The sequence below is a fragment of the Apodemus sylvaticus genome, chromosome 6 (assembly GCF_947179515.1).
Source record: "Apodemus sylvaticus chromosome 6, mApoSyl1.1, whole genome shotgun sequence".
Classification (NCBI taxonomy): Eukaryota; Metazoa; Chordata; class Mammalia; order Rodentia; family Muridae; genus Apodemus; species Apodemus sylvaticus.
This window is the reverse complement of record NC_067477.1, coordinates 17,825,650-17,969,410: the sequence shown is the minus strand read 5'-3', so window position 1 is coordinate 17,969,410 and position 143,761 is coordinate 17,825,650. Positions and strand designations below refer to the sequence as shown.

The 143,761-nt window shown below is 50.4% G+C and overlaps 1 protein-coding gene across 2 annotated transcripts; it reads right to left on the bottom strand.

Annotated features, from left to right (window-relative positions):
* Positions 1-47,447: 47,447 nt before the first annotated feature.
* On the bottom strand, positions 47,448-136,532 carry Syne3 (spectrin repeat containing nuclear envelope family member 3). Of its 2 annotated transcripts, XM_052185142.1 has the most exons (18): positions 136,428-136,532; positions 100,092-100,249; positions 93,484-93,656; positions 92,170-92,479; positions 86,079-86,240; positions 84,088-84,435; positions 81,967-82,100; positions 80,344-80,518; positions 78,147-78,329; positions 75,984-76,127; positions 74,803-74,937; positions 69,903-70,064; positions 69,543-69,715; positions 68,709-68,838; positions 66,981-67,139; positions 62,979-63,128; positions 61,382-61,420; positions 47,448-54,080 (listed from the first exon to the last, which is right to left on the bottom strand). In XM_052185142.1, exons 2-18 carry the CDS (start codon positions 100,233-100,235, stop codon positions 53,874-53,876), a joined length of 2,928 nt encoding a protein of 975 aa, XP_052041102.1. In that variant the 5' UTR covers positions 100,236-100,249; positions 136,428-136,532; the 3' UTR covers positions 47,448-53,873. The 2 variants fall into 2 exon arrangements, with proteins under 2 accessions (XP_052041102.1, XP_052041103.1); XM_052185143.1 differs by lacking the exons at positions 93,484-93,656; positions 136,428-136,532 and having other exon boundaries at positions 100,092-100,147.
* Between the last annotated feature and the right edge of the window lie 7,229 nt (positions 136,533-143,761).

Sequence of the window (143,761 nt, the reverse complement as noted above, 5' to 3'; positions counted from 1 at the left end):
TTTGAATGGAAAGGGTGTCATCTCCAGGTGGGTGTCATCTCCAGGTGGGTGTCATCTCCAGGTGTTTAGACCCAGCTGTCACTATCTGTGTCCACCAAGGCCCTAGGTGGAGGGCTCCCATGAATCCCGTGTCTCCTGCATATTAGGCCAGATGCTCTGGGTGGGACTCCAACAGAATGCTGGGCTTGGATTTCCTAACCTTCCCTGTGCTTATCCACAGGAAAGCCCAGACAACAGGCAAAAGCCTGGAGAATCCCCACATACAGAACCGGGAGCCCGGGCTCCTAACTACACATTCTCCCTCTGACGGGTGGGAGGGTGCTGGTAGAGTGGTGTGTGGAGAGTGTTTCTCTCTCATCTGAACGTGACAAGGCCTCAGACAGTGGGACACACACACTTTCCCCAGCTTTGGGGACAGCAGGATAATCTCACTGACCGGGAAGAAGTCTCCAGGGAATCGCAAGCCAATAATCTAGCACTCAGGAGACAGAGGCAGGAGGATGGCAAACTTGAGTTCAGCTGGGGTCCACGATCTTGTCAAGAAGGAAGAGAAGGAAGGGTGGGTTGCGCTGACAGCTTAGTCAGTAAGGTGAGGATTATGCAAGTGTGAGGCCCAGAGTTCAGTCCCCAGGACGGCTGTGAAAGAAGCAGGGTGTGGCGGCTTATGTTTGTAACACTTGTGCTGTGGAAATAACAGATCCCTGAGGCTTGCTGACTAACCGGACAGCCGAGCCTAGTCAGCAAGTCCCAGGACACTGAGAGACACTGACTAAGACAAGACAGACAGATGGACAGTACCTGAGGTTCACCTCTGGCATGCACCCCGACAAATGTATACACACAAGGCCAAAGAAAAAGAGATGCCAATATTTTCTATATTTTTTTAAAGATTTATTATCTTATGTATGTGAGTACACTGTTTTCAGACACAGCAGAAGAGGGTGTCAGATCCCATTACAGATGGTTGTGAGCCACCACGTGGGTGCTGGGAATTGAACTCAGGACCTCTGGAAGAGCAGTCAGTGCTCTTAACCGCTGAGCCATCTCTCCAGCCCAAGATGCCAATCTTTAAGAGGTTTTTTGAAGCGATGATGGAGCTGATGATGTACACCTGCAACAACAGGACTCCAGTTAGAGAGTTCCCAGAATCCTTTGTGTCACCTGGCCCTGTGCCCTCTGAACCAGGCTATCACCAAAGAGGAAGAGGTACTTTAGCTGTGACTGAAGTTGGTAGGCGTTTGATTACCACATGGGATGAACATACAATTAATTAATCTGAGTTTGGGGACCACTGGCCTCAGAGATGGATTTAAGATTGAGAAAGAGGTTCCCCCGCATGCCTCATGCAACCTTTCCACCCAGCCAAATCCTACATACCCTTCTCCAGGGTCCAGCCTACTAGGTGTCCCCACCCCCATCAAGGAAACTTCTCTTAACGACAGATAGAGGCCATTACAGAGAATCTCAGCCAGCGGACGTGCAGAACTGTGGAGCTCAGCTCCAATGGCTACATCTACAAAACAGCACCAGCACCCAAGGCTCAAGGAACATTAAAGAAGGGGGGGGGTCACAAAGATTGTAGAAGCCTGGAGGATCAGGGACTTGGCTTTGAGACTGGGTCTCCTACAAATGCCAAAAGCTACAGCCACAAAAAGTCTCACCGGTGAGACTACCTAAACATGGGCTGAGCAGGGACAGCAACAAGAGATGTATTAAAATGGATGGGAAAGACCGAGAGGCCTCAGCGCTACACAGAGAGCTATAGGTCACCACACAGAGAGGTATAGGTCACCACACAGAGAACTATTGGTCGCCACACAGAGAACTATTGGTTACCACACAGAGAATTATGGGTCACCACACAGAGAACTATAGGTCACTAAGGAATGCTGAGAGTGGGAGAGATAATCTTCCCATGGGAAGAGCACACCAGTTGGCTATTTCCAAATGATCAGCCCTGAAAACAGAGAAATGAGTGACATTATACAGACTGAGCAGAGAGAGAGAGGATTTAGATAGATATGTATATAATAACTAGAGGCCACAAATTTAAGAGAGAGCAAGGAGGACATATAAGAGGTTTGGAGGGGGAAAGAAGAGAGGAATGATGGAATTATAATCTTAAAAAAATTAAACAATTTAAAAAAAAAAGAGTGAGCAGGAAATTTTGTGAAGACTGCCTAGGATTCCTTCCTGGGCCAGCACAGTCCTCAGGAGCAGAGTTGAGCAAGTGACAGATAGAAGGACATATGTCTGCTGGGGCGGGGTGGAATGTCCCTGATTACACCTGTAAGCCCTGATCAGCTGATACAAGCCCGGCCCCTCCCCTCACGTCCGTGGGCCTCTCTGATCAGCCTTGTTATCATTCTAGTCTAGCAGATGAGGAATGTGGTGAAAGGTCTTGGGGGCGGATCCGGTATGGATAGGATGCTGGAACCGGATGCTTGGGAGAGGGGCGAGGTAAAGGCTTGAACAGCAGCCTCTCCCATTGGAAGCTTCGTATGCCTTTGGACTGGACTGCAGGAGACATGCCTCAGAAGGGAGGAGATGGGCAGGGATGCGGGTGGAAGGGGTTACAGTGCCTTCCCAAGCTGGTTTGGGGGCTCCACTGGAGGGGTCTGGCGACACAGCTGTTTGAGAGGTAAGTGCTAGAGTCAAGAATCACTGTCTAGGACTGGGGAGGTGGCTCAGTGGTCTGAGTGTCTGTTGTGTAACTCTGGGCTCCTATGTTTGGTTCCCCAGGACTCCTGTAAAAGCTAGACATGACTCATTGGCTCATGTTTGACATCCCAGAGATGACAAGATGGGAGGTGGAGATTTGTGGATCCCTGGAGTCTGATAGCCAGCCCAGCCTAGCTTACTTGGCAAAATTCCCTGCTAATAAGAGAGCCTGCCTCGGGCCGGGGGGTGGTGGCGGCGCACGCCTGTAATCCCAGCACTCTGGGAGGCAGAGGCAGGTGGATTTCTGAGTTCGAGGCCAGCCTGGTCTACAGAGTGAGTTTCAGGACAGGACAGCCAGAGCTATACAGAGAAACCCTGTCTGGAAAAAAACAAATCCAAAAAACCAAAAAAAAAAAAAAAAAAAAAAAAAAAAAAGAGCCTGCCTCAAACAGGTGTACATGATCTAAAGAAAACACTCAAGGTCTGTCTGTCTGTCTGTCTGTCTGTCTCTCTCTCTCTCTCTCACACACACACACACACTTTACAAGAGGAACCCTGCTATATATTTCTCTGGTGACTGACACTAATTTGAATACTTCTATAGTCTGTTTTGTTTTGAATATCCCTAAATCATATCTTACCTGCTCCTGTCTCCTCCAAAGAATATAAACAATTCTCAAGCTTCTGAAATGAAGTCACTGCATTGAAGTAATGTCAACAAATCTTTGAGTCCCACTATGAGCTGAATCCTTCACTAGGGCTCCAGATCCTACATTTTTAGTAATAATGAACACAGAATTTTGCTGAATTGACTCTACTAATGGGAACAGCCATTGTATCTCTCACAACTAGTAAAGTGCCTGAAACTCAGGAGATACATAGTATACCTTTGTGAAATTGATAAAGGAGCAAAGACACACTGGAAAGTCTATGAAATAAGTATAGTAATCAATAACACCTGCTGGAGATCCAGGAGAAAGGCAAGGCGTTCCGTTTTAGGTTTTCTCTTTCCTCTTCAGTCAGCTCTAACAGGTGGCAGTGGCAGCGGTCACTCAGTTTGCTGTCTATTCATGCTTCATCTAAGCTGTCCGAAGTCCCACCGAAGCTGTCCACCAATGTCTGCAGCAGCTTTGCTGGTTTGCTGGAAACGGAAACACAGCTTCCCATGTAATTTTGCTATGCCGTACTACTATCCAATTGAAAATGCCTCCCAGCCGGGCGGTGGTGGCACACGCCTGTAATCCCAGCACTCTGGGAGGCAGAGGCAGGTGAATTTCTGAGTTTGAGGCCAGCCTGGTCTACAAGAGTGAGTTCCAGGACAGCCAGGGCTACACAGAGAAACTCTGTCTCGAGGGGGGGGGGGAAATAATCAAAAAAAAAAAAAAAAAAAGAAAAAGAAAAAAAGAAAATGCCTCCCAATTCCTTTCACAATTTCTTCTTTGACTGCAAAGTACTAAGCAAGTGGCGACATTTTAAAGAAGAGTCCATAATGAGGTTGTGTTCACTGACACGGTGGTGAAAAGGAGATGCCAGAAATACTGATATTAGCTTATTTTGTTTATTTTTTATTTTGCCATTGATTTTATGCATTAAGTTTTATTATTTTTTTTATGTGTATTGGTATTTTGCCTGTGTGTTTATCTGTGCTACAGGTGTGTGCCTGGTGCCTGTGGATGCCAGAAAAGGGACTGGAGTTACAGGCTGGGTGTGACTCACTACCTGGGTGCTGGGAACTGAACTCAATCCTCTGGAAGAGCAACCAATGTTCTAACCACTGAACCATCTCTTTTACCTTTTTTTTTTTTTTTATTAATAATAGCATTTGTCTTGGCCTGAGGTGAAAACTCCATCAGTAAAGTGCTTGCCTTGCACAAGTATGAGGACCTGAGTTCGTCTCCAGAACACGTGTCGAGAAGCCAAGCAATCACATATGCTTGTAATTTCAGTGCAGGGGCTTGCAGGCCCATCCAGCTGTTTCCAGTTCAGTTTCCTGTTCAGGGAGAGGCCTTGTCTCAAAACGTAAGGTGGAACACACCTCGCCTCAGCCTCTACGTTAGCACGCTTGCACACACACGTGCACGAATTCCTGCAGTCAGGTGGCATGGAGTGATGTTTTGGTCAGTGACCAGCCTAAGATGCTCCTTCCTAGTGGCACTGTGGCTATCTGGGTTTATATGGTTCAGTGTTCAAAATGACAAGCCCTCCAACGGTCTGCATCTCAGAGCCTGTCTCTGCTATTAGCAACTCGGGACTGGACTCCATTGTCTAATCTGCTGTGTCTGTTGAAAAGGCTGCTGCCGCCCCTCATTGTGAGTCTCTTTCCTTTTTTAAATTCTGGATTAAAAAAGTGGGTGTTTTCTTCCTCCCTTCATCCTTTCTTTTCTCTAACTTCCTCCCTCCCTCCCTCCCTCTTTCCTTCCTTCCCTCCCTCTTACCCTCTCCCTCCTACCTTCCTTTCTTCCTTCCCACCTCCCCTCCCTCCCTCTCCTTCCCTCGCTCTTTCCCTCCCTCCCTTCCCCCTCTCCTCCTTCCCCCCTCTCTCCTTCCCTCCCTTTTCTCTCCTTCTCTTTCTTTCTTCCTCTTTTCCTTTGTTCTCTCTACTTTTCTTAACCCTCCTCCTGTCTCTTCTTTCTCCCTTCTTTTCTGCCATCTGATGCTCTAACCACTGACCTCCCCCTCCCATCCCTCTCTGGCTCTTTGGCTAATTCTAATGATCCTCTTAGTTTTGCCTTTTGAGAGTTTGATCCTTGTGCCAACCCGTCTATATTTTAATCCCTGGGGTTGAGCTTCCACTGAGGCTTTGGGGAAACTCTGCCCATTATTTCTCTGTATGTGGTTTCTGTCCCCTCATCTCTTCTTAGGAATTCCTTGGTGCGCTTGCGCTAACTTGCTAGACGTTGTCCCGCTGCAGGCTGAGACTTACTCTCTTGTTTTCCCAATATTATTTTCTCAGTTTGGATCATGTTGTTTGGACTGTGTTATCAAGTTCACTGACCACTAGGCCACTCACAATCTGCTTTAAGCAGATAAATGTTTATGGTTTTATTGCTGTCTAATTGACATGCAATAAATCACATGCTTTTAAGATATAAGTTTTGAGTTTGGGGCTCAGGCATTGCCCCAGAAACATCACTACAGTGAAGATGCTGGATTTATCTGCTACCGGCAATGTGTCCTGTGCTACTTTGTAATTCTCTCTCTCACTCTTGATCCCAAAAGACCACTGGACTGGCTGGTTGCTGAGTGTGCGTTTTCCTGGGACTTCAGGGCAGTGACAGTGCACAGTAGCACATGTCTGCTCGCTCAGGCTCCCTCCAGCAGTGTGATGATTATATGCTAGTTCTGTGCAGGTGTCAAAGCTGCGCTCCCTGTTTTACAGCGTTCTGTTATATGCAAATGCCCGTCCTTGTGGCCATTAACTGGCATAGAATGATGGGATTGTGGGCAGGGCTTTAGAAACTCCCCAGGCATCTTCCAAACTGGTTGCACCTTTTACCTTCCCCTCAGCATGCTCCTACAGCAGACTGGAAAGGCCCTGTACTGACTGGTTTTGTGTGTTAACTTGACACAAACTGGAGTTATCACAGAGAAAGGAGCCTCCCTTGAGGAAATGCCTCCATGAGATCCAGCTGTAAGGCATTTTCTCAATTAGTGATCAAGGGTAGAGGCCCCCTTGTGGGTGCTGCCATCCCTGGGCTGGTCATCTTGGGTTCTATAAGAAAGCAAGCTGAGCAAGTCAGGGGAAGCAAGCCAGTAAGGAACATCCCTCCATGGCCTCTGCATCAGCTCCTGCTTCCTGACCTGCTTGAGTTCCAGTCCTGACTTCCTTTGATGATGAACAGCAATGTGGAAGTGTAAGCTAAATAAACCCCAGCTTGCTTCTTGGTCATAATGTTTGTGCAGGAATAGAAACCCTGACTAAGACAGGTACTGAAATGCTTAAAGAAAAGTACTGATGATATATTGTGACATGCATATCTTGTTCATTAGGATATATGCTAAATTAGTACAAAGGCCAGAAAGAGGACGGTGGAAGCACATTGCTCTAAAGTTCCAATAACAATACTAGTGAAGCATCACCATAAGTGTGTGTGTGTGTGTGTGTGTGCGCGCGCAGCGCGCCGCGCGCGCGCGCGCACACAAGCTGGAGAAGTGGTTCAGTGTTTAAGAACACCAACTGCTCTTCCAGAGTTCAAATCCCAACAACCACATGGTGGTTCACAACCATCCATAATGAGATCTGATGCCCTCTTCTGGGGTGTTTGAAGACAGCTACAGTGTATTCACATAAATAAATAAACTTTAAAAATAAAAAGACACACAGAAAGAAAGAAAGAAAGAAAGAAAGAAAGAAAGAAAGAAAGAAAGAAAGAAAGAAAGGTGTGTGCCCTGATGCTGGCAGCAGATAGGAAAGAGGCTGGCTGAAAGGACAACATGGAATCATAAAAAGTTCTTTATCTAAAAAAAAGAGAGAGAGAGAGAGAGAGGAAAGGGGGGAACCGAGGAGAGACAGGGCACAGCCCCTCACCCAGTGTCTCAGAATACAAACCAAAACACTAAAACCACACAGCAAGGCAAGCATTGACTGTGCAGGACAACAAACCTTGGTGAGTTCAAAAAGAAAATTACAGCTGTGAGGAGAATCCAGTTAAAAACTAGCTAAGGCGACGTTCAGAAAAAGCCATCGTGGGTGGAATGAAACCACCTGTGTCTTAGTATCTTTACTATTCTGTGAAAGAGACATCACAATCCGGGCTTGTTTACAGTTTCAGAGTTTTAGTCCATTATCGTCGTGGAAGGAAGCATGGTGGCGCAAAGGCAGACATGGTGATGGAGGAGTACCTGGGAGTTCTACATCTAGATCCGCAGGCAGCAGGAAGAGAGAAAGAGAGAGACACTGGGTCTGGCTTGGGCCCTTGTAACCTCAAAGCCCACCCTCAGTGACTCTCGTCCTCCAACAAGGCCACACCTACTCCAAAGAGACCACACCCACTCAACAAGACCACACCCACTCCAACAAGGCCACACCTCCTGATCCCTCCCTAGAAGTACTGCCCCCCATGACTAATTATTCAAACATATGACCAACCCATGGGACCATTCTTATTCAAGCTACCTGTAAGTAATGCATGGGTCAAACAAGGGAGTCCCTGGAGGGGAATGCAGAAGCAGAGGAAGATATAGATCACTGAACCTCCCCACCAACTATCAGCAGTGCCGGATCATGCTTCTGAGATCTGCCGTCCTGACACAATTTCTAACACTATGTCCCGGCAGGGTCCCGCTCCGCGAGACCCAAACTCCCCAGCAGTGTCAGGCTCCACGAGACCCAAGCTCCCGGCAGTCCTGCCAGCCTGGCCGTCTCTCCAGCGGAGGCCCGGCTACCAGTACGGTACCTGCCTGTTCATCTTGCTTCCACCCAGTGCCCACTCCTTCCAAAAACCCCATAAGGCATGACTCTAAGTCTTAAATAGTTAACCAATTGTATTTATGTATATGAAACTCACATACATTATAAGATGCCAATTTACAATGATAAAAGTCTTATCCTAGTTTCTAGCCTTTAGATAATCTAGCGTCTGATTCCATCTTGATATTTCGACCTCTCACGCACCTCTCCCACACCTGTGCTCGTGTCTGCTCTCTGACCCAAACTCCTCACTCTGCCTTCTCTTTGCTGCCCAATCACAGGCCTCCCACTGTCTCAATGTGATTGGACAGGGGATATCTTGCAACAAGAATCACTAAGAAAGGCTGTTAAGATAAAATTAGAAAGCAATGGAATAGAAAATCGGAGAGGGAAAGATAACGAAACCAAGAGAGTTTCTTGTGAGAATAATAACGGTGTATTTTCAATCAATAGCTGAAGATTTTAGTCAGGTGTATGTGGGTCCTGAGCAGGGGGTATTAGCATGAGTGCAGTGCAAATGCTCACGGAGGCCAGTAGAGGGCGTCAGAGCCCCGCCATTCCAGGTGGTGGTGAGTGGGTGGGTGCTGAGAACGGAGCTCAGGTTCTCTGCAAGAGCTGTCGGGGCTGTTAACCGCTGAACCGTCTCCAACCCCCTTCCTATTTAGTTGTGTCCCCACCAGACTCCCATTGATTTTTAGTGCCTCTAATGTTTGTTGGACACACACACACACACACACACACAATTGTGTCTGCTTGGAGTGTTAACCGGAGCCCTGTCCTCCCGGCTTTGTCCCCTCTCTCTCTCTCTCTCTCTCTCTCTCTCTCTCTCTCTCTCTCTCTCTCTCTCTCTCTCTCTCTCTCTCTCTCTCTCTCCTCTCTCTCCTCTCTCTCTGCTGCCCTCTAATTGCCCAAGAATGAGATAATCCTGTGCCTACTTTCCAAAACTCCTAGAACTGGTTTTAGTGGACGCACAGTCAAGGGCAGTGAGTTTCTGTTCAAAAGCTTCCTTTGTTTATGACCAGAAGTGTGATGTAATGATGTCCCCTGCCCCGTGCCTCCCACCCCACCCCCCACCCACCCCCGGTCTAACTGGACTGTCCTACAGACCCTGTCTCAGTCACTCAGGGTCCCGACCTTGGAAACATAAAACAGCCAGCACTGGTCTTAGCTGGTGCTCAGCAAAATGGCCTTCCCTTCTCCCTGTTCTGAAACTACCCTCAATTTACACCAGATAAACTGTGACTGTTTCAAGATACTAATTCACAGATGAGCCCAGGATCTCCTTGAACTTCCTGCGCTGGTCTCCTAAGTGTTGGATCGCCAGCATGGGCTACTCCAATTGGGCTTGAATTTTGTTTCAGTTATGCGCATGCGTGCATTCTAACAAATTAGGAAGCATCAATGATCCCACCCAGCACTGCTAGCCTCCTGCTAGTTCTTGTGTTTCAGCCTTGGCTGCACTCCTGAGAATACAGAGAAAGCAGAGGGCGTGGTCTGTGCGGGGTCTGGGTGGAGGCATCAGAAGTCTGACTCCAACTCCATCAGTGAAGCAGGTCATGACTCGGACGGAGCGTGGCGTCCATTCTTGGAAGTGTTGGGGCAGCATGGATGACTGCCCTGCCCTGGGTGCAGTTCACTCTGCCACCGAGGCAACCCTGCCTGATTGATACCTTCTGCTGAACGGCTGGTGACTCAGCAAAGGGACACAAACATCACACTCTCATCAGTGTCCCCTGCTCACGCTGTCCCCTCTGTCACTCTCTGGAACACTTTGGTGACAACCAAGCTTCGCAAGGGGCAAGCTGCTTGCAGGAAAACTGCAGGCTGTTTCCTCGCTGACAAGAAAAGGGGCCCTACCACCCTAGACATCCTGGAATATGGACCGGAAACCTCTCCTGCGTGTTTCCGGCTGTTTACACTTAGAATTTAGGCACTGAGTGTTACTTGAAGGCCTGACTGTAAACAATGTCCAAGATAGCTCACCTCATCGTGGGACATACTGGTTATCAACTGGGAGCTCAGCCAGACATCATGGAAGCCTTCATGACTTTCCATAGCACAGTGGCTGATACCTGAGGGCTATCCTTCTAATATTAGCATGAGATTGACCCAAGGTTCCCTCCACATACTTCCGTGCCTCTTACGTCTTTGCCCATGTATGCTAACTAATTACTTTTGTCACCGCTGTGATAAAACATCCATGGAAAACAATTTAAGAAAAGAAGTGTTCATTTGCCTCACATTCGGAGAGACACAGTCCATTCCAGGGGAGGCAGTCGTGGCAGCAGGAGGTTGAGGCAGCTGGTCCCACCGCACACACAATCAGGAAGCCGAGAGAGACACAGCCACTGATGCTCTGCTTGCTTCCTCCTTTGTATACAGCCCAGGATCCAGGCCCTGGAATGGTGCTGTCCACTTCAGCCCTCATCTCCCCTCCATGTAAACCTTCCTGGAAACACCCTTACAGATGTGCCCAGAGGTTCATTACCATGGTGACTCACATCCAGCCACGTTGACAACGAGGGCTTGAAGCATCACTAATGTCACTTTGGATTGGTGGAGTAAGTCACTAAAGCCGGTCTAGATTTGGAGTGTGTGTGTGTATGTATGTGCTTCTGGGCATGCTTGGTGTATTGTCTTACCCCTGAGCTCACTTTCCCCTTCTGTTCCCTGCTCCATGCTTGGGGGAACCCTCCTTCTCTGACCCTCAAAATCCCAGTCTTGCTAAAGCAGGAGGAACCAATTCAAGCTAGACATCATCTCCTTCAAGCCAATTGTTGGAGCTCAATGCAATTAAACGTTCTCCTTAAATGAGTTGCCTTGGTCATGGTGTCTGTTCACAGCGTTAAAACCCTAACTGAAGCAATGCCTAAGAGCACATCCCTAGGGATGCTTTTTTGTTGCTATGGAAGCTGAAAGTGCATAGAGAATAGATGAGACTCCCAGGACACTGGCTTAGGCAGGTGTTCCATATAGGCTGGTCCATGGATGAATGATGCAATGACAGATGGATGGATGGATGGATGGATGGATGGAAGGATGGATGGATGGATGGAAGGATGGATGGGTGGATAGATGGATGGATGGACAGATGGATGGACAAATGGATGAATGATGCAATGATGGATGGATGGGTGGATGGATGGATGGATGGATGGAAGGATAGATGGATGGGTGGGTGGATGGATGGATGGATGGATGGATGGAAGGATGGATGGATGGATGGATGGATGGATGGATGGGTGGGTGGGTGGATGGATGGGTGGATGGATGGACGGATGGATGGACAGACGGATGGATGGACAGATGGATGAATGATGCAATGATGGATGGATGGATGGACGGATGGATGGATGGACAGATGGATGAATGATGCAATGATGGATGGATGGATGGATGGATGGATGGACGGATGGACAGATGGATGGGTGGAAGTATGGATGGATGGATGGGTGGATGGATGGGTGGATGGATGGACAGACGGATGGATGGACAGATGGATGAATGATGCAATGACGGATGGATGGATGGATGGATGGATGGAAGGATGGATGGAAGGATGGATGCTCAACCAGGCATTTTGCTCGGAACACCTTATAGACCTTTCTTTGGAAGCATAACTGCCTCTCTAAATATTCTTGACTTACTTCATTTCATTTCATTAAAAACAGACAGTGAGTCAGCAAAATTATAGGTTTATCTCTTCCTCAGACTTCTGAGACCATAAGCAGGCCCTACTTGGTTTTGGAGTACCTGATGACACTTTTGTTCCTGTCTCCAAGCTGCCTGTCCCTCCCCACTCTTTCTTCAGCCTTGAGCACATTGCTGTGACCGCTCGTGTGGCAGACACTGGCTAGCACTGAGGACACAGCCTGGCCATTTCTTCCTTGCGGAACCTTCTCGGTGGCCACCCTCACTTCTTCCTCCCCAGAGTCCTCCGGCCTTGAGCTACGCCAGCCCAGAGGACGCCAGCCAGCTGGTGAGGAAAGATTACATGAATAAACAATGCACCAATGTTCCGAGTGAATGACTTTGGAAAGCACGCCGGGCTCGTTCTGGTTCAGTGAAAAGTGAGCGTTTGGCCTCTTCCGGGGACGCATTCCACGCCAGGTTCAAGGGTTGTCTCTGTCCAGGACTCTGGAGAAAAAATGTGAGGCTCTCCATGAGTCAGGGCTACTCAGTAGTTCTGTGAGCTGCTATGGGCCCCTTCATCCAGACCAGAGAGGCATCTGAACTTTTACCTTGTCAAAGTCCCTGCGACCCTGAGACAAGTGCCCCGAGGCTACAGCAGAGGCAGCAGTCACATCCCGCATTTATCTCCTGCTCTAAGTCTAACCTTGAACTGTGCCCCTTGACTGAAGGGGCTGGCCTCAGACAAAGCATAGCGTGTAGGACCCAGGCAGCCCGGGACTGGTCACAAGGACAGCATTCAGCTGCAGTGCAGTCAGGGAAGGGGCTCTGAGGTCTCTTTGTTCCAGGGCTCACACAGCATGGTTGCTTGGCTGTCCCAACAAGTATGCAAAGACTCCATGACCCTGGAGGTGGAAAATACCTGCCCAGGGCCAATCAACGCAAGGATTAAGTGTAAGGCCAAAGAGGCAAGCGAAGGAACAGAGCCCAGCCTGTCCTTTGGTGTGCACCTGCAGGCAGCCACAGCTGTCATTTCTAACCAGAAGCCCTGCTGCAGTGGCAGACCTTGAAGCTGTGATTATTAGGTGGGGGATGGGGAGAAGTGGAGGCTTAGGGACGGCCAAGTTCTCAAGCAGTGTTGATGAACCAAGAACCGGAAAACACTGGTCTCACAGGAGCACAGATGACATGCCTGTGAAAGAATGGAGACTACAGAAATGTCCTGTTTGTTTTGGAAAGCGAGGGGCCTGTGTGTTATGTGGGAACACTGCAGGGGGTGGCCAGGTATGGAAAGAATGTAGGCTTTGGATCCTATCATTTCCAGGCTAAAACCTGGGCTCTGCATGCTAGGGTTGCGTGATCTTGGACAGGCTGCCTGACTGCTCTGTGCCTCTACAGAAAACATTTTACTTAATAGATGTTTTTTACTTAATAGAGTCCAGCCAGCCACCCCTGCCACCTCACCTCCAGAGTCAGGCCCATGAGTCTGTCTCAACTGGTGTCGAAATTGCTGTTTCAGGACCTTCAAACAGGGTCCCTCTGAGCTGTGACGTGTGACCTTCCATGCCAGACCAGGCATCTCCCAGTCTGAGTTCCAAGTGGCCTCTGTGAAAGATCCCAAGGCAAAATGACAGGATTAGGGCAGGGGGTCTCCAAAGCTCACCATGTGTTTGAGGGAATGAGAAATCTTGTCTCCTTGGACTGTCCTGGACATCACGAGGGGTGGGGGTGGGGGGAGCAGGGACAGCACTGCCCACCAGATCACAGAAGTTTGACCATCCAAAAATGTGTGCAGACATTGTCGCTTGTCCCCTGGAGCAGGTAGCAAAAAAGCAGGACCTGCTGTCTGTCTTGAACTTGCTCTTCAGGCAGCAGCCCAGCTCCCTGGGCCCGCCATTCCGGATGAAGGGTCACGGTCGGTGGAGAGTGCTTATCTGTCCCCTCCTCCAGCTGGACAGACCCTCCACCCTCGCAGTTCTGAAGTTGGAGTATTCCCTGATAGAGTTCCCTCAGACCAGGGAAAGGGTTGGATTCTACTTGGTCCCACAACACCCTGTCCTGATTTGGGGCTCAGTTAGAGAAGGTGGGGCTATTTGAAGTGCTCTGGATGACACATGAGGGGCCACTGATGCCAGGGGCGGTCAGCTCCATGCAAGGATAGCAGCTGAGGCAGGAGCATGGACTGGAAGGACATGTCAACAGAGAGAAGCCCTGTGAGCAGTTGCTTATTGCCTAAGTGGCTTGGGCCTTGTTGCCTTTCTTTCTTTCTTTCTTTCTTTCTTTCTTTCTTTCTTTCTTTCTTTCTTTCTTTCTTTCTTTCTTTCTTTCTTTCTTCCTTCCTTCCTTCCTTCCTTCCTTCCTTCCTTCCTTCCTTCCTTATGTTTTTTAAAGAGATTTATTTATTATATGTAAGTACACTGTAGTTGTTTTCAGACACACCAGAAGAAGGCATCTGATCTCACTACAGATGATTGTAGTGAATACAATCTTACTACAGGTGATTGTGAGCCACTATGTAGTTACTGAGATTTGAACTCAGGACCTCCAGAAGAGCAGTCAGTGCTCTTAACCACTGAGCCAGCTCTCCAGCCCTGCTCACTCTGGCCTGCCCCATCCTGCCCCACTTGCTACGGCCCTGATCACTGTAGCTGTCTTTGGACACCCCAGAAGAGGGCATCAGATCTCATTATGGATGGTTGTGAGCCACCATGTGGTTGCTGGGATTTGAACTCAGGACCTTCAGAAGAGCAGTCGGTGCTCTCAACCACTGAGTCATCTCTCCAGCCCCTTGTTGTCTCTCACATCTGTAAAATGGGAATAATCACCCCCCAGCCAGAGGACTCCTGTGGCTTTGGGTAAAATCCAAAGTACCGGACGCATTCAGTAAATGGTATCTGTGACCGCGATGGCTAGGTTCAGCCCTAAGGAAGCAAGAAGTGACTGGGCTGTGCCAGGGAGGGCTGATGTGAGCAGCTTGCAAGCCGCGGGGAATTCTGGGACCACTGCAGTATCCCAGCAGCCTTCACTGAAACAAGAGCTCACACTGAGTAGATCTTGAGCTAGCCCATGTGGGGTCGACAGTGCCCCCTCCTGGAGCGTCTACAGAGTGTGGGTTGCAGGGGCTGGTTTCTTGGGCTTTGTGAGGGTTGCCTTGAGGCACCACCTCCATCAGCGGGTTTGACAGAACCTTCCAGGCGAAGAACACATCGTGAAGATGGTCTCCATGCTCGCTCCTGGCTGGAAACGCCACTTTTCCGCACCCTGCCATCGCCTGCCTTTCTTGGTCCAGCCAGGTTCATCCTTCCATCTTAAATCTAGCATCTTCCTCTGGGGAAACAGAAGCAGAAGAGCTAGAGGTGAGTGGACGCCCACCCACTCACCTTTCTGCCTCTGAGGAGGCGTGGCCTGTGCTTGTGAGCATGCTCAGTCAGCCCTCCTCTTCTTTCTCCAAAGAGCCAGCACTTTCTCTCCAGGAAGGACTTCCTGTGCTTGCCAGGAAGTGGGCAGAGGTGGGCGTGCACACTGGATGCGCAGAGACGCCTTGAGGCTGCTGAGTCTCCCTGCGTGGGCTCTACTGTGGCAGAATGGCCAGCGACTTAGTGCCTTTCTAGTCCCCTAGCCTTTCTGCAGAGAGCAGGGGTTATCTATCAACCTGCGTGCGTGAGAGGGAGAGAGAGAGAGAGAGAGAGAGAGAGAGAGAGAGAGAGAGAGAGAGAGAGAGAGAGAGAGAGAGAGAGAGAGAGAGAGAGAGAGAGAGAGAGAGAGAGAGAGAGCGCCAGATAAAGTCACCCTGAATCCTCCTCTTGTGAGATAAGAAACTGCCCTTGCACTGGGAACTAATCTTTGTCACCAAGGCAGGGCCAAAAGTGCTTAAATGGACCTTTCTGGTGCCAGGATGACCTGTGTGTCTTTATCCAAGTGTTGGCAGCTGACCTCCGACGCTAGCCCCAGCCTCTCATGAAGTATGGTTTGCCACACTGAAGGAAATGGGTGCAGATCTCCGGGGTTCCAGCGGCTATGCCCATCTCCTGCTAGGTCTGTGGCCTCTCCCACCGGGGCCCTACGGTGGGTCCCTGGAGACCTCACTTGCTAGCCTCATCCTCTGGTGGCCCTGTCTGGGCACAAATGAAAGGCTAGTCATGAAGCTGTTGGCAGGCCACGGCAGACTGTCCAGGTGGCGAATGGCTTCCCCTCTCCACTAACCTGCACCAAGAGAGTCTTCTGGCCCTCTTCCAGGTGACTGGACTCTACCCCAGCCTGCTGATGACCCAAGGAATTTATGCCACAGCCCTGAGCTGGGCCAGCTGGGAGCTTCACTCAAACCTCTGTAAGGACAACTTTGTGTACTGGGGTATGGGTGTGGAGGGGGGTATCATTCTTTTTTTCAGATTAAATATAATAAACCAAACTACGAGATTCGAGTTGATTTTTGCCTGTAAACTAACAAAGATACATTTTAGTATATTATTATGAAATGTTGGGGGATATTTCTATTAAAATCTATTTGAGAACCCAAATCTAGCTATGTATCTTATGTTTGATTTATTAAGCTTGGGAATTCTACAGGCACATATGCATGCATATACATGTGTGCATGTATCCTCTTTGTACCCACACCTACTGCATGGTTTCCCTTGGTATCCAAGGAACATTGGTTCTAAAATCCCCTCAGATATCCAGATCCACGGATATGTGAGTCCTGTATGTAAAATGATGTGGATTTTGTATTTCACATGTACACACATTCCCATGCACTTTAACACCATATAAATAGGTTGTCTTGCTCAGGAGTGCACAGATAAAAAGACTTTTGTTTTGTTTTGTTTTGTTTTTTGAGACAGGGTTTCTCAATATAGTATTGGCTGTCCTGGAACTCACTCTGTAGACCAGGCTGGCCTCGACCTCAGAAATCTGCCAGCCTCTGCCTCCTGAGTGCTGGGATTAAAGGCATGCACCACCACTGCCCTGCAAAAGGCACTATTTTCTAACTACATTGTTTTCTAAATAGCTGACAGCAGGTGGCTGACTCTACAGACAATTCCATGTTCCCACAAATAAAGAGAGCCCGCTGTGCACAGGAAGACAGAAGTACATACACATGACTCATATGTCCAGTGACTGTGGATTCTTAGTCACATATATGCAAGCACACACACACACACACACACACACACACACACACACACACACTTCTCTGTGGACTAGACACTGTGTCTCAAGACTGAGTCCCTCAAAATTGAGTTTATAGCCCCTAGGTCTGTTTCCTGAGGCTGCTTTCGCCTGGATTCCTCTAGGAGCCTATGTTTGCTGGTGGCCATTGCTCCTTCCTGAAGTTCCTATGGAATTAGCAGCTTGGGTTGGGTTTTGGAGCAGAGGCTTAGAGAGACTGCAGACCCCCTCCCATCTAGCTACCTGAGCCTCCCTCTCCCTAATGGCTTCTCCATTACTTTCTGGCCTGTGGGCTGCTGACTGGTGGGTCTGGTGAGGAGCAGGCCTCTTCCCGCCCACTCCCCAGCTGCTCATAGCTGGTTTATGTCTGTCCGGGCAGTGCCTACAGGGCCTGCGGCCGGCGGCCTGGATGTTCTGAGAATTTTATTGGCACCTCCATCACGACGAGGGTCGTGGGAGTCCTTTGGGCCTTTCGAGGCTGCTTTATTGGGGCAGGCCTTTCAGGCACAGCAGGGAGCCGCCATTTCAGGGGAATCTGGTTTCTCGGCAGGCTCCGGCCTGTTTCCTCTCTGTTTGATTTGGCAGAGGTGCAGCCTGGCCTGTTTTGATCTGCACCTCATGTTTGGGCTTTTTGTGGCCTGTTGGTGGATGAGGTGGCGCAGGGGGTTAGCCACTTCTCCACAGCCACAGGGACACAAACAGAGCTTTGTGTCAGGCAGTGGCAGGTGGAATGGAAAGAGTTCAGGCCCCTCCAGGGGCGGGGGTTGGGGGGACGCTCTGGAGTTTGAAGCCATTAAAAATGCAAATAAAAGCCCTCCACAGCACCTACACCTTGGGAACCCAAGCTGGCCTGTGAGAGGACTGTTTGGTTGGGTCTCAATTACCATCAGCTCCTTTGGGTTCTGGGATAGGAAAGAGGCGGGCAGAATTGATATTCGGCAAGGGGATTTAAATTTTAACACTTCACTGGGGGTTGAGTTCACAGCCAGGCCTGAGCTGATGACCAGCCTGTCCCTGGCATTTGAAAGCAGGGAAGGGCCCGCTTAGGGAGAATGTGTCTGGCTAAGAGAGCCCTGTTCCGTGCCCAGGATGGCTAAGGCAACCCTTTCTGCATTTGCCTGGTTCCCCAGACCAAATGAATAGCCACCCTATTTGAAATAAAAGATCCACAGGGTATGTTGTGGTCCGGCTGGTGTGTGCCTGACATTCTTACCTCATAATCCGACCCTCTGATTGTGACATCAGAGATGGGGCGGGCCTTCCGGGAGGTACTGGGCTAAAGGAGGGCATTACAATCACTACAGTTCTGTCTTCCCACCCCCCCCTTTTTTTTCTGGTGTGTGTGTATGTGTGTGCACATGTTGCGTGTGTGCACATGTTGCATGTGTGCACACGTTGCATGTGTGCACATGTTGCATGTGTGCACATGCACAAAGATGTCTGTGGAAGCCAGAGGTTGACATCAGGATGTCTTTCTCAGTCACGTCTCTCCTTTTTTTGCGACAGGGTCTCTCCCTTAACCTGGATATAACCCGTTGAGCTAGACCAGCTGTCCAGTGAGCCCCACCCCCTTGACTGAACCCCTGCCCATGACTGTGTACAAGAAAGCACTTGCATATATATACACACATACACAGAGGACCACATGAGGGATGGGGAGAAGTGTGAAGAGCCAGAAGAGAAGCTTCATCAGAAACCAGCTCCATCTGCCCTTCCTCTCCAGAGCTGTGAAGAATAAAGACTTCCATCTTTGAGCCTCCCAGTCTTCAGCACTTTACCAGACAGCATTAGGGAGTGCAGAGTCAGCAGCATGAAGGGAGAAGGCCTGGCTGCGTCTCTGCTGCTGTGATAAAGACTGACTGAGTGCACAGGGTTTATTGCATCTCACACTTCCCAGGCCGCAGTCTGAGGGACTTGGGCACCGGAACTGAAGCAGAAACTGGAGGAGCCCTGCCTTCCACCCCCCCTCTCCCAAACAGCATTCTTATATAATCCTGGAACCCTGCCCAGGAACCGCACCAGCCAGAGTGAGCTGGGCTTTCCCACATCAATCAGTAATCCATAATCAATTCCCCATAGACACAGAGAACTACTGGCCAATCTGATATGGGCAATCCCTTAAATGGGACTCCTTCATCCTAAATAGTTCCTTAATTTTAAAAAACTGTTGTTGTTGTTGTTTTTGTTGTTGTTGTTGTTAGAAACGTGGGTGTTTTGCCTCCATGTATACCTGTGCACCACGTGTGTGCAGTGGCCACAAAAGTCAGAAGAGGGCATTGCGTTCCCTGGAACCGGAGTTACAGGTCTTTGTGAGGCACCACGTTGGTGCTGGCAATCAAACCCGGGTCCTCTGAAAGAGCAGCCAGTACTTTTGACTGCTGAGTCATCTCTCCAGCTCTGTCTAAATGACTCTTGATTGTGTTAAGTTGACACACACACAAAAACCTAGTGATGATAGAAGTTTCAGGAAGAACTCCAGTTTCGCCTCTTGCTCTGTGGATTTAGGGGTGTGGGCTCTGGTGTCTCAGAGTGTGAAGACTCTGCTGAGTGGATCTGAGGGTGCTTATCCCATCCTCAGCAAGCCAGCCCAGCCCTTCAGTCACCCCAGCGGGTCCTTGGATCTCACAAACCATCCACTGGCGGCTCATCCTCCCTGAGGCTGCAACCCTTTAATATAGTTCCTCATTGCTGTGGTGACCTCCAACCATAAAATGACTTTGTTGCGACCTCATAATTGTAATTTTACTACTGTTATAACCTGTAATGTAAGTGTCTGGTGTGCAGGATATCCGATATGTGACTCCCTAAAAGGGCCATGATCCACAAGTTGAGAACCGCTTCTCTTTGGGATTCTTTGGGGTCCCCTTCATAATTTCCCCACAACAAGGCAGGAAGCTGGAGTATCCGCTCAGCCAGCCACCTTGCCCCTCTCTCGTGAAGTGCATTAGCCCCAGGGTTCCTCTAACTTCTGGAGAAGGTGGCCAACCATAAGGACATGGGAGGTGACCGAAAGGAGCAGGAGGTCTCCTGAGGAGGGAGCAGGTGTCAACATGGCCGCCTCTCCATCACACCAATGTCTCCCAAGATCTGACTAAACACCAGGCTGGACAGCAGCTCACGATGAGCCTGACTCCTGGGTCCCTGCCCCCTTAGTCACTCCAGACATTTCCCTTTTCTTGCAAAAATCTTTGTCCACACTGTCAGGGGGCGAGTCCATTACCTGTCCTCCTACTGCTTCTCACGGGGACCTTTGACATCAGACGTGTGTTTGTGTGTGTGGTTTCCCACACAGGGGCCTTGAGCAGACACCAGCTGGGCACTCTGTAACCCAACTCTAACACAGCTACTCAGGGAGTGTCGCATTACCACAGGGGGAGTGTTTGATCCCTGGAGGCTTGCCCCCTTTTCTGAGGACAATCACAAGCTGGAGTTGTTTTACCTGTGGTTCCGACTGAATGACTGTAAAGAGATTTGATTTGATCTGAGCTGATTACTTCTCTGAAGGAGCCCACAGAGCTTGGGAAAAATGGTTTAGCCATGGGTGATAAAGGATGTGACTCCAGACACACATGACTGTGTGTGGGCTCCACACAGGGCCAGGCACAGGGAAGGGCCAAGCTCCCTGCCTTCTCTGGATGGGCCTCCCTCCAGGAACCTCCTTGTATTCAACTGAACAAAGCTCTTGGGCACCTGGAACCCCATCCTGTTTGGGGGCTCCTAACCCCAGTGATCTTGCTAATGTGCAGGCTCTCCACACTCTAGAGTCTTGAGGGGCTCTAGGAGTCGTGTGTAAACAGTAGATATATCTCTGATTATGTCACAGTACCACACTCAGTTAACCCCGGATCTGTGAACGGAATTCTCCAATCACCCCCACCTGTGCTCCCATGCTGGAAATTTCCAAGTGTGAACCACCCTCACCCCATCCCCCCTGGGACCCTGGGATCTCTCTTCAGGATGCAGAATGGTCCCAAGTCTTGCCCTGTCACCAAAGTGAAGCCTTTGCCTGCCTCAGTTCTCCCTTTCTTCCTTGCCTTCTGGGTGACACTACAGGGAATTTAAGAGATGGACATAGTAGGAGATTCTGGGTTTGGGAGGCCTGTCCATGAAGAGGATTGTGGGACTCTGCTTCCCTCTCCCTCTCCCTCTCCCTCTCCCTCTCTCTCTCCCTCTCCCTCTCCCTCTCCCTCTCCCTCTCCCTCTCCCTCTCCCTCTCCCTCTCCCTCCCCCTCCCCCTCTTCCTCTCCCTTTCCTTCTCCCTCTCCCTCCCCCCTCCCCCTCCCCCTCCCCCTCCCTCCCTGTCTCCCTCCCTTCCTCCCTAGCTTTCGCTTTCTCACTCTAGCTCTCCCACTCTCTCTTGATCTCTTGGCCTCCACAATGTGAGCAGCTTCACGCCACCACGAGGTCTCCACCATGATGGACTGCTCGCCATAGCAATGCCACCAACAAGGAGCTGTGTCCTCTGATGCTGAGCCCGAGTATCATAACCCTTTGTCCTTGCTAGTTGTCTTATCCCAGGCTCTTGTTACAGTAATGACAGACAGACAGACAGACAGACAGACAGACAGACACATTCCCATCCCACTGTGTGTCTCTGTAAGGTTTCACATTTCACAGGTTTCACGCTGTAAGTTTCTAAGAGCTTTCCACAGTGTCTGCTGCTGTCCACAGGACACCAGCGGTGCATGAGAGAGCTCACCGCATCACCAGCCACACCAAACGCTGTCTGCTCTCAGTGATCTCAGGGCAGCTGCTACTTCTGCGGGCTTTGCAGTGGTGTCTGATCCGGTCACACTCCTTCCTTCTCCAAGGTTTACAGTGGTGTCTGATCTGGTCACGAGCTGTCCTTTGGCCAAGTCTTTTGCTCATACTTTCAAAAAACTTTTGTTTTTTTAAGTATTGCCCGGAAGAAGGCCGGGTTTTATAGCACTCTCTCCACACTGACTGTGTGGAATTCACAACTCTTTATGTATTTTCCAGTTTCTGAAGTTGTTCAAACAATAAGGAAGCTACTTTTTAGTAATATCACTTCATCTTTATTTTAAAATGTATAGCACCTTTATTGAGGCCTAATTCAAATTCTGTAAAAATCCGTTTATTTTAAGTGAACATTAATGATAACTTTAATTTTTAATGCATGAAGTGGTTAGCTTGACGAAGTCCAATTGATTATTTCTTTTTCCTTTGCTGGTTGATAGTCTCTTCACTCTGTCTAAGACTTTTTTCCTATCTCAAGCTCATGAAGATTTTTGCATTCTTTCATTCTCTTCTGCAGTTTTTCCAGTGTGAGGCCCTTGCATTCAAGCCTTTGAGTTTACCTCTGTTGGTTGTGATATGTTCGCTCTAGGTAGGCCTTTTCAGTGTGCAGAGTCAGAGCATCTGTAATACGCAACAGCAAGCGTCTCCAACAGTTGGAACTGAAATTGCTAATTAGGATTTGTGCGACAGCTCCTTTTACTTCTGTTACCTTTTATCTACTTTCTTCATGTAGCGCATCCTGATGGCCAGGGCCTTAAGGAGATTACACTGTAAACCCTCCACAATCACCCAATCGTGTGACATCAATAATACCGTCACCACTATGTCTGTGGTCCAGTTGTCAGTGTACCTTCAACTCAATGGTTGCCAGAATTTTTTCTCTTTGATGCTTGAGATTAAATCTGGGACCTCATCCATGCTGCCCAAAGACTGCACCACTTAACTGCATCCCCCAGCAGTAGCTCAGTCCTTAGACAGTACTTGTCTAGTATGCATGAGTCCCTAGGTTTCACCCCAAGCAATCACATATAACTGAGTGTGGTGACTCACACCTGTAATGCCAGCACTTGGCATCTAAAGGTCGGAGGACCAGAGGTTCAAGGTCATCCTCAGTTGCATATTGGTATCAGGGTTATTGTGGGGTACTTCAGGCCCCATTTCTCAAAAAGGGATGATGATGGTGATGATGGTGGTGATGGTGGTGATGGTGGTGATGGTGGTAATGGCGGTGATGGCGGTGATGGTGGTGATGGCGGTGATGGCGGTGATGGCGGTGATGGCGGTGATGGCGGTGATGGTGGTGATGGCGGTGATGGTGGTGATGGTGGTGATGGTGGTGATGGCGGTGATGGCGGTGATGGCGGTGATGGTGGTGATGGTGGTGATGGTGGTGATGGCGGTGATGGCGGTGATGGCGGTGATGGTGGTGATGGCGGTGATGGTGGTGATGGTGGTGATGGTGGTGGTGATGGTGGTGGTGATGGTGGTGATGGTGGTGGTGATGGTGGTGATGGTGGTGATGGTGGTGATGGTGGTAATGGTGGTGATGGTGGTGATGGTGGTACCAATTTTGATCTGTGATTTTTTTTTTCATGAGACAAGGTATTGCTATGTAACCCAACCTGGGATTGAACTCATCATCCCCCTGCCTCAGCCTCTGGAGAGCTGGGATTGCACAGGAGCTGCTCCTCACTTACAAAGGCTTTTCCTGTCTATCTCCCTCTTGAGCTTTCTCTGTTTTCACTGTTGCCATGCCTTGCTAGTGCATATGGTCAGCAACCCTCTCGCTGCAGGCTGTGATGTGTGACCACTCGGTCCTGTGTTGGGTCATGGGTCACCTGCCCTCTGTACCTTCCCATCTGTCGGATTCCTCAGGAGGACTCTGCAGCAACACCTCTGGGACCCACAGGTTGGTGATACACTTCCCCTTCTGGAGACTCGTTTTCTCGGACACAACTTCCTCTGTTGCATAGTGCACGTTGACATGGACATGACACCTCTGCCACACATTGTTCTATTGGAAAACCTGGCAGCAACAAGATTTTCTTTATGTGCTCTGTGTCGCTAAGTACTCAGAGGCACTCCTTCCTTCTTCCTTTCTTTCATCCTTCCTCCCTTCCTTCCTTCCATCCTTCCTTCTGTCCATCCTTCTTCCCTCCTTTCCTTCTATCCTTCCTTCCTCCCTCCCTCCCTTCCTTCCTTCCTATGGTTGGTTTTAGTTTTTCAGAACAAGGTTTCTCTGTGTAGCCTTGGCTGTCCTGGAGCTCACTTTTGACCCGGCTGGCCTTGAACCCACAGAGCTCCTCCTGCCTCTGCCCCCTGAGTGCTGGGATTAAAGGTGTGCTCTGCTATATCGAGCTAGTACATTTTCTCTTGAAGGTGATGGTTTTGAAAGATCGTGTTTAGGCACTAGTTCTTTTTGGTCAATAACCTTCGGTATACAGGGCAATGTTTTCTTCTGGCTCTGTGGAGCATCTCCTGTTTTCCAAGGACGATTCTTTTTTTTTCTTTCAGATTGAGTTGTGTCTCCTATCGATGTTTTAGGTTTTGAGGTTCTAGTTTACACTTTTCCTTTGTGTCTTGTATTATTGCCTTTAAAATGTTCTTATTATGAGTCACTTAGTGTGTGTGTGTTGTGTGTGTGTGTGTGTGTGTGTGTGTGTGTGTGTGTGTAAATGTGTATGGGGGAGTGTGAGTGGGGAGGAGGGCAGGGTCTCTCCTTCAAGGGTGTGGCCCCGGGACTGAGCTCAGGCTATCAGACCTGCAGGCGGGCACCTTCACCTGCTCAGCCACTCGGAGGCTTTGTACCATATTTCATTTCCTTGTTTTGCTTTTCCCCCTTGTCTTGTTCTCACAGGTAGAATAGGTGAAGTACTAGCTGTCCTGGAACTCTCTATGTAGACCAGACTGGGTTTGAACTCACAGAGATCTGTCTCCTGAGTGCTGTGGCTGTGTCATTCAGAACACTATCAGCTTCCACGGTAGCCTGCAGTTGGGTCTGGTTTACAAGCATGTGCGGCTCTGTTTTCATTGGCTGTTGGGGTTACCAGGGCCCTCTTTCCCCTCTTTCCCCTGGTTTATTTATTTATTTGAGACATGATCTTATGTAGCCCAGGCTATGCCCTCAGCCTGGTCCTGTAGCCAAGGATGACCTTGAGCCCATCTTCCTGCCTCTACCTCCCTAGCGTTGGGAGAGCAGGCATGCGTTCCAACACCGCACTGGTTTTTCCTTTGCTGGGAGTCGAACCTAAGGCTTTGCGGATGCTAGGAAAGCACTCACCCAACCGAGCCACCGATGACTGACTTACAGTTTCTTTTAATGCTAACTTAGTCTTCTTGGCTGTTTCCTGACAGACTGCGTTCAGATGGTCCCTCCATTCTCATAGCCCCTTCTGCTGTTGTTTCTATGGAATGTTAAACAGCTGTCTGGCTGCCAGCTTCTCACCCCCACTGCCTCTTCGATTCTCTCTGTCGTTCCATTGGTGCCCTCCCCACCTCAGACCACCTTTCCAGCAGTGTCTGTGGTGAAGGGATGGTGCCTGTGTGTATTGGGAATGAGCGGAAGGACACCGTGTCCCCGTGTGACACATTCCTCCATCAGAAGAGGAAGATGACCAACCCATGAGAACAGGCAGATTCCTCAGGGGCGCAAGGCTGGGCAGGGTTTGACCTGGGAATTTTGGATGAAGGTTTGTTCCCGAAGTTCGGACACAACAGCAGTTCAGGACTGTCTGTTGGTGTAGGGGCTCGCTATGGCCTGATTTTTTTTGTGCTTCTCCTCCAGATTTATACATTGAAATCTTCACTCCTAAGGTGGCAGTGTTAGAAGGTTGTGTTAGTTTTCTACTAGTGTGATAGATACTCAAGATAAATCAACTTATAAAGGGAGACTCCTAGTTTTGAAGATCTTAGTCCATGATCAATTGGTCCCATTGTTCTGAGCTTGTAGTGGAGGAAGTCTGGGCACCTCAAGGCTTGGTGTTAAAGAGAGGCAGAGGAGAGGCCAGTGTCTCACAGTCCCTTTTGTGGTGGGCCCACAATGAGCAGAAGACCTCCCCCTGGGCCCTGCTTCTAAAACTCTCAGTCTTTCTAACAGCACCAGCCCGTGGACTAAGCTTATAAATGCGGCCTCTGGGACACTGTGGGTAAAGCTGTCACAGAGGGGGAAGTGACTCGCTCATGGGGTAGCGCCTCAAAGAGGGGGGCAGGAACAGACACTGAACTCCCTCCGTGGGAGCTCAGAGTGAGGAAACAGGTTCTTCCCAGGTCTATTAGGGGCCTTGGGGTCAATTCCATAACTGGAAAAGCAAACTTCTGTTGTTTGTAAGGCAGTCTGTCTGTGATGCTTTGTTATAGTGACTTACCATGACTCTAAAGTGTTTGACCCACAGGTAATGATACTTACAGGCATTGTCTTAGTCAGTGTTCTATTGCTGTGAAGAGACACCATGACCGAAGAGAAGATCTGTGAAGCCCAGGAAGAGGAAGGAGAGAAGAAGGAAGAAGGGAGGAGAAGAAGAAGGGAGAAGGGGAGAGGGGGAAGAAAGGAGGGGGGGAGGGAGAGAAGGGGAGAGGGGAAGGGGAGAAGGGGGAGAGGGGGAGGGGAGAGAGGAAGGAAAGAGGGGGAGAGAAGGAGAGGGACAGGGGAGAGGGGGAGAAGGGGAGAGGAGGAGAGGGGGAGAGGAGGAGAGGAGGAGAGGGAAAGGGGAGAGGGGGAGAGGAGGAGAGGGAAAGAGGAGAGGGGGAGAGGAGGAGAGGGGGAGAGGAGGAGAGGGAAAGGGGAGGGGGAAGAGGGGGAAAGGGGGAGGGAGGGATGGAGGGAGAGAGGAAGGGGAAGAGAGGAAAGGAGGGAGAACGGGAGGGAAGAAGAGAGGGAAGGGGAGGGGGGAGGGAGGGGGAGGGAAGAAGAGAGGGAGGGGAGGGAGGGAGGGGAAGGGAGGAGGGAGGAAAGGAGGGAAGGAAGGAGAAAAAGATGGAAGAGAGGGAAGGTAGGAGTGAGGGAGAGAGTGAGAGAAAGAGGAGAGGGGAAAGAGAGGGAGGGTAATGAAGAAAGAATCCATTCCAGGCCTCTTCCAGCAAAATCTCCCCGCTGCTGTAAACCGACAGTATGCACTGCTGGGAATGGCGGCCCCTGAAGCCTCACCTCATTGAAAGCAGAACTCCTCCTGGGAATGCATTCTTATTTCTTGTTGTGAAAAGGCTCACACACGAACAAACACACGCACACAAACCCAACAGACCACAGCCTTTTATGTCGGTGTCTGGTTTTAATTTTCCCCTTTGGTGCCCAAATCAGATTTGTGTTGCTAAGGAAGTTAATCGGGGACTATGACAGGGCCGGGATCCTATGCGAGTCCAACCCTGTCGTTTGAAGCTCTCCTCTCCAAAGCCCGTTATCTTCTGCCTTTGCTGGAGCAGCTGTTCCTGTGATCTCCAATCTGCCCTGCACTGAGGCCTGACTTTATCGTGAAATGAGGTGAGGGGGCCAAAGGGTTGCCTTTATTGTCTAAGAGGACGTTAAAACTTCACAAGAAACCATTTTTTTATCTGCTCACCCGTTGGCAGGATTTACAGCCTCCTGGGAGGAGAGGGATCAGGAGAGGTCAGCATCCTACTTTGCCTGTAATCAGGGAAGCAGAAGGCTTCAAAATAGGATTACTTATCCACCAGGTCCTTTGGGTGGTTTGCCTCCCGGGGGTCAGATCAGTCCTCGGGGCGGGGCATCTTTTTAGCTCCATCTGGGTGCCAGGTACCATGCTGTGTTCTTCAGAATAAAGACAGACCAGCTTTGAAAGCAGGCCAGGGGAAGAGGGAAGCCAAGGTTTTTGCTCCCCCTCTGTAGGCTGCCACAGGGCTTCACTGCGAGCATCAGGGTATCATTTTAGCAACCTCAGAGTCAGAGGCTAGTGGAGAGACCAAGTTACTGAGGCCAAATGTAGTAAAACAGGTTCAAGCCCAGAGCTTGTTGAGCCTGTGTCTCCTACCTAGGAAAGACCTTGTGTGTCTATGTGTGTGTGTACGGGTGCGGTGGGGTGGGGCGGGTGGGGCAGAAGCCTCAGCTCCAGCCTCAGATCCATGACAATGAGGAGGCAGAAGGCAGAACACTGTCCATGCTCAGAAGATGCTGCGTAGTCCAGTAGTTTCTGTATGATGAAAATATGCCGTGTATGGGGCTGCAGAGAGGATTCAGTTGGTCAGGAGCGTACCGTGCTGGTGTGAGCATCTGGGCTCAATCCCTGGAACCCATGTTGGGGGAAAGGCAATGATGACCGCCTGTGCTTGTAATCCCAGCGGTGGGTGATGGGAAGGGAAACATGAAGATCCCTGGGGTTTAGTGTTCAGTCAGGCTAACCTAATCAGTTAGCTTCAGGACATACATGCACACACATGCACGCAGGTACACACATACACACACACATACATACACACACACACTGCATACACACACTATACACACATGCACATACATACATGTACATACATGAACATGTATGTGTATATATGTATCAATCGTCTATCAGTGTATGTATCTACCTATGTATGTATCTGTTTATCTATCTATATATTTATTTATCTACCCTCATATAATTCTTGTTTATCATATATGATAGATATATATGAAATAATCATATGCATATTGTATAAATATATAAATACACATATAATATATCATATAATAATAAATATACACATGTATATATATTATATATAGACATTATATATACACTATATCATACACACACACACACACACACACACACACACACACACACACGCACACACACAATATATATACAATTCTTGATGCCTCTCTAATTACAATATCTTCCTGAAGGCTAAATAGCCTCTGGGACTCAGGTTGGTCAGAAGCAATGAGGCCACCAGGAATCATGGCTCCTTCAAATCTTCTATCCCTTCTAGAACCTAAGAGCAGCTGTGACAGAATGCCACTCAAGTCTGAGTTGTTGTCTGGTCAACATGCCACTCAGCCCATGGGTTCATTAGGTGCCACCTCCTCTGGGAAGCTGGACTGACCTCCCACTGCCCACACTGATGGCCAGCGTGGAGCTTGCACAGCTTGGGCATTTCTATTTGCTGATTCAGCATTCATTGAAGTAGAGGTGAAAGGTCGCCGATACCCTGATCTAAGAGAGCATGGAGAAGGGGCAATGTCATGTCCGTCATCATGCAAGTGAAAGGACTGAGGGTCACAATGACCTGAGGCAGGGCCTGATCTGTGGAGGGAAGACCCCAAGGGCTCTTAGGAGATGCTGGTCTGGGGACCTTCCAGGCTCAGAGTCTGGGGGACAGGGACAGAGTGATGCCACCCTCAGTTAGGATGCTTAACTGGTCTCCAGGGCTAGCATGTATTTTCCTGTAAGTGTAACCAACCACCCAAACAAACTAAGGTGGCCTCCCTCCGGAAGGTCACGGGTGGGTGGGGCGTGAGCGGGTACACTGTGAGCTTGGTGGGTTCTGTTTCCGTCATGACGCTGATGTCCCAGCGATCCAAGGACAGAAGAATTAGTGACAAATCCTGTGCCTGACAGTGGCTGAGTGTGGGCTGCCATCTGATTCCGGCAGTCTGGCTCCCCAGCTTGTGTCGGGTGGAGGTGGGGACACAGAGAGAAGTGTCCCGGAAGCAGCCTGTTGTTTCCTAAGGGATCTGTGACTCTCTTTCCCTCTCCCAGAAAACTCGCATCTCCGTCCACTTGCCCCGGCCGCTGGTGAGGCCTTCTATGGTGGGGTTCCTTCTCCTCACCCTGCACCTCTTGTAGCTTCCTTGGCTTCACCTGGGTTGACCCATCTCTCACACCGGGAGCTCAGGGCAATGGTCTCAGGAGAGAGTGCTTGGTGGATGCTGCAAGCCCTTCAGCTGGTCTGAAGGGAAGTTTCATGGATGACTGTTGGAGTCCATTTTGGTCCTTTTGGCTGCCTTCAGGACCAGCACTCCCTAGAGTCCTTCCTACCTTTATCAACACGACAGTCCTCATGGCATCAGGCAGAAGTGCAAGAAGCACATACTGTATGTACCCTGATCAGTCCCTCCAAGGCCCAGGCCTCCTACAACCAAATAGGCCTCCATTTCTCCCTCAGTTCCCACATGTCACATATGTGCTAGCTGCTGCTGGAGACTCTGTGTCGTAGTGTGCTAGGTTCGACATGCTATCTAGAAACACGAATTCCTCACGCTGGGATCCATGGTGGGTTCCTTTAGTTGTCTGGGAGTGTTGTGTATTTCCCACCTCTGTGTTCTTTCCTCTGAGGGTTCCTTGAATTTCAGGTTTCGGTAAAGTTAATTCAGCACCTACCATACACCCACTGTTTCATCTGCACTCTCCCCCTGTCCGTGGGGGTGGGGACACTGGAGGATCCCACAGCTAGGACAAGTGTGCTTCGGTTACTAAGGCTGGTGGTAGCAAATCAAACTGGCTGGCTTCCAGCAGTGGGGTTTATTCTTGTGTAGGTCGAGAGACAAGAGTCTAAACCAAGGCATCACTGGACCTGGATTCTCCTGAAGAACTCGTAGAGAATCCATTCCACGACTCTCTCCAAACCTCTGCAAGTGGCTCATGGGCCCTCATTGTCTGCAGGATTCTAGAATGTGCCTCCATTGTCACATGACCATCTTCTTGTAGATAATCAGAAATAATAGATTCAGAGCCCAGCCTACGCTGCAAATATTGTCACCTCTGAAGAACTGGGTTATGGTGTCAGGGCTTTGGACTTTGGGGTGGGGGTGGGGGTAGGACACTCAGTGCAGCCTCTAAGACATACTAACAATGCAGTCAGACCTTAGACTCTTAGTGCCTGAAGCTGATAACAGCGGAAACCAGAATTTCACATGGCTACAGTAGTGTTGTTCTTGGCATTTACAAGTGCCCCACAAACCAGGCATTGAGATATCCCCACTTTAGGGTCTATGTAGCCCAGGCTATCCCCAAATTCAAAATTCTGCTCCAGCCTCCTGAGTGCTGGGATTGCAGGCCCATGCTGCCATGTTAGGACTGTGTTCCTTTCAAAGGTGAGAAATTGGGGGTTGAGGGGGTCACACTCAAGGCCACAGGATCTCATAGGAGCAGAGCTGGGACTTGAGCTGCTGTCCTTGATACACCACTGAATCTCCTCAAGACCTGCCATGCTAAGAGCATGATACAGTGTGCATATATGTTGCTGACGTGTTCCTGGGAGCCCTTCACACAGGCCACCGGGCCAGCGGTGATTATTGCAAGCAGAAAGGGAAAACTTGGGAAACGCTTCGTGGAAGAAAGGACTTCGCAATGCCTAAAAGGCAGGGCTCGGTTTAGCTGGGCAGAGACATGGCTGAGGTGGTAGGGTTCTGTCTGACTGACCCAAAGCTCTCTTCTCCAGTAGACGAGATAGGAAGGGGACTGCTTTTTCCTGAGAACCCAAGTTGGGGTGAGTCTGTGTGGACTTAACCTCCTGGCCCCTGCTCCAGCAGAAATGTACTTTGAAAGCTTCCTTCCTCTCATGAGGAGGATGGTCTCAGTAGGGGACCAGCTGAACTGGGGCCGAGGGCCTTTCATTCTTCTTCCCACGGATTGGGAGCCAGCCTGTGCCCCAGCCCAGAACCCGGAACACTGAGCAGTGAAGGGCCTGCCAGAAGCGGCCTAGATCCATCCTAATATCCGGACTGAAAGACTCCCAGGGAGCCGGGCCTGCTGCCAGGGGCCTGCTGTCCGCGTTGGTCAGTCAGCTGTCATAGTTGAATGATATTTGACAATTGGATAATACTTGTATTTTTAGGCATGGGTCACAGAATCCTTTTCTCCACTGCCAGGTCGGCCCCCACACTGGGATGCTAAGGAACAGAACCTCTGGGTGCCTGATATTAATGCTGTGGTAGAAGTGTGTGGGTGGACAGGCTAGACAGCTTGTCCTGGGGTGAGAAGACCTCTACCAAGGACATGGGGGTCTCTTTGATGTCTTGGAAGAGCATGGTCACTGTAGCTGGTGCTAGACCACGAACGACCAAGTTCATACCCTGGTGGCCCTGCAGAAAGGAGGGCATACAGGTTGGTCCCTCTGCAGAGGGTAGGGGGTTGGGATGGGGCATGGTGACAGGAAACAGGTGTCCCTCCATCAAAGTGACCAGGGTCAGCAAGAGTCATGAATGCCACAGGCAGTGAGCAGACAGCGGGCATGAAGTGGGGGACAGGTGAGCTCTGAGGAGTCTGGCCAAGGAGGTGTTCAGAAATAGAAGGTCCATCTCAGGGACCAGCCATGGGCAGACACGGACAGAGCTGGGCCCCAAGCCTCAAGCAGGGCACCTCAATCCTGGCACTTGACCTGCAGAGCTGGTTAGTCCTTTGTCCTGGGTGGCAGATGGTCTTCTCCATTGTTGGGCATTTAATAGCATCCCTAGCCTCTGCCCAGCAGATGCCAGCAGCAGCCCTCCCCAGCCGTGACAATGAATAACGTCCCTAGACATTTCTAAATGTTTCCAGGACAGAGGCATAAACCTGTCCCCTGTACAGTCTTAGAAGAATTAGGAGGTTTGGGGACAGAGTGCAGGGCTGGACATGAACAATGGCCCAAGCTGTAGGAAAAGGGACCCACTCTCCGCTCGCCCTTTGTGCTTTAGTTAGGGCCCTGGGGCGAGTGTAGGGCGTCTCAGGCCCCTGTTCCCACAGAGAACACACAGGAAGGTGTCACAGGTGAAGGGAAAGGCTGGAGCATGATGGAAAACCCGGCTAAGAAATAGCAAGAACAAAGGCGTCCTCAGTTTCCCCTTCTGTGCAATGGGGGTAAGAACAGCTGCTTCCTCGCAGAGACCCTGCAGAGGTTAGCAGCACTTCCGTGCCTGGTGTAGGGGGAGTCGGCCAGCAAGGCTGCGTGCTACTGCCATAGCTTCTCCTCATGTCTTCCACAGCAGTCTGGACACGGTTCCTCCCATCCCCAAGTCAACAGCTTCCCTCATTCCCCTGAACTCTAATCACCGAAGGCAACTGCGGTGTGTGTCCTAAACTAGGCCAGTGTGCATTTCAAGAGACTTCTCTGAGTTTGTCTCAAGGTTCTGGCGAGAGAATGATTCTACCATTGAAGTAGCAGGTCCCAGAGGTATTTGTCATGGGAGGCTGTGAAGTACTGCTACCAACAGGCCTTTCTCAAGAAGCGGTTTTGCTGTCACTGCTTGTTTGATGAGTAAGACATGACTTGCAGGGAAGGGGTCTGGGCTGGACCAGGACAGGAGTCAGGCAGCATCTAGGAGGGCGAGGAGTAGACACAGCTGCACATAACCTGCTTTGGATTCCAAAAAGGGAAACAAAATCTCAGCAAAAGCCCATCTGTAATGGGAAGGAGAGGTAATGCTCCCCCTGAAAACAGCCACATGGGGACCTCCATGGTTAATAGATTGTCAGCTTGACAAGATCTAGACTGTGGAGGGGACAAGCCTCTGAGAACAGCTATAAAGACATCTCTAGGTTAGGTTAGTCTCTGGGGACACCTGTGAGGAACTTTCTAGAATAGGCTGATTGAGGAGGGAGACCTACACTGAATGTTGGCAACATTGGTTCATGGGCTGAGGTCCTGGGCGACACAGAAATGAGACGGTGAGGTGAACACAGCATCCGTCATTTTCTGCTTCCTGACTGTTGATGCCACGTGACTGACCGCCTCACACATCTACTGCCTGCCTTCCCGCCATGACGGACTGTGCCCTCCGACTGTGCGCCAAGGTGTTTGCACAGCAACACAGAAGAAATTAACACCATGACAGAGTGGTAACCATCAGTGGCTCAAAGAAAGTACAAGGTGGCCGGGCGGTGGTGGGGCACGCCTGTAATCCCAGCACTCTGGGAGGCAGAGGCAGATGAATTTCTGAGTTCGAGGCCAGCATGGTCTACAGAGTGAGTTCCAGGACAGCCAGGGCTACACAGAGAAACCCTGTCTCGGAAAAACAAGGTGAGGTGAGGTATTCCACACGAGCCGCCTGTGTGTGAGAGGGTCAAACGCAAGCGGACGCTGGTCTCCTCCCTTCACGCTCTGGAAACACTGCTGAGGTAGAAGGTTATGTAAATGCAACCTCTCTGGGGCACAGTAGTGGGATCCAGCCTTAAAGGGAACAGGGCGTGAGACTCAGGCCCCAGAGGTTATGTTTCCTTTACATTTGCTTTCTCTTGAAGCTGGACTTGAAGTTGTCGTTTAGAGCGTGGTCCATGCCGGCCGTTATTTATGCTCTCAGTTAACCATTTCCATCCTGAGAGAAATCACACTTAATCCATCCCTCTTCTGGGGTCACCTGAGGCGACCCCTTCTCACCTCTGCCTGGAGCAGCCTCAGTGAGCCTGGGACAGTCCAAGCCATGGCTGCTGGGGGGCTGCCCCTGGACCGCCAAGCAGAGAGGAGTCTGTGGGGCCTGACATCACCTACATTAGGCCCCCAAATGGCCACTGGCAAGAGGCAGGAGAGTTGGACTGCTGTGGGTCGCAGTCCTTGTCGTCCTTCTTCAGTAAGGAAGCTTACTTTGCTGAGCCTCATTGTCCTGAGTGTAAACCGGCAGGAACGGGCTGCTCATTCCGGGCCGTGAACTTGATGACGTGCCGGAAATGTGGCACACCAAGGCTGAGGGAGGGGTTTATACTGCAAGGGTTCAAGTCCCCCCTCAGGTTGGGTGCTAGCTGGGCGCTGTGAGTCATTCCTCCAAGCTTCCACAGGCTCTCAACCAGGCACACTGGGAAGAGAGCATGCACAGATGCCTGAGGACGTGGGGCTCCCTTCCCTCCCTGTTGTGAACACATCGGCAATGAGCAAGGGGTGCAAGCCTCTATGTAGTGAGGGTCAGAGTTCTGGGGTTCCCGGGAATGTATATGATATATATGCATGATATGCATATGTGTGTATTTATATATATGTATGTGTGTGCATGTGTACATGGAGAAAGAGAGAGAGAGAGACAGAGACAGACAGAGAGACTCAGCACATCACCACATACCTTCAACCTGGTACTCACTCTACTGGCCTCAAACTCAACAGAGCTCTGCCTTCCTCAGCTTCCCAAGGGCTGGGATTAAAGGGATGCACCGCCACACCTAGCTGGTAGTTCTATTTAACAAATGAATAGTAGTGAATGGGTGATGTATAAATAAACCATAGAATTAAGGTGGGGAATTTTGTTAAGACACCATGTGGTCCTAGCTGACCTAGAACACAACAGAATTTGATTCAGAAAAACAAAACCACAAATCTTGCCAGAAAAGGAGGAAACTAAGACAGTGCATCCTGAGTGAGGTGATCCAGACAGAAGAAGACAAAATGTTCACGCCCTCACACAAGGATCCTAGCTCACAGGTTCAGCACTGAGTAAGCGGGGTGGTGTGGTGTGGGGTGGGGTGGGTGGGGGAGCATGGACACCATCTGTGAGACAGAGAGGAGACCACAGGAGAGGAAAGGAGCATTGGAGAGGCGGGAGGACACACAAGACAGAAGAGGAGAGGAAGCTATGGGGAGGGTGGATGAGTAGGAGGTGAGGGGGGGCAGGTATGGGTGGGGGAAGCAACAAAAACTTGTTACTTTTGTTACTTGGAAATTCCACGTGGAAACCTAATACTGTGTTACTAATTCAAAAAAAATAAAATAAAATAAAGTAGAAGGAATACTGTTTGTAAAGAGAGGGGGGTGAGAGGGGGCCTAGAGAGATAAGGTGAGGTGACAATTATATAGGTAAAAGGGTCATGATGAGACCTGGAACTTTTTATAACTAATATACACTAGTAGAAAGTTAATGAAAGCCGGGCAGTGGTGGCGCACGCCTGTAATCCCAGTACTTGGGAGGCAAAGGCAGGCGGATTTCTGAGTTTGAGGCCAGCCTGGTCTACAGAGTGAGTCTAGGACAGCCAGGGCTACACAGAGAAACCCTGTCTCAAAAAAAAAAAAAAAATCAAACCCCCCCCCCAAAAAAAACAACAACAACAAAAAAAGAAAGTTAATGAAAACCATAAATATGTCAATAAAGGATTTTATATCGAGCCCAGCATATGTAAGTCTGTGGCCTATGTCACTGAATTTTAAATATTACATAAAAAAACAACAACACAGGCTTTAGATGAGATATCTTTTATCTCAGGATGGTGTGAGTCAGGGATCTGGGCTGAACTCAGCTGGATGGGTCTTGGAGTCTTGGCTGGGTTCACACACGGATGCAGAGTCAACTGGTCCAGTTTAGCACACGTCATCTGTTAGCTCATGCACTGGGCTAACCCGTGAGGTGGCAGGTTAGTTTCTGACTGTCTGATTGTGGCTGTACACTGCCATATACCTGGAGGCTTAACAATCACATGAATTTCTTGTCTCACAATCCCAGAAATGAGTGTTCAAATGTGGAGCTAAAATCACGAGGCCAGAGAGTATCTCCCTTCTGGAGGAGACCACGAATTCCTTGATATTTTTTAGAATTGTTTTCTGTGCGTAGAGGCTTTGTCTACATGGGTATGCACCATCTGTGCCTAGTGCCTCAGAAAAGGGTGAGAGATCTACTAAAACTGGATTCATGGATGGTTCCTAGGAACAGATCCCAGGTCCTCTGCAAGAGCAGCAAGCCCTGAACCACCACCATCTCTCCAGCCCCATTTCCTTGACATTTTAAGCTTCTGGAGTCCATGGGCAAGTGGCTTGTGGGCCCTTGCAGCAATGAGGATAAAATGATAAGAGTGGAGACATGCATATATGCATGGATGACTGGGTGGGCTGGGAGACTGACGGGTAGACAATCAATGAAAGGGAGATGGAACAAATGGGTGGGTTGGGCCATTTATGGATGAATGGATGAATTGGTGGGTAGATGAATAAATGGACAGGATGCCCGCTAGATGAAAGAGTTGGTGGATAGATGAGTGGATGGATGGATGAATAGGTTGGCTGGAGTGTGTGTGTATGTATGTTGTATGTATATATGTTGTATTATGAATGGATGGATGGGTTGTGTGTATTATGTATGTATGTAAGTATGTATGTGTATGCATATATATGTATTATGTATGGGTATATGGTTGGATGGATGGGTTGGCTAGTGTGTGTATTATATATGTGTGTTTGTGTATGTATGTATATATGTATGTATGGCTGGTATTTCTGTATTATGTATGTATGTATGTGTGTATATATATCTACGTATGGATAGATGGATGGGTTGGCTGGTATTTATGTATTATGTATGTATGTTTGTATATGTATATATGGATGGATAGATGGATGGATGGATGAATGGGTGAGTGGATTGGCTGTTAGATTTGTGTCTGAGTGGATTAATAGGCCTTTGAGTGCATGAATAAATGTAGATAGATAGATAGATAGATAGATAGACAGATAGACAGATAGATAGACTCAGAAAGCTTTCTGCCATCTCCAGGGCTGAGACCATTGGGGACTATCTTCTTTCCCACCCAACCCCTAGAGCTGCAATGTCCCCCACCTCCATCAATCTCAGATTGCTTCCCACTTGGCTTCATGGTGGGAACCTGCTCTCTTTCCAAACCTCCCACAGAACTACTTGGCTTTGGTTATGAGAAAATAAGTCCGCCACTTAATCACCAGTGATGTCAGTCGGGGACCCTTCAACAAAGAGATTTGTTCTGCTTTTATTTGTTGCTACAATGAAGAGCATGAAAATTTTAACAGCACCCTAATGGGAACCAGATGGGAGAGACACCGGCTCTCAGAGCCTCCTGTCTGTCCCGCCTTCCAGTGGCCTTTAGAACAATTGATGGGATGGCCTGCAGCCAGAGGACTGCTCTTACAGGGCTGCAGGTTCAGGTCCAACTCAAGAATGCCTGCTGGTTCTTGTTGGATCAAGTTGCATTCCTCTGGAACCCTGCTGTCTTAGTGAGGGTTTCTATTCCTACACAAACATCATAACCAAGAAGTGAGTTGGGGAGGAAAGAGTTTATTCAGCTTACACCTTCCAATATGATGAACATATTGCTGTTCATCACCAAAGGAAGTCAGGATTGGAACTCAAGCAGGTCAGGAAGCAGGAGCTGATGCAGAGGCCATGGAGGGATGTTTCTTACTGGCTTGCTTTCCCTGGCTTGCTCAGCCTGCTCTCTTATAGAACCCAAGACTACCAGCCCAGGAATGGCACCACCCACATGGGCCCTCCCTCCTTGATCACTAATTGAGAAAATGCCCCACAGCTGGATCTCATGGAGGCACTTCCCCAACTGAAGTTCCTTTCTCTGTGATAACTCCAGTCTGGGTCAAGTTGACACAAACCCAGCCGGGACACCTAGTAACATCACACTGGAGCTAGATAGGAACTTGGATTCCTCCCTTGCTGTTTTTTTCCCACTGAATTTTGAGTGTGTCATAGAATTTCTACCCATAAAACCCCAAAGCTTTGAAAATCATGGAGGATGAAGCTTGATTTGGATATGTGCTGTGCAACCTTGAACAAGTCCGTTATGTCTCTGAGCCTAAATTCTCAGCTCAGAAAAGGAGCCAAGGGGAGACTTGTAAGGCTTGGGCAAGGTCACACCTATCAGACCCTGACAGACTCAGACTTCTGTCTGTCTATGTGGGGAAGAGACTGAAAGTTGATTGAGAGACAGACTCAACAGGTGCATGGCCTGTAGGTCTCACATGGAATTTTAGATCCGAGAGGAACCTTTTGGATTATAGAAAACGAAATCTGGTGAGTGATGCTCTAAGAGCCAAGGCCTGGAGATACCCATGCATAGAGTAGACGGGATAACTTTTTAAGTATTTAAATTTGTTACCACTGGGCTGGGGAGGTGGCCCAGTGTGTAAAAGCACTTGCTTCACACTACTGAAGAGCTGAATTCCACCCATGAACAAAACCAGTGTGGTTACGGGCATCCATAATGCCAGCGTTCCTGTGGGAGATGTGGGGCAGAGACATGGCACGCTAGCCCGGGGAACTCAGGTGTAGAAACGACAAGGGGACCCCACCTCAGAGATAAGATGGAAGAAAGGAAAGAACCCAGTCCTCGAAGCTGACCTCTGAGTTCCAAGTGCGCATTGTGACACACACGCCCATAGTCACACAATAAACATAATAAGTCACTATTAAAACTGCTTCTTAGCCAGTGGTGGCCGTGGTGGCGCACTCGGGAGGCAGAGGCCCGCAGAGTTCTGAGTTCTGAGTTCGAGGCCAGTCTGGTCTACAAAATGAGATCCAGGACAGCCAGGGCTACACAGAGAAACCCTGCATCAAACAAACAAACAAACAAAAACAAAACAAAAATGGGCTCTCACAATGAGCTCTGCAACCTTGGAGGACTGGGAAACCATCAAACTTACACCCCGGAACTCCACACATCTGCATGGCAGCAGCTGGAAGGCCCCATCTCCCTGTGGTGACTTCTTCCACCAAATCTCTATGGTGTTTTCTGTTTAGAGTCTACAAGGGCATGAGTTTACAGACCCAGACTTAGAGCAAAGCCCTCATTAGAAAGAAATTCAGGCCAGGCAAAGAACAGACACCCCCTCCTCCATTTTCAAGACAGTGTGTATCTGTGTGTGGGTATGTGCCTGTGTGTGTCTGTGTGTGGGTATGTGCCTGTGTGTGTCTATGTGTGGGTATGTGCCTGTGTGTGGCTGTGTGTGGGTATGTGCCTGTGTGTGTCTGTGTGTGGGTATGTGCCTGTGTGTGTCTGTGTGTGGGTATGTGCCTGTGTGTGGCTGTGTGTATGTGCCTGTGTGTGTCTGTGTGTGGGTATGTGCCTGTGTGTATCTGTGTGTGTGTATGTGCCTGTGTGTGTCTGTGTGTATGTGCCTGTGTGTGTCTATGTGTGTGTATGTGCCTGTGTGTGTCTGTGTGTGGGTATGTGCCTGTGTGTGTCTGTGTGGGTATGTGCCTGTGTGTGTCTGTGTGTGGGTATGTGCCTGTGTGTGTCTGTGTGTGGGTATGTGCCTGTGTGTGACTGTGTGTGGGTATGTGCCTGTGTGTGTCTGTGTGTGGGTATGTGCCTGTGTGTGTCTGTGTGTGGGTATGTGCCTGTGTGTGTCTGTGTGTGGGTATGTGCCTGTGTGTGGCTGTGTGTATGTGCCTGTGTGTGGCTGTGTGTATGTGCCTGTGTGTGTCTATGTGTGGGTATGTGCCTGTGTGTGTCTGTGTGTGGGTATGTGCCTGTGTGTGTCTGTGTGTGGGTATGTGCCTGTGTGTGTCTGTGTGTGGGTATGTGCCTGTGTGTGGCTGTGTGTATGTGCCTGTGTGTGGCTGTGTGTGGGTATGTGCCTCACAGCTCCTTCCTCTATCACATCCCCAGCATCCTTAGCCCTATGCTCTGGACCACCAGGTCCCTGAGGGGCCGGAGACCCTGCCCTTGATGCCCTGGCTCTGATCAGCACCCTTAAGGTCTTGCTGTTCCCTGGGTAGCTGGTGGGCTGGGGGTTGCAGATGGGCGAGACATGAACAGAAGGTTTGCTTCACTTCTACCTGCAGACTGTCGATCTCACAAGAGGTCACTGGAAGGCAGAGTTGGAGGGCCAATAAGCCACCTCAGATCATGACCTTGAGGTAGCCTTTTTGTAGCCCAGGCTAGCCTAGCACCCATGGTGATGCTCATGACAAGAGAATGAGTCTTTGCGCTTGGTTCTTAGACATTTCTCTTTTTAGTGGTCTAGACAATAAAACCCTTGACAGCCTCAAGACACGAATCAGGCACAGCACCACTCAGCACACACCAACGTGGGTGGAAGTGCCCTGCAGCTGTGGACCCTGTTTTGTCATCTAATGAAGGCTGACATGCGTCACCACGAAGTACAGGGCTCCATCCTTCCTGACCCCATTTTCCAGGACACATTCAGATCTTAATGCATGTCAAAATGAGAGATACTTTCTGTTTGCCTTTCAGCAAAAATGTGCTGGCCAGGAGCTGGTTGATCTGTGAAGGCTTTCTCTTCATCTATAGCCTGCGGATCGCTGAACCCCCAGACTCTGCCTTTGGCTGTTCAGAGGCTCGCTCTGCCTGCACGGAGCCCCTGCCAAGGGCCTCCTAGCTCCTCTCCCATGGTTCAGAGCGATCATTAAATGTCTGCAACAGAGCAATGACTCCAACTTAAGTTTGTGGCTTCGGAAGGACTGATTGACCCAGCACTACAGCAGGGTGTCCTGAGGATGTGGGACCAGAGCCCTGTGAGGCTCCCAGGCACAGCGGGTAAGCTGTGTGCACACATCTGCGCCTGCTTCTGTAGCTGTATGTGCCTGTGTGTGTCTGTTTGTGGGTATGTGCCTGTGTGTGTCTGTGTGTGGGTATGTGCCTGTGTGTGACTGTGTGTGGGTATGTGCCTGTGTGTGTCTGTGTGTGGGTATGTGCCTGTGTGTGACTGTGTGTGGGTATGTGCCTGTGTGTGTCTATGTGTGGGTATGTGCCTGTGTGTGTGTGTGGGTATGTGCCTGTGTGTGACTGTGTGTGACTGTGTGTGGGTATGTGCCTGTGTGTGTCTGTGTGTGGGTATGTGCCCATGTGTGTCTGTTTGTGGTTGTGTGCCTGTGTGTGTCTGTGTGTGGTTGTGTGCCTGTGTGTCTGTGTGTGGTTGTGTGCCTGTGTGTAGTTTATACACATGCTGGTTACCTATAGTGTGTTCGTCTGTAACTGTCTGTAACTCTGTGTACAGTGTGAGATGTGGGGTGGAGGTGTTGTGTGTATTACACACGTGATTTGTGTGGTGAGGGGATGGTCATGCCTCAGATATGTATGTAGACATGTGTGTGTGTGTGTGTGTGTGTGTCTGTGGCTATGTTTGTGTATAGCATACACAGAGTGTGTGTTTGTACGACGCGTGTTATGACATCTGTGTTCGCATGTCTGTGGGGTTTCATGTGTGTGTGTGTGTATGACTCTGTGAGGTGTGTGCATATGTGTGTAGTCTGTGTGCGTGCAGGTGTGAGTAGTGCGAGTGTGTGTCCGTCTATGGTACATGCATGTATATCTGTCAGCGTGCACGTATGCCTGCTGTGGTCCCTTCTCCCTACCTTATGCGAAGCTTAGTCATGAGTTTAGTTGCAGGGCTCCCTGACACCACCTGGTATCCTTGACCTCTCCATGTGACCCACAGTGATGTAGAGCAAGCGTCGAGGCAGACTGACACTGCCCTCCCTGTGTTTGTCTCCCTTCATCATCATCACCACCACCACCACCATCATCATTATCACCATCACCATCACCACCATCACCATAATCACAGTCATCACCATCTGAATCATCTTCATTCTGGACATACAATAGAAGTCCATTAATCTATTACTATTATTATTGTTGTTGTGCTTCTTCTTCTTCTTCTTCTTATTATTATTATTATTATTATTATTATTATTTTGCAGTGCTGGAGATTGAATCTAGGATCTGGCCCATAATTAGGCAAGTACTATGCCAGAGCCATCCCTCCCAGCCCCCAGCCCTGCAAGCCTGGGAACCCTCTAGGAATGTTCTCAACAGTCACCCATGTTGGAGAGCCCGTGACAGTTGAACAAAAGAGTTCACCCTGTGCACACCAGTCTGCCTCTACCTCCAGCCTCCCCCATATTCACTCGGGAACAAAGAGGCATGGGGGGTAAGGGTGGTAGCAATCTCATGACTGAGTACATAGGCTTCAGGACATCAAGACCAGATGAAAATTAGCCAAGCATAGAGATGCTTACGTTGCCATGGAGACCGTCCAGTGAGTTGCCATCATGTAGGAAGGGGATGCATGGGGCAGGACTGATCTGCTGCCGGGTTTTGTTTTTTTTTTGTTTTTTTGTGGGGTTTTTTTGGATTTTTTTTTTTCCCGAGACAGGGTTTCTCTGTGTAGCCCTGGCTGTCCTGGAACTCACTCTGTAGACCAGGCTGGCCTCGAACTCAGAAATCCACCTGCCTCTGCCTCCCAGAGTGCTGGGATTACAGGTGTGCACCACCACCGCCCGGCTCGCTGGTTTTGTGGAAATAGGGGTGCATGGACATCGGGCGCCCAGGGGCGTGGCCCGGGGAGGCACTGTGGACTCCTTGCCGAGTGCTCTTCTGTGGTGCGGGAAGGATAAAACGAGGCTGCCATTTGCCCTTTGTCAGAATGTTCTGGATACGACAAGGCTTTTCCAACTCAGATTTGCTGCACGGAAGGGGAGGATGGGAAGAGAGAGCGGTCAAGAGCCATCAACAGGCTGCTGTGGGTGACCTCGGAGACCAGGAGACCCCGCCATCAGCAATCACCATGGAAAGCCCCCCCCCCCATGGCAACAACAGGTTGTCTGCCAGGAGAGGCCAGCGTGGACCCCGGCAGGGGTATGTGGTAGGAGGGCTACTCCTGGAACCTTGGCATCCGCTCCATTCCAGAGATAGTTCTGTGAGCCACTCACTCACCCGTGACAAACCCATGTCTCCCTAAACCAGTTAGACTGGACTCTTGTCTGAAACTAAACCAACTGATTCTAGAATCCTCTCTCAACTAGCTCCCCAGGACACGTGGGAGTCCTAGTGTAGTCGAGGGCTTTCCTGTCAGTCCTAAGTCACAGGGAATGCCACAGCAGATGGCAGACAGGATACCCTGCTTCAAACCCACCAGGCAGGACTGGGAGGGCCACGGGGCAGATCCTGAGCAAGTGGCTCCCTCTCTTAGTTTAGCATGTACCCGGCATGTTCAAGTCCCCTCTCCCACAGTACTTAAGACCACATCCCTCCAAGGGCACATCAGCGAGACTGAGAAGTTGCTCACGGTCAAGCACCTTGCAGCTGCAGCTAGTCAAGCCCCACGCTCACCAGACGGATCCAAACCTGCTCAGATTCATGATTCTGAAGAAAGAAAATTAAGAGCAAAAGGGAGCCTATAAAGACTATGTTTAAAAAAAAATAAAAGTTTAATTTCGGAGTGATTTGAGAAAGCCTGCAAAAACAGCACAGAATTCCCATGAGCCTCCGCCGACTCCTTAGGTACCACGGGCATCCATCAAAACCAGGAGGACATTAACACCACACAGCCGTGTTAAGGGAACGCCAAGCCGCACTTTGTTGGCTTCCTCTAAGGGCCTCTCACTGTTCCAGGATGCAGTCCAGAACACAGATTGCACTTTAGACTTTTCTTAAAATAAAATGTTTTCTTTTTGTTACCTGGTCTCCGCCTTCCAGAGAGAAGGGGGCTTCGATTACTTACAGGTGCTCGAGGCCGAGAAACACACGCACGGGCACCGTGAGCCAGGCTGTGGCTCCGAACAATTTTAAGCAATTTCCCTTTACACTCTTCTGTGGATGAGCCCTCTCAGAGAAACTGGCAGCGGAGGCCACGGGCAGACCAGGGCAGAGAGCAAAGCCAGGCCCCAAGCCAGACAATCGCAAGGCCTTTGGCCGTGGAAGCTCCCAGTAAGTCGGGGATCCCTGCTCGGGGTGCCACATCCAGGACAGCAGTGTACAGGTCACGACAAAACCAGAGCTGGCAGGGACCCACGACAGGAGGCCAAGGAGCTGCGTGACCTTCTTGCCAGAGGCCCACGAGAAGAGGAAGAGCCTTCCCCAGGAGAACTTGTCACTGCTGGGATTGGGAGCCGTGGATGAAAACAGGAAGGATTGTTTCACACCTAACATAGGAAACACACATGCACACACACACATACACACACACACACACACACACACACACACGAGTCATAATCCCAAATGAATCACCCAGTCAGGCACACGAGCACTTCAGGCAGAATTAGAAAGTGTGTGTGTGTGTGTGTGTGTGTGTATGTTCAATGATACTTTTACAGCAAGTGGAGCACCCAAAAGGTATTAAATGGAGAGACTGGGCCCAGCCTTCTTACCAAAACCGTTTTTTACATCGAGGTTCGTGACTCACAGATGGGTCCTCTATGGGGAAAAGCTTCCTAACAGAATTTTGGAACCAGTTTCACACAGAAGCCCAGGGCAGAGAACCCCATGAGGCGAAGTTCTTACAACATACTTTGTTATCATTGTTGTTGTTGACTAGCTAGAAGGTAGGGGCCTCCTTATTCCTGCCACAAGACCCACAAGAATCCTTCTGAGAGTATCTGTGGGATTTAAGGCTTCAGACTGCCTGAACTGGGCAGGCTGCTCTCCTTCAGGAGTGAATTCCTTGTCAGAGGTGTGGTCTTCTAGCAACAATTTGACCAGCAACAGGGAGTCCTCAGGTGTGCCTGCTAACCTGCGGTGAGCCCTGTCTGAGAAGCACTGGCTGGCTTCTCAGACCTTGCTATGAACAGGGTGGTATCCTTTATCTAGGGAAACATAGGCCACGTGAGCCAGGCTATACCTCAGGACAAGTTAGAGCATTTCCCACACTGGATCCCACACATGCACATACACACATACAGGTACACACATACACACATATGAGAGCACACATACACATACACATGTACAGATACACACATACACACAAACATGCACACACATACACATGTGCAGGCATACACATACACATGTACAGGTACACCACACACATGTACAGGTACACACATACACATGTACAGGTGCACATATACACATGCACAGGTATATCACACATACACATGTACAGGCACACACATACACATGTATAGGCACACACATACACATGTACAGGTACACACATACACTTATATAGGCACACACAAACACATGTACAGGCACACACAAACACATGTACAGCACATACATACACTTGTACAGGCACAGACAAACACATGTACAGGCACACACAAATACATGTACAGGCATACACAAACACATGTACAGGCACACACAAACACATGTACAGGCACACATATACACATGTACAGGTGCACATATACACATGCACAGGTATATCACACATACACATGTACAGGCACACACATACACATGTACAGGCACACACATACACATGTACAGGTACACACATACACTTATATAGGCACACACAAACACATGTACAGGCACACACAAACACATGTACAGCACATACATACACTTGTACAGGCACAGACAAACACATGTACAGGCACACACAAATACATGTACAGGCATACACAAACACATGTACAGGCACACACATGTAGTTCACACTGCGGGAGCTGCTCCCTTCCATCCTCTCCATTTCCGGCTTGTACCTTACAAAGGACTGAGGCTGAGGAAGGCTGATCTTCAAATCCAAGAACAGAGAGCTCCAGGCCCTCCCTGACCCATAAAGGTTGGTGGAACTTGGTCTCAAGGCCAAGCTCTCTTTGCTGGTGTCCAGACACATTGGGGGCCCTGTCTCTGTCCTCAGGCAGCCAACATATCCCTGGGAACAGTGGGTGGAGGGGAGGGGAAGTTGGTGTAGAGGATGCTGAGGACATTCAAGATATGCCCAGGGCTGATGTTCATTCTGGCTCGTGTTGCAGTGGCCTTGGGTTCCACTTCGGTACGAACAAGGATTAATCCTGGGGCAGGCAAAGGCTGAACAGTTTGGTACTCTGGAATCACATTCGGTTTGTGTTTTTGCACATCTCCCTGTGATAACACCCTTGGCAGCCTCCCTCCATCACCTGTATGCACCACGAGCACACACCCTTCTCCAAACAAGACACAAACAACCTCAGACCCCCTGCAGCCCAGTCCCTGCACGAGGCTACACGCATCCCCAGCTCTGAACAATAGCGTAAGTTCTTTACCTCCTAGTAACAGTCAAATTCAGATAATTCCATTCCAGTGTATTCCCAGCATATCTGAAGATAAACAAAAGGACAAACCAGTCTGAACTGGTTTGGGGTGCATGTGTCTTGCCTTAGTTACTGTTCTAGTGCTGTAAAGAGACACCATGACCAGGGCAACATTTTATGAGAGAGAATTATTTTTAAGATTTATTTGTTTTTGTGTGCGTTGGTGTTCTGCCTGTGTGAATATCTGTGTGAGCGTGTCAGCTTCTCTGGAACTGGAGTTACAGACAATTGTGAGCTGCCCTGTGGATGCTGGGAATTGAACCCAGGTCATCTGGGAGAACAGCCAGTGCTCTTAACCTCTGAGCCATCTCTCAAGTCCCTCAAAGAAAGAATTTAAAAGAGAGCTTGCTTAAAGTTTCAGAGGCTTAGTTCATGGTATCCTGAGGGGAAGCAGATAGGCATGGAGGTGGGACAGTAGCTGAGAGCTTTATATCCTGATCTGCAGGCAACAGTCAGAGAGGAACTTGATTGACATGGGCTTTTGAAACTTCAAAGCACACCCCCAGGGACACACTTCCCCCAATAGGACCACGCCTACTCAACAAGGCCACACCTCCTAATCCTTCCCAAACAGCTCTAGGAACTGGGGACCAAGGGTTCAATGAACCTGTGAAAGCTAGCCTCATTCAAAATTATCTTCTGCTAACCTTTTAGGGGGAGTCTCCCATTGATTATCATATGCATAATCATGATTAAAATCAGATGCATCATAGGAAGGGATAATAAGCCATCACAGGAATATCATAGGAAGATACCTCAAAGGGACATTATAGGAAGGTAAAATATAAAAGATGAATATATGACCTCATACGACAATCAAAATAGAGAGCCATCCAAGTCACGTGCCCCCGGAACCAGCCCTTCCTTCCCTCAGATCCCAGAAAGGAGGTCCTAAACAGCCGCCAGGCCCCTGTCAGCCTGAGCGTGCCTCTTTCTATAACCTGCACAATTGCTTTGCTTTGAATAATGTGATCTTGCTACTTCTGCAGATCTGTGTGAGACTTATTTCCAGTTCTGTGATTAAGAGGCCGAGAGCCTTGAAATACACAGCTCAAAGCCCAATCACCAGTAATGAGCCTGTCTAAAAACAATGTCAACATAAGCCAGCCATAAGCCTGCCGCCCCTCCCCCCCCCCCTCGTGCCTTCCCCAGGTGACTTCAGAAAGAGGACTCGAAACCACAGTGTCTCATAGACCAAAATAGAGCTTTTTATTTCCAAACATAGAGCAGATACATTTAAAAAAAAAAAAACACGAAGCAATGATGAAAACACAAAACCGTCCTTCAGAATACTGCTGCCACCAAAGCGAACAAGAGGCAGGGAACGCCGCCGCACGACTTCACAACAGCACTGAGCTGGGACCCGAGGAGTCACGTGGCCCTTCCCACAGAGCTGAGAGACGCTGAGGCCTTCAGTCAGCTCTGGACTTGATATGAACCAAGATAACACGCACGCGTTCCAAGACAGTCATTTGGCTCCAAATCTGCCTGCCTTCCCAGAAAGCTGAACTTATCGAAAATTCATGTTTTATAATCACAGAGACTGTGACAAGGAGAGGTGGCCCCTCTGTACTGTTTACACAAGGGAAGACTTAAAACAATGAATTTGGTTGCTCTGGACACCAGAACACACATATGCAACACAAGGTACTTGAACAGGCACACATGCATGTACACATGCACACACACACACACACACACACACACACACACACACACACACACCTTCCATGTCCCCCTCTTTATTCCAGGAGCTCCAAGACCTTGCCCAGCACCTGAATCTTTGCTCTCCCGGAAGAATATGGATCGCACAGTGATCTCTCAAAGCAACTTCTGTCCTGCATCTGCCCCTGACGTTGGTGGCCTGTGTGTTTCAAGCCCCTGCCGCTGGCATTCTATCCTGGTGCTCCCAGCCCCCATTGGCAACGGAAGTCAAAGAGCTCGCTGCAGAGTAGACACCGGGGAGAAAGCCTGCAACCCCTGCACAGAAATGGCATCTTCCAACAGGCTAACCAGAGGCTGGGGCAACAGCGGCCTGTAAGGGAAAGCAAAGCCACCGGAGATAAAAGCAAGCTCGACATCGTGACAGAAAACCACCAGCTTGTGGCCAGTCACCCCAAACATGCCACTTACCCGCTGCCTGACTGGTTTCAGCCAGGTTTCTAGGCCTTGTCCGTGTTCTGGGTTCAGCACCTAAACACAGCTCTTGACTCTACCCGCCAGGAGCGCCGAGTTGGGCTGTATCTCAGGCCTTTCCCTACGAGTCTCCTTTGCTCTCTTTCCTCAGAAAAGAGTCTACACTGTCCTGTAGCTCTGTCCTGTATCCACACTGTGTCACCAGGAGTTCAGGAGGCCTGGCTGTTGAGCTAGCAATGACCATTCCAGAAAGGAAGCCTGGGATCTCTTGGGAAGCTGACTCCCTCTACCACTGCTGTCTCCTGTGTTCAGGGATATCTGGGTACCATCCTGTGAGCATCTATGCTGTTACCATGGGAAACAAAAGGCAGGCAGGTGCCTGGGGAACCCTGAGTCCTGTGGGCTGTCCTGTAAGGCTTGTGCTAGGAGGCTCCAGGCTCTGAAAACAACTCTCCCTCGCTCTTCTTTGGTAAATGGAAGGCCTTCCTCTCGTGCCTTGGGGCTGAGGGAGAAATGTCGGCTGATCTGAAGTCCTTTGGTTGCAACCCTGTACTGGTCAGGCTCCAGGGCTCTGTCTATTGGGTAATGGCAGGTCGCGGTGACCTGCCAGAAGGTCTGGAAAAGCTGTGACTCTTTCCCTTCCCAGGATTTGCTCCCTGAGGCTCCTCGTAGCTGAGTGGCTGAATGTTACCGTGAGCTGCCCAGAAGATTTGAACACAAAACAGAGTGGCAAGCTCAGCCCAGGCTCTGCAGGACAAGGGATGACTAGGTTGGGTGCTCTCTGAGCACAATGAAGGGCTCAGGGACTCCTGTCAGCTAGCAGGGGCTGGCAGGCAGCACAGGGACTTTGAAGGGCCCCTAGGTTCTAAGGGAGCATGAGACCCAGATGTGGGGCTCTGGGTGACCCTGGGATTCTTGATCCAATAGTGGCTGATAACCTGGGTACCAGCTTAATCTATTTTACCTTTCTTCCTAAGAAAAACTGGATTTTACTGGAATGTCCTAAAGTTAATGTGTGGGGTTGGCAGAAGACATAGACAAGAATTTAGTCTTATGTGGGAGATAGATTGTAAGAGCACGCAGGTACTTTCCCCATGAGCAAAGTAGCAGTAAACACATGAAGCACTTTGAGGACCAGGAAGTCCATTCAGGCTGGAGAGGGGGAGGGTGGTTCAATGGTCTGCCATGGGCACATGGGAAGAGGAGATGGCCCACATCCCTTCTCCATGCTGACCTGGCCAGAATCCAAGGCTAGGGCGACTGGAACAGAGGACCGGCCACTGTAGGCTGAGCTCCCTGAGAGGGGGAAGCTGGATGTGATTCCTCCTGGGCTGGATCTAAAAACTTAGATGGCCACACCCATAGACAGCTGTGGGCTCCTCCCAGGAAGGCCTCAGTGCTCAGTCACAGCCCAGCCCAAGGATCTACCTTGAGGTCTGTAGAGGCCCAGCCTGCGGGCTTCCTTCCCCTCTGCTGTGCCCAGGTCCTGATGGTTCTCTGCCCCTAACACTCTCCTGCCCTTGATCTGTCCTCCCCAGTGTTTCTCCTTGCCCCTCACAGCCACAGCCGCTCCCTCCCACCTATCTCCAGCTCCCCCCCTCTGACACCCCCTCCCCCATCTCTGCCATGACCTTGTAGCTCCAGGAAGCTTGGGCAGCACCTGCGGGAGTGCAGACAAGCCAACCCGAGGGCCAAGGCCCTAGTCTGAGCTCAGCAACTTATACAGAACAGACTCCTTCTAGTCTAGGAGATCCGGAGGGCGGGGCCTACACTTTGTTTACCCTAATGTTCCATATGTATCCCCCAAGATGGAGATTTAAGGGTTTATAACATGAGTTAGAATGAAGAGGGGCAGGGACATGTCCTCTGTCTGTCTATCGCTACCATCTATCTAGCCATCTGTCTAGCCATCTATTATCCAGCGTCTATCTTCCCCCTCTCTCTTCTCTCTCCCCCTCCCTCGTTCCTCCTCTCGTCTACCTGCCTCTTCCTATCTCCCTTCCTTGCTGTCTCCCTTCTTAAGCAGTGATAAACATAGGCAACCTAAAGTCCTGCCCTCTTACACATCGAGTGTGCGCTCATGGTCCTCAGACTCCGTGCTCTCTGCTCCTCCGTTCTCCTCTGCCCGTCTCCCATCTGATTACCCCAGCCCGATCAGCTGGAACAGACTCTCAAACCCTCTGTGGAGCCTGTTGATCTGGCCAGTGCTGGCTCTACCCTGTCCAAAGGAAGAAAGGTCCCCTCAGCCGCTCTTGCTGTCAGGCAGCCTAAGCATCCTCACAGGGTGGCCCACACCCTCGGCATCTGGTCTTCCAGCAGTAGCTCACTAAGGGCCTGTCAATCTCCTTGTCCAGGCTGCAGAAAGACCTGTTTCCTTCCTCTAAAGGGTGGGCAGCATGAGAACCAACGAAACGCTAGCTCCCCACGGACACCATCGTCCGTGTCTAGGGGCAGCCCCGCTGCCCTTTTGCCAGTACCTCCAGGGATTCATGGCTCTCCTGCAGCCAGGACCACTAACTCCACTTATTCTGTCCATGTTATAGACATGCTCTCTGCCCATAAACACACCATTCTGCTCTCAGAGAAAGGATGGGGCAGAAAAGGGCAGGAGGAAGCATACAGGATAGGGGACCAATGGCACTGATACTGTCAATGGAGTCCCACACATCCACTTTTACGGGCTGACCTATGATGGTTACATGTGAGCACTGTCTGCAGGACAAAGGAACAGAAACACATGTACTCACATATGAATGTATACACATACAGATGAAAACATACACATGTACATACAAACACACACACATGCATTCACACATGCACATACAGACACATGTATACACACATATGCACTCACATATGCATGCACACACAAACACACATGCATACACAAATGCACATACACATACATGAACATGCATACATGCATGCACATACACATGTATGCATATATATACACACATACAGTACATACATAAACACCTATACATATACATACTCACAAAGGCACACACATATGCATTCACACACATGCATGTATACACATATGCACATAGAAATACACATGTATATACACACATGCATGTACATACAAATGCATGCACTCACACATGCACATACAAACACACACACACACACACACACACACACACACTACACTACACAAAGAGACCCAATATGTCTCTCCAGGGACACCTTCCAACTCTCTTTGATAATGGACTAGGACACAACACATAGCAGGTGTCTGCCCCCATTTTAAGCAAAAGAAGCGACTTCTGAAAAGCACCCAGAAATGGCTAGCATGTCATGTTCCAGCTATATTCATATGAAAGTAATAAAAATATCAGTCCCTTCTGTTAAAAAAAAAGTTACACAACAATCGATCCACAGTGTCATTGTCGTTAAAAACACAGCCACGTTCCCACCCTGCCCCACCCCCACCCATGTACTGAAGTCTGACCCTCCCCAGTATTTACCAGGAGACACGCCCACGTTCATAGCAAACAGCTCCTCCCCCCAATGCCCTTTTCAGTTCCGGTTGTGGAACTCAGGACTCACACCTGTTAGGATGCTCCATCACTGAGCCCTGTTCTTTCTTCATGGGAAGGGAAATGTGGGGAGGTTTGCTATAATGAATCAGGTATCACCTGAAGACTGTGGGAACCAGTCCATTTCTGGCTTTATAGGTTCTTGCTGTGTGGCTATGGGTGAGTTACTTCCCCTCTCTGGGCCTCAGGGTTTTTACTTTTGAAATGGGAAAGTGGTTATGGAAGTATTGATGGCCCTTGCCACAGTTCTGACTGGTGGATCAGTGGTCTTTCTTGATGAGTGAGCATCGGGACTCGGCTACCTGGGCCTGAGATCAGGGCTCAGCTACCTGGGCCTAAGTGAGGTCAGGCAGGGTTCACCAGCCCCTGATCTCCCAGCAAAGTGGCCAGGTGCAGGGAAGGCCTTGAGACTTGGGTTACAGACCAAGTCAGGGTCACGGGCCCCAAGACTCCGCTTTCCTGTTTGCAACCTTTCCTGGGTACCACGCTAAGACGAAACTGCACCTGGTGCGGCCTGACGCCAGCTTGCTCGGGAGTTGGGCGTGTGCATTAGTGTGGTGACCTGGGGTTCGGTGCCTCTTAGGGCTTCAGTATTTGCTGTGTTTAAAGTGCCTCCCTGGGTCTGTGACACTGAAGATGACAATCTGATGATCAGGCCTTCGAGCACACACACTCCCGAGACAAATTTCATCTGTAAAAAGGGAGTGTTAAGTATTTTCTAAAGGTTAAAAAAAAAGTGCCAGTTTAGGCTGAACCTGATCCAGTTTTAAAGAACTTAAGAACCAGCCCAGAATTCCCTGGTTACGTTTCCAGCCTTGGGTGTAACTTGGAATTACCCAGATGCCTCCCACCTGCACCTGGAGCTCCCCTTGCCTGGTCCTGCCTGGGGTGAGACTGTGAGCCCTGGGCCCATGGGGGAAGGTGGGACCTGCCCAGCCTTGTAGACCCACCAGCCTGCACTGTCCCTTGTTGGAAGGGACGAGAGACTGAGTCAGATGGCCTGAGTGTCTCCTCTCTGCTTAGGGTAGACCCTGGATTCCTGGCCTCATGGGCAAGCATTTCCACTCTGTTCTCGGCTCATACCCTAGGCTGTAGACAGCTCAACAGCTGTGTACGATGGCACAGGCCTCCCACCGCAATGTGCTCCACCCTTGTGCATGAGAATAAAAAGCCAAAGTCATCTTTTTCTTTCTCCTGGAGAAAACGCGCAAATAAAACCCAGTCGCTTCCTGAAGACATGGGATCTCAGTCACAGTCACGGTCACTCCTCCCTGGTCTGTGTTATCAGTGGCTGCTGGGCAGGAGTCCAGCGCTGGGCGCCATCATTTTGTCGTGCTCGGTTGGGTCCCATCCTTATAGTTCTTCTGTTGCTCTCAGCATCCCCCTGGCACGTGTCCTGTCTCACTGCTCTGGCTAAGCCAGTGCCCGGCCATCACGGCTTCTCTTTAGCTCACAGCCAAGTCCCGGGACTCCAATTCTGTCCGACTCTGGTAACCACTCAATGGCTTCTTCAGTAACATCTGGATTTCTGGGTGACAGGTTGTCATCAAAGTAACTTGTGATTTTTCCTGTCCCCCAGGTATGACAGGAGTCTAAGGCACAAGTGCCACAAATCCCATTAGAGAAACACACTGGGGGTGGGGGTTAGAGGGAGGCTTCCCTAGGCACAAAGAGACAATGTATCTGAAGCTATCTACACTGAGCATGTACGGACAAGGCATATAAAAATTCTATACATATTCCCTAACCAGACACAGTACACATTTAGTATAAATAGACAGAAGCAGCATCGTAGAAAAAGGCAAGTTTGTTCTGGGAACAGACGCAGCATTTGGTCTAAGGCTGCTCTGGGTGTCTGATCGGCTACTGTGCCCCCCAAGCAGCCAGCTTCAGAGGGGCTGCGAAGGTCACCTGTGCGCCCAGTGGGCTAGGTGGGTGGGGGGCCGTTGTACCGAAGCATGAGCGCAAAGGAGCGGGCGAAGTTGTTGGCCAGGGCGCAGCTGCGCTCCTCCTCGCCGGCCGGCAGCAGGAACAGCAGCAGCAGAAAGAGCAGGAGCAAGAGCTGCAAGGGCAGCGCCACGCGGCATGCTTTCTGTAGGAGAGAGCAGGGACTCCGCCGCTTCTGCCGCCGACTCTGTGAACCAAGAAGAGACGGATGTGAGTGGCTAGGAGCCTGGGGGTGGGGAGGGGTGGGATTGGGGACAAGGGGCAGGAGGACGTCCTGGATCGACCACGTGACCGCAGCGCACTGTGAAGAGGAGTGTGATCTTGTGTCAATCTAGAGCCACAAACCTAAGCAGGTCTAAGAGGGAGTTCTAGATCCGGTTGAAGTGGGCGGACCCAGCCTAACAGTGGGTGGGGCCATCTCATGCTTTTCGAGCTGAATAAAAGGGAGAACATGATTAACCCCGTACCAGCATCCATCTCTCTCTGCCCCAGGGACTGTGGGCACAGTGTGATCAGCCACCATCCCCACGATGGATTGATTGTACCTTCAAACCTGTCTTTGGGTTGCTTTACCAGGACATTTGTCACAACAGTGAGACAACTAGGATGTGGAGCTGAGCTCTGCCAGCCACAAAGATCTCCGCAGTTTCCTGAGACCATTCAAGGATTTGGAAGAAGTATAACAACAGAAGAGCAGGGGCTGGAGAGATGGCTCAGCGGTTAAGAGCACTGACTTCCAAAGGCCCTGAGTTCAATTCCCAGCAACTACACGGTGGCTCACAACCTTCTGCGATGGGATTAGATGCCCTCTTCTGGTGTGTCTGAAGACAGCTGCAGTGTACTTACATATATAAAATAACAGAACAACAGATTCAGGCAGAAATGACAGAAATCCTTGCCTGCCACAGCCCTCAAATGACAGCTTGTCTTGGAAAGCAAAATATGCTCAGTGGAAACCACACTTCCGGCTTCAACTGTTAATCTCTCCTGGGTTAGGCAGGCCTGGGTGGTCCAATGCCCTCTGGAAATGCTAGGCAGTGGGACCAAGCAGCTCCTCATCAGGTACACGATCACACTGGTTGGTGAGTGGCTGCGTGCCGGCTGGCATGTGGACCCATGTTGGACTGCTGAGGCCCAGAGGCCCTTGTGGTTGTCTTTAGTCATGGTTTCTTATGAGATACACCATGTAGAGGGGTTTGTGTTGAAGGAAGTTGAGCCTGTGTGTGACCTCAGGCTGCTAACTTCCCATAGCCTTAGTTTCTTCCTCTGTAAAATGGGCAGAGGAGGGCAACCAGCCTTCCAGAGCAGTCGAAAGCATTCGGGAAGCCCATGAGGAGCTTGGCACGGGTAGAGCGTGTGCACACGTGGGAAGAGGAGCCCAGGTGTTCTGGGTGGACTACTGGGGTAGTGACCTGGACTACTGGAGCAGTGACCGTGTTCACAGACAGGGGGCGGTGTCCCTGTAGTCACCTCCTGGGTACTGAGGGATGGGCAGACAGCCAGAGCGGAGAATGGATGGGAGCCTCACTTCCGGTGGAGCCCGTCTCTCTTGGATGACTTGGAGTGAGGCACAGGGGACACTCGAGAGGGAGGCACTTGGAACTGGCATGAGCTAGGACTGCCAATTTCCTTGTTGGCCTCTTAAAAAGTATTTGTTAGGAGAGAGAGAGAGAGAGAGAGAGAGAGAGAGAGAGAGAGAGAGAGAGAGAGAGAGAGAGAGAGAACGCAGTTACAGGCTCCCTGGCTGGCGTGAGTTTCTGAGAAGTCAGGTGGGAGGGAGAGGGGCTTAGAGATGGAAGGGTTGGTATCAAAAGGAAGCAACCCATCTTGATAAACAAGTTCAAACACAGCTTTCAGGGTTCCGTGGGTGGTAGGAAGATGGCCTCAAGTGGGGTCAGTCAGGGTCAGGGATAGCATTGCGGAGCAAAGCCCAGCTATGTACTTAGCTGGGACCAGGGAAGACACAGGCTTGAGCTGATCGCTGAGCTGTGCACAGGTGACGCCCAGGCCGGTCAACCCAGCTCCAGATGGCCTTGCTGTCCGTGGGACGGAGGAAGAGAGGCTGTCCAGAGCGTTTACGGCCAGGCACGTGAGCGTCCACTGCGTCCACACGTGAGGTTTTTCTTTGTCTGTTTTTGTTTTTTAAACCTCAGTGCTATCCTCTACCACGAGAAGCCAGCCAATGGCTCCTGAGGTTTGATGCCACGCTATCCCACTCAACCCAGGTACCCATTTGAAGGCAATCATTCTCTTTCTACCAAGAAAGAGAGCGGTCACCATGGAAAAGCCAGAGTAAACTGAAAAGCGTCCACAGGGAGCCGGAACGATCCTGCTCAGTAGCTGAGAGTGCTCGTCCAGCAGGCACGCCGCCCTGGGTTTGGTGGCCCGCACTGGGGAAACTGGGGTGGTGTCCGCCTATCACCGGCTCTCAGGAGGTAGAGGCAGACTTAGAAACAGGGTTCATTCTCACAAATGTAATGGATCCAAGGCTAGCCTGGGCTATGGGAGATGCTGTGGGAAGAGAGGGAAGGATGGAGGGAGGGAGGGAGAGGAAGGGAAGGAGAGAAAGCTGCATGAGGAGAGGCTGTGCCTTCAGTGGGGAAGGGGGACAGGGCAGTGGCCTCACAGAGGGTGGGGCAGAATCCTCCATGTCTGCTTGAAGGGAGGGAGGAAAGCTATTTCTTGAGACTTTGAACCATGGGCAGGGACTCCCCCAAATAGACGTACCCTATAGTGTAGCCCAAAGAAAGCCAGAATGAAACTCCCAAGATTCCCAGGCAAAGGTGCCCTGAGTGGGCAGGAGGAAACAGTTGTGAGTGGACCGTGGGGGGGGGGGGGCAGGAAGGAGGCAGTGATCATGAGTATTCCCCAGGAGAGTTAGATAGGGACAAAACTCTAAATTCCAGCAAGGTGAAAGTGGGGTCAAATGAATCTTAAAACCTTGGAAATACAATCAGGTAAAGCCAGTGCCACTCCCAGGTGGGTCTGGATACCAAGATCCCTACTGTGCGGTGCCCAACATACCGAGAGCCCCACTGTGCGGGGTGTCCAGGAAGCACCTGTGCCTGGCCCCTGTGACCCTCCCTGGTTTGCCCTGGAGAACAGCAGCACCAGTCAGACCAGGCCTCAAGTGAAAAGGCCATCTTCAGGGAGGGCGGCACCACACTGCAGGCCGCAGAAAGGCCTGAGATGAGTCACAGCCCAAGGCCAGCCACCATCCAAAAAGGAACTACAATTTATGTGTCTGAGAGCTGCAGGCAAACATCTGCTGGCACCAAGCCGGCTAACGCGTTGGCAGTGCGAATTTAATAAATCTTAATTATTCTGTTTATGCAAACAAACAGGCTGGAGCTGCTGATGTAGCTGGAGCTCTCGATGACTGGAGGCCCAGGAAGAGCAAGGGAGTGTGGAGACCCAACTGCACACAAATCACCAGCCCAACAGCGGGCGTCTTTCTTCCCCGTGGACTGAAAAGAATGCGTAGAATGTTTTAAAGTTGGTGAGACTACTGCCTCTACAGAAGCCACTTCTGTTCTACCTGGCTGGCCTCTTTGTATGCATGTGTACAAGTATGTGTACATACATGTGTATGCATGTGAGTACAAGTATGCATTGCATAAGTGTGTGTGCATGTGTATGCATGTGTATGAATGCATACATGTGTACCTGTATGTACAAGTATGCATGTACATAAGTGTGTGTATGCATGTGTGTTATGTCTGTGTATGTGTGTGCATGCATGTGTGTATGTATGCACAAGTATGCATGTGCACAAGTATGTGTGCATGTGTGTGTATGTCTGTGTCTGTGTGTGCATGCATGTGTATATGAATGCACAAGTATTCATGTGAATAAGTGTGTGTGCACATGTGTACACTTGTGTACGGAGTCCTGTCACACTTCCATATACCTAACCAGGTAAACAACAACAGGCAGACTATGAATTTGGACCTTGAATGTCCTACAGACTCATGCGTTACAGGGCTGATGTCCTCACTAGCTACTTGGAGGAGTGGAATCCTCAATGCACAGGGCTGCACATGGCTCAGCTGTAAAAAACACTGTCTGCTCTTACAGAAGTCCTAGGTTCGATTCCCAGCACCCACATGGCAGCTTACAACTGTAACTCCAGTTCCAGGGAGTCAGATGCCCTCTTGTGGCCTCTATAGGCACTGCATGTGTGTGGTGCACAGACTTACTGCAGGTCAAGCACGGGTCATGGGGGGGGGGGGTGAGCTCTTTAAAAGGACTGTGGGACAGACCCTGGCCTTCCTTCTCCTCTTCCTCTTTTTTTGTTCCATGGCCATGAGGTGGGTGGGTTTGTTCCACCTCCTGTTCCCACCTTTTTATGGTACTTCATGCAGGCCCAAAGCGACAGGGACAAGTGACCACGATGGGAAAGTCTATAAAATCCGTGAGCCAAATAACCCTTCCCTCTTGATAAGCTGATTTCTTCAAGCATTCTGTAACAGTAACTGAAAGCTGACTAACAGGAGATGTCTGTCACCACTCTTTCTGCTCTTGGAAGAAGCAGGGAGTGTGTCTACAGGCCTGTGAGGCCCTCATACACGCTCATATACACGACAATCAAGAACCACAATGTGCCAGTTGACAGGAAGGAAACTCTTCCTGGATCTAGTTCCCTGGACTCATTTCCTTCATGGGAAGATCATGGTTGAGTCATTTGCCACATGTCACACACACACACTGGTGACAATGTGTGGACTTGAATCCACAGCATAAAACACCAGTTCTCCAAGTGTGGTCCCTGAATGGGAAGTATGCGCAGCACACGGGAATGTCATTAACACAGATCCAGGGACTACCCAGGCCAGAGGATCAGGACCTCAGCGGGGTTGGGCTCTGCCGTCTGGGCTCACAAGCCACCCCATGGGTCTTTCTGAGTACCAAGCAGCCATGGGTGGCGTCCTTCTGCACAGGAGGCTGAAGCGTACTGGCTTAGACGGAAGCCTGCGCAGAAGCCAGCCTTGTATGTTTGAATCAGTGTGGACGTGCTCAAAGAACCTTCTGGTTTGTGTACACAACAGAGCAATGGCTATCATCTCCTGGATAGATGCCAAGAGAGCCAAGCCCCGGCTCCACATAGATAGATGTCCCTGCCACTGTGCACCCAGCCAGGTGCTAGGATGTATAGCTCACTCTTTGGCTGGTTGGTGGGATTTGAGCACCTTAAACTTCATTCTGCACAGAGTCAGAAATGATTCCATATCGGCAAAATAAATGAGTGACTGAAAGGAGAAGGAGTTGGTGGGCCATGACTGGACCAGGGGTCCAGATGTAGCTAAGGATCACTTAGAATCTTTCTGATAGGTACACATATCATGTGACAGCTAGGAATGCGGTCCAACACAAAGCTATAAACTTATTTAAAGTATTGTGAGGTTTTTTTTTTAATAAGGAGGAGGAGGAAGAAGAGGAGGAGAAAGAAAAGAAGGAAAAGAGGAAGAGAAGAAGAAAGAGGAAGAGGAGGAGGAAGAGGAGGAAGAGGAGGAGGAGGAGGAGGAGGAGGAAGAAGAAGAAGAAGAAGAAGAAGAAGAAGAAGAAGAAGAAGAAGAAGAAGAAGAAGAAGAAGCAGCAGCAGCAGCAGCAGCAGCAGCAGCAGCTGCTTTGTAACTTTGTAGAAGATAACATTATGTCTCAGTGTCAAAAGGTTGGATACCCCTGATCAGCTCTGGCCTAGCATGCATGGAGGTGAACCCAGCCATAGAGGGGCTTAAAGTGCAGCAACCGCAGGCAGACTGAACACTGGCCTTGGGACTTCCATCTTCCAGCAGGGGCCACCAGGCAAGGCCATAGGGGTCGCATGCCCTTTCCTGCCACCTCCGGGCTCCACAAAGTTCACATTATTCTAAACTCGGGAGAATCCTGGGTGAAACACATCTCCCTCGGCATGCTCTGGTTCACCAAAGCCTCCTTCAAATTAATTCACTGAGTAAATTAAGCCACTGGTGATATTTCCATTTCACACATCAGGAAACACTTAGGAAGACTCAAGGCGAGGTGATCTGTCCAAGGCCACAGCACTAGCTGAAAGCCTGAGGGCTCAGCCTTAGTCTCCTAAAACTGCCAGAGGCCAGGATCGAACCCAGGATGTCCACACCAGGGATGCTGACTCTGGGGTGGGGGTGGGGCAGGAGGGATCTGAAGTGACTCTGGATCCTTTGAACCAGATTGCGCTGGGGGCTCACGTCACTACAGTCAATGTTTGGCAAGAAAACAATGGTAACACTGGGCACAGCAAGGGACAGGATCGGAGAGACCCTCCAAGCCCTGGGGAGGCCTCCAAGGCACCCTGTGAAACAGTGAAGCATTAGGTGCTGAGGCTGAGGGCTGGTGTCAGTCGGCAGCCACATACATGGCTGGGGGACACATCCGCTTTTCGTGATGCGTTTCCCCTCTGGCTTTGAGCAGAGTTATGAAAGGCTATTCAGTGGCAGTGGCAGGGCGCACGGAGATGCCCAGCAAAGATGGTCCTGGCTAGAACTGCAAATGTCCCCCAGACTCGTGGTTTGGACGGCGTGGTCCCTAGGTGGCTGTCCCTGTAAGGGGAGGTTGCTATGGGAGTCGGGGCCTAGCTGGCTGGAGCTCATGCCAGGACTCAGGACTCAATTTCTCCCTCTCCCTCCTCACCCCTTCTCTCTCTTTCCCTCCCCCTTCCCCAGCCTCCCTGCCCCCCATTGCTAGTTGGTCAGGAGGTGAGTGGACAGTCAGCCCTCTGCCACAGACTCCCAAAGCAATGACCGACCTACTGCCCAAGCCCAGGAGTCTAAAGACCATGGCTGCATTCTCTGAAACCCTAAGACAAAGAAAAATCCCTTCTCCCATTTTTTTTTTTTCTGGCCACAGCACTGGAAAGGAAACTGAAAACATTGAGTACCAGTCCTGGCACACAGAGCCTAGGCTGTGTCCCACCCTGTGGGACACCCGGTGTCACCCTAGAGGTGCCACCTAGAGGGCAAGAGCTGGCACTGTTCTTGCTTTCGCCATGTCTAGCATGGGAAGAGCCAGTGTCTCATTGGGCAGCAGTGGGCACAGCCTGCCTGGCAGAGCCAAGGATTATGCCACCCATGGGTCCAAAGAGGCCACTCGATCTATTTGCCCAGGATGGTCCAGACTCCCGGGTCAATCCTGGTTTACACCTGCTGTCACAGGTGACATCAGAGCAGCATCCAGTCACTCTCCAGAGTGTCCCAGGGTCTGGATGACAAATCCAGGGTCCCCCCTCAGTCTCATGTCAAGGCTAAGTCATCTACACACACTTCAATTCCTCCCTGAGCCTGGGGCTTCCTGAGAACACAGACCTCAGGAGGGCTCAACTATTACAGCCCAAAGCTGATTCTCCATCCATGCTCTCCAGTGCTCATGGAACATTCTAGAAAACCCAGACACCCTGCACCAGAGTCACAGGCCTCCAGCCTTGCACACTCTCTGCCCTCTAGCTGTGTGGAACAGATAGCAGACACGTACCTTCTGGAATGCAGTCAGCTCCCCTGGAGAACTCTCCGTCTGTTATTTTAGGGAAGGGGGAAAGAAATGGGGTTAAAAAAAAAAAATCAGCTAGGCGCGTAAAACTTAAACCCCAGCACAACCAGTAACAGAATATTCATTTTGTCAGGGGAGTATTTCGTTCAAACTGCCGGTCATCTGGACAGCCTGCGCCAGCAGGGGATCCCATTTAATGAGCTTTTTAACACACCTCAGGTCCAGGTGGCACTGTCTGGATGGCCTTGGCCAGGGCTGGGGATTTGGTCTACATGGCCTGGGCTGAGCTGACACCTAGTGGCCAACCTGGCAATTGCAGCACCAAAAAAAGCCTGGCTTGCTGCAAGCTGTGGCTGAAAGTGGGGTCTAGGGGGGCATCCTACCTACTTCTTAGGTCTAGGACACTCAACTTCCTTTTTTCCGCCAACACTTGTAGAAGCTGATTTACATGTCACAATGTTAGCTATGGCATTCAGCAGGAAGAATATACTTCAATTACTCATTTTGGCAAAGCACAAAATGGATGTTGAATATGCTGTATACGGGGTAAGATTGGCTTAGTGGGATTATCTGGATGAATAATGTGTGTGTGTGTGTGTGTGTGTGTGTGTGTGTGCACTCATGTGTGTATGCATGTGTGTGTGTGTGCACTCATGTGTGTATGTGCGCGTGGCGCGTGTGTGTGTGTGTGTGTGTGTGTGTACACTGGACACTCACTGAATCACTGACATTGATTGGTACATCTATCTGCATCTATGTATCTATTCCAGTTAATGCATTATTATAATTACTTAGTGTGTATTCACAAAGTAATCTGTGTGGACATTTGTGGAGACAAGAGACCCGTGCTAAGTATCTTCAATTACTCTCCACTTTATTTTTTGATACAGTCTCTGAGTCTTCATGGCTCAGCCGTTGAAGGCTAGGCTCACAACCAAAAATATAGACACTTAACTTCTTTGTCCTGAATTCGTTACCAGTCCCGAGGGAAGGATAGCCCTCTCCTATATGGGGGAGTTAGGAGGCCACAGCATTTATCAAAAGGCTATCATTACCATAACCAGTGGTTTGCATAGGAGACCGGAGGTCCAGGAGCTAAAAGGGTTAGGCCAAGGTCAGAGGAAGAGAGGAGCTGAGCTCAGGACTCAGCGCCCTATGGCATCCCTAAGGCAACACCACACCCCAGGGAAGGGCTATGTGGCCCTTCTAGCATTGGAGTTAGGGGTAGGGCTCGTCTATTCCCTTTGGAGTCTGGGGTGCAGCTATTCCAGCAGAAGGTGGTTCTAGGACCAAATGGGAAATGACGTAAAACTGAAACATGGTGGGAGCAAGACATCTTTATGCACTAAGCAGGAGTCATAGGCTACAAGGACTGTGCCATTAGTCACAGCCCCAGCCTCACTGGAGGTAAGATGGATAAATAATATTACAAGAACCTGACAGCCGAGAGCACCCCTCTCTTCCTTTAAGCAGCCAGTGACCTGATATATGGACGCGCAGGAATTAACGTAAACGGACACACTGTCTCCCCAAGACATGGTTGCCTCCTGGGACCCCCAAACTCCCCTCCCCCAGCACCTACCAGCAGGTGGCCGGAGTCCTTGAGTTTGGATTTGTACAGCATCCACCGGTAGCGCAGATCTTCCAGCTCGTTGGAGGGCTCCCTCTCCGGCCTGAGACGAAGCAGGTTCTCAAAGAGGCGCTGGCCTTCCGGGATTCGAGCCTCCAGCTCCTGAGAGAGAAGGCGGCATCATGCCACAGCTGCCCAGTGGCTCAAGAACCCCACACCTGGCTGGTAAGGATGAGCCAATCAGGGGCCACCTGAGGCATGCTGGGAATGTGGGTGGGACCAATGATATGAGATTCGCATCCATGCAAGTTTTTTAAAAAGGGGTTTTAAGGATGGAGAGATGGCTCAGTGGTTATGGCTGCTCTGACAGAGACCAGAGTTCAATTCTCAGCACCCAAATGTTGGCTCATAACTATTTTTAAAAGAATCTGATGCCCTCTTTCTGGTCTCTAAAGGTACCAGACACACATGTGGCACACAAGGGCACAAACATACATGCAGATAAAACACTCAAATACATAAATATTCTTTTTAAAAATTGGTCCTAGGGCTGGAGAGATGACTCAGTGGTTAAGAGCACCAACTGCTCTTCCGAAGGTCCTGAATTCAAATTCCAGTAATCACACGGTGGCTCACAACCATCCATAATGAGATCTGATGCCCTCTTCTGGAGTGTCTGAAGACAGCTACAGTGTACTTAGATATAATAATAAAGAAATCTTTAAAACACAATTGGTCCTAGCCATGTTTATCTTATATGCACGAGCACTTGCCTGCTTGTATCTCTGCATATTGTAAGTGCGTCTGGTACCCACAGAGCTCAGAAGAGAACATCAGGTCCCTCAGAACCGGCATTACGGATGGTTCTGAGCCACCATGTAGATGCTGGTAAGGAAACCCAGGTCCTCTCCAAGAGCAGCAAATGTTCTCGGCTACCGAGCCATCTTTCCAGCCTTGCATCCAGAATGTTAGAGAATTCCCAACATGTGACCTGATGGTGAGGCTGTTATCTGACTTGTCAGTGTTCCAACACTGACAAGCTGGGATCGAGAGAGGTTCGTCACAGTGGTCATCATGATAAAGTGACCACCCAGGAGCCTGATACTTTGAGACTGGCAGAGTTGACGCTCAATCGGGTAGGCTCTTTCTGTACAAGTAGACCACAGCTTTCCCCCTTTCCTAGGGTCACACTTCCTCTTCCCAGGAGTCCTGAGAGATGCTGGCATGTGGGGTGGATGAGGGGTGAACAGGTTGGAGCCTAAGCCTCAATCCCAGCCTACCACAGTGTAGGATGGACCAGAAGTCATTTTTGATATGACTGGAGTAGAGGGTGGGGAGGTGGGTGGGTAGACTTCCTGGTGCTGTGCCGCCCCCTCGGTGGGATGAACAGAGCCCTGAGAACACAGGACAACATTTAAAGCCAGCAATGAACCAACGAACAGGGGCAGCTAGTAAGCACAAAACTGCGGAAGGGGGTGGGACGCAGCTCCACCGCAGAGCACTTGCCTAGCGTGTCAGAGGCCCCAGGCTCAATCCAAAGCACCACGGACCAAGTAAAAGCACCACAGAAGCCCTGGACAGGGGTGAGGCCTGAGAAAGGAGGCCCCTGTGCACACCTCCTTTTGCTCTTAGGATTTTTGCCAACCTAGGGGGAAATAACGCCATCTTTGAAGCTGAGATATGTTTCCACAGCCTCCCAAGGATAAGGTGACGAAAGCCAACGTCTGGGCTTGGCAGAGGCAGGGACTTACTCTCTTTGTAGATGTGATGCCCACAGACGTGTTCTCAGAGTAAAGGGACCCATAAGTGAGTCTGGGAACTGTGGCCTGGTTCCAGATCACCTTAGGGGTCCCTGAACATGGACTCGTGGTCCCAGAATCATAAATTCCCCATTTTTGGGCAATAGCAACAGAGTCATCTCTGGAGGAAGAGATTATCCTAAGTCCCAAGTTAGTCTTATGCATATTTTGTCCAGGACAAAAAAGTAGCCACCCGACAATGCGCAACACCAAGAATGAAAAGCAAAAATATATAACAGAAATACTCCTCGATGCCTGGAGAGAGCAGAATTATTAGGCAGTGCAATTACGGTAGATTACAGTCCAACGAACTGAAAGACAATCTTAAACATCTAATCAAGGAAATGATGGAAGCCAAAGACTGTAACCAACAGACCTCTGGAACCAAGTAGAACTTTAAAAACCAATCGTTACAACAACCAATGTTAAGATCCTGACAGAAATGCATAAGCGCAAATAAGACACAGCTAGAAATGGAAGATGAGTCAGAAAAAAATATTCAGAATTCAACATTCCGAGTCTGAGGTGAAAGAAAAACAAAAGAAACAGTGTTTGCCGGGTGCAGATTTCAATGACATTTGAGAAAATGTGGAAAAGATATCAAGGGAAGGTAATATTTTAAGAGATATTTGTCAGATATTTTTCCATAAAGACCTATACCACAAATGCAGTTCAGATGATTGCCGAGCAGGATAACTAAGAAGAAATGTGGACTCTAGCATCTGACTGAGACTTCACACACACAAAAAGGAGAGAAGATGGGGAATTGATAGGGAGGCCTTTCTTGTACAATGACATAGATTTGAATGTCGTGCTAATGACATTTTCATCAGGGGTCAAGGTCACATTAGTGATTCTGTTGCGTCATGGCTACCTGCAGATAGAGACTTGACTTGGGTGATGGCCCCACCAGAAAGGACGTCAGAGAGGAGCTGCTGCCACAGTCAGGTGAACAGCAGATGCAGAGGGGACAGAACCATCCAAGAAATAAACTTGAGAAGGGTTTGGTGACTTCTATGGGTTGAATGATTGTCCCGTTCCAAACTCATGTGGACAGTATTGGGAGTTGAGACCTTTGAGAGATGACCTGGTCTGGGGGTGGAATTAACAACCCTCAGGGGTGGGTGGGACTAATACTGTCTCAAAAAGGCCTTTAAAGATCCCCCACAGCCTCTTAGGACCTCCTCCATCTTTTAGCCCATTATTATGTTATAACAAGGAAACCTGGTACTTGGACTTACTGGCCTTTGGAAGGTGAAATTCTTGTGTGTCATAAATTACTCAGTCTGGAGTACTTTGTTATAGCATTATAGTATAGCATTATAGCAGAAACAAACCAGACAGTGACTAACCAGAAGGCACAGAGGAGAGAATTGGTGGACCGCATACAGCAAGTGTCCAATTCCCCACCCCCACCCCGCCAATACCTTTACCATCATGTGATGGCGTCTGTTTTCCCTTCCCCTGAACCCCAGACAGCCTGCTGACTTTCTTTGTACAAGACAGAAGAATCCATGTGAACTAGCATGTGGCATTAGCATTCTGGTCCCTAACTGAGGCACCCAAGGGCCTTGCCTCTTCCTGACAGTCTGCAGCCACTTGGAGCAGTCTGTGCTGTCCCACACAAGAATGAGACCTGGCGAGGTCCATGTCAAGTTCATCTCCACCAACTTCCAGTCCCCCACCAGAGCCACCTGGCTGCCTCTCATCTGCTAAAAGGCTGGGTTGCCTGGAAGATGAGTCTTGACCCCAGAACTGGCAGAAACAAGGCCGATATAAAATCACCTAGTGTCAAAATCACGAGTTAAATAACAGCTGTTGTTTTAAGCAAATCACCGTCAGGGTGGTTTATGACACCACGGCAGCTAACCAGAGTGAAGCAGTCGGTGGTGATATATTTTCATATAGAGAGATATAAGGTGGGATTGATGGATTTGTGTATGGATGCATGCATGCATGGACAGATGCAAGGAGAAGTTAGTTCTAAAATATTTGAACAAAAAAAGTTTAAAATAGTACTTAGACTCAGGATGGCTCCCAAACTACTATTAAGTCTGAACTCCTTCATTTGAGAAAGTCCTGGTGGCACCGGCACATTGAGGGTTATTCCCTGAGACAGACCTGCATCCTTGGCACGGGCACGTTAGGGGTTATTCCCTGAGACAGACCTGCATCCTTGGCATGGGCACGTTAGAGGTTATTCCCTGAGACAGACCTGCAGCTTAGCCTCTCTGGTCCCCAAGTCCTCGGCTGTGGCTGTCCCCATTGTGATGATTCTATGTAGCTCAGAGTCTTCTGCCTGCAGCCACTGTTCAAAGTCCCTCAGGAGCTGGGCATGATCTTCAGGAAGGTCGTGTTCCTCCAGTGGGTTTGCCTGCAGGAAAGCACGTGACCAGAGGTGAGAAAGGCTTGCTGACCATGTGTCCTGGGGATCCCACCACAGCAGAAGATGAGGACAGGAGACCCGGGGGCTATGGGAGAGGCCTGGAGGAATGAGGAGCAGTCTCTAGTCATTCACATTTAGGGGCTAAGAGCATCCTTCACCATCACCTCTGTATATCCCTCTCCAACATCTCTCCACCACCACCTCTCTGGGTTTCCCCCCCTCTACCACCTCTGAGTGTCCCCCTCCATCACCTCTGAGTGTTCCCCTTTATCACCTTTCTGTGTAACTCCCTCCGTCACCTCTCTAGAGTTCTAGAAGTCATCACCTTGTTGACCAAGATGCCTACCCAGTGGCCAGCATCCCTCCACCTTGGTAGAGTTGAGGACAGAGTGAAACGAAAGGCAGTCCTGCTAAGTCCTAACTCTTCCTTGGTGGGTCCTCCCTCTCGCCCCATGCGGCTCGAGAGCCCCGGGGTTCCAGTTCTTCGGGCTCCTGAAGGTTGAGTTGCCTCCCACCTCCTTCTCTTCCCCCTCCTCCCTGCTACGCCTGCAGCTGCGTCTCAGCTCCCTCTCAGTCTCTGTCTCGCTGTCCCCTCTGCCGAGGACACGCCTCTGGTGGTGTGAAGGAGAGCAGTCCCTATAAGCCTGGTTCCCAGGCAGGAGAACTATTTGGGAAGAATTACAGGCATAGCCGCATCAGAGAGAAACTGTATCAGTGGGGATGGACTTTGAGGTTTCGAAAGCCTATACCTTGCCCTGTTAGCTCTCTCTGGCTCGTGCTTGTGGAAATCAATATGGAAGCTCTCAGCTATTGCTCCGACCCCACGCCTGCTTGCTACTACCTGCTTTCTGCCATGACGGTCATGCACTCAAAGGCTCTGGAACCGTGAGCCCCAAATAAATCTGTTGTTTTGATACGTTACCTTCTTTGTGGTGTTTTGTCACAGTAATGGAAAGGCAAGGCAACACCTCCCCTTCCCTCCCTCTCCTGCTCAGACTTGAGGGTTCAGCTGCTATTTCATCAACACTAGAAGGGCTTCCTTACTCCAGACTTGCGTATTAACACCCAGCCCAGCACCAGCATATGCCGCACCTTTTAAAAACCTGCTCAACTTCTCTCAGCTGTGTTTCAGAGTCCAGCAGCACAGACCATCTGCCGGGGCTCGTCAGCCATGCAGAAGCAGGCTACTGGGTCAGGACCTGCGTCTCTGCTCTGTTTGCTATCTAAGGGCAGCAATCATTCTTTAACCTCTCCCAATATGAGCTGTTGTGTGTATGTGTGTGTGTGTGGGGGGGGGGTGTTCCAGAGAAATGAGGGCCAGTCTTGTCTTGGGGTGTTCCCGATCTTCTAGTGTGCTCTGAGACCTCTAGGTCTCAGGCTCTTAAGACCCTCAGTCGTCCAGCAACTGACTGCTTCTGAGGTCACATCAGGGGAAAATAACAAGAAAGCAGATTCATCCTATGAGCTAAGCATGCAGTCCAGGGCAGGAAGGGAGCTGTTCTGGGGGCCCCAGCCTCCCCTCCAACCTTTCTCCCAAAGCCCGGGAGGCTGACTCACCCCACGCCATCTCCTGGGAACGGGATCCTGGGGGTTGATGAGAAAGCCGGCCTTTGGGATGTTGTTGGTGAAAACCTGCTTCTTCCCCGTGTCTACCTCTGTCCTCTGCAGCTGCTGGTTGCTCACAAGACTGGAGAGACAAAGACATTTACTCGGGGTAGCCGTGTGATGAGTATCCATTGCTCCCAGGAGGCGCGACCATACGGGGTTACCAAGAAGGACAGGAAACTCCTGGGATTCCCTTAGCAGCCACCTTTGGAGCCCATCAGAAGGATTCCCCGGCATGTTCAAGCCATCTCTTATTTTAAACCCACCTTACCCAGGAAGGGGCTTAGACCTGTCAATGCAAATAAAGCAATAAGCTCAGGCAAGAATAGACTGGAGGGCTGGAGAGATGATAGCTCAGTGGTTAGAGCACTGACCGCTCTTCCAGAGGTCCTGAGTTCAATTCCCAGCAACCACAAGGAGGCTCACAACCATCTGCAATGGGATCTGAAGCCCTCTTCTGGTGTGTCTGAAGACAGCTACATTGTATTCACATATATAAATAAATCTTTATCTAAAAAATGCCATCCATAGCAGTTGATCAAGATTTAAAAAAAAAAAAAAGAAAAAAAAAGAGGAATAGGTTGGAGGAGGCTAACTCCCTAGAGAGGGACTGACTCACATCCTCGGGCCTCTACCAGAATCGCTAACTGGGCCAAAGGTGGGGATGTCCCCAGGGTCCCGGCACCATGCCTGGCACACAGCCTAGCTGCAGCCATCTGCTCTAGGGACCCCAGGAGGTAAGGAAGCATTGTCTGAGACAAAGCAGGGAGCAAGGAAGGCCCTCACCTCAGCACACTCTCCTCCAGCAGCCGCAGGGCCTGCCAAGACTCCATCAGCTTCCTCAGCTCCTCCTGGACCTCGGCTGCCCCCTCTGGGGAAGACTGCCTCATCACAAGCTGACCCAGTGCTTGAAGCAGGGACAGCTGGACCTCTTTCTCTGGGATTTCAGACAGCAGACTCTGTGGGAAACATGAGTGAGTGCGCGTGTGCACACGTGCACATGCACACACACACACACACACACACACACACTCATACACGTGAGCATGCAGCACTGATTTGGAAGGGGAGTCTCTGTACCCCTGTATGAGGGGCATCCTGAATGCTTCAGGGGAATACCGCAGAGAGAATGAATCGGCACCTTACCTCAAGTCCAGCCTCTTGGGACTCAGCATCCCACGGATGCGCATCCCTGTGGCGTGATTCCAACGTCTGTGTGGCCATGGCGATCCACAGCTGCAGCTCCAACAGCCTGTGACTGAAGGTGCAGTGCTCCCGTACACTCTGCTGACTCCTGTCCACAAGGTCCTGGGGTACAGCCGGGAGGGCGGGGAGATCTGAATTCTTCTTTTTTTAAAATTTAATTTCATTTCTTTTTTACTTATTCACTTTACATCCCACTCACTGCCCCCCTCCTGGTAACTCTCTCCCACAATCCTTCCCCTGAATGCTTCTTGAGACTGACGCCGGCTGCCACGCCAGTTCTGCAAGGTGCCCAGATCTGGCTTTACCCTCAGTTTACCCCAACAGGAATCTTGCAGGCCAGTCTTCCCCCTACATGGAACACACCAGTTCTGCCATAAACACTTCTGAGCCTGTCTTGTTTCCAGGGACTCCCAAGTATAGGTGAGGGTGGGGCTCCCGTCCACTGGGGTGCTTGTGAATTTGGGAAACCCAGAGGTAGGAATTTGGTAAGGCTGGGCACAGATGTTACATCTGATCCAGCTGTGGCCCCCATTTCCCAGAAGAGCAAAATGCTGTCTCTAAAAGGCACACGTGCAGTATCACCATCATCACTCCAAATCAGAAGCCATCCACAAAAGTAAAATGGAGGACGCAGGACATAGGTCAGTGGTAGAGCCCTTGCCTAGTGTGTGTAAGGCCCTGGATTCGATCAGCATGGGGGTCAGGGTGGAAAAGCTTATGATAGAACATCCGCTCGACAGAATGTTCTATGGCAGCGACAACAGCTCCAGAAGTTGCTGCAGTCTTAAAACTGGCTAAAGCTTAAGTGAGAGCTGAGTGCTCAGTTCCAAAAGGACCACTGATATAAACCCCCTGTGGTGGTGTGAATGAAAGGGGCTACCAAGGGCTCAGGTATTGTTCCCCAGTTTGCAGTGTCTTGAAAGATTAAGAGGTGTGTCCTTGTTAGAGTGGGCGTGTCCTTGTTGGAAGGGGTGTGTCCTTGCTAGACTGGGCGTGTCCTTGTTAGAGTGGGCGGGTCCTTGTTGGAGGAGGTGTGTCTGGGGATGGGCTATGACGGGTTCAAAAGCTCAGCCCTGCCCTCTCTCTGCCTGCTGTCTATGGGTCAGAATGTAGCTCCCAGTTACTGCGCCAGCACCATGCCTGCCTATGTGTCGCCATGCTCCCTACCATGGTGATAATGGACTAAGTCGCTGGAACTGTAAGCAAGCCCCCCATAAAATGCTTTCTTTTTATTAGAGCTGCCTTGTCCATGATGTCTCTTCATAGCAACAGAATAGCGACTAAGGTACCCTCCCCTCAAGGATTAGGGATAATCATGGAAGACAGGGTAAAAGAGGGTGTGGTGACATGATACAACTGGTGTATGCAATTGCAGGTACCAGTACAAAACCAAACCAGTTTATACTACAGCTGGGGATAAGGGAGGGGCTCATGAGGCCCCGCCCCTAACAGGGGCTGTTGGCAGTTGGAGGCTGCTGAGCGGGCGATGAGGAGTCATTTTTTTTTCCTTTGGGGTTGTGGCCTCTGGGAGGCCGCCCATGTTCTAGTGGATGGCCCCACGGGCCTTCCCATCTGGGCAGCACTAACTACTCCGTGGCCCCCTGCTGTCGCGTCCACCTTCACCAGCAAAGAGTACGCAACACTACACCCAGCAGCACTGTGGGAGAATCTGCTTATCTGCTTGTGTGAAGGTGGAGTTCTGAAGTTGGGCTGTCTTCCAGGGCGAGTGAGCGACAGTTTAGGGGGGCACTGGTATCACCCTAGGTTTTGTCTGGGGTGCTCACATAGGTCTGTTTGTTTTAAGATTCTTGAGCTAGAGCAACATACCTTCTTTTCTGTATCTAATTACAACTCTTTATAAAGGTTTGTAAAGCCCTCTCCCTTCCCCTCCCCATCTCCCGTTTCCTGGGCCTGTCAGTTTCTCAGAAGTCTGAATCGCCAGCCCTTCCCTTCTCTGTCACCAAGAAGGCTGGCACTGTCAGCAGCCATTTTCCATGCTCTGGGCTCCTTGGCTTCGCCTCTCTACCCCCCCTCCCAGCCCACCAGTGCCATTTAGACTCCAGCCTGTGGCCTTCATTACCCTGAAGGTCTCATGCCTCTATGCTGGGCTCCCAAAGACTCTATCTCCTTATATAAAAAAAAATCAAAACAAAACCACTGGCCTCAGAGATAGGGATGCCAGGCCCCTGCCAAGGGGTTTGAAAAGTCCATAAAGTCAGAGTTGTAATTAGATACAGTTAAGAGTTCAGCATCCCACATTCTGCACCTGCCTTCAATAACTCCGTCAAAGATAAGCTCATTTTCTAAACCCTGCTTTTCTGCGCCTCCAGTACCAGGGTCAGGGTACCGACAGGAGTTAACTATCCACAACAGTGTCCTGCCATAAGGACCTGTGGGCTCTGAGACAGGGGCATGCTCCCTATGGATATGTAACAGTTAATCTTGCTTGTCAACTTGACCAGAGAAACAAGCCTCTGGGTGTGTCTCTGAATGACTGCCTAGGTTCATTAGCTGAGGTAAGAAATCCCACCATAATGTGGGCTGCACCACTCTGTGGGCCAGGGTTCAAGACTTCATGAAAACTAGAAGCAGTTGGACCTCTGTGAGTTCAAGGCCAGCCTGGGCTGCCTAGGACTCCAGAGTTTCTCACTTAATACTTTCTGACTAAAGCCACAGTGAGACTGGCTGCTTCAAGCTCCAGCCATCATGGGACTACACCCTGGACCTGTGGACCAAAGCAACCCCCTCCTTTCTCATGCTGTCTTTGTCAGATACTTGACAGGACAAGAAGGTGACCCAGCTATGAGTGAAGGGTGAATTTAAAGTCACTGGACTTGACAAGCTCTGAATGTCTGAATGAAGAAGGACAGTTTCCCTCTATGGAAGCAGGATGGGAAGTCACCATCTTGTGACCTCTGATGACACTCGGTAACAGTGTCCTCTAATGGTTGGCTTAGCTCATCATTTGGATATAGTTTTTGGAACCCACGTTTGTGGCCTCTAAGGCCTTCCAGAAGGTGGGAACAGTGTCCTATCTCCCTGTTCCCCTTCTTTACCCACGGGGCCACAGATGGTGTATTCTGAATGGAATTGGTGAATTAAACAGGACGCAAGGTGCCACTTAGGGGCAGGGCTATCTGTGCCACGGGCCTTATGTATGGCGCCACATTTCCTGGAAACTCCTGGAAAAGTGGTTTGGGCCAAGCCTGGTGCAGGGGCCAAAAGTAACAATGTTTCAAGGTTTGAGTATGCTTGGTCCAGGGAGTGGCACCATTGGGAGGTGCAGCTTGATGGAGTAGGTGTGGCCCTGTTGGAGTAGGTGTGTCAGTGTGGGTGTGGGCTTTTAAGACCCCCCCCATCCTAGCTGCCTGAAAACAGTCTGCTCTTGGCTTTCTTTAGTTGAAGACGTAGAACCAGCCCCTACAGTACCATGCCTGCCTGGATGCTGCCATGCTCTCACCTTGATGATAATGGACTGAACCTCTGAACCTGTAAACCAGCCCCAATGAAACGTTCTCCGTATAGGAGTTGCCTTGGTCATGGTGTCTGTTCACAGCAGTAAAACCCTGACTAAAACACGATGCAAGTGTGATAGGTGCTCCCACCACGTGGAGGGAAGGAGACAGACTTGTCCCATGCCCTTTGTGCCTCACGTGCCCTGGGACTGGGTTCTAACTCTACACACAGGTGCAAGGAGGTCTTTGAAGCTCTAACAAGGCGCTGGCTTCTCCGTGAACACACCCATCCTAAACGCAAAGGACTTTGCTTCTGTTTGGTGAAGGTTTTATCTTCACCAAAGAGGTATTGCTGGTCATACTGAATGATGTGACATTAGTGGCCCTGTTCCCTCCTTATGACCAGGGCGTGGCATTTACCTATAACTTGATTACAATGTCTCTTTAAGGATTTCTTTTTGGGCTGGAGAGATGGCTCAGTGGTTAAGAGCACTGACTGCTCTTCCAGGGGTCCTGAGTTCAATTCCTAGCAACCACACGGTGGCTCAGAACCATCCTTAGTGGAATCTGATGGACTCTTCTGGTTTGTCTAAAGACAGCTGCAGTGTACTCATATAAATAAAAACAAATAAATCTTTAAAAAAAGATAAGTGTTTTTTTTAAATAATTTCTTTCTAATCTAGACATTTCTAAATTGCCTGTGAGAGTGATGTGTCCCCCTATTAGCTTGTGGATGGTAAAGAAGATATTTCCAATGGAAATAGTGTTCAGGGGCAGGTGGACTAGAAGTTAGCCTAGTGTTGATTTTTTTTTCTTGATCTGTGCTGCCAGGGATTAGCTTGAACTCCATGAGGCTTAATTCAAAGGCAGACCCAGGCCTGTCTAGATCAGGGTGTGTGGGGAGCCTGCATTTCTACTTGTCTCAGTCCACAGTCAAGAAGTCTGAACATGCAGCTGCAGGGGGAGCAACCAGCCTGTGCACCAGAAAGTGCTCACGTGGCCACTAGGGGGCGCTGCAGACAAGGCTCTGAAGCCGCCAGGGCTGAGGCACTTAAGAACTGTGTACCCACCAAGGTGTTGGGACAAGGCCACCATTTCTGTTCTCCATCTGTTGCCCTCATCACAAAGTAAAACCCTGGTTTCACCCTCTCACTTGCTGATTCACCCACCCGACCCCCAGGAAAGCAGAGCCCTTGTCTGTCGGTGCATGGCTGCCTCCACCGCGGGAGACAGAGCAGCAGCCGGCATCCGGGAACTGCCCAGCAGTCAGAAGTCACAGGAATGAGCATGAGGAGGAGAAAGAGAGGTTGGAAAGATAGAGGACCCAGGATTGTAGATGTCTGCGACCTGGCTCTCACTGCTCAGGCGCGTCACTGGCCCCTTACCTCCAGGGACCTCTGCAGGGCTTGCTGGTCAGAGGAGATCTGGTCTACTTTGTGCTGGTGCTTAGAGTTCCCATGGGCAAGAGGCCTCACAGCCTCGATCTGTGTCCCCAGATCCAGGCCTTCCTCCTGCAGCCCCTGAGATAGAAAAACAAGTGAGCTGGGTCCCCCCCATCCAGAAGACACCCTGGGGGCCCAGAAGGGCAGGAGCTGAGTTCGGTTCCCAGGATAGCGCGTCCCCTCTATCAATGGCTGTTCCACTTGGGTGGTCCAATAGAGTCTTTTTCAGGGCAAATGAAACTTTAAAAATTCAGACGCAAATATCCTGGGGCACTACAAAAATAAACTATAGGAAAGATCCCAGACAGCATCTTGGGAAAGAAACTCAACGTCTGGACCCTCGCTTGCTGACTATTGGTTGTTATGCAGAATTATACCTACTTCAGTACTAAAGACTCAGATGTACCACGCTTAATGTTTTCCAGAGAATGCTGTCAGCTTATACACGAACCGTGTTTGGGTTTAAAACAATAAACATCGTGTCATGTGCACGATAAAAGCCAGAAAAGCTCTCCTGCTGGCCAGTGATTGCCAGGGACCCGCCTGTATGCAGTCCACACGTGATGTAAACCGTATCTTCCTAATCTCAAAATTGGTTTATTCAACCGAAAGCCTCCAGACTCACCAAGAACAGTTCCTATGACCGTTAATCTCCACTGCCTACCTGACTAGATTTTTATCATCTAGGAGACACCTCTGCTGTGTCTATGAGGGAGTTTCCAAATACGATCAGCTAAGGAGGGAAGAAACGCATCAACTATGGATGGCACCGCCCCAAAAGGAATCAGAGGAGAAAGGAGAACTGAGAACCCGTATTTACTGTTCTCTGCTTCCTGACCCCTCTTCAGACTTCAGAGCCCAAAGAACTGCTTCTTGCTGTGTTAGACTCAAGACTCAGCAGTTCGGGGGTGGGGTGGGGTAAGGGTGTATGTGTGCGTGTGTGTGTGTATGTGTGTGTGTGTGTGTGTGTGTGAACAGTCCCACCCTAGACCAGGGCTGCCAATTGAGTAAGCAGAGAGAGATTCCACTGAGACCCAAGCCATCCCTGCAGCAATGGACACAAAACGCCAGAAGGGGGCACTACCGAGCCGACACCAGAGCACCAGGTACCAGCCATTCCTCACCTGCAACCTTAGGAGTTGGACCTGCTTTCTGGGAAGGTCCCGCTGAAGTCCTTTCTCTGCTTGGATCCTGGCTTGGAGGTCTAGGAGCTTCCGGTGTAGGGGGTCAAAAGCCACCCCAAAGTCCTTGTGCTGAACGAGCAGGCCCTGCAGATTGAACCATAAATGAAGAGCTTCTTTCATAGTCCCTTGTGAGTGGGCTGGGCCGCTCTCTTTATAAGAACTCCTGAACCATCTCCTCCAGGAAGCCCTCCCTGGTGGGCCAATCCTGAGTTCCCTTATCACACTTTAGCCATGGTCCCTGCAGGCAGCCCCTCCTGTTATACCAAATCTCTCACCAGAAGCTTATTTATAAATATGATTTTTTTTTTTTTTTAGAACACATCTCCTACTCATTTCCTCTCTATTCGCTGCTATAGAGACAGAATTGAGCCAACTGCCCTACAGACACTGGTCCCTTCACTGACTGAACCCTACATAGAATCCTATATAGAATCCTGCTGCAACAGCAGCAGGACCAAAGAGTCTCAACCTGTGGGTTACAAGCCCTGTGGAGGGTGGGGCTGAATGACCCTTTCACGGGGGTCACCTAAGACCATCGGAAAACACAGATGTTTACATTACTATTCACAACAGGGGCAAAATTACAATTATTCGGTTTGGGACTCCAGCCCGTGGGGTGGGTGGGGCCATTCAGTGTGGGTCTTCCCTCTTCAACAAAAATAATGTTATGGTCGGGGGCGGGGGGGGGGAGTCATCACAACATGAGGAACTGCATTAAAAGGTCGCAGCATCGGGAAGGTTGAGGACCACTGGTCTCTTTGCTGGGACCCCTCTGTGGACATCTCCGGCGGGCGGGTGGGCGGGCGCCTGTCTCCAGCAGCTGCCTCCATGGTTTGAATGTGAAGACTTGTCTTTCTTTCTGTCTGGCTCCCCCAGCTCCTGCAACCCTGGCCCTGCCCGCTGATGAGGTGAGGTTGCTGGATTGCTCAGATGTAGCCTGAGCCCTGAGCCGGTGCCAGGAGATCCTGACTCACTCTCCTCACCTGTAAAACAGGGCATGCGGCAGCACCTCCCCCAGAGCGGCAGCCGCGCACAGATCAGCAGGTGGCTGGCCCAGGGCCGACGCCGTGGACGCCATGGACCATAGCCATCATCATCATCATTACTGGCCACTCAGCAAACAGTTGGCAGCCAGAATTGGCTGCCCGCAGAGTGCCAGGCTGTTGGCTTTGATTGAGTGCAGCCAGAAGCATGCCATTAATAACACTTATTCCTGGGGTTGGGGTGAATTAAAGTTAGCGAATGTTTGTTGGTTTGTGTTTTTTGATTTGTTTTGTTTGATTTGGTTTGGTTTTTCTTTTCTTTTTTTTTGTTTTGTTTTTTTTTTGTTTTTGTTGTTGTTGTTCTGTTTTGTTTTGTTTTCAAAACAGGGTTTCTCTGTATAGCCCTGGCTGTCTTGGAACTCACTCTGTAGACCACGCTGGCCTTGAACTCAGAAATCTGCCTGCCTCTGCCTCCCAAGTGCTGGGATTAAAGACATGCGCCACCACCGCCCAGCTTTTTTATTTTGGTTTGTTTTTCAAGACAGGGTTTCTCTGTGTAGCCCTGGCTGTCTTGGAACTCACTCTGTAGACCAGGCTGGCCTCGAACTCAGAACTCTGCCTGCCTCTGCCTCCCGAGTGCACCACCACTGCCCGGCTAAGAAGCATTTTTAATAGTGACTTATTATGTTTATTGTGTGACTATGGGTGTGTGTGTGTGTGTGTGTGTGTGAGTGTGTGTGAGCGCGCACGCGTGTGTGCACGAGCATTCTGGTAGAGGTCAGAGGACATCTTGTAGGAGTCGGTTCTCTCCTCCCAGCATGTGGGCCCTGGGGATTGTAATCAGGTCGAGGCTGGGCAGCAAGCACCTTCATTGGCTGAAGTACCTCACCCCCCAGCCCCCATTTTTGCTTGTCCATCTTTGCTCTGCGGGAGACAGTGTGGTTTAAGACAAAGACCAGCAGCAGACAGGTAACTAGGGAGTTGGTTAGAGGGTTCATGTGAGAGTCATGCCCTGTCCATAGTCGAGAGCCTGAGATTGTGGGAAACGGGGGCGCACATCCAGAGCCGCAGGAGCCAGCCCCACCCATGGCCAGGCTGGGGCGAGGCTGCTGCTGCTCACCTGAAGTTTGCTCTTCCGCTGAAGAAGGCTGTTATGCAGCAGGTCTCTGTCCCTCACAGAACTTGTCACCTGCTCCAGGAGGGTGGCTGCTCTCTCCTGGCCGAAGATGCTACCCAGCAGGTCCGTCTTCAGCTGCAGCATGGCCAGCTGCTCTTTCAGACGGGAGCTTTCCGTGAGGGCTGCCTGTGGGAGACAGAGCATCCGTGCACCTCAGACAGGCAGGGGCACACCCTTTCCTGCCGCTGCTGCACAGGAGCGGTGACTCTGCAGGCATCTGAGGACTGGCACAGAGGAAGCCGACTTGCAGGAGTGCATTGGGAGGCCCTGAATTTTACCATCCATGGGGTTTTTGTTTTGTTTTTGTTTTTTCCACCTGCCCATCCCCCATGCATCTCATTACCAAGTAATAATCCATCCCTTTTCCTGTCTCTCGGAAACCCATGTCTGGCCATCATCACCACCAGCGGCTGTGGCATATGCTCAGTCTCTCTCACCTGGACCACAGCTCCTGCCTGCCTATTGCTTCCAAGCCAGCGTGCCCCTGAGGTGACCCTTCACACCTCGCCACCTTGATCCTCTATGCCTGTACACAGTGACCCTCCATCACCAACCGACCTTCTGACATCCTGAAAACACAGCTCTTGGGCACTCCTGGGCAGTTCCCGCCAATAACGAGACAAGTGGATCTCCGGTGAGTTCATGGCTAGCCTGATCTACATAGGGAGTTCTAGACTAGCAAGGCCGACAAAGGGAGACCCTGTCTCAAAAAAACCTAGATACAAGAGATAATTAGGGAGAGATTAAAGTTGGGGGGAGATGGCTCAACACTTCAGTGTTTTCTGAACAAGCCTGAGGGACCTGAGTTTGAATCCTAAGAAAGTTGAACAGATGCTGGGTGGGTGTGGTGGGCCAGCTATAATTTTAGTTTGTAGAGGCAGAGGTGGCAGGGGATCCCTAAAGCGGGCTAGCTAACAGGACTAGCCACACCATAGAGCTCTGTGTCCGGTGAATAATGCAGAAGTGTGACCAAGGACGACGATTCCCAGCACCAACCTGGGGCTCACACGAGCAAGCCCCAGGCTGCAGGCTGAGCAGTGTGCTCTAGGGGATAGTGTTAAACCTGGTGAAAGATTCTCCCAGCAGCACGCGGGAGACCAGCAAGGGTGAGGGCTAAACTGGTCTGAAGTGTTGATGGCAGCCCTGTGCCTTGTGGGATGGTGGGTGGTTTTTGTTTAATTCTCCTGGAATCTTTAGTCTCTGGGTAATATAGATTTGTTTTTATAATCAGAACCAAAACTATCAGATGAGGCTGACACCCAGCACATGTCCGTGCCTCCCTCTTTGCTCTGTGTGTGTCAGCATCCCTGGGCAGAGGGCTCAGCGGTGACATGCAGGTTTTATCAGCTGATGAAAACCCCAGTGTTGAGGGACTTCATGACAGATGCCACCAAATGTTCCTCTTAATATTCCTCCTTCCCCAAACAGCTAACATTTGTTTTGGAAGCCAAACGCCTAACGGAAGGCTTAGCATTATTAGTGTCACTGATACAGCAACCATGTCAACGTCACCTTCAGCCAGGCACCGGTAAAGGATAGTCACATGACCTACCTGACCAATGAGATAAAAGGTTTCCAGAAAGGCTTTACCTCCTAACAGGCAGCAAAGAGGTGATGGAGGAAGCTCTCAGAATGTTGGTGCAGTTCCCACCAAGAACAAGTACCTTATGCTACAAAGTATTGTAACAAATACTTTGTCAGCTAGGTGGGGGGCCAGAAAGAGCCTTGGCTTGGAGCTAGGAGAGTCTGGGCTCCAGATGACACTGTTGAGCCATAACTCTGGCCTGATGAACTCTGTATTTGAAGGTCCCACAGACCAGGCTGTCACAGCAGACACAGTGAAGACAATGGCTTGCTACACTGTTTTCTTGTAGAACCATTATTATTTTACCTATAGTGGGGGCCTCAAGGGAGACAAAATTCTATATAGGAGATCCATGAAAGTCGCACCAGGCTTTGCCTCTACCTGAGGACTAAGGGTGACTTTTGTCCCTGAGAACAAGTGGCCATCCTTCCTGTGTACTTGGTACTTGGCTGGCCCGGGTATCTCAAGGACCCAGGAATAGGTTTGTCCCTGGGAGAGTAGCTGAGATTCCACACACTGGGCCAGTGCCTCCCCAGCCCCACACAGTCTGGTTACCTCGATCTGGGGTAGAAAGGTGTGAACGGAGGCCAGGTCAGGCAGGCTGGCGGTGATGTCCAGGAGCCGCTGGGCCAGGGCCTTCCACAGCTGCAGGTCATTGAGGGGACGCTGGAAACGCTGCCACAGCTCTGCCCTGGTGGCATTGTGGAGCCTGGCATTCTTCCCCTTCATACTGTGCCAGGGCAGCACAGGGCCCAGATCCAGAGAGGAGAGAGCAGGAGAGGTTAGTCCAGGGCTAAGGCCTCCGCCCAGGCTGCCAGGGCAGGGGTTGTCCTCCTGACACATGGGCTGCCACCAGTGTGTATGGGCACACGCTTAGGAATTAAGTGGGGATGTGTAAGCCCTGAGGCAGAACGGACTGAGAAGCACTCACGCCTGGGGTCTCCCTGAGGACAGACCCTGGGCTCCCTTGGGCGTGTGAGCCCTCGAGGAAATGAGTCTGCAGCGTCTGAAAGGGTGGGCGTCTAGAGCAGCAGCGCCTTCTGTGGCTTGATGCTGTCCAGTCCCCCTTTCCTCATCTAGAGAATGAGTAATAGAACACTCCCAGAAACCTTCCTAATCCAGACATCCTTCACGCTGCTCCCAGAAATAGTCATCCCCTGGTGGCTTCTTCTAGTAACAGGAAGCTGGAAGACTGCCCTTCCCACTTAGACTCAAACAAGAGATTAGTCCATGTGTTAAAAGATCATCTAAAATAAACAATGAGGGGCTAAAATAAACAATGAGGGGCTGGAGAGACGGCTCAGTGGTTAAGAGCACTGACTGCTCTTCCGAAGGTCCTGAGTTCGAATCCCAGCATCCACATGGTGACTCACAACCATCCATAATGAGATCTGGCGCCCTCTTCTGGTGTGTCTGAAGGCAGCTACAGTGTACTTACATATAATAATAATAAATAAATCTTTAAAATAAACAATGAGAACGTTAGTCTGGGACCCAGAGCTACATGGAGCCTGAGGACATCCTGGAAGAAAGTGCTGTAGAATGAGCTAGCCTGTGGTCATCCTCCCCACCCCCAGTGAAAAAAGGGTGAGACACGGTCAGGTGTCCACTCTGAAGAAATCCCCCCATCATCAGGCAGGGATATAAGATGTACTAAAGAGATGCTACTGGGATACATGGACTGTTTTTAGGGTGCCTCCTTAGCAAAAATAGGTGGGCACCCCAAATGTACAGTGCTCACTTCTATAGAGGGGGGGGTCATTGTTCTGTGTTGCTGAGCCCAACTGTGCCCGTGGCACAGAGAAGCAGAGGCTGCGCTGAAGATCCGCTCTAATGCTTAAGTCTCAGCGTGGCCAGAGGCAGGGGGCTGGTGCTCACTTGTGGCAACCCTCCCTTCTGACAGTGCATGGCGAAGCTCTCCCAATGCTCAGCCATGCACAGACCCAGCAGAGGTGGGCGAACGAGCCTCCAAGCCGGAAAAGGCAAAAGCTCTCTCTGGAGCCAAATCTAACACTGACAAGAGGCTAGAGTCTCCGCTGAGTAGACACTTGCCGTCCCCAGACAGACAGCCCACCCCACCCCACCCACACATACGCACGCGCAGGGTACCAAGTATCCAGCACCCTGGGTCCCACCCACCCTCAGTCCTGCCTGACTTTGGCCTCCCTGGGTACGTACCTCTGGTATTCCTGAATGGCGGCTACCACGCTGTCAGAGAGTGACTGCAGGTCCGGGAGGGTGACAAGTTTCTTCAGCTGAGTTTGTAACCGGTCTACACGGGGTTCCTCTGAAGCCAGTGCAGCCCGAGTCCCCTGCAAGATGACATTAGTGAGGCTCCTTACGGGGATCATGGTGTGTGTACAGGGCTGAGCAGAGGCCAATGACTAGGCAGGCTGGAGGACCTTGTCACCAAAGGCATGGACTAGGGGGTCTCACCTGTCACCAAATGCAAAGACTGGGGTGGGGGTGGGTCTTACCCTTAGGCTCCGCCCCTACTCCCCAACCTGGAGCTCAACTGACCCTGTAGCTGCCTGGCTGGACTCGGTGTCATCTTCCTCATAGTGACACCGTGACAAGCATTAGCTTCATTCCACTCCAGCTGCTCCCACTGACTGCAGCCTTTCCCCTCTGGCCCTGGGAGGCCGACCTAGGTTCAGTCCCCAGCACTGGCATAAAAGACAACTAAGAACAAAGCTTCAACAGAAAGGATTTAGGAACGTGGCCCATTGGTTAGCAAGCCAGACCCAGGTGAAAAGCCAGTACTTTTTAAGCACCTACATTTTTAGGTGGTAAGCACTTGCCCTGGTCTTCCTGTCAATATTCCCAATTCACATACTCCTGAAGTTAAACCATTCCCCCAAGGCTGTCCAGAGTAAAGGAGGGGAACCTGTCTGAAACCATACAGTCTGCTCCCACCATCTCCATGCTCAACCACCACGCCACGCTCAACCACCACGCCACGCTCAACCACCACGCCACGCTCAACCACCGCGCCACGCTCAACCACCGCGCCATGCTCAACCACCACGTCACACTCAACCACCGCGCCATGCTCAACCACCACGCCACGCTCAACCACCACGCCACGCTCAACCACCGCGTCACGCTCAACCACCGCGCCACGCTCAACCACCACGTCATGCTCGGACTCAAACAGGTGGCCCTTGAGGATGCACCGTCCCTTCTGCAGAAAGATACAGTGTGACCTGACCTGCTGGGGTAAAATGCTTGAAAATGCATAAAGGATGGAGAGAAAGCCTTAGCTCCATGGTGGAGCAAATGAGAAATCCAGAGATCCAGAGGTGGGGACCCAGAAAATGCTTTTTTTTTTTTTTTTTTTTTTTTTTTTAGATATTTCCTTTAATGGCTTCCCCACTATTTGAGGTGCAGGAAGGAAACTGGAACTTCATGTAAGCTAGACAAGTTCTACCACTGACAGAATCCTGATATTAACAGTAAGGGGGTGGGGTGGGGGTATGGTTGAGAATCTTTATCTAAAAACTGTCTGCAAGTCAGGCCTCCTACTGTGCTTGGGATGGTGGAGAATGCCGCTCTGTGAGCTTTTAGGAGGACCAGGGGAGGAGCCCAGGGGGAGGAGCCCAGGGGGAGGAGCCCAGGGGGAGGAGCCCAGGGGGAGGTCCTTAGGTCATTGGAACTATGCCATTGAAGGAGTTCATAGGGCTGGCTTGTCTTGTCTTCCTGACTGGCCCCCACTTTCTGGCTTATGAGGTGAATATATGTATGATGTGCCAGAGACTGTCACCATGACACGTTGTCCCTGCCTGAGGCCCAAAGAAATGCAGCCCCTGGATCTCAAATGGCACCTCCAGAACATGTGGCACACAAACCTTTCCTCTTCATAAATTGGTTGCTGCAGCTGTTTTGTTACAGTAACATGAAGGTGACTTAAGACTTCTCCTCCTCTGTGTTTTTTTTCTTACTATCTCTCCACTGCCTCTAACCTCACCACTCCCTAGCCAGAACGTCCATCCTCATCCCACTGCTGAGGAAGGAAAGGGTTTCAATTCATGTCTGGATGTCCTTCGTTCCTAGGGTCTTAATTAGTCAGTGACTTACTATGTGCCTTTAGGGATTGCAAGAGGAAAAAAATATATTTCGGGCCTCGGTTTCTTCTTCTGTAAAATGGGAAGAAACACCTGCTTTCTCTATGACCCTTGCAGGGATCTGAGGTGAAAAAGAATCAAGCATACCAGAGAGGTGTAAGGCATCTCTGTGACTGCGATTCTACGCCACAGAGTAACTCCAGCAACCCGAGGCTCAGCACACGCCTGTGCTTACCGAGAACAGCCTCCAGTGGGTCACCAGCTCATCCTCTGTGGCTGTCTTCACCGCGGGCTCCAAGCCCTCCTGGGCCAGCCTCTGAAGAACTTCATGGAACTCTCCGAGTTCCGCCTCCAGCTGCTGGACCTGCTGCTTACAGGCCCCCTTGGACTGGAGCAGGCCCCGCAGCCTCTCTTCCTCCTCTTTCCAGAGGACTCTCAGCTTCTCCAGAACATCCCGCATCTCCTGCAGCTCCCCCGAGATCTTCTCTGCGCCCAGAGGCGAGGTGTTCCGGATGACACCCACAGCCTGCTCCTCCAATCTGTTCAAAGACTCCTCACCCCTAGGGAAATCCTTGGCGATGTCCTGGCGAGGGTGATGATGGGGAGACAGAGGAGAGCAAAGGTTAGCTGTGCTCACACGGCAGACCTGGGGACCATCCCTGGGGTAACGTCTTCCCTAGGTAACAAGGACTTGTGAAATGGGAATGTCCCCCCTGTCTCCTCCAAGCCACTGAGTGCTTGTAGGGGACATCTCTGTTACCCCGTCTTCAACACTGTCTGGCATCTGTTTCTTTAAAACAAATCAGCTTGAAGCCATCAGTAATATGTGCCATGGATCCACAAGGCCCCAAGCCTCACTCTGAGTGCGGACACCAACTTAGATTTTAGATATATGTCTATTTTTTTTGCTACATCTGTTTCAGTATGTGAAGAATGTTATGTGTGGCTTATATAGTTCAGGTTGGCCACAACATATTGCCTAGGATAGCCTTAAACTTCTGATCCTCAGAGTATACCCCAGGTATATATAACTATGCCTGGTTTGTATGATTTTATATTTATTACTAATAGTGCTGGCTTCCCCCTTTACAACAGTGGTTCAAGTCTTCCTTTCTTTCCCTTTTCTGTGACAGGATATGATTATAGACATCATACATAAATATTTATATTTATCTTTCCCAAGCTGGTCCCAACGTTTCAATCATTCCAGTGCCTTAAACTCCCAAGCTTTGGGCTGCCTGGCCGGAAACTCCCACCTGACTCAAGTAGTTTTCTTTCGGAAATAATAGTCATCAGCTTTTTCAAAGGCAAGTGGATTTAAATATAAATTAACAGACACCCTGCAGGCAGGAAGAGCTGAGAAGTGGCTCTTGGATTGCTGGCGATAACCAGATAACCAGCAGGTCTGGTCCAAAGAAAACTCCACGTCCCCAGACTCCAACAGGCGGTGCAAATATCCAAAGACAGCTCACCCTGGACCACATCCTCCTGAAAGCCAGGCTAGTCTCACTGTCCTCCGTTCCTGATCACCTGCTCTTCTCCCCTCCCGTGCAAACAGCCCTGGTGATGTCCAGTCAGCTGGCCATGTTCAGTCTGCTTCTTTCTCTCTCTGTTCTGGATTCTTCCAGATGCCTCTGGATGCTTTTTCTCTCTCAATAAAAGCTTTCCCCTTAATCACACCACAGAGAAGCCATGGCTGCAGTTTCTTTACTGCACTCCCACCTTGCACACATCTGGTGCCAAAACCCTTGCATACACCCACAAGGTGCAGGATCTAGACACTCCCCCAAGGCCATGTGGTGTGAAAGGCAGCCTGAAGCCGCTTCTCCTGCCCACAGCTGGTGCCCACCCACAGCTCTTCCCCCTGAATGGGATGACTGTCCACTGTAGAGCTGCCCTGGCCACCATAGCGTCTGTCATCACATCCCCAGCCTCCATTGTCCAGGAAGCAGGAGCAGCACCCGCTCAGACTTGTAATGAATAAAAACATTTCCTGACATGCCATGCACCCCACATCTGAGACCCATGCATCTAGACCAGGCTACTGGGATCCTACAGGTCTGATCTCTCCCATCCGTCAGCGATCACCCCAAATGTTTTGTACTAGATCCTCTGATTCTCTTCCCAGGAGTGTGTGCTGCAGGTGTCTGTGTCTGGTGTGACAACCTATATTATTCCCACTTGTGACAATGTGAAGGTTCCCTCAGCAGGGTCCCAGGGGTATACCTGCAGCGCAGAGAGACGAAGCTCTGTGGCCAGCTTGCAGTTCCGCCCCAGACAGCTGTGCACCTTCTCCACCACCGCCTTCAGCCACAGCTGGAACTCATTCACGTCCTCCCGGTACTGCTCGTGGTCCTGGGTCACCTGGGCCAGGAGGTCCACCCTGTGCTGGAGGGGGGGATTTCCTGCTGTGAGGGTCCCTGGTCTGCTTAGGAGCCCAATGCGCTTGGCAAGGAGTGTGAGGGAATCTGTACGGATGCTGGAGTCAGAACCAGACGCTGACGTCCCACACATGTGAGCACCTGACCTGGTCAACCCCACAGCTGCATTCTTTCCTGCTGTGTCTGAGGACTGCCACTCGACAGGGTCTGGGAACAGCATGAACAACGATAAGGACCAGAGGCCACTGTCCCTCTGAGCCCTCGCCCTCGCCCTCACTCACACCCTACTGTGGCACTGCTAAGAAGGTTACATGCACACTCTGTAAACCCACCCACAGGGATCTCTCATTTTTAGCCCAACCTGACAGATAAGGTCTCAGAGCAGTGAAGTGACATGCCCAAAGTCACCCAGCTAGGACAGCCAGAGGTGTGGGGATTCTAGGCTGTATAAGAAAAGTAACTGAGCATGACCTAGAGCGGAAGCCAGAGTAAAATGATAGCAGCATCATCTGCAGCCTCTGCTTCAGTTCCCGCCCTGACTTCCCATGGACACTGATGTGGAGGAGGAAGCCAAATAAACGCTTTCCTCCCCGAAGAAGAAATGCTTTTGGTCAGAGCTTGTAGCATGGCAGAAGAGGGCCAAGGTAGGACAGAGGGAGTTTGCAGAGAAAGTCGAGGAAAAGGACAGGGGACTCTTCCGGTGCGTACCTTGTGAGTGGCTCATGGCATCGATAAGCCATAAGCAATCTGTCAGCCATTACTCACAGAACACGCCCTCCTGAGAAGGCACGTGCTGGAGCTAGTACTCTCGTGGGGACCAAGCTGAGATCCAGACAGCAAGCACGTGACTACATTCTCCATCCCTGCATAGGGATGAGGGGGGACCCATAAGCTGGGGACCCCAAACTGTTTCTATCAAGACAAATGCTTTTGGCTTTGCCCATCATGGGCTTCTACTGCCATTACTCGACCACTCGGAAGCTACATGCACTGGGTCAGGTAAGCAGCCGGACGGCGCAGAGAGGACGGCCCTGTTCCCATTAAACCTTTCGTTGCAGATCCTAAAGCTTGAATTCCGTGTAACTTCTGTATGTAATAAAATAGTTAGCTTTGAGATTTTCCCTGCCCATTTAAACACCTAAACCCTGTTCTTAGCCCAACGCCAAGCAGCCACAGGAGAGGCCAGTGCAGCAGCCAGAGACTGATGACCGCAGCTCCTCCCTGGGGAACAGGCCGTGTCTAGGAAGGCCCTGACCTTGTGGGAAGCTGAGTCACAAGCCTTCCATTGAGGAGGGCAGACAGGTGGAGTTGAAGCCTTCTCCATCGGTCTGTGCACGGTTCTCCTCCTTTGAGACACCGTTCATCAAAACTACACAATACCAGCTCATTAAACCTCTGCAATAACAGCAAGCCCAAGAAAATCTCCCCATTTTAGAGATGGGATAGCCAAGGCTTAGGACCAGGTCACTTGGGAAAGAGATGAAACTGGCTACCTCCCAAAGTAGAGCCTTGGCAGGGACAACGCCCTTCACAGATCAGTCCTCGACCTCCAGAAAGTTGTTGGGGGTCTCTTCCATTCCTTCAGTGGTTCCCATTTCCTGTGGTATGGTTTGCACACACAGTTCCCTCCAATCCCAGGAAAGGCTCATGGATGGATGAGACTCAGAGGGTTTGCCAGGGTCCTCACAGGCTGAGCCTGACTGTGATGGTGCCGGTGACGGTGATGGTGATGGTGACGGTGATGGTGATGGTGACGGTGATGGGGGGACCTCCTCTCAGGACTGAATGGTGGGTGGGTAGCTCTGCCTGTGTGGGTGATGAGGTGCTGGCACCCAGAAAAGTCCAGAGTAAACAAAAATCCCCATGATGAGGAGCAGGCGATAGCAAGGAGTGGCGGCTGGCCGGAATCCAGATCAGTGGAGTCCCAGGCACAACAGCCAGGAGCCCAGCCAGAGGGAGAGTGACGGAGAGAGAGCAAGGGGGCGGATGAGGGCTCCGCCTTCTCATTAAACCAAACAATTAAACCATCTGCAGCAGGCAGAGTTGTCCGCAAAGTCAAAACCCAAGCAATTAACAGGGTGGCTTGGATTTATGTCCCCAACGAAGGGCTGCGGAAAGTCTAGGCCTGATGCCAGGCAAGCCTTTTCTGCGGAGGAGGGCGGATGTTGCTGTTTGCTGCTCATTCGGAAGCGATCATTTCAAATCAAACAAGGAATACATCAGCTGGCCTGCCTGCACTTTCCTTCTGATGCACTGGAGGACAGGAGCACCTCTACACTGGACCTAGAAGCTTCTTCAGGGTGGTCCCAGAAGCCAGAGGGGGTGCATCTGTCCCCACCTGTATCATTGCCTCACCTGCCTGACATCTATAAAAACAGATGTGTGTGTGTGTGTGTGCGCGCGTGTGCGTGTGTAGAGGTAGCTAAGTAGATAACTGTTTGCTTACTACCAAACCTGACAATGGAGAAGCACAGGGTAGGAGAGAAGGCTTGGAGAAGCGGCTCAGTAGTTCAGAGTGCATGCTAGTCTTACAAAGGACCCCATGTTAGGCAGCTCACAACTGCCTATAATTCCAGCTTCATGAAATCCAATGTCCTTTTTGGGCACGCACACACACACACACACACACACACACACACACACGAGCGTGATGTCGCATGGGCCAAGCCACTTCTGTTTTTTTCCAAACTAGCTGGCCAGTCCCCTCCTAAACAGTCCCTCTAAGCCCTCTGGGGTCTCAGACCCGCAGAGAAAATCAAGGGTTCCCATGTTTCAGCCAGCAGCGGAAGGTGAAAACAATCCACTTCTGCAGGACTTAGTCCCCCTCTTCCACGTCCTCTTAGTTCCCCCACCTTTCTTCCATGTTGGGTTCCATAGCTCCTCCCCACCAGCCTTGCTGGTCCTATCATGGAGTCCTAGTGACCACACACCCAGCTAATGGAAAACCCTCCCTCCACCAGGAGCCCCGAATGCCCTCTCTGTGCTGCTGTGTAGTGACAATTTTGGTTTCTTTAAAACAACACAGAAATAGGAATGTGCAATTGTCTTATTCCCAGGTGTGGGATATGGGGCTGTTTCAGATTGCCCACAGCAGTTGACTGTAATTTGCCTCGTGCTCCAGCAGGGGTGTGATTTTACCAGCTGCAGATAGTTTCTGCAGTTGAGTGATGTTTGGAATTCTGGAGACTTTTCAGAGGGTATATAATGCTAAGGCCCTGAATGCTAAGGGGTTGTTGGTACTGTTGTTGAGGCTTGTTAAGTAGTCACTAGAAGAAGGAGAAGGAGGAGAAGGAAAAGGAGAAGGAAGAAGGAAGGAGGAGGAGGAGAAGGAGAAGGAGAAGAGGGCTGGAGAGATGACTCAGCAGATAAGAGCACTGACTGCTCTTCCGAAAGTCCTGAGTTCAAATCCCAGCAACCACATGGTGGCTCACAACCATCTGTCATAGGATCTGATGCCCTCTTCTGGTTGGTCTACAGTGTACATACATTAAATAAATAAATAAATAAATAAATAAATAAATAAATAAATAAATAAATCTTTGGCCGGGCAGTAGTGGCACACACCTTTAATCCCAGCACTTGGAAGGCAGAGGCAGGTGGATTTCTGAGTTCGAGGCCAGCCTGGTCTACAAAGTGAGTTCCAGGACAGCCAGGGCTGCACAGAGAAACCCTGTCTCAAAAAAACAAAAACAAAACAAAACAAAAAAACAAAAGGAGAAGGAGGAGGAAGAGAAGGAGAAGGAGAAGAAGAAGAAGAAGAAATAATTAGATATTCTGACAGCAAAGACAAAACTTGCCCCAAGGAACTGGACACCCCGTTAGTAAGAAGTAATCTAATGATAAGGCCCCCTTAGCCTTCCATCCTTTTATCTCTCCTATCTGGTGTCAGAGGGTGGAGGAGGATGAAGAAAGAAGAACCACAAAGTAGGGAAAAGACCACAATGACACACAGAAGCAACCACACCCTCTCTCCCTACTGATGGGCTCAGGCATGGTGACAACTCCAGGATCCAAGTCTACCTCGGAAATCATCCAGAACAGTAGGTCATAATCCCTTTGGAGGATTGAATGACCCTTTCACAGGGGCCGCCTAAGACCATCATCACTGAGGACAATTAAATAAGTGAACTCCCTCCCACATCACCAACAGGAATATGGGAAAGAGAGACAATCCTTTGGGACTGCAGACCACAGCACACTACAGAAAGAGACACTTTGCTGCAGAAGTAGAACACTGTGACCACCAGCCTGAAGCATACAGCACTTCTGGGTCTTGGGTGCTGGGTCTGGGTCTGTGCCTTCAGATTGTAGGAGGAATGATGGCTTTCATGGTCAGAAGGAACAGAAATCCTGCAGGGGGACAACCCTGGGAGAGCTGACTCTAGTCCTCATCACAGTGGGAGGGCGAACACACTCCCAGAAACACAGTATCGGAAGGGGCAGTTATGTAAGGTAGATAGATAGATAGATAGATAGATAGATATGGAGATAGATAGATAGATAGATAGATAGATAGATAGATAGATATGGAGATAGATAGATAGATAGATATGGAGATAGATAGATAGATAGATAGATAGATAGATAGATAGATGTACATACATACATAAATACATAGAGACATACATAGACACATAAATACATAGATACATAGACATATAGTAGGTGCATAGATACATAGATTGAGACATGCACAGATACATACATAGATGATAGATAGATGATAGATTGATAGATACATATCTGGGTGTGGTGATGCACACCTTGAATTCCAGCACTCAGGAGGCAGAGGCAGGGGGATCCCTGTGTGTGAAGGACGGGCCTGACATACATAGTGAGTTCCAGGCCAGTCATCACACAGTGAAACCCCGGCTCCAAAACAAGCACACTCACTTCAGGAACCCTCAAGCTAGCCGAGGGACGGAGAAGCAGGGAGCACAAAGGGCAGTCCCCGGGGTGGGGCGCCAGGCTGAAGCAAACACAGGCACTAGGGGCAGGCTCAGCCATGGAGACGCACACCATGCCCGGATGGGATGAGCTGGGCGGAGTCGCAGGGCAGCAGCCCACCCATGCACGAGGCACGGTGACACTGAGTGGCCGCCCCTGCTGCCCCTGCTTTTAGACATGTATGTTTAATAACAAGTAAGAACAAAACCCCGCTGCAGGCGAGGGACATTTGTTAAAAGCAAAGGAACGGGTGGACATACTAAAGACCTATAAGGAAAATCAGAACTTCTAAAAAGCAATCATTTAACACAGTGATTGAACGAACCGTCACAAATGCACAGGCAGGATGGGGGTGGGGGTGGGGTAGGGGAATGGGCAGAAGGATGAGGTAAGGAAAGAGCAGCAGAAGATGGGCTTAAGGAACGAAGGAGAGAAACTAAGAAGAAAAAACAGGGAGGTGGGATGGAGACGGACAGAGGATGAAGGAAAGCCGCCAGGACATGAACAGCACAGTCCGTCGGTTTGCGCACACGTATTAAGCGTGCACGTGTGTGCAAAGCTCTGAGCAACTCGGGCTTATGGGCAGGGGGCAGAAGGCTGGTGGATGGGTTAGCCGGTGCTGGACGGACGAGGGTGAAGATGGGTGTTAGACAGTGAGTGGGTGGTGGGCAAGAAAGCAGATGGAAATGATTAGCGCTCGAGAGGATGGCTGGGTGGGTGAGTAGGGATAAATAGACTAGCTGGCGGGGAGGGGCGGGCTAGACTGATGAATGAGTGACCGGGTGGATTGGAGAGGTAGAGTGTGTAGACTGAGGGACAGGTGGGCAGAGGGAGGCTGGCTAATGCCTTGGGGAAGGGAGCAGGCGGGCCAGGAGGTTGCGTGGAAAGTGGGTGGTGGATGGGCTGACCGCGATCGAGCCACAGAGGGCTGCAGGGGCGGATGGGGTGAGTAGGTGTTTGGGTGATGGAGCCACCCACCACCGACTGACCTGGGCTCTGGCCTTCACGGCATCGTACTCAGCCTTCATCCTCTTCTGAGCATCTTCATCCACGCTGGGGTCCCCGATCCTGCTGAACAGGGAGCCCGCCTCCTCCAGCAGCCTGTCCAGGAGCACGGCCTGATTGTCCACATTGTGCAGCAGCACCTGGGCGTGGCTCAGCTGCCATTGCTTCTCCTTCAGGCCCAGCTGCAGCTCCACAGGGGGTTCCAGCGTGACCACCATCTTCTGGAACCAGCGGTAAAACTCATCCTGGGCCAGCAGGTACTCACTCCAGTGCAGCCACACCCACTCGATGCGACTGTGGGACAGAGGTGGTGGGTCTGAGAGGCCTGTCAGCTGGCTCCCGTCACCGACCCCGCCCCCCACCTCCAGCCATTCTAGGAGTTTTGTTCTGGGGACAGGAGGATGCCTTCTCTGTGCTGGTCACACTCCAGATTCTAGACTTCCCTTCCCATGAGACCTCGTGTCCTGTGAGTAATCTCCCAAGATGAGGCCAAGCCCAGATTCCATGTATACCCTCAGCCTCCTGCTAGAGAGATGAAGTCCAGGTGGCCCAGGGCCACCAGCACCCCAGATTCTGGCTCGGAACTTCCACTACCAGTACACAAACCCTTCACTCTACCCACGGTGGCCCCAGGCCCTTAGAATATGCTACCTGGGAGCAATGGGAGAAGATTGCCCCTGGGACTTTGCCTGATGTTAGGCAGGAAAAAAACGGTCTGTGGACCAATTAGTGGCCACCAGGTAGGGATAGGGGATGAAGGACCTGTGTCAATTCTCAGGGGAGGGGAGCCCTGTGCCTTCATCCACCTTAGTTTCCGCCTCTCTAATGCGGAGATGGCTCTCTTTTGGCAGCTGGCATCAAGACATTTGTCTGTGGTGTTGGATGGAAGGGTTTGGAAGGCAGAAAGCTCTGTTCCATCATGGACCACCGTGCTCAGATTTACAAGAGCTCTGGGGATCCGAACTCAGGACCTCACACCTGCACAGCAAGCACTTTACCCACAGAGCCATGTCCCTGGTCAGGGCCAGGCCTGCTTATGTCTGCCTTCACAAAGGAGACACATCCAGGAGCCTGTTAGGACTGCTGGTGCAACAAACTGAGTTTCCAGTGTCCACCATCTGTCACCATTATGTCTGTTGTTAGAAAGAGGTACTGCCCTGAGTCCAAAGAGGGCCTGCTGTCCCCAGGACCCCTGAGTCTGCAGAAGAGTCACTCAGACAGGGATTCCCCAAGACAGTATGGCGATAGGCAAAGAGAATCACCAGCATCTGAGGATGAGGTCCCCTGATTGTCCCCACCTGTGGCAGTGAGTCATGTAGGTGACCGTCTCCTCCCACTGAGACTTGATGTCCCTCAGGCGGGCCAGGATCTCCGGTTTCTGGCCCTCCTGGCAACTTGCCAGGAGGGCCTCTGCTGCCCGCAGGACCAGTTCCACCTTCACGCAGCCCTCAGGCTCCAGACGGCAGATTTTCTGTGGGTACAACAGCCAGTTTGCCAGGGTCAGACACGGCACCACCAGGCATAGACAATGGGCCCGCACCAAGGGCTAGACATCGAAGCTACAGTCGCTGTAGCTCAGCCTAAGGCCCTACATGCCTGTGATGTGCTCCTGAGGAAGCTACTAAAGGCTTTGGGAAGAGAGAGAGAGAGAGAGCTCTGGAGGTTATTTCTGTCCTTGACCACTGAGCTGCACTCAGCTTCTAGCTCAGACAAAGCTTCCTCTCATGGTACAAGTCGGCCAGCCTCTCAGACTTTTACTCAGAAGAAAGCATGTGGAGGTAGCAAACATCACAGTGTGTGTGTGTGTGTGTGTGGTGTCAACGTGTATGTGGTCATGAAGTGACACCCTCAAGTCTGTCAGAGGTCATTGTGGTCTCCACCCAGCCTAGGTTCAAAAGCAGTCACATTGCTTTGCCCTTGTTCCAAGGTCCTGCTGCCATGGGTGACAGAAATTGTACAGTCCATTTCTAAGAGGTGACTCACTCAAGGACACCCCAGAGCTTTGCCCACATCCATTCTATCTGTCCCTAGCCTGTCTCTCCCAGCCTCTTCCCTTTTATCTTTAAACTTATTATTTGTGTGTGTGTGTGTGTGTGTTGTGTGTGGGTGGGTATGGGTACATGTGTGTCCCAGCACACATGTAAAGGTCAGAGGACAACTTTTGGGAGTCTGTTCTCTTCTACTGTGGAGCCCGGGAATCAAATCCACACCATCAGGCTATGACAGCTTCAGCTCTCCACTTGATATAACCTAGACTCCTCCAAGGAGGAGACTCCCAGAGCAGGTTGACCTGCAGCCATGCCTGTGAAGAAACTGTTCTGAGCGTCCATTGACGGGGGAGGATGCAGCCCACTGTGGGCGGCACCAATCCCTATGCAGTGCGCCTGAGCTGTGAGAGAGACAGAGAAAGAGAAGCAGAGAGCAAAGTGTTCTTCCATGATCATCCTTCAAGCTCCTCCTGCCTTGGGATCCTGCCTCAACTTCCTTTAATGGTAGATTGTGACCTCAAGTCCTAAGCCAATCAATCATCTCTTTCTACTCTGAGTAGCTGTTGGTTACGGTGTGTGTCATCCTAGCCATGGAAGGAACCTGGAACACGGCAGTAAGTCCCTTTACCCTCCTGATCCACATCGTCAGCCCTGTACCCATCACCCCTCAGGGCTGCACACTCACAGATGCTCTGCACCTTTTAGCTCATCTGGCCTTCAGCTTCTCCCAGGACAAGCAAGTGGCACCTTGCCTTGGTTATTGTCACTACTAATTGTTATTATCAGAGACATAAGCTTGGCCTCCTATCCGGTGACTGAACATATTCCAGGGCCATTTATGGACCAGAAGATCGCTCTAGGGTGACCTTCGTCATATGTCTTCTGTACACCAGACCTGTGACAGGAAGGGAGGTAATAGTTACAGCCAACAGCAGGGCTACAGTAAGCCCCCACGTTAGCGTGTTATCTGACCCGGCTGCACCAGCCACAGTAACTGTCCACTATTATTACATTTTTTTTTTTGCAGATGGTAGAATCTCTTTATTTTATCCTCTTTTATTACTGCCTACATACTTGGTTTGTCCACAGCTCCCCCTCAAGCTTAGTTTTCATCCCTGGGGCAGCCTGGTTACCTCTGTTCCTTCTTAGTGGATGGAGAAGGATGGGATCCTGACATTCAAGTGTGGCCCTCTTTGACAGTGTGTGACCCCAGGCAGATCACAGGGCTACTCTATGCAGTCCAGTAGCAACACAGTAATTCCTGCTGTGCCCAACTTACACCCTGTTTTTAACCATATTGACGAAGTATGCAAATGAACACCTTGTCAACTGTTGCAAAGTCAGACCCTCCCCCTACACAGTAAATAGTCCCCACCCCATCTTCTCGGCTCCATATGATAAAAGCCAGGTTGGCATGACATGGTCATCATGATGACAATTTTGGAGATGTCTCCTCATATGCTATAAAGAGTGAAACTTAAGAGTCCCCTCCCCTTACTCCTGTCTCTGGGACAAAATCAGGTGGAGTGTAGGGAGCATCCTTGCAAGAGAGAAGAGGCTCTATTTGTTCTGTGGGGTGGCAGGATGTGGCAAGCCACCCACTCAGTGGCTGCATCAGGGCCTCAGACGGGAACCTTGTGTCCCATTTGGTAATAATGAGCAGCAGGGAAGACAGCAATACCTCCAAGGTAGGCTGAAATGCAAGCGCCATTTGCAGAATGTTCTAGAACTGTGGCTCTCAACCTTCCTAATGCTGCAACCCCTTAATCTAGCTCCTCATGTTATGATGATCCCTAGCCATACAATTATTTTCATTGTTACAGTTGCTCATAACTGTAATTTTGCTACTATGATGAACAGTAATGTAAATATCTGTTTTTCAATGGTCTTAGGCGTCCCCTGTGAGAGAATCATTTGGCCAGGAAGACTAAGGCGACCAGGAAGTCTTCTAGGTCCTTGAGTCCCAGTGGACTCCACTAGCCTTTGCAAACCAAGAGACTCTTTAAAATGGAGAACAATTAAGATTCAACTTCCCAGGCCACACCCTTTAGGGACCCACCCTGACTTTGAGGTGGCAAGGTCAAAGTTCTCTTTCCCAAAGTCGACCTCCCTACCCAGAGATCTTGCCTTTGCTCATCCATCAGAGGAGAGGCATAGGCTGGATTTGGGGGATCGTGAAAGCACCTGAGACCTTCCGCTCTTCCCAAGCATGCAATCTTGATGCTTCCTTGAAAGGGCAAAGGAGCCCGTAAGTCCTGGAAGAACGATCACCTAGCAACCTCCCTTCCCCAAACTTGTAGGCTTGCCGCTGCCCCTCAGCACTAGGAAGAGCTGTTTGCTATGACCTGGGGAGAGGGGAGGCTGAGGCCAACAGAGAAAGGGGGGCCAGAGAGGAAGAGTTGGTCCCTTTTTTCTGCTACGCCCACCCTGCCGGGGCCTGAGGGCTCTGATCTGTTCACTCAGTACAGGGCCCCTCGTCAGCAAGCAGGGATCCCAGGGAAGTCTAGCAAGGAAAGGGTAAAAGCAGAAGCCTTAATCTGCTGGTTCTAAGCAGCTGGTGATAAGAATGGGGTGCCAACCAGATGATGAGACTTAGTCAAGGGCTTCCCCTCAACCCAACCAACACTAGCTGACCACCAGCTAGCTGGTCATGGCACCAGACAGTGTGGCCAATTCTGGGATTCACAGACGGGACAGAGGGAGAGCTACAGATTCAAGAATCACAGATCTTGTTACAAGTAAGCCACCTGGGAGCTCAAAGAACTGGGGAAAATCCAGGCGGGCTTCTTAAAGGAGGCAGCATTGATGCCCACAGGAATGGTGCCCACAACTGGAGGAGGAGTGAAAGTGGAGAAAGAAGACATAGCTAGGGATGCTCACTTGCAGCCTCTGGAAGCCGGACCCCAGCAATGCGAAGGTGACCTGATCAGGAAGGGGCCTCAAATCTGGTGAGAAGTCTGAGGATGAGGCTCAAGATCAGGACCAAGAAGGCTGGGACTGGACAGTGGACAGAGTGAGCTGGGATCTGGGAGCCTGTGACCACAGTATGGCCTGGTCCCGGTGTCCAAGCTACGGAACAGGCAGTCTTCTTCCCATTTCCAGGGCTGAGTGCATTCACAAACACACACACACACACATTCATATACATGTACACACATGCATACACACATACATACAGATTTACACATGCACATATATACACATACAGATACATACAGACAGACAGACCCTTACATGCACACGAGCACTCACACAGACACATACATACATACATACATACATACATACACACAGAGAGACATACACATACAAACATACAGACAGATATACATATGCACATATACACGCATTGTAGTGACTGTTCCTGGTTGTCGACTTGACTCTATCTGGAATGAACCACAATCCAGAATAGGAAGGCTCACCTGTGATCTTAATCTGGAGGCTGAGAGATACAAGTTTCTGACCTGCATCTTGGCTTGGAGATCCTGAGGCACAGTGGCTATGAATCCCAGATTAAGACGGGGAGATCTCTGAGTTCAAGGTCATCTGGGACAAAGCAAGTCCCAGATCCAGGCATGGTGGCACACACCTTTAATCTGAGCCACACCTTCTGCTGGAGACCTTCATAAGGACATTGGAAGAAGGAAGATTCACTCACTCTCTTCTCTGCTTGCCTTGTGGGACTGAGCAACTGCTAGATCCTTGGACTTCCATCCACAGTTGCTGCGGACCATTGTTGGGAGCTGGACTACAGACTGTAAGTCATCAACAAATTCTATAACTATATAGATACTACCCATACATTCTGTGACTCTAGAGAACCCTGACTAATACACACAGACCCTTACATACACACACATACACATACCTACAGAGACATACATGCACACAGACACATACATGCATGCACGGACACATACATACATACACATAGACAAAGACATATACATAGAGACATACACATACAATATACAGACAGATAACATATGCACATATACACAGATACACAGACACACATGCACATACACGGATACATATATACATATATATACATACACACATATACACAGATACACACACTCAGAGACACACACAGACACTCACATAAACACAGATACATACACTCACACATATAGATACATACATACACACAGACACACATATGTATACACACACAAACACATACATATACTCAGATACATACACACACATAGATACATATATATAGAGTACACACACACACAAGCATAAGGATATAAACATATGCACAAGCACATATAACATACATATATATTCACATACACTCACACATGCTCACAGACACACACACATCGCTTGTACACAGATACGTACACACAGAACACACATACACATACAAACATACAGATACATACACACTCACAGACACACAGGTGTACACACAGACATACACATCAGCCTGGCCAACTGCTCCTCCTGCGTCCCTCTTAAGCCTTCACTCACAACTCGCCAGCTGCAAGGTTTCAGGTGTCAGGCAGCTGAGGAAGAGCACAGGAGGACAGCGGTGCTGGTGCCGAGGAACCGGAACCATGGCAGCGATGGGGGGGGGGGCGCCCGGAAGTTAATTGGCTAGTAGCAGTCAGAAAGGACTGGCTTTTTTTCATTTCGCATGCTCACTCACGGCAAGCTGACAGGCATTTTTGGCCAAGGCTTAGTGACAGGAAATGGAGGAGGAGTGTGTCACTTGTGAGGGTGACCATGGGGCCAGAGAGGTCATGGATATGAAGGACTTCTAACGGCAGACAAAGCTTAGCTCCATAGCATGGAAACCATGGTGAGTTTGAGAGGAAAACAAAAGACTCTTTGGATGGTTGTACTGACTGGTTTTGTGTATCAACTTGACACAAGCTGGAGTTATCACAGAGAAACGAGCTTCAGGTGAGGAAGTGCCTCCATGAGATCCAGCTGTAAGGCATCTTCTCAACTAGTGATCAAGAGGGGAGGGCCCCTTGCAGGTAGTGCCATCCCTGGGCTGGTATTCTTGGGTTCCTCGGCTATAAGAAAGCAAGATGAGCAATCCAGGGGAAGCAAGCCAGTAAGGAACATCCCTCCAAGGCCTCTGCATCAGCTCCTGCTTCCTGACTTGCTTGAGTTCCAGTACTGACTTCCTTTGGTGATGAATGGCAATGTGGAAGTGTAAGCTGAATAAATCCTTTGCCTGTCTCTGCCTCCTGAGTGCTGGGATGAAAGGCATACACCACCACTACCCTGCTATTTTATTTTTAATTGTGTGTGTGTGTGTGTGTGTGTGTGTGTGTGTGTGTGTGACTGCAAGTGACTGCAGAGACTGAAAGACAAGATCCCCTGCACTTGAGTTACAGGTGGTTGTGAACTAGCGGACATGAATGCTGGGAACTTAATTCCAACCGACTGCAAGAGCCAGACACATCTCTCCCGCCTTGAGCACTGCTTTTTAACCCTCCTAATGAAGGAAGAAGTGGATGGACCAGTCCAGACCAGCAGAAGACTTAGATTCATTACCAAAGGAAGTCAGGACTGGAACTCAAGCAGGTCAGGAAGCAGGAGCTGATGCAGAGGCCATGGAGGGATGTTTCTTACTGGCTTGCTTCCCCTGGCTTGCTCAGCTTGCTTTCTTATAGAACCCAAGACTACCAGTGTGTCCTGTGCAGAGCCAAGCCTGAGCCAGCAGGGTTAGGGGATCCATCTAGATGTACAGATGCCCACCCTGGGCTGGAAGAATGCAGGCTCTGTCCCTTGTGTCCAAAGTATGAATGAGCAGCAGGTTCATCTTGTGGAACTTTCTAGAAAATCAGAACTTCAGCCCGAGCCCCAGACCACCTGATCAGAATATATTCTTAGGCGAAATGACGAGGTCATCCAACGAGCCACAGAGCCCGCAAACCCAGGCCCCTGCCTACCTCCGTCTCTCGCAGTCTCGCCTCCAGTGCCGCTCGGGGCCCCTTCGTGTTGTCATTGACCTGAAGCTGCTCCTGTATCACCTTCATCCAGGCCTGGGCATCCTCCACGCTCCTGTCAAAGTCCTCTTGGGGCTGCTGTGTCATCGCACCTGTGAAGGCTGGGAAGGGTCACATGAGGTCAGGGGTCAGGGGCTGCAGAGAGCCCAGGCAGCGGGCACAGCAAACCAACACCCACCCCATGCTCTCCAGAATACCAGTGCCCCACTGGGCAGGACTGCCAATCTTAAGTGTCCAGGGCTAGAAACGGGCAGGGAGAAAGCAGGTCTAGCCTCTGCTACGGGAACAGTAGGCTGGTAGAGACAAACCCTTAGCATGTAGCCTCTCTGTCCCTTTCTCCACCTTGGAGCAGGCTGTCTCCTATCTGTATTTTCAGACCTTCTCCAGGAGACTTTCAGAGCTCACAAAACTGAAGGCGCAACAGAAAAAGAGTTTGATTTGAATGAGCCTACGCCCTCAACTGAAGAAACCTTGCCTCTGGCATCAGCCAAACCCACAGAAACCAGAGCACTCCTGAAATTATCGTGGCCATGGGAGCTTGTGTCCCCACTCCACAGCAGCTTCGGTTCCCAGCAGTCCTTGGATGTGCCCCTCTGTGGTGGGGAGGTGGGGCTCCCCACAGACACAGGCAATCAGCTGACACAGCCCCTCTGACAAAGCCCACCTGTTCCCCAGAGACACCTGTCAGCTGCGCACGCCACCACCCACCCCAGTCCCCTTGGTTGGGCTGTGGCTCCTAACCTCGCCCTGTACTGTGAACAAAAGTCTCAGATTTCTCACTCAATGTTCTTAAAAGCCCACTAAGCTGCGGAAAAACTCTTCTGTATTCCGGCTCGACGTGTCAGTTGACAGTGACTAGAGCCTGCTTTGGATTAAGGTCATTTACATCCACATTCCTCATAAAGGGATTGGGTCTGACTTATCTGCCAGCCTCCCATGATGCCTTGCACAATAAGCCCGAGGATGCTGGCAGAAGCAGCCCAGAATGGGGGCACGCGCCATCAAACACCACCCCCATACCATTTTCTCACTGTTTTTATTGGAGTGCTGGGGATGGAACACGAGGTTGTGTCTGTTAAGGAAACTCAACCACCAAGTTACGACCCCACCATGCTGTTTAAAGTGGCAAAATGCTTAGGGCGTGAGAGTCCAAGGTAAAATATCTTAAATAACACATGCTTTCTCTCCTCTGTAAAAATGTATTTGATTGTATTTAATGTAATTACATGTACACACACATGTAATGACAAGAGAGGGGAGACTCTTTAGAATGTGGAAAGAAACCACTGAGGGGGTAGAGGGGTGGAGAGGTGGAGAGGGGAGGGGTGGCGAGATGGGGGGGTAGAGAGGGGGAGGGGTGAAGAGGGGGAGGGGGAGGGGTGGAGAGCTGGGGAGATGAGCGTGAGAAAGAACAGAGACGTAGGAATCTATGTATACCATGGATCCTGAAATCTATCACTCCATATGCTAACTAAAAAAATTAATAAGAAGTAAAATGACTAACAGAAAGCAACCTCTATGCCTGACCACAGGGACTTGGTCGCCTGTGCTGCGGCACATGGCCTGCTTGCGCATCAGGAGATGCCACAGCTGCCTGCAGAATACAAACTTAGCAAGAGCTTGTGAATGGAAACGCTGAGGATGTAATACCAAGAAGTGAGGCAAAATTATGTATTTAGCAGCTACAACCCTACATCTAATCCCAACACTCTGGAGACAATGGCAGGTGGGTCTCTGAGTTCAAGGCCAGCCTGGTCTACAAAGTCTGTTCCACGGCCAAGATAGCCAGGACAACACACAGAAAGCCTGTCTCAATAATAATAATAATAATAATAAAGGAAAGGAAAGGAAAGGAAAGGAAAGGAAAGGAAAGGAAAGGAAAGGAAAGGAAAGGAAAGGAAAGGAAAGACCAACCAGACCATCAACAGGAGGCTAGAGGCTCAGCCATTAAGAGCACCTGCTGCTTTTGCAGAGGACCTGGGCTCAGTTCCCAGCACCCACTTTGTGGCTCACAACCATATGTTCTTCCAGTTCCAGGGGTGTCTGAAGCCCTTTCCTGGCCTCCACAGGCACTGCAGATACACAGTGTACAGACAAACATAAAGCAGAAATAAATAAATCTTTTTTAAAAAAATCACTTCTAAAAAGAAAATAGCAAAAACCTCTCCTATAAAAAGACTCGGGACTCCACATTACCGAGCCCGTGTGACTAAGACTGGAGGAGGTGTGGAAGTGGCCCAGCCCTCGCAAGGCCTTGTCTGTACATATGACCAGAGGCTTCTCCCATGACAAGACCCACTGTGACCTCAGAAGCCACTTGGCTAAGAGCATCCATCCACAGGTAGTTAAGATCACCATTGAGGGTCTTTTTCCTCTCTTATTTTTGGTTTTTAAAATAGTTTCTCATTTTTAATTACATGTGTACATGATGTGTGTGTATGTGTGTGTGTGTGTGTGTGTGTGTGTGTGTGTGGTCTCAGAGTCCAGAGGAGTCAGATCCTACGGAATTGTAGTTATAGGTGCTTGTAGGCCTCCTAACGAGGGTACTGGGACTCAGGTCCTTTGAAAGAGCAGTGCTCATAACTGCTGAGCCGTCTTCTCTCTAGCACTGTCTTATTTTTAATCTCACATTTTGTGAGTTTTTTTTTTTTTCAGGAAAGAGTGACAACTAAATAAAATGAGCAAAACCCTTTCTGAGCATGACTAAATCTCTCCAAAAGCCTTGGCCAGGAATCTGGCTGGCCCCCAATCCCCATGGCACTAGGCGGAGGAATCTGTGGCAGACAAAGAGACTCAGACAAAGGCCATGCCAGCAGTGCAGGGCCAAAGGACAGAGGCATGGGTGGGTGGTGGAGGGCAGGCTGTGCACTAGGAGTGGCTGCAGAGCCAGAGCTCAGTCCCCAGTGCCTTGTTTTTCTTTTAGAGCTGTTTTGACATTTTTCTAGAAACCTAATACACACCCGCAGCCCCTCCCTGACTCTCAATGCTTTTGAAATGCGTCTCCTTCACGTGTGCTAGCCTCTGCTCCCGTCTTGTAGAGCTTCCGAGAAGTCTGCTTTTCTTTTTTGCAAAGCCAAGAATGCAGGGACAGAAAAATCATCCCTAGGGCCTTTGAAGACTGGAGCGCCCCCTGATGGCCAGAGCAGTGGGTCTATCTAGCAGAACCCTTTCAAAGGCAGGGCTTACAGGCAGAAGTACACCCGGTGGTATACATGGTGTACCTCGAGTGGCAAGCAGGGCTTAGCCCAGCATCCAATGGCACTCACACTAGCTGGGAGGCTGCAGGCAGAGTTCAGGGTATCTGAACTTCTTGGGCAAAGCTGCCACACCAAAGAATTTCATTAACATAGCACCCAGCCCACACTGCAGCCCCAACAGTAAATAAGAAGACACGCCCCGGCAGCCCTCGGGATGGACAGCTGCCCACAGGGCATGTGTGGCTGCAAGAAGGTAAGATCCTTCTCAAGTGCAAAAAGGTTAAGAAAACCAGCCATAATATGTCCCAGTTACCAAATACTGAAAATCAAATTTGAGACACACACACACACACACACACACACTACTTTATTAGCACCGTAAATCACACGATCTGAGCCATGGATCTTATAACTCCGGTAACTCAGAAATAATATTGAACGTAACCAACACTTGGAAACATGTGTGACAGCTGCACCATAAACTAAAAATACACGTGACAGAATGCCAAGGTCCTGCTAATAGCAGAGAAGTTTTGTGGCTGCCTGTGTACACACTAGAAAACCATCAGCTTGGGGTCAAGTGGAGGGGAGGGTGGAGTCATGTTCCCATGTAAGCTTGTGGTCCTCTGATTTCTACCCAGGGGTCCCCAACACTACACAGACCCCCATGTGACAGCCTGAAGTCTAGCTGATGGAGAAAGCAGGAGAGTAGAAGGAGCCGACAGCTGAAAAGTCAAACAAAAGGCTGGAGGGATCAACTGAGTGGTTAAGAGCACTTACTGCTCTCCTCGGGGACCCAGGTTCTCAGAGAGCACCGACTGGCAGCTAGCACCTTGGCAGTTCATGACTGTCTGGTTTTTTTGTTTTGTTTTGTTTTGTTTGTTTGGTTTTGGTTTTTGGTTTTTCGAGACAGGGTTTCTCTGTATAGTCCTGGCTGTCCTGGAACTCACTCTGTAGACCATGCTGGCCTCGAACTCAGAAATCCACCTGCCTCTGCCTCCCAAGTGCTGGGATTACAGGCGTGTGCCACCACCACCCGGCTCATGACTGTCTGTAACTAGTTCACTGGATCCAATGTCTTCGAGTCTCTGTGGGCACCAGACACAAACACAGTGCACACACATACATGCAGGCAGTCACTTATATGCTACCCTTGCCTGTCAATTTGATAGATTTGCTAATAACTAAAAGCCAAATGGCTGGGCACACCCATGAGAGCTCTTTCCTTAAATAAACTTTCTGAAGTTGGGAAGACCCACTTTTAGATCCATGTTTAATCTGTGTCATACCTTCTGTTGGCCACCTTCACAAAGGACCTGGAAGGAGGAAGCTCTCTGCCTGCTTGCCCTCACTCCCACTGGTAAGTCCATTTCTTCACTGGTGTTAGAACCTACTTGTTTGGGATTCCAGCATCTAGTGACAACAAGCTGAGACATCCAGCCTCATGGCCTGAACAACTACTAGATTTTGGACTTTCTGTGGGTAGCCAGCCATTGTTGGATACTTGGACCATAGCTTGTAAGCCACTCTAATAAATCACATATATATTATGTATTCACTATATATATTATATAAGTATATATAATATATACATACACACATATATATGTCTTCAACTCCCAAGTAGAAACAGTATTTTAAAAAGAACCTATGCTCACTGTAACCTTCATAAAAATGAAGACAGCAAGCAGAGGGACACTGAGCACAGAAGAGCACAGTGGGGGGATGCTGAGCACAGGGAGGGATGCTGAGCACAGGGAGGGATGCTGAGCACAGGGGAGGATGCTGAGCACAGGGAGGGATGCTGAGCACAGGGTGGGATGCTGAGCACAGGGAGGATGTTGAGCACAGGAGGGATGCTGAGCACAGGAGGGATGCTGAGCACAGGGAGGGATGCTGAGCACAGGGAGGGATGCTGAGCACAGGAGGGATGCTGAGCACAGGGAGGGATGCTGAGCACAGGAGGGATGCTGAGCACAGGGGAGGGATGCTGAGCACAGGGAGGGATGCTGAGCACAGGGAGGGATGCTGAGCACAGGAGGGATGCTGAGCACAGGGAGGGATGCTGAGCACAGGGAGGGATGCTGAGCACAGGGGAGGGATGCTGAGCACAGGGGAGGGATGCTGAGCACAGGGAGGGATGCTGAGCACAGGGAGGGATGCTGAGCACAGGAGGGATGCTGAGCACAGGGAGGGATGCTGAGCACAGGAGGGATGCTGAGCACAGGGGAGGGATGCTGAGCACAGGGAGGGATGCTGAGCACAGGAGGGATGCTGAGCACAGGGAGGGATGCTGAGCACAGGGAGGATGCTGAGCACAGGGAGGGATGCTGAGCACAGGGGAGGGATGCTGAGCACAGGGAGGGATGCTGAGCACAGGGATGGATGCTGAGCACAGGGAGGGATGCTGAGCACAGGGAGGGATGCTGAGCACAGGGAGGGATGCTGAGCACAGGGAGGGATGCTGAGCACAGGGAGGGATGGTGAGCACAGGGAGGGATGCTGAGCACAGGGAGTATGCTGAGCACAGGGAGTATGCTGAGCACAGGGTGGGATGCTGAGGGGGGGGATGCTGAACGCAGCACGAAGCACACCTTCCACACCTGCACTGACTTAACACACTGTGCCCATCAATGTGGGTACTATTCAGTGTCTGTCGATTTAAAAATCATAAAATTAAATAAAGTTTTAAAAGAATGCTTTCCGGGTTGGGAGAGGTGGCTCACAGGTTAAAGGCACATTACTGCTTTTGCAGAGGACCTGAGTTCAGTTCTCAGCACCCACATTGGGCGGTTCACAACCACTGTAACTCCAATTCCAGGAATCCTACACTTTCAGCCTCCGTGTACACTGCACACATGTGTACATACCCCCCAAACACACATAATAAAAACAAAATCTTATTTTTTAAATGCTGTCAAAGAATCTAGTAGATTCCAAAAATATCTTAAGTAAATTTATTACATGCACGCTCTAGCTTTCCAAATTAATAAACATCCTTTTCTTCTAGTTTTTGACTGCTCTTTGGATCCATATTTGTGATTTTGGTGTCCTTTGAAGAGTTTCCCGAGAGGTAATTCAAAGCCTCCACATGGGTGGAATGGAGCGAAGGATCCAAGATGCCACCACAGGACAAAAGGGACCCAGAGACAAAGAGATGGTGACACCATCAGACCTGGGGTGGAGGTGGCAGGCACTGGAGCCCAAAGGAGACACCGTAACTACAGGGGGCCTCACCCACAGGACAGGCTACTGGAACAAACTCCAGCCTTCTCCTGGCTTAGCCCAGGCAGAAGTCTGCCTGGAGTCTGGGCAGTGCGGCCCTCAGGGGTTGGCCCCCATCATTGTGCTGGGTAGTTTTATGTCAACTTGACACAGCTAGAGTTTTGACACAGAGTTTTGACAAGCCAGTTTCTAGCTGGCTTGACACAGCTAGAAAGGAGAAAAACTTAATTGGAAAAAAAAAAAACCTTTGTAAGATCCAGGGATAGAGCATTTTCTTAATTAGTGATTAATGGAGAAGGGCATAACCCATTGTGGGTGGTGCCATCTTTAAACTGGTGGTCCTGGGTTTATAAGAAAGCAGGCTGAGCGAGGCATGGAAATCGAGCCAACGCCCCTCCATGGCCTCTGCATCAGCTCCTGTCTCGAGGACCCTGCCCTGGTTGAGTTCCTGTCCTGGCTTCCTTTAATGGTGGTCTACCGTGTGTATAGGCCCTTTTCTCCCCACTTGCCTTTGGTCCCAGTGTCTCGTCACAGAAATAGAAACCCTACCTAAGACAATGAGACAATGGCACAGATGGGTGCGGGGAGGTAGAAGGGAGGGGGTTGGGCCAGGGCAATGCACACTGCCCATTCGAAGGCTCCCTGCACCCTGAGTCTTTTGCTCCCAGAGCAAAAGGCAGAGCTCGTCTTGCAGGAAGGGCAGGGTTCTTGGCATCGGAAAAAAAATGCCTAACCTGGCCTCCTGCCAGCTTGGCTCCAAGTCCCTTCTCTCCAGGGGCCAGTTAGACTTCCCTCCTCACCTTCCTTCTTCCAAGCTGATGTGGCAGGTGAGTCCCTGCTGGCTCTGTAGTGCCATTGGTGACGCACCATACCCCTAGGCTCATCCCCTCTGGGCTGGGTAGTTGTTTTTTGTTTGTTTGTTTGTTTGGTTGGTTGGTTGGTTGGTTGGTTTGGGGGTTTTGTTTTGTTTTGTTGACAACTGGGAAGAGGGAACCTCGTTTGAGAAAAATGACTCCACCAGACTGACCTGTAGACAAGTCTGCAATGCATTTTCTTGATTCATGATTGATGTAGGAGAGAGAGTCCACCCTGGTCAGGTGGTCTTGGATGGGATAAGACAGCAGGCTGAGCAAGCCATGAGGAGCAAGGCAGTGAGCAGCACTCCCCCATGGCCTCTGCTTTAGTTCCTGCCTCTAGCTCCTGTCCTGACTTCTTTCCTTCATGATGGATTATATCCTGTGAGTCAAACAAACCCTTTCCTCTCCAAATTGCCTTTGGTCGTAGCATTTATCACAGCAATCAAAAGCAAACTAAGACAGACAGACACACATACACACGCACATACACACACATCATATACATGCACACATACACATACACGCGCACACACACACACACACACACACCTACCTAATGTTGCTTTCTAAAGTTCACTGGGCATGGCCTGCAGTATTGTTTGCCCTCCACAGATGCAGGGCTCAAAATTGAATCATATCATGTTGAGGACACGCCTAAAACATGGCCAGACCCCTCAAATAAAGCAAAGTCAGGCTTTCAAAGTAAATCACACATCCCGCATTATCAGGCTTATGCTGCAGTGAGGGAAACATAGTCAGAGAGGCAAAGAACCGGCCCAGAAGTGGTGATTCCAGCTTCACGGTGGTTCCAGTCGCAGCCAGACAGTACTTCCGGGACCTCAGTGCCCGACCTGAGGGTCATTACCCCTTTGGAACCACTGGAAAGCACAGATATTTACATTACAGTTCATAACAGTAGCAAAATTACTGTTACAAAGGAGCAATGAAAGTAATTTCAAGGTTGGGGCCACCACAGTATGAGGAACTGTATTAAAGGGTCACAGTATCAGGAAGGCTGAGAGGAAAGGTTTATAGTTATTCAATTATTACAGATTATCACAGAGATCCACACAGGCACAGACTATTCTCCTTACTGTGGACATAAGAGAACTCAGGTTCATGGATACGAAGAACCCTGCAAGCAGCACAAACAGGTCTTGAACCCAGGACAGCCCGGATCTAAGCCTTTTGTTTTTAGCCCCTAGTGCTACACAGCTTGCCTGCCTCTGCCTGTGCTGGGGCCCAGTTGAGAGCAGCCCAGTGATGTGTGGAGCTGGGCCAGCCAGCCCTCTGTGAGCTATCTTCAGAGACCTGGGTCTCAGCCCAAGAACCTAGAGTTTGGAACATGCTCCGTGGGGAGAGCCAAGCGCCCTCACATTTGCTGCTGCACAGATGCTCTCACCCTTTGTGTTCTCCCATCTGTCTATTGGCGCTTCATTCAGGAACCCTGAAGGTGTGGGGAGATCATGACAAGGAGAGCTAAGGTCCTACAGTGGTTTTCTGAGCCGTGGCTTTCTGAGCCATTACATCCCAGTGTTCCTGCCCAGTCACCCTAGCTGGCCCACCACAAACTGATCCTGAGTCCTAAGGGGCTTGCTCCCTGAGCTGTGACTCACCAGCCTCGGCAGTGACTCAGTCCTTCCTGCCACACATGGTTCCCACCCTTCGATTCTCCTACCCTCTGGCCCCGAATACACAGATAGAATTTAATTCTCTGAACAGCAGCTGGTTTTAATCCTGAAGCTTCTCCGAGCGAGCGTACTGTGGGAAGGTTCCCTTCCTCCGCCCCAAGGGGACAGAGAGATCATTTCCCAGAGTGCCAAGGGGATGGTTCTTGGGCCTCTCTTTCATCATGTTTCATCAGGTTTCCAGAAGGTGGTTCTAGGAATGGAGTGTAAAAAGGAGCCAAGGCCTCCCGGAGAGCAGGAACGGCTATAGAACCAGGCACCTCCATGCTGCCCCGGTAACCTTACATCCAGGGCAGCAGAATTGAAAGTATGGAACATTCTATCACATCTTGATGGTAACAAACCAGTAGCAAACAGGCTCAGGGACTGCGTGAAATGCACACAAGCCTTGGGCAAGGTCAGGTTCCGTCGGCGCCTCCGTCAACGAGCAGTGAGGTCGGTCAGCCCTCCGTGTCCGCGGCTTCCAGATCCATTGATGCAGCCACCAATGAATGATAAGGTCTCACTCTGTAACCTTGGTTGGCCTAGAACTCACTATGTACACTAGACTGTCCTTGAACACATAGATATCCTCCTGCCTCTGCCTCGTGCCAGCCGGAATGAAACATGTAGGCCACCATCCATGGTCTCAGATCTTTGTTGTTGCTACTGTTTGAAGTTGCACTTGAGCTGGGCAGGGTAGTGCACCCCTGCAATCCCAACTCTCTAGAGGTGAAGGCGGGAGGCTCAGGGCTCAGGGGTTCAATGTCATCCTTAGCTACAAAGCAAGTTTGAGGCTAGCCTAGGCTACATGAGGCCCTGTCCCAGCACCTCTCCATTACCACCACCACCACCACCACCACTGCCAATGAAAAACACGCCTGCATTTCTCAGCCAGCACATGCCTGCAATCCTGGCTAACAGGGGGTTAAGGCAGGAGGATTGCTACAAGTTTTAGGCTATCCTGGGCTATGCAGTGGCTTTCAGGTCAGCCTGCATTGCATAACAAGACCCTGTCTTGGGGTGTGTGTGTGTGTGTGTGTGTGTGTCCTTAACATTACAGGCATTTTCTAGTCATTTCCTGAGAAATACAACATATCAACCATAGAGAGCGCATTGGTTGATTTTGTGTTGGGCGTACGCAGGAATATATACCCACAGGGACTATGGAAATACTATGCCATTAGCGAGGCCCAACACATTTTATATAAGGGACTCAAGCATGGATGAATTCTGAATCCACTTGGTTGGGGAACAGGGTCCTAGAACCATCCTCCGGGGATACTGAGATATGACTGTCGATGGTTCGATGAGAAGCCCTGCTCTGCAAGAGAGTTATAAGGCTCACTTCAGTTAAAGCCCCTGAGAATGTAGACCAGCAACTGCTTTCCATAAAGCGCTCTGAGCACCTTGAGACCAGCCTTCCATCACAGATAAACAGTCCCTAGCCATGAAAACTGGCTACTGCTGGGGCCACCTCTGCCCTGGATCGCCGTCCCAAGCTCTCTATCCATAAGCCAAGGTTGGAGGATGCCAAGATCCCTCTTGGGAAATACTGCATTGGCAACTCAAAGGCAGGGGTCACTCTGGGCACCCTTAGTGCAGGATGGGGCTCTGAGGCTTTGATAGCTCTGTGGATTTGGGTGCAATTAGCACAGGAGGAAGACTGCCAATCACAGGGGTCCTTAGGGGTCCCTACACACAGGGCCAGCTGCTGACAGAGAGAGGGCAGAGGCTGACTATCTGCTGCAGGCAGCTCATGCTGAGGTGGCTGTTGGGACCATTGGGGGCCTGGCTAAGATGTGGAATGCCCCATCTGAGGCTGATGCCAGCCTCTCAACACAGCTGTGCTTTATGAGGACGTGTTGAGTATCTGTATTTCACACCTAAGGTGGTGACGCAGCACGCCACACACACACACACACCTCTGAAGACCAACTAGGCTAGTGCCCCTACCCTCACACCCCTCAGAAGTCTCTGTAAGTCCTGCCAGCACTTACCCATCAGTTTCTAAACACAGGAGCCAGAACGACGACTCAGCAGTTAAGAGCTCTGCCTGCTCTTTCAGACTGACTTGAGTTAGATTCCCAGCACCCACATGGAGAAGCTTGAGCTTCTGTAAGCCCAGATGCCCTCTTCTGGCCTCTGTAGGTACTGCATGCACAGATATGCTTGCAGGCAAAACATATCCGTATACATAAAAAAAAGTTGTAGAAAACAGACTGAATGGAGCTGAGAGAGAGAGAGAGAGAGAGAGAGAGAGAGAGAGAGAGAGAGAATATGAAGATACACAAGTGTGTGAGAGAGTGTGCAATGTACGAGCATATGGTCATGTGTGCACATAAATGAGTTCAGAGCTCAGAGGTCAGGCTGAGTGGTCTTCAAGAGTCATTCATCTACCTTGGTTTTTGAAAACAGGGTCTTTCCCTGGCCTGGAACTTGGTTCAATTTTTTCCCTTTGTCTATGTGTGTGTGTGGGGGGGGGGGAGGTGGATATGAGAAGAGAGAGTATGTGTATATATGTCGATGTGTCTGATGTGCTGGAGGCCACAAGACAGCCTTGGTACTGATCCTCTTGGGCCACTCACCTTGTTTGGAGACAGTGACCAAGGACATCAGACTAGCTAGCTAGTGAGACCTGGAATCTGCCTGTCTCCTCCTGGCCACTTCTGGGTTTACAAGCCTTTGTGTGGCTCCCATGAGCCATCGCTTTAGCCGTAGATGTCTGCCTCTAACTACTAATGAGCGTTTCAGGATAACCAGGGCTCTAGGAGGGCAGGGCTCGGTCCAGCTGTGTGGCATATGTGTGGGGTGAGGGGGTAAGGGCAGAAACAGAACTCAAGCGCAGTCCACCGTGGCTCCCTGCACTCTGCCCTACACTGCCTCAGCCAGTTCTCCAGAACACAGAGCCGACTTCCTCTTTTAGGGGAAGACAGAGCACACATGGCCAGGCTCTAAATTCTAATGATTGTCACTACAGGAAGCTTCTAGTGGATTCTGTAGAGTAATTACTACTCCAGAGTACTGTTCTCCAGCTCCCCAGAGGCACTGAAGGTCACCTGAGGTGCTGGCTACTCTCCCAGATGGCAGGGCTCCTTGATGTCACCTCCCTGTGGCAAACATGTCTCCCGGACCTAGACCTCGCAGAACTCTTAAACTCCAGCTTTTTTGTTGCCTCTGCCCGCAACACACTGTCTCTCTCATCCCTGTGGGGCTCAGTGATTACTCTGAGGAAAAGGTACTAACTGAGTCCCATTTGCAAAGCAAGGTCAGGGGAGGAGACAAGGCCAGAAACCTTTACTTAGGGTACCACCAGGGCCATTCTTGCAATGTGGGGAGAAGGGAATCCTGGGAAGGCAGATCTGCCCTGTCTATACACCTCAGTAGGGAACGTAATGCTCAGGTGTCCAAGTACTTGCAGAGTGACTATTCAAGGGCCAGCCTGGCTTGAAGGATGGTTCACCAGTCCCATCCCCCACCAACCACCCCCAGGTCTAGAAAGCCTCCCTGTGAAGGCCCGACTCAGCAAGGAAGAGTCATCCAGAAAGTCATATCCTGTCCTGTCCCCCAACAGGCACCTGTCAGCCCCAGCATCCCTGTGTTCAGCACTCACTGGTATTATCTGGTCCTTGAAAATGAGGCACACGCCAAGCTAGTGCTGGCCCAACCCCCAGATGCTCTGTCTCCTCAGGCAGGAGTTTTGCCCACATAATGAAAAGTCCCAGAACCCACTAGACCTGCCTGGCCAGCTAGCTACTTCCTGGGCCTCTCCCTTGAAATCTATGCCTCCTCAAAGAGCTGTCGGCCACAGTGACCAGGGGGTCACAGTGACCAGGGATTCCTCTCCGTAGGCCTCCCATTGAGACTCTTCAGACAGAACAGCTCACTCGTTCTCTCCCACATCACTCCTTCTTATCTTACAAGTCAGGCTCTTGCTCTGTTGTCCGGGTTTCAAACTCCTGGGCTCAACCGATCCATCTGACTCAGGCTCGTGAGAGCTGGCTCTATAGGCAAGTGTCACCGTGCCAGCCTCATCTTACTGATTTTTATACTTGTGTTCCAGTATTCCCTTCCTGGGCTTCTGAGCTCAGAGACTCCAGCTCGCACTGCCCGAGGCTCGCCGCCCTTCCCACTCCTCAGCGTACTAGTTCCACGCACTGGCTGAAGGCCATGCGAGGAGAAGCTGGGTGACAGAGAGACATGGAGCCAACAAGAACCTAATAAAGATCCAGGACGCTGTCTGTCAACTCCTTGAATAAGTGGCTCTCAGAGGATAAAACCAGGCGTGCTGAATCAACAGGCAAGAGATCGTAAAACCAGAAAAATGGTTCTGAGATACAGCCATTATACACGAGGCAGGCTGAGCTCCAGAAGGCACCTCTACAAGCTCTGTCTCACCCTCCTGCAGGCCCCCGCAGCCCCTTCCATAGGACCCAGACTGCCTCGTAGTCTTTGAGGCTGCCACAAACAGCATCAACACTGAAGATCAAAAACCTGCTACTCAGGCCTCTGGGCTCTGAGCTGGTGCACCCCGTGTGCCTGTGAGATTCTAAGTACACACAAGGCCTTGCCTGGACAGCTGAGTCCAACACCTGAAAGGCAAGTACTCCTAAACAGGCGTGAATGGAGAGCTGAGGAATCTGGCCATTACACAGAAATCGTTCCCGTTGGCGCTTAGTAGGTCCTCAAAATGTGCTCTCTGCTTATTTCATTCCGTGATATACACTCTTTAAAAAAAAAAAAAGATTTATTTATTATATATAAGTACACTGTAGCTGTCTTCAGACACCCCAGAAGAGGGCATCAGATCTCATTAAGGATGGTTGTTGAGTCACCATGTGGTTGCTGGGAGTTGAACTCAGGACCTCTGGAAGAGCAGTCAGTGCTCTTAATCTCTGAGCCTCGTGATATACACTTTCAAGCAGCCAGAGGCCTTCAAACAATGCTCTGTTCACCCCCATGTAAGAGCTTTGTGTCTGCTACAGGAGGGGGAGAAGGGTCCCAGTTGCAGGCCCCTCCCCTAATGAGCTCTTTACTGCTGTGACAGGACCAGTGGTTCCCAGCTGGCTTCTAGGCCCTCCCAGACCTGTGAGCTTTTTACGTGGGAAGGTTGCTGCTAGGGGGAAGGGGCACTTTGGTTCCCTCAGGACATATCTCTAACAGACTCACCGGAAAAACCGGAAATGCTTACACCCCCAAGGATGAAGCACTATCATTAACATCTTCTGTCTGGCCTTCTGAAGGCTAATTGTTCCATGTGACCTTCTAAAGGCTAATTGTGGCCTCGATACCAAGTTACAACTATGTTACAAAGTGTCTTAGCTCTGGGCTGGAAAACCAGCTGCAGAGTGGCCTTAAAATGCTGTGTTAAATGCTACATTGTTTCATGCCACAACTCCAGCCATTGTCTACAGCGGCTCATACTGCCAAGGGGGTGAATCCTCAAGAGGAGGACACTATAATTAGTGCTCTGTTATGAATAAGGAAATGAGACACAGAAATATTAAATAATCTGCTCACATGCTAGAATGGAGGCCGGAGCAATTTGGCTCTAGAAGTTTCTGACAGCCACTTGCCCAGTATCCAGTAAGCAACACAGTACCTGCAGGAGAGAGAACTGTTTCCCAGAGGTCTACTTCATGGTGGCCCTGGTGTCATGGGCCCACCATCTAGCTTTGGTTCAAGGTTTGCTGAGTGAACCACTTGGTAGAACCTCATGCTGCCATCCTCTCTCTGAACCTGCAGCCCTGGGTGGGCAGTGCCAGCCAGCATGCCCCCACAGCTCACCCCCACAGCTTCTCAACCCATGTGTGTCTCCTGCTCAGTGCACAAAGTTCCCATACAGTGATACTGAGGCGTGGGCCTGCTGCTGTTTCCTCAAAACAGGAACACTCACAGACATTCTCAGACAAGCAAGCCTGGATCTCACAGGGCCAGCCTGGGACCACCCCAGATCTGACTGTGCTTCTAGGTCTCTGGCTGCAAGGTAGGTAGGTCTTCATGGCACAATAGGGCCCTCTTAAAGGGCCAAGAAGAGGAAGGTTCTAGGCAAATCCCTCAGTCTCTGCATGTCACATGAAGGCCGGTCTTAGAAGTCCTCTCTAGCTAGGTTGTTTTTCAGATAGTTTAGCCAAAAGAATCACCTGGAATCTTACTGAAATGACATCTACGGAGCCAAGGCTGGGTTCAGACTGGAGATGATCCAGCTTAGTCTCCCGAGGGCTGGGAGTATAGGTATTAACATATACACATCTAGCTTGCCAGGGCCAGAGTACAGAGGTAAAGATATGGCCAGGGCTCAACTTGGCATAAGAGAAACCTGGGCCTCTCTGGTGTGTGTGTGTATGTGTGTGAATGTGTGTACTTTTTCACAAGGATCTGAAGATAAAGGAATTTTTAATAAAGGGTGATTACCCTCATATAGACACATTCTTAGTTTCCACCAAAGGTGCCAAGAACATTCACTGGAGAAGGGATGGGTGTTTTCTTTTTTCTTTCTTTCTTTTTCTTTTTTTCTTTTTTTTTTTTTTTGGATTTGGTTTTTTCGAGACAGAGTTTCTCTGTATAGCCCTGGCTATCCTGGAACTCACTCTGTAGACCAGGCTGGCCTCGAACTCAGAAATCCACCTGCCTCTGCCTCCCAGAGTGCTGGGATTACAGGCGTGCGCCACCACCGCCCAGCTTGGGAATGGATGTTTTCAACAAAACATGTTGGATGTCGCAAACAATGGCATGACCCTGGAGCCCTTCTTCACACCACATACAAAACTAACGCAAAGAGAGCAGAGGCTTAAATGTAAGAGCTAAAGCCAAAACCTAGCAAAGAAAATACAGTCAGAGCACTTGAGTGGTCAGAGCCTGAAGAATCAGACATTCTAGGTCGTCCTCTGCTACGTATCAAGCCAGCCTGGGCCTGTGAGCGTGAGGCCAGCCTTATCTACATAGCAAGTTTCAAGGCAGCCAGGTCTACACAGGGAGACCCTGTCTCAAAAACAAAAACCAAAAACCAAACACAAACAGAAAGATGGCTCAGCAGATAAAGGCATTTGCCATCAAAACAACTGCCCCTTGAGTATGATTCTCCAGAACCCACATATTGAAAAAACAGAACCAGTTCTCATAGTTGTCTTCTGACCTCCACATGTATGCTGTGGTGTGCACATGTGCAAGCACACACATGTACAAGCATACACATACCCTAGATAGATAGATAATGGATAGATAGATGATAGATAGATAGATAGATAGATAGATAGATAGATAGATAGATAGATAGAATCCTGGCTGGTTTCGTTTTGTCGACTTGACACAGGCTGGAGTTATCACAGAGAAAGGAACCTCAGCTGAGGAAATGCCTCCATGAGTTCCAGCTGCAAGGCATTTTTCTCAGGCAGTGATCAGTGGGGGAGGGCCCAGTCCATGGTTGGTGGTGCCATCCCTGAGCTGGGAGTTGTGGGTTCTCTAAGAAGGCAGGCTGTGCAAGCCAGAGGAACAAGCCAGTAAGTAACATCCCTTCATCTCTCTGCATCAGCTCCTGCCTCCAGGTTCCTGTCCTACTTGAGTGGCTCTCCTGACATTTTTCAGTGATGAACAGCACGGCGGAAGTATAAGCTGGATAAACCCTTTAAACCCTTGTGGTCATGGTGTTTGGTCACAGCAAGAGAAACCCTAAGACAGACAGACAAGCAGACAGACACAGACAGATGTACAAAAGAAAAATGTAGGGCCACTTTTCTCCACAACCAGTGCCACTGAAACCTAACTTATCTCTCCAACTTTACATCATCAGTGACCTACAACGGCACTGTTAAAAGTCATCTCTATAAGTCAGAGGATCATCCTATAGTTTGAATAAAATGTTACCAAGTTCCTGTTACAGAAGCAAAATCTCCCACACAGGGCCAGCTTAGCTGTAACCCATGTGTAACTGTGCTGATGTGACCGGCTGATGACCAGGGCTGAGAAACTCTTCACCCTTAGCTCAGAGAGGCCAGCCCTCTCCTTCACAGATCAGATGGCCACTGAGATCCTGACTCGGAAGCCAGCCCCGTGTGTCTGTTGCCAGCAAGGACACCAAGCAGCAAACCGGTAACCTGAATGAGGAAGTGAGTCACAGGTGGTAGAGGGGGGCTTCCTTTTGGTGTCAGGACAGGACTTCCCCTCACACCCAGAAGGATGCAGAGATAGACAAGGTGGATCTTAGCCCCTTCAGGCTGCCCTCTCTAAATGATGTGTGGAGAAGTGTGCAGCGTGCATGGCTTGGACTGGGACCTGGTGAGCCTTCCTTGTGGATTCTCAAAATACCTGGCTACAGGGACATTGGCCTGGCCTAGGATGGTCAGCTAAGTAACACTCAGCTCCGCCCTCCTCATGCCACGTGTGAGGGCCCAAGAAGGCACGGTATCCCATCATCTGGGTGTGGCGCCTCTCATCTTCCCACGGATGCCGTGGTTAGCATCTCTTTTCGCCTGAGCTTGGGAGACGCCAAATTGATCTGATGACAGATCACACGTCAACACCCACTCAAGGCTGGTGGGCAAGAGATCACAGAGGTGAGTGAGCAGGTTCCTGCCACCCCAACAGCAGAGCCACGCTCTCAGCTCACCCTGACCCAACCATTCACACCCTGACCCAACCATTCACACCCTGACCCAACCACTCAACCTCGTCCCTCCACTGGAAACTGTCATCTGTACTGAGTATTCCCTATACCTGCCCCATGTTCCTAGTCCAAGACACAACCTTCAGGGACCCCCCCGCCCCCAGAGTATAAGTATCCTTTAGAAGTGCTCATTAGGGCCAGGCAGTGGTGGCACACGCCTTTAATCCCAGCACTCTGGGAGGCAGAAGCAGGCGGATTTCTGAGCTCGAGGCCTACCTGATCTATAGAGTGAGTTCCAGGACAGCCAGGGATATACAGAGAAACCCTGTCTTAGAAAAAAAAAAATCCAAAAAACCAAACCAAAAAAAGAAGAAGAAGAAGAAGTACTCACTAGGGCTGGAGAGATGGCTCAGTGGTTAAGAACACTGTCTGCTCTTCCTAGAGGTCCTGAGTTCGATTCCCAGCAACCACGTGGTGGCTTACAACCATCTGTAATGAGATCTGGTACCCTCTTCTGGCCTACACATAGGCAGAACATAATAAATAAATAGTGCTCACTGATGTCACTTTCCAAAATGGATCATTGTTGGGCACCTGAAGGGCCACCTGGTACATGTATAATATACAGCTGTCACTATACATAAAGACATTTTGGCATGTCTTTTTATCGGAAATTCTCATGAACCTCGCTAAGGCTTTTGACCCATGGAAAACTAACAAGCTTGCCCCAGGACTCCTTGCTTTTAGCCACTGCTGTAAATGACCCAGAATGTTCTATAGAGAAGATATCTTGAGCTCTCCTAGGCTTTCCTGGACAGTCATGCTCACTGTGTTCTGATTTCTCAGTCTAACTGGGTGTGTGGATTTATCATTTGCTTAACTACTGGTAAGCTCCAGGCCCCTCAGGTTGGGAAGCAGACAGAGCCCTTTGGAGCTAAGCCACTGTAGACCCCTGGATGCTGCTGGGTTTGGCCTTCTGTATAGAATGGGGCCATTTTCAGTGCCATTTTAATGAACAAAACACCATTTGTGGTCACTTGGGCCCAACAGCCTGCTGTCAAAGATTGGACCTAAAGATTACAGCAGAGCTAAATCTGGGTGATGTGGGCTGCTGGGTGGGACAGGACATTGCCTGTGAGTCACAGCCTGAACAACAGTACACAGGGTTCGCCTCGCACATGGGGTTCTCAAAGGCTGGTTCCCCCGGGATAGTCCGCACAGCTAGCTGACCAGAGCAGGAGAGCTCGGCCCGCCTGGATACAAGCTGACCTTACACAGCATCAGCCAATGGACGTCACGCTTCCAACTACAAAGTCAGTACCGTGACCTGAGGATTAATATCGGTAAAGTGCTTAACCCCGTGCCCTGCAGGCACATAGTGGGTGCTTCGTTGAGTGTCTGTTAAATAACACATTTGCCAAATGTCTGCCAGGCTGAGAGGGGAAAGCAGAGGTGCGATAGAGAGGTTCAGCAGAAAGAGAACACCAAAGGAAAGTAAGTGGCATCCATCCTGTGGAATATTCTGGGCCGTTTGCCCTGTGAGAAGTGCAATGACTAATATTGGGGCCAGGGCTGAAGAACCAGGCTGACACCAAACCGTGTGTGTTCCTGCTCCGGGAGCCAGCCAGAAGGCTTTCCTGGAAAGGGTCAGACGAGGAACACGCTCGGAGGCCACATGGTCTCTGTCACTGCTTCTCAAACGTCCCAGGGGAGTGTGAGAGTGGCTGCGGATGACCCCCGAAGGCGCTGCCTGTGTCACAACAACATCTGATTGACAAGAGTGGATGGCACCATTTGCCAGTCCTACTGCGCACATCCTAACTGGGATCTTCAGAAGAAGATGGAGATAGAAACAAATGTGGGAAAGAGCGCAAAGGGATCCCCAGCACCGGTTCAGGATGTAATCTAGCTGCCGGTGGTACCAGCCTGAAGGCCCAGCACTAGGGTCATCCTCAGACACAGAAGGATGCCAAGACCAGCCTAGGCTATAGGACACCTCTTCTTAAGTAAGAATAATGGTAAAAATAACTTCCTTAAGGTGATAGAAGCAAGGGGTACTTCGATTTAATTTTTAGATTATGTGCAAATCTGGATGTGTCTGTTTCTGGCTACCTGTGAGTGCAAGTACCCGGAGAGAACAGAAAAGAGCCCCAGGTGCCCTGGAGACAGTGAATGACCAGTCTCTGACATGGGTGCTGGGAGTGGGAACTCAGTACTCAGGAATAGCAGTGGGCCAAGCCACCTCCCAAACCCCTGTTATTTGGCAATGGTGATAGCTGCAGTGCCTTCCGTTAATCCCAGCTCTGGGGAGGCAGAGCAGAGGCAAGAGGATTAGCCTGGCCCACACAGGGAGTTTTGGGGCAACCAGGCTACACAGAGAAACCATGTCTTGAAAAACAAAACAAACGAAAGAAAAGAGGAGAGGAGAGAGGGGGAAGAAGAAGGAGGAGGAGGAGGAGGAGGGAAGGAGGGAAGGAGGGAGGGAAGGAAGGAAGGAAGGAAGGAAGGAAGGAAGGAAGGAAGGAAGGAAGGAAGGAAAGAAGAAAAGCCTTCAAGGTAACAAAGCAAGCTCAGAGTTCCCTGGAACTCTGCACAGGTTGTAACAGAGTCAAGTACAACATTGGCCATTCATTGTCTGCTACCTAGAAACCAGATTAGCTTCCAAGTTCTCGAAGTGACAAGGAAATCTGGCTTCCTCCTCTTCCGGTTTCACGGCCTCAGGGTATTGGCCTCTCTGCTCCCAAATTTCCTTAGGTGTAAGGTGGGTGCCTTCATATTCCACCTGAGGGAAACATCGGCACCAGGTCTCAGGTCCTATAAAGCAGCCCAAAGCGCTTGGGTTTAATGGACTTAACAAAGGGGACCAGGCTGTGGAGGGATAAAGGAAAGGCCGAGGCCCGGGATGGGGGTGGGGGAAGGGCACACCAGGGCACCTCCACTAGTTTCTCAGAGCATCTTCTAGAGCACGTGAGACAGAGGGGCAAGAGTCTTTTAGCATGGAGTCTCCCAACAGCCACCCTGCAGGGAGCCGGCTGCTCAAAGCCTCTGCTCTGCGCTTCTTACTGGCTTCTCTTCTGCTTTCCAACACTGGCTGCAGGCAGCAGGAAGCCCATGCGGCTCCCGGGTTCAGCCTAGCTTGCCTCTGCTCCCGTGGACCCCTCTTATCCCCTGCCTCCCCGGCCCCCATAAGCTGACATCACTGCTACCCAGTGTCCAGCAGAGTTCACATAAGCTCCCTGAAACCCTCCTACTCTAACTAGATAAGAAATGCTTGATAGGTACAGAGGGGTTAAGTAACCTGAGCAAGGTCACACAGCAAATCATTCTGCAGACTGACTTGTCCTTCCTGCAGTCCCTTGGGGGAGCAGGCCTGAGTCTCTTGGGGAGCCTTAGTCCCTACAAACCAGACAGCCCCTTCACGCTGGGCCTCAAAGAGGTGGAGGAGAGAGAGCCCATCCCTAGGTATGTACCCTTGGCTTAACACAGAGAGGTGGTGAGCCTGTTGTTTGCAAGCCTTGATTGTAATCCCCACCCACAGCCTGCCAGCCAGGACTCCTGCCCCTGGGTAAATGAAGGCTCCCAGGAGGTGGTCTCCGATCCTCTGTGGGTCTTGCTACAAGTTGGGCTGTGACTTCTCACATGACCCTATGGGTCAGCAGAACGGGGTCTATTTAAAAGCCCTAGGCAGTAGAAGTCTGACCTCCCCTTAGATCTTAGGGAGGAGTTTGGTTCCAAAACACTGACTGCACTGGCTTCAGCCTCAGTGGGGACAGATGTGTCCCTCCTTTCTCCCCTCCCCTCTGCCTCCCTTCATAGAAACTTGTGTTGGGCAAACTTCCAGTCAGACCCAAGAGAGAGAACAGTGCTGGCTGTTGTGTGCAGAGCTGAGAGCTGGCCTTGCACCTGCTCTCTTCAGCTAGAGGGAGCTGGGAGGCTCTGACTCTCTGGAGCACCTGATGGCAACTGCCTAGCTGGTGGGAAGGAGGGTCAGCGTGTAAGCCCTGATCCATACCTCCTCTGGGGGTGCGGCATGCATACTGTTGTGATCATAGAAAGAGAAAGAGGCATAAGAACATGTTCTATGGGCGTGTGGGGGAGGGGGTGCCTCAGGGGCGCATGCCAAGGCATCCATCCCCACTGAGGGACCAGACACACGATGGTATAATAGAGAATAGTTTATTTAGGGTATGAGGAGGGGAGTTAAGGGGAGGTAGTAGAGGCAGAGAAAGGCAGAAGAAGAGAGTAGAGAAGCAAGACTGGCCATGACCACACGGAGAGAGGGGGAGGGGAGGGGGAAGGGAAGAGCCCAAGAGGGTAAGAGAAGGGGAGTAGGGCAGTGGTGGCGGACACGCCTGTGATCCCAGCACTCTGGGAGGCAGAGGCAGGTGGATTTCTTAGTTTGAGGCCAGCCTGGTCTACAGAGTGAGTTCCAGAACAGCCAGGGCTACACAGAGAAACCCTGTCTTGAAAAAAACCGAGAGAGAGAGAGAGAGAGAGAGAGAGAGAGAGAGAGAGAGAGAGAGAGAGAGAAAGGTAAAGAGAGAGGAGGGGCAAGCAGCCCCTTTTATAGTGGGTCAGACCTACCTGGCTATTGCCAGGTAACTGAAGGGAGGGGCATACCTGGCTGTTGCCAGGTAACTGTGGGGTGGAGCTTAGACAGAATGCTAACGCATACACACACAAACCCACACAAACCCACCTAGCTCTCTAAACTATCTTCTCCCTCTTTTCAGACAATGCTGGCATTAATTGAGTTCCTGGAAGAAACGGATGGCCACAGGCTTTGCATGAAAGGCAAATGCCACAGTCCCCGAGTGGATCCACAAACAGTAAAGCTGACACCACCACCACCTTGTGGGAGGATCCATTCCTTTGGTCACCAAGAATGGTACCTTAGATCTAGACCTAGGCTTTGTGTGCTTCCCCTGTAACTGCTGAGCAGCTGGAGGGGTTCTAGGTCTGACCATGTGTATGTATGCACCTGTGTATGTAGTATGTATGTGTGCATGCATGTATGTATGTATTATGTGTGCATACTTGTGTGCATATGATGGGGGAGGGGTGTATGTGCCACGGCCTGTGTGTGGAGGTCAGAGGACAACTTTGTAGCATCAGCTCTCTCTTTCCAGTCTTACCTGGGTTCCTCAGGACAGGCGTGTGGCTAGGCTTTCGGAGTAAACACCTCTACCAGCTGAGCCATCTTACTACCTGGGGCTGGCACCACTTATGAGCTGCTGTCACGTTTCTGTGGGTCTGCTTACCGGCTGAGCTGCCAAGCCACACCCATCCCAGGAGCTGTGACTGGCCTAAAACATTTGTAGATGACATTATGATGACACTGTAGTGTCAAAAGGTTGGACACACACTTGGGGCTGGAGAGATGGCCAAGTCATTGAAATACTTGCCACACAGTGTGAGGACTTAAGTTCTGTAGTGGTTTAAAGAAAAATGGCTCCCACAGGCTCATAGAGAGTTTCATTATTTGAAAGGATTAGGACAGGTGGCCTTGATGGAGAAGTGTGGCTTTGTTGGAGTGGGTGTGGCTTGTTGGAAGAAGTGTGTTACTGAAGGTGGGCTTTGGAGTTTTTAATGCTTAAGCCAGGCCCAGCGTGTCTCTTCCTACCGCCTTCTGATCCAGATATAGAATTCTTGGCTCCTCCTCTAGCAACATGTCTGCCTGTGTGCCGCCATACTCCCTACCGTGACAAGAATGGACTAAACCTCTGAACCTAGCCAGCCCCAATTACCCCCAATTAAATGTTTTCCTTTATAAGACTTGCCATGGTCATAGTCTCTCTCTCTCTCTCTCTCTCTCTCTCTCTCTCTCTCTCTCTCTCTCTCTCTCTCTCTCGTATATGAGTACACTGTAGCTGTCTTCAGATACACCAGAAGTGGTCTGGCCCAGCTAGCCCAGCTCGCCCTGGCCCTGCTCACTCTGGCCCAAAGATTTAATTATGTATTATACGTAAGTACACTGTAGCTGTCTTCAGACACACCAGAAGAGGGCCTCAGATCTCATTACAGATGGTTGTGAGCTACCATGTGGTTGCTGGGACTTGAAGAGCAGTCAGTGCTCTTAACAGCTGAGCCATCTCTCCAGCCCCCCCCCCCCATAATGTCTTTTTACAGCCATAGAAACCCTAATTATAACAAGTACCCTTCCCAAAATCCATGTAAAAAGCTGGGCATGCTGATGTACTTATAATTCTGGCGATGGAGAGGTGGAGACAGGAGGGTCCCTCAGCCAAGTAGACAGGCCTACGAGGCAAGCTCTAGGTCAGTTAATTAACCTACACACACACACACACACACACAGAGAGAGAGAGAGAGAGAGAGAGAGAGAGAGAGAGAGACCTCTGAACTGTATTTCCTTCTAGACTGCCAATTCCAATGCAACCACACCTTCTCCAGTCCTGCCCATCTCTTACTTCCCCCTACCCAGGGCACCTTCAGAGAGAATTAAAGAGCCAGCCTCCCTTGTTAGAAGTGAGCTTCACTCATCGTGTCTTCCAAGCTGCGCAGCTTACTCACTGAAGAAACCCCAAGTAAACTTTACAAGTAAAGTAACCCCAGAGAGAGCCTGAGCCAGGGTCAGTGCAGGGGACTCGGTGGGGAGAGGACTTTGCTCAGGGGCAGACAGACAAGGGAGGAGGTGACTCAGGAAGAACAGTGGAGGTAGTTGGGGAAGGCTAGCACTGAGAGCTGGATAGCACTTGCAAAGTAAGAATTGCCAGACAGTGGTGGCCACACCTTTAATCCCAGCACTTGGGAGGCAGAGGCAGGCAAATTTCTGAGTTCAAGGCCAGCCTGGTCTATAGAGTGAGTTCCAGGACAGCCAGGGCTACACAGAGAAACCCTGTCTTGAAAAACAAAAAACAAAAAAACAAAAACCAAAAAGAAAACAGCAAAGCAAGAATTACATTCACAGCAAAGAGGAAACAAGGAAGACCCTCTAGCCCACACATCCACAGGGACAGGAATTATTAAGCACAGGGTTCCAGAAAGGTAGGGGTGACCTTAGGACAAGAAAGCTTCCAGCTGGGTGGTGGTGGCGCATGCCTGTAATCCCAGCACTTTGGGAGGCAGAGGCAGGCGGATTTCTGAGTTCGAGGCCAGTCTGGTCTACAGAGTGAGCTCCAGGACAGCCAGGGCTACACAGAGAAACCCTGTCTCGAAAAAACCAAATCCAAAAAAAAAAAAAAAAAAAAACCAAAAAACCAAAAAACCAAAAAACAAAAAAAGAAAGCTTCCACCTTCCCAGCAGAGAGGAGGACAGGGCCTTGGAGACTTCTAGAACATGGAGATCCAAAGAAGAGGTAAACTCCTCACATCCATCCCTAGTCAGAGCAGCGGGGCTAACCTGGGGTAATATCTACCATCTGGGTGGCAGAGATGTCCTGAGTGATCACTGGTCCTGGGTTGTTGGGTACTTTTTCAGTGCTGGGCTCAGATGGATAGTCTGTCTGAGGCAAATTGAGAACAGCTGACCAACTACTTCCATCTTCATGTCCCTCCCAAGGTCGGCCCATCCCCTCCCATCTCAGGCACTCACAGCGTCCTCCAGGCTGCAGGTATGCTCTCAGAGGCAGCCAGAAACTAAGCAGCTTCTCCTGGAAACCACAAGGGACGCCTTTACTAGGGACTAATGCCTGGGTGTCTCCCTCTCTACCAATACAGAAGACCCTGGCTCAGTTCGTCCTGCTTCTAAAGGCTTCTGGTCAGACTTTACCTCCTATGCCCGAGTTTCATCTCCCGAGGCCTCCTCCCAAGCCTAATTTGACATTCAGCTTGACACAGTCCAGCAAACACACACCCAATGAACTGAAGCAGCAGCATTCGTGAGGACACACCCACTTCCACAACCCGGAGGTAGAGCAAAGCTGGCAGAGCACACACCGGAAATCCCAGCATTTGGGAGGATGAGGCAGGAGAATTGCCACAAGTCAAGACCAGCCTTGTGAATTATAAATCAATTCTCAGGTCAGGGCTACATAGCCAGACTTAAAAACAAATAAAACAACTTTTAAAAATTAATAATCGAGGCTGGAGAGAGATGACTTAGTGGTTAAGAGCACTGACTGCTCTTCCAGAGGTCCTGAGTTCAAGTTCCAGCAACCACATGGTAGCTCACAACCATCTGTAATGAGATCTGGCACCCTCTTCTGGTGTGTCCGGAGACAGCGACAGTGTACTTACATATAATTAATAAATATTTTTAAAAATTAATAATCATCATCATACCATAAAGTAAAATCTGATGCTGAATTTTAACATACAAAACACCAAGGTTAAAGCTTGCCAGAGATTTATCTCCAGTGCTTGCTTCACAACACCTGGAGGACAACATTCTTCCAAATGAACACCCCAGAATCCTGGTTTTAGAACCTTCCAGAACCTTCCTCACCTGTCCAGAAGAAATCAGAAAAACATGATCCTTCCCAAATGTTTGCTGTAGGCTGGAGCCTCTGACTTGGAACTTCTGTGTGAAGATATGCCCTCAGTCTGGAGCCACGCCTATCTGTGGGACCTCTCCACAATGCTGGTCCTCTAAGACTGCCAGGCACAGCAGGAAGGAGATAGGAGAGCTCCCACCCTGAGGTAAATGCGCTGATTAAATTAATCCTGTCAGCAAGCTCCCAGATCAATTGGATGTAATCTCCCGCAGGGTCCTGCAAGGGCATCATTGTCCACCAAGAGCTGGGTATTTGCTGAGTAAATGACTGAATGGGTTATCTAACCCTAGGCTCCCAGTCAACTAGCAGTCACAGCACTGAGACCTGCTTCAACGACTGTGGCTGGATTCCAGTTTACCCCAATGCTCCTGTCTCAGCCTTCCTACACACAGGGACAACAGCTATGAACCATGTTCAGTCCTGGAGAACCTGCAGGGTTCTAATCTGTGACGCAGAGCTCCTGAATGACCAGTTTGCCCATGATTCAGTCAAGGTTCTAGGCCCCTGTGGGCACCAAAGTCTTGTAATATATTCACCATGTTTACAGCACAATGGTGGCGCCGGGAAAAGATCTTGAGGGCCAGCTAGACATCTCAGAATGCTTTGGGGAAGAGGCAAGCACGTTATGCTGAGAGAATTCTCCACACCAACCCCAAGGGCTGACTTAAAGCCTCCCCAGAAGCTAACCCTCAGGCACTCCAGTGTAGCCTAGCTCCCTGGAGAGTCCTGGGTCCTCAGCACCTGCGCTGAGGTTTTCCTCCAGGGTGTCATCGTGGTCGGCCCTACCCTTCAGCCACTGGTACACAGGACAAGCCTGGACCTGCATGTGCACGGCCTCCCCAGCAGGGTAGACAGAAGCCCTGTAAGGGCGACTCAAAGCAATGAATGGCTCCAACCACAAAAAAGTGCAGCTTGCCGCTTCATTCTCTCCTGACTTAAGTTTATTTTTAAAAGGAAACGTTTTTATCTTTGTCTCATATAGGGAAACAGGATCCTAAGAAAAAAGCAGGCTGGATGGACATGCACCTGAGAACCTCTTCTGTTTGCACAGAAGCCTGCACCTTGCCAGAGACCGAAGGGAGAAAGGGGAAGAGAACACATCCGTGCCACCCTGAAGTGTCCCCAACTGTCCTAGGCCAACCTAGGGCTCTCAACTATCCCTGCCCATCAGAATTGCCTGAGCGTTTCCAGAAGAAGCAACCTCACTTCCAGAGATTTCTAATTCTACCGGCACACTGGCAACCCAAATGACTATGAAAACATCCTATAAACAGAACTGTTCAAAGAACCAGAAAGGGCCAGGGATGGAGGTCAGGGAGCAGGGAGAGTGCCTGGGTAGCACACACAGCCCTGGGCTTAATTGCCAGCACCGCCTATACCAAGTGCGGTGGTGGTGGTGGCACACGCCTGTAATCCAGCACTTTGGAGGTGGAGACAGGAGGAGCGGAAGCTCAAGGTTGTCCCTGTCTACGGTCTGGTGCCCTGAGCTCGTGACACTCCTGTTCTGAGTTCTACATCCAGAACCAGGAGAATCAAGGCTGCAAACCAAACAGCAGGTCCCAATGTTCTGGGTCCCACTATAGAGACCTTGACACTCCCCACACCCAGATTTATTCTATAAGAGAAAAACGGCAGCTGTGATTAAGGAATGTAGCCTGCATCCTGTCACCTGAGCTGAGGGCAGAGTCACCTGCACCTGTGCCAGCTCAACTCCCTGCAGGTGCAGTGGGTGGAAGAGCAAAACTGCTCAGCTTCCTGCAGCCTTTCCTTCAGGCTTGGGAGCACCCTCCTCCTGGCTTGGGAGCACCCTCCTCCTAGCTTGGGAGTACCCAGGAAAAATGGGAGGGGTACACTGAGAGGATGGATGTTCAGGGGTCAGGGAAGGTATAGCCAGCCCCCAGGACAGGTGAGTTAGCCCTATACAAGAAGGCCAGGAGACAGCAGGGGAGAGAACCAGGGTTCCTACCAGGTCTGTCAGATTGTACCTCAGGCCCAGGAGGAGGAGAAAGACACTGGCTAAATAGAAAACAGAGCCGACCTTTGCATAGGAAGAGAGATGATGTAAGAAACACTTTGCTCTGTGGGGTGGACCAAACAACACGATGATTCCTGACTTCTCCGGGTTGGGGGTTCCTGACACAGACCCAACAAAATGACAAAAGGAGTCCCTCCCTCCTCACTCTTCCCAGAAGAGGGCTGTGGTGGCTGCCAAGAGGAGTGGCTCTTGGGAGCTGGGTAGTGGTGGCGCATGCCTTTAATCCCAGCACATGGGAGGCAGAGGCAGGGGGATTTCTGAGTTCAAGGCCAGCCTGGTCTACAGAGAGTTCCAGGACAGCCAGGGCTACACAGAGAAACCCTGTCTCGAAAAACAAAACAAAACAAACAAACAAACAAAGATCGCTCTTGGGTAAAATGAAAGGCCCTCTGCCCATCAGCTAGATGACTCTGCAGGTAAGGGGACCTTCTACCAAGCCTGACAAACCTGAGTTCCATTCTCTGGGACCCGCACTGCAGAAGGAGAAAACAGGTTTTCCAGGCAGTGCATGAAGTCTTCCCGTATCCACCACTACCCATTGAACTTTCCTGCCTCTGGGCTGTCACCAGGGAAGCAGGGGGCGGCGATGTTTACAGCACCTCTCACCCATCCAACTGTTGCCACAGAGCAGGGATGTGTGCCTTGGCAACTCACTACCCATTCCGTCTCAGTCAAGGTCAAGTACATAGAAGGAATGCAGCAGTCCAGGGTATGTGGGTTACAGGGCGGAAGAGCCCAGATCCCAGCCACAAACACGTGTCTCTCTGGCTTCCAGACCACAGCCAGCTCCTGCTAGGAGCTTCGTGACTAATTTTGCCACTTCCTGTGGGTGACAAACACAGGAACTGAGGGCCATCCTCAGCCCTCCTCACTGAAGCCAAGACCTCACCCAGAAGTAGGCAGCCTGGGCATCTGGGTGGTTTTACCCAGAGAAGCAGAAATAAGGGAGGACTCCAGAAAGAACCTTTTAAAAAAAGAAATCCATTCCTTAAAATCATCTGCAAGCAAAGTTGAGTTTGAAGTCCACAAAGAGACAAGCAAATTACACAATCAGGCTGACTGACTGACGGACTGACCAACCGACCAACTGTTTAACCTGGCAACCCCAACTGGCTCCTGTGCGACCTACAAACCTCCAGCCTGTGGTCGGCGAGTCTCAATAGCTAACGAACTGGTTGCAAATGTAGTTCTAGGGAGAAAGGGGCAGGGAACAGGCAGGGTGCTCTGGGGTTGGGCCCTAGCTCTGGGGTTGGGCCCTAGCTCTGGGGGACCTGTGGCAATGCTGGGCCCATGCATGGTCTTGGGGAAAGGATTTCCTCTGAGGAACGGCTTGGCACAGGAGAGGCCTGCAGCGTCGCAGGTCCCGCCTGGCTGGAAGACTGAAGTCTAGGTGGGTCTATTTTCCATTTTCATAATCAAATGAAGTCTGGATCCGAGCACCTGAATTCAACTGCTAACTGTGTTGGCACCTGAAGATGATGGTAGGTTATTTAACACTCTTCCAAAAGGGGTGGTGTCAGAAAGCCTCTCTGAATAGCTGTGGGGCGCACGGGAGAGGTAAAGGACACTGTACAATCAATGCTGGTCCCCAGCAAGTGCCCGGGAGAGGTTGGCTGTGATGGCGGACTGGGCAGAGCATTTCCTATACCGCTCACTCGCTCCATCACCGTCCTCACAAATCATTCCATAGGCACTTTCGGCCCTCCACATCCGTGGCACTTTCTGCCAAGGATGCAACCAGACAGACAGAAAATACTGGCAGAACAAAAGTCGCATCTGTCCTGAGAGGACTTGACTGTTATATAAAAAGCCTAAATAACACAGCCTAGCAACTATTTACGCGGCATTTACCTTGGGCTGGGACTGTGAGTAATCCAGAGACGATCTCAAGTGCGTGAGAGCCAGTGTGATGGCTCAGCCCTGAGGAGGCTGAGGCAGGAGGATCATAGTGAGTTCCAGGTCAGCCTGAGCTACAGAGCAAGAGCTGGTAGTGGTGCTTGTCTGTAATCCCAGGCATGTGAAGGTTGAGGCAGGAGGATTTCAAGTTCCAAGCAGGCTTGGATTATACAGACAGACCTTATCTAAGAACAAACGGAAGCACACTATAAAGAAAGGTGTGGGTGTGGAATGTTGTAACTCGTATAAGTTACAAAAAGACACATTTTATATAAGGGTCTGTGTGTCACTGTTTTGGTGTCTGAGATAGCTAATCTCCATTATCCACACAACTGGTTACAGAGTCACCGTGGAAACAAACCTCCGGGTGTGGCTAGGAAGGTGTTTCCAGAAAGGTTTACCCGAAGAGGGAGGACCCACCTTGAAGATGGGCTGCAACACTCATGGGCTGGGGTCCTGGGCTGAACTGAAAGGAGAAAGGGAGAAAAGAAGCCAAGCATGCCACACCCTCCCTGTCAGTAACAGACGGTGCCTCCAGCCGCCAGCCAGGATAAACCCTCCCTTCCTGATACCGCTTTCCCACAGGTGTTCTGTCACAACTCAGCCAATAATCTTCAGGGTTCCGGGAACCAGCCCTCTGGGAGATGCCAGAGGGAAACTAAACGGAGTGTCAAAGCTAGTCAGCGTCTGTCCTGCCCTGGGTCACTCAAGTTCTATAGAGGAGACGGACAATAAGCAGAGCTGCAGACCCAGGGCTCGCATTTCAGACAGTGCTGGGTTGACAATGGCCCAGAGGTAAGAGATCCGAGATCCCCTGCTGGCCAGTGCTGGAAGGTGCTTGTGTGTGTGTGTGTGTGTGTGTGTGTGTGTGTGTGTGTGTGTGTGGTGGGGGTTGGGGTCTCAGCAAAGGAGAGGAGTTGGATATGCTCTAGCAGCGAGGCCAATGTGTGGTCAAGGTTCCAGCGCTGGTTCTCAGAGCCCTGACTGACAAAGGTCACGAGAGATAAGGACAGGTGTCACACTTATCTTGGATCTTCCCTCCAGAGCTCACTGAGGTTCTGAGTATCCTGGAAACACTAGGGTCTGCCCCGCCCACTTCATTCCACAGCCTGGAGGAGCATCTGTTCCCCTAGCAGTTGTCAGGTCCTAGCTAGGCTGGAAAGCCTTTTGTCTAGGTCATAATTATAACCACTTCTCTGTGGGCTGCCAGTGAGCTGTGTAGATGAATGGGCAACAGGCGGGGCAGGGGCAGGGAGGGGGATGACCAGAACGGAGTTCTGGAAACCACTGATCAAGTATCAATAGCAAAGTACAAGAGAGCAGGAAATGGAAATGGAATCCCATGGTGGAGTCTTCTAGGAAGAGCTCTTTTTTGTTTGTTTGTTTGGTTGGTTGGTTTGATTTGGTTTGGTTTTTTGGGGTTTTTTTTTGGGGGGGGGGTTTGTTTTTTCGAGATAGGGTTTCTCTGTGTAGTCCTGGCTGTCCTGGAACTCACTCTGTAGTCCAGGCTGGCCTCCAACTCAGAAATCCACCTGCCTCTGCCTCCCAAGTGCTGGGATTAAAGGTGTGCGCCACCGCTGCCTGGTTAAGAGGCCCTCTCCACCAGATGTGAGAGGAACAGTGACAGAAAGGCAGCTGGCAGAAGTAACTGCTTGCCACAGGTAGAGAGGGGAGAAAAGTCAGAACAAATTCGGAACCGAAAATCAGCCTGGGGCAGGTAGCAGGGGCAGACGCAACACCTAGGGAAAGGGAGAGAGAGGAGCCTAAGAAATGGCCCCTTTCTGCGTGGGTGGGCAGTCTGCAGCGGCCGATCTTTGGTCCCCAAACATCCACCGCTAAGCTTCCAAGTGAGCAAGCTTCACAGAGACCCAAGTGGAGCCTCCCGCCTTAAAGAGCTGGCAATCGCAACTGGTGGCGGCCAGATGGCAGCTCCTCCCCTCATGGAAGAAAGAGGCTTCCTCAGTGAGTCAGCTACGGTATTATTCTAGTAAATGTTTCTTGGGAGGGGCACAGCCATTTCAGATCTCACATAAAACTCGTGGCTTAATTGGAGTCCCACCACTCCCAGCTCAGCCACGACGGCTAGGGCCTAACCCGGTGAACCACACTTCCCATGTCCAGCCAGGATGTCACATAACCACCAGCAGTGACGTGGGGCGCTTAGGAAGGTGACTGTGAGAGAGAGAGCTTTGGGTGGGAATCGGAGTGTGTATGTGTGTGTGTGTGTCCATTCGTGACCCTGAGGTACCAGAAGACTTAAGCCACTCAGGCTGGGGAGATGGCTCAGTTGGTAAATTGTTTGACTTGTAAACATGAAACCCTGGAGCCTACATTTTCAAAAAGGTGGGGGTGGGAATGGGAGGGATGGTTCACACTTGTAATCCCAGAATTGGGTGGGCAGCAGACAGGAGGTCCCTTGGGGCAGAAACAGAAGGAACACTCGGGCTCTTGGGCAGCCAGTCATATTAGGCAAGTTTCAGGTCAGTGCGATACCCTGTCTCAAAAATCAAAATAGCCAGCTCCTAAGGATCAAACTACCTAGGTTGATTTCTGGTCGCTACACACACACACACACACACACACACACACACACACACACACACACAATGACTATGTCTGCTTATCGAGACTCAGTTTCCCCGTATGTAAAATCATAGGCTCAGACAAGGTTATCTAGAGTACCCAGAGTAAAAAAAAAAAAATTTCTGGAATTCTCATACTCTCCATTGCAGTTGTCACTTCTAAGCACAAGTTGAACACCCCTAATCTGAAAATGGGAAATACTCCAAAAATCCAGAACATTACAAGCACCACCATGATGCCACACTTGACCTTGAGTGTTTAAACCACAAAGGCACTAAAGATTATCTTACATACACGGTACCTAGGACACACACACACACACAGGCACCTCTCCATAGGGTGAGCCGGAAGAACACCCTCTGATGGGAACAGAGGAGGTCACTAGGAATCTGAGGGTGTGCCAGATACACCTGGACAAAACCAGGCAGGCCTTGGGTGGACCCCACCTCTGTCCTGCAGACAACGCGTCCTGCGCATGGGGGTGTGTGGCCCGGCTGGGCTGTCAGCTCAGAGACGCATGTGTGTGTGTGTGTTTCAAAAGTATATAAAAGGTTTGCCACATTTACTCTATTGTATGTAAACGCACATGCTTGCCATGACACGTGTGTGGACGCCAGAGAACAACTTTCAGGACTCTGGTTTTTCCTTCTGCCATGTGGGGTTGGGGGATGGGACTCACATTACCAGGCTTGCCCACAAGTGCTTTTGTCCACTGAACCATCTCTGTGTACTTTTAAAATATTTTTATATTCTATCATTGTGAATAGGAGACATAGTTGCCATTATTTCCCATCTTGCATAGTATAGACGCCGTCGAGAGATTGTAATGAGCATGCTCAGAGTCTTCCAGAGTATTATTCATTGGACTCGCGTGGTCGTCTGGCTGGGTTTATAAAGGCGAACACTAGCCCCGCTGTGTGACACACGACTTCCTTTTATTGCAGAGACACAACCCCCTCCTTCATTCATCCTACAAGACCTGACAATGGCAAAACTGGGAATCTCAAATTAAAAACAGAATGTCTTCAAGTTCTGACCTAACCATTTAGACTTCCTAATCATAAAATTCTGACATTTTTGAGCTGGGAGGGAACCCCAGGTGACCTGGTCCAGCTGGCTGGTTTAACTGGTTTAACAAACAACGCAGAGAGAAGTGCCCTGGCCAAGGTCAGCATAGGACACAGGTACACAAGGAGGATGGTTCACAACGGCTAGGGATGCAATCAATGTTGTAAAGGCAGTAAAACCAGCAAGCAAGACTATGACGGTGAGTGCTGTCTTAGGTTTGCCCTGCCTCTCTAGGCCCTGACTTACCTTCTCAGACACCCCGGAAGGGATTGGCATCACATCAGAGAAAAGCAAATCAGGACTCCAGATTTGGAGACCTGTCTCCACCTGCTTCCTAGCCGCACAGTTTCAGGCATGGTCACTAAGTCCGAAGCTAGGAATCCTGAGGTTGGGAGGTACCATGTCCATTACTTCTGTCCGCTCCTCCCAGGTCCTATCTTGGTGCCAAAAATGTATTGGTGTTATAGGTGGGGTGGGAAATGTTCACAATCCGTGTTTCCCTTTCTTCTCATCAGTGACTTGATGATGACTGGGACCTGCCTGATCTGCAGTTTTTCCAGTGACTAACGCACAATGTTGGCCTCGGACTGTCCAGAACAGGGTGTGTGGAATAATGAACAGCATTGAGTTAAAAGTCTGGAGTTCAAATCCTGGACCAGGCACACAGCCAGAAGATAGTCCTATCATTCCTTGCCTGTAGGATACTAGCACTAGGATCCTTGCATCCTGCCAGGAGACACAGGAAATATACAAGAGGACACACTAATCCTAAGACTCCACAGCCACACCTGAACGCCTCTATAGGCTCTCTGTGATCTCCCTCCTTCCCAGAGTCAAGAACAAGCTTTCAACACTGAGAGGACCTCAGGGAGCAAGGACTGTTTAATGGATTTGGGGAAATCAAGGCAGAGAGGAAAAGGGCAGAACAGAGAAGATCCCAGGTCTCCTGATCAAGCCCCCCAGCCACACCCCCAAACACCAAATCACTCATCTTTGCTATATCCGCATCACACAAAACACTGAATCTCCCACCTACTGTTCCTTCGCTTCATGACACAGTGCTGTGGGGAGCTGGAGTGCCCCTTTTCTGAAACTGAGAGGTGAAACAGCTAGTCCAAGGCCACGTACTCGGGTGAGGCCAAAGTGGTCATCTGATTTGGCCACCCTTACTCTTAGATCGAAATGACACAGGAGGCCAGAGGCTTCTGGGCTTACAGACGCCACAGTCCCTCGGAGGCAATGCTTTCCTGCCCAATCACGCCTTCCAGTGTGGCCACACCAAGATCCCCGAGCAGCCACAGGTCTGTATCACTAGGCAGAGGGGCTGCCCAGGCAGGGCTGGGTCCACAGTCACACCAAAGCATGCAACGCCCCCAGGAGGGTGGACAGTTGTTCCCATGGAGACAGAACAGCTCTGCCACACCCTGCCGTCTTTGCCAGACCGAGGGGACAAACGATCCCGGGTTCTCATCCCTCCCTCAGTGACTCCAGAAATAAGGCCTCCTGGTACATTCCTACACAGCCACCCCCAGAGGGGCCTCTCTGGCTCCCGGGGAGCAGCTTGGCTCAACTGTAACTGTCAGCAGGCCTGGGGAATGTGCGAGTCCACGTGTGCTAGAGTGTCCCTCTGGGGCACAGTTCACAGGAAACCCAGCAAAACAGCTCGCTGGCACAGATCACCTTCCTACCTCCCAGCTTCTGCCCCCCTGTGAGCGGTTGGCTCCTCCCCACTCCCCCAGCAAGAAGCAAGGCTAAAGTAAGCCCTTGGAGAAAGCCAAGTTCCTGCGCAACACGGATCTCAACTGTGCCGCCTTGAGCAAGTCACGCCCCCTTTCTCTGCTTGTTTCTTCTCTTCTGGGTACGTGAAAGAGGCTGTCCAGAGTCGCTTTTTCCTACCCATGAGAGATGGGGTGTGGCAATCCCCTTTGGCGCTAAAGTTACCCCACAAACATACCCTGGCTATCCATTATAGGAAGAAGCCAACCCTAGCTTCTCGCGATGAAGTAGAGCTCCAAGACACTGGGGAAACGTCCCGGAGCCAAAGAGATTAAATGTTACCAACCCTGGGCTAAATTCACCACTTTTCAGTTTTGAAGCGGGGGCCAAGCAAGCTGTATGAGACCCAGCCCGCCCAGGGAATGGGCTCCGGCTCTGACTTCAAGTGAAGCCAACATCTGAGTTCCCCTTAGAGTGGTTGGATGGGGATTATTCGCAAACCGCTGCTGCTGGCCCAAAGCTGCAAAACGAGGCAGGCGACTGAAGGAAACGGAGGGCGCCAGGTGGGACTTCCCTTCCTCACTGCGCGCTCTCAGGCTCTCCCTGGCGAGCTCGTAATCCCCAGAATGGGACCCCTGGGGACCCGTGAGTTGGCAAGTGTGCCAGCCTCTAAAGGCGAAGAGCGGAGACCAAAGGAACCACTTGGCCCCGGGGACGTTCAGCCCCAAGCGCTGCGGTGTCTTGGGGCCGAGACTCCAGTGTGCCCAAGATTTCGCAGCGGGTGGAGCGGTTGCATTTGAACCGAAGCTCCGCCCGCCCGCAGCTGTCACGCTGGCCGCCGCCCCCGCGCGCCTCCCCTGGTCCCCAGATTTCCCGCGGCGCCGATCCCCGGGGACGCATGAAGACAGGGGTACGCTAGGAACAGGGGCGCGACCCTCCTCCGGCCCTGCGTGGCTTCCCACCCCCCTGACCTCACTCACCCTGCCGGGAGCAGACGGAGCGCGGCGCCTCGGGCGGCTGGGCCGAGTCCCTCCTGCACCCTGCGTCCCGGGCGGCTCCGGGGCGGGGAGGGGCCGGGTCAGGGCGGGGCGGGGGAACACCGCGACTGCCCCGCCCCCTTGGGGACCCGCCCGGAGCCCCGCCACACTGCAGGGGAACCAAGCAGGGCGGAGGAAGAACCTCTCCGCTACAATTCTCAAACCTAAAGTTCAGGACGGCGGGAATACAGTGTCCACGCCAATCTAGACGGTCTCCGGATCCGATCCAGGGTCTTCACCTGCCTCCAGCCATTCCAAAGAGTCGGGTCCACCCAGGAGAAGGGGGCCCTCGGGAGGATATTATCCCACCTGTCCAGACTTGAGGAGGGGATCAGGGGACAGCAGGTGTTACTCTCACAGAGCAGAGCGAGGGACAGAGGCAACAGCACCAAATAAAAGAATGAAATGACACCATCAGTCAACCTGATAGAGGTTCTCTACCCATCCCTTTCCACTCTCCAGTTTGTCACTCATACCGCGTGGGAACTTCCCAAGAAGCCCAAGACCAAGAATGTCCATCTCCTCTCTCTGCTGTCCTAGCCTCGCTCACCCCCACCCCTGCCCCAGCATCCTCCCATGCCATTGGCCAACCCCTGTTTCAAGCTCCACCCACTTAACCTTGCTTTGCAACAGAAAGTGTTCCTCTTCCCTGCCTCTGGGCCTTTGCACTGGTAACTGCCTAGGGCCAGTCTAACTCCACCTGCGGGATCCCAAGGATTTTCAAGTATCCTCCTCCCATCCCCCTCGCCTCAGACCTTGTTCAACCTCACAAAACAAAACAAAACACCCTAGGGCTCTGGAGTTATCTCTTTCAGGCAGTAACAGATCCTTCCGATAGAGACTACAACTACAGAATGAGGCACCTACTGCTAAAGAGAACACAATTAGCTGGGGGTGGGGTGGGGGTGGGGTGGTGGCACAGGCCTGTAATCCCAGCACTCTGGGAGGCAGAGGCAGGTGGATTTCTGAGTTTGAGGCCAGCCTGGTCTACAGAGTGAGTTCCAGGACAGCCAGGGCTACACAGAGAAACTCTGTCTCGAAAAAAACAAATCAAAAAATAGAATAAAATAAAATAGAGAGAGAGAGAGAGAAAACACAACAACTTGGAAACCTAGTACCACGTGAGAGTCTGTCTTCATGATCTAGGAGTGACCAGTCCACTTAATAGATAACAACAGTCTTCATCACAGGCCCAAGGTCACTCACTGTGTCCCCCTCTGTGGTTTCTTGGTGGAGCTGACAGAAAAAAATAAATGTAAAAAAGCTACCGTCCCAAGGAGATTAAATTGTCAAATAGAACCAGAGAGTAATGGTACTGGAGTGTGTGTGTGTGTGTGTTCTGGGTTAAGGAAGAGGCAGTGTTAGGTAAAGCTCTAAGCTTAACACTGGAGGCAGACCCAGTTTGAAGCGGAATGCCAGAGGCTCAGCCACGCCCTAGCTGGAGTCCCTTCACTAAGTCATGATTACTCTGAGGAGATCCACACCAAGGGCCTCCCCTGCTCGAGCACCTCTGGTCCTGAGTCCAACAAGGATCTGCTACGTTCCCCAAGGGGTTACAACAGCCTACAAGATGACTAACAGTTACTATAATTCTCACCTTGGATAAGGCTTTTGCTTTTCAGAAGGCTTTCAACCTGCATCCCTTTGTTAAATCCTTACTTTCATCCTCCAGCAGTTAGGAGAGTGTAATTAGCTTTGTCTTAAAGAGAAAGCCAGACACTGAGAGCCCAGGCGCTTTGTTCTGGGATAAAGCTGGCCCTGCCACCTCTGTGAATGTCTGGAGCAAGCAATTGACCCTCTGAAGTCCCTCCCATGCCTGCAGTGAAAGCTGACCTAGTGCAGCTAGAAGAGCTGCCTCCAGCACCCAGGAGGCAGAGACTGGTAGATCTCCGAGTTCAAGGCCAACCCGGTCTACAGAGGGAGTTCCAGGACAGCCAAGGCTACACAGAGAAACCTTGTCTTGAAAAACCAAACCAAAACAATCCACAAGCAAATGAACCAGAGACTACAGTGCCAATCACCCCAGTTCACAGCCAGCAGCTGGTTACTCAACCCCGGTTCCTTCTTCTGTTAAAAGGGTCTAATCTAATAACAGACACTTGTGTGGTTCTATGCCTGGTGTCCCCAGGACTGCCTGGCAAGAGATGTTGTGTTACGGCTCTGAGTCTGATGTGATGGCTAGGGTCTCTGGCATGTGGCTGTGCCAAGTCTTTCTTCAAACATCTCCAGAGCCAGCCGTATGCTAGTCTCTGGGAATGTGGGGAGGAGTTTATAGAGATAAGCTGTCCTTTCCATGATGGCTAAGCCTTTCAGAACAGTAGGAACCCAAACTCCAGGTCTTGCCTTTCTATTGTGTAGTAACTGAGTGAGCCAGGGAACCCCTTAGAACACTGGAGCGGGACAGCAATGGTGTTGCATGGGTAAAAACATATAAAAAGGGTAAATATGAACCCCAGAATGCCATCATATATGAAGGTGCTGGGGAGACTGCTCAGTGGGTAAGTCCTGGTCCGGCAAGCATGAAGACTCAGTGCTCATCATCAATGTTCCCATAAAAGCTCAACACCGTGGTACATATCTGTAAGGCAGTGGAGGCAGGGAACATGGACTGCAGGAATCTCCACCCAGCCAGTCCAGCTGAAACAATCTCCAAGCTCTAGTGAGAGACCTTGCCTCAAACAAACAAGGTGGGACAGAGGGGGACACTTTAGTAGCTCTGGCCTCTACATGGAGACATACATGCACACACACACACACACAGTGTTGCACACATATTGATAGATTATTATCTTTGATTTAATGCTTTTCACGATACTCTCCTTGAGTTGCATAAGGCTGATATGCACATCCATCAAAACTAGGACCTCACTATGTATACGTATTTATTGGTATCACGGTTCTGGGTGAAACACACTGGGCTGGCTACTCCCACTGCTGCTTACTTTTTTTTTTAAAGAAATATATTTTTAGTCTTGCGAACTTAGCTCAGTGGTAGAACATTGTCTAGCATGCACACCGCCCTGTTTTCTATCCTCGGCTCCAGTAAAAATTAAAATAAAAAATATTTTTAAAATTATGTTTATTTAACTAAAGGTGTTGTCCAGTGCCAAAGTGAGCATGTGGAGGTCCTGGGGATCGAACTCAGGCCGTAAGACTTGGCAGCAAATGTGGTTAACACTGAGCCATCTCCTTTTCCACTTTGTAGCAGCCCACGCATTTGGAAGAAGCCCGGAGAACGCCATACAAGCGTGGGGCGAAATTCGCAGCTAGGAAGGCATTAACTGCTGCTACAAAGTTAAAAAACGTATCTGGAAAGAAAATTCTGGCAAATGGCTTGGGGAGAGCCCCGCTGTCATCTCTGGAATTGAGCACAGGAAACCCCGCCCGAGGAGGCCTCCCTTTCAGAGGCAGCCTGGAGAGGCAACCGCAAGAAGGGGGCACTAAAATTATGCCTTTCGGAAATTCTGACTCACTCGCTGTGGGGCTGTTTGTGCAAGGCAAAAATGTCTCCGAAAAAGTGAAGTTCTCACCGCTCCCTCCCCTTCCTCTGGGCGAGCATGCGGCTCCACCGGCACTCGCTGGGAAGCGGGAGCCCAGCTCTGTGAGCACGGAGAGTTCTAGGTCTGCTCCACACTGGCAGCTGCTCAGCCAGCGTCCCCAGCAGCTCCGACGAGCTGTAGGTGTGATTTCCTGTTTGTTTATGTGTGCAGCCTCCACGCGAGATTAAGGGGGGAAATAGGGATGGCCTGGCGTTGCTTTTTGCTTGCTTATACAGCCCTTTGTATGAATGGGTAAACCGAGGCAAGAGCGGAGGAAAGAGGTACCCTGTCCAGAAATCCCGGGAGTGTCAGTGGTGTCCTGCAAATGTATAGTCCCATCTCCGGGGCTTCTGTCTGGCTTCTCTTTCAGTGATGGGTTATACAATAACTGTTGGCTGGAACAGTTATGCAAAGCTCTCACTGGGGCATCTGGCCAGTTCTGGGGTATCCATTTCTGGGGGGTTGGGGTGGGGTGGGGTGCAGAGAAGTGGTTCTCATCCCTAGACTGCTCTCTGCAGTTTTTAAAAAATAATTTTGTTTCTGCCTTCGAGTTTTCCAAACGTTACTTTATAACTCCCCAGAGGGGTCCTGCAGGAGCCCACTGCCCTGGGAGGTTCAAGTCTTCCAAAATTGCCTTCCCTGTGGGCAGCAGCCTCTCACAGCTACCTCTCAGCCCAGCACTCCGTGAGATTAGAGTAACATTAGCTTGACTTGCTTTGGGTGTTTTCTTTTTTCTTTTTTAATTTATTTATTATATGTAAGTACAATGTAGCTGTCTTCAGACACCCCACAAGAGAGCATCAGATCTCATTACGGATGGTTGTGAGCCACCATGTGGTTGCTGGGATTTGAACACAGGACCTTCAGAAGAGCAGTCAGTGCTCCTCATTGCTGAGCCATCTCTCCAGCCCCCAGCTTTCAGTGTTTTCTCTCTGTGTGTGCTTTTATTTTATTTTGTTTTCTCCCCCCCCCCCCTTTAGTTTTTTTCGAGACAGGGTTTCTCTGTGTAGCCCTGGCTGTTCTGGAACTCACTCTGTAGACCAGGCTGGCCTTGAACTCAGAAATCCTTCTGCCTCTGCCTCCCAAGTGCTGGGATTAAAGGCGTGTGCCACCACCGCCCTTCTTGTTTTATTTTCTGATCTTGTGTTTATTCTGCAGCGGTGGGGGACAAACCTAGAGTCTCCTGTGTGCTAGGCAAGCCCTCCATCAGCAGAACTGTGTCCCCACCTCTTAGGCTTGCTTGCCTGGTTGGTCAGTTACATGGTTCTTTTTTCTGAGGAAATCTTGCTACTCTGTAGCCCTAGCTATCCTTGTGCAGCCCAACCTCCTCTGGAATTTGTGTCAATCCACCTGTCTCAGTCTCCCACGTGGTGGGGTTATCACTATTCTAGGCAATTAAAAAAATAGATTTTTCTCTTATAAAGATTTATTTATTGTTTTGTTTATGTGAGTACACTATAGCTGTCTTCAGACACACTAGAAGAGGGCATCAGATCTCATTACAGATGGTTGTGAGCCACCATATGGTTGCTGGGACTTGAACTCAGGACCTCTAGAAGAGCAGTGAGTACTCTTAAGTCCTGAGCCATCTCACATGGTGCCTCACATCCATCCACAATGAGATGTGACGCCCTCTTCTGGAGTGTCTGAAGACAGCTACAGTGTACTTACATATAATAAATAAAAAAAATCTGGAAGAAGAAGAAGAGGAGGAAGGAGGAGAAGGAGAAGGAGGGGGAGGGGAGGAGGAGGGGGAGGGGAGGAGGAGAAGGAGAAGGAGAAGGAGAAGGAGAAGGAGAAGGAGAAGGAGAAGGAGAAGGAGAAGGAGAAGGAGAAGGAGAAGGAGAAGGAGAAGGAGAAGGAGAAGGAGAAGGAGAAGAAGAAGAAGAAGAAGAAGAAGAAGAAGAAGAAGAAGAAGAAGAAGAAGAAGAAGAAGAAGAAGAAGAAGAAGAAGAAGAAAGAAGAAAGAAGAAGAAGTTTAAAATCTCGGGACTGGAGAGATGGTTCATCAGTCAAGAACACTGGCTGTTTTTCAACTACCTGGGTCCTATTCCTAGCGCCCTCATAGTGGCCTATAACCACCTCTAACTGCAACCCCTGGGGCCCAGATGTTCTCTTTTGGCCTCCCTGGGCACCAGGAATGCACATGACACACAACACAAAAAACACCATTCACTGTGACTAGACATTGTTACCGCTAAGTTCCAAGGAAATAAAACGTGCTAATCTACGGTTGATCAACTTTAATTCTGAACGCTGAAGGCTCCCTGCACGGCTCCTAGAGCGCATCCGGCGCTATGCTCTCGGCTCGCACTGGCTTACTTTAAGCATGTTTAACTACGTGTTTTACTTTAAGATAATTGTAAACTTGCACGTAGTAACAAGACCTTGCACGGTATCTCTCCCTGCCCAGTTCCCTTGCTGCCAGCATCTTGCAGAACAATGATAGGGTATCACAGGGAAGACACTAGCACAGCAACTGTCAAGACAAAACATCCTGTCACCGCAAGCTGCCAGCCTGCCCCATCTGTTCCTTCTAAACACTGGAGCCATCAACTAAACCATTCTCCTTTCTGTGGGCTTTTTTTTTTTTTTTCATTTTAAGATAGTTCTCTCTACTTCAGAGTCTGCAACACTTGCACACTGGAGGATGAAGCAGGAGTATTTGGAGTTCAAGGCCAGCCTGGGCTACATAATGAAACCATGTCTCAGACACCCACAGCACGGGAAACGTTTAGGGTTGGCTCTTTCCACCCCGGTGGGAGCAAGTAGTTAACATATTCTACCCGCTGAGGCCTGGCCCAGGGTACGGATGAATGCTGGTTTAATCTTCACCCTACGGAGGGACATTGGTTACTTTCGGCTCAGTGCTCTCCTGTAAGGCCGTGCTAAGCGCTCTGCGCATGCGCCTTCCCATCGTCGTTGTTGGGTATAGTCCCCATAGGCAACCCCGCCCCACTCTGTTCTTCCTAATTGTTTATCCCTCCAGTGCACTAACTAGCGGATGTTTGTGTGCCAGTAAATGCTCTGGGCTGAGCTCTGAGTTGTGGAAATCCAATAAAAACAAGACATGTTCCTGCAGAGCGTGTGGGGAAGCAGCACAGGGGCACGTGGGACACTGAAACAACAGCAAACACCAGGCCAGGCCACATTGTGGGCTTCCTGGAGGAACCTAGAGACAGAAGAAGCAGAAGGCCCGGTGTGTGAGGGAAGGCCTGGTGTGTGAGGGAAGGCCTGGTGTGTGAGGGAAAGCCCTCTGGAGATTGTGGGCTGTGGATTAAGCTTGGATGATGGAGAATACGAAAGATACTTTGTGTTTACTGAAGCTTACTACGAGGCAAGTAGTACTCTGTTCCTTTGCCTGTGCCACCGCTCTTCTTGGGAACTTTGATTGTCATCTCACTTTACAAATAAGGGAAAGAGAGTATTATCCCTTGCCTGCAGTCACCTAACTATCATGTGCCTGACCAGATATACAATGGCAGGAAATTCTACCCCAGGGTCCTCCCCTCATTCTCTCACCTCACCCCGTGTGTGTGTGTGTGTGTGTGTGTGTGTGTGTGTGTATGTGTGTGTGCATTCGTATGTGTGTGATGCATGTGTATGTGTATGTAGGAGTGTATGTAGGTCTATGGAGGTGTGTATATGTATATGCGTGTATGTTTGTATATATGTGTGTATGTATGTGTATGAGTGTGTATGTATGTACGTATGTGTGTATGCATGTGTATGTATATA

Coding starts and splice junctions, on each gene's coding strand:
- Syne3 (XM_052185142.1), bottom strand. CDS start 100,235: ATGACACAGCAGCCCCAAGAGGACTTTGACAGGAGCGTGGAGGATGCC. Junction 82,101..84,087: donor CCCACTGGAGGCTGTTCTCG/GTAAGCACAGGC, acceptor GTCATCTTGCAG/GGGACTCGGGCTGCACTGGC. Junction 69,716..69,902: donor CCCAAGAGGCTGGACTTGAG/GTAAGGTGCCGA, acceptor TGTTTCCCACAG/AGTCTGCTGTCTGAAATCCC.